Below are 144,179 nucleotides of genomic sequence, written 5' to 3'. Positions count from 1 at the left end.
CCTGGAAAAGACCATGATGTTGGGAAAGACTGAGGGCACAAGGAGAAGGGGACGTCAGAGGATGAGATGGTTGGACAGTGTACTCGAAGCTACCAGCATGAGTTTGACCAAACTGCGGGAGGCAGTGGAAGACAGGAGTGCCTGGCCTACTCTGGTCCATGGGGTCATGAAGATTCGGACACGGCTAAACGACTAAACAACAACAAATCTGTAAGATTACAGTTGTATACATTAAGGGCAATATTAAACTTGGTGGTACTCTGCATTAATAGATGAACACATTATGCAGAACATACATCACAGAAGCAATTTAAAATACGTAGGGAAAGTCCACCATATCTCCATCTCGACCATCTACAGCTAGCCAGTGTCTTGGAACAGAGTTTGAAGCATGTACATATTGTTCCTGAGGTACAGATCAGCAGCGCTCATGATAACAACTTGTTCGCATCGAACGGCTGTTCCATTTGTGCCATTCATTCATTTGCCTTGAGGGTTATATATCCTAAAGACTCAGAAATCCGAGCGTCACAAAGAATCCACCCGGTGTTTTCTGTGCCATGTGGTGGTGTGCCAGAAGCTGTTTGTTAATCTCCTTATACAGCATTTGTTTTTGCCTTCCCGACACCCCCCCCACCTGCAGTTCTCACGCCCCCAAATGCTTCCCAGAATGGTTATTAAAGCAAAACAAGTTAACGTCTCCACACAACCAGGTTGCCTGGCAAAAGGCTGCTGTTTCATTTGCAGTAAACGTAGTCTGGTGAGGGAGAGAGAGAAAGAGAGAGGATGAGAATAAATGTATAAACGTTAAGGCCAGATTTAGTTGTCAAAGAATGGTCACAGTGGGTTTAGAGTCTTATATAATTTATTAGAAGAGAAGAAAAAGAGTTTGGATTTGATATCCCGCTTTATCACTGCCCGAAGGAGTCTCAAAGCGGCTAACATTCTCCTTTCCCTTCCTCTCCCACAACAAACACTCTGTGAGGTGAGTGGGGCTGAGAGACTTCAGAGAAGTGTGACTGGCCCAAGGTCACCCAGCAGCTACATGTGGAAGAGCGGAGACGTGAACCCGGTTCCCCAGATTATGAGTCTACTGCTCTAAACCACTACACCAGCTCACATAACACAACAAAAACAGCGTTCATAAAGGTAAAATATACAATCGGAGCAGTTTACAGCAATAGCTCATGAGTTGAAATTGAGAAATATACATACACCCATACAACTGAGATTGGGGCTACCATAAAAAATTGACCCTGAGGCGCCCCAAGGGCAACTTCAGCATTTCCCTAGTAAGCTATTTTATTCTAGAGCAGCCTTTCTCAACCTGTGGGTCTCCAGATGTTGTTGAACTACAACTCCCATCACCCCTAGCTAGCAAGGACTGAGCTCAGGGATGGTGGGAGTTGTAGACCAAGAACATCTGGGGACCCACAGGTTGAGAACCGCTGTTCTAGAGGATGATATGTGCCTACAAATCTGGGCATAGAATCTGGCTACCAGCCAGGTCATCTTATGATCTTTGCCCAAGAGGAGAGAATTAAGTTTAGACTTGGGTCACAGTGGGTTCTTCACCCAAGGCAGGGATGGAAACCTCTAGATATTGCCACACTACAACACCAGACATTCCTGACTGCTGGCAGTGCTGACTGGGGCTGCTGGAAGCTGGAGCCCAGCAACAGCCAGAACGCCACAGGTGTGACCTGATAAAATTGTTCACTTAAAAGAAAAAAGAAAATGCTAGAAAAGGACAGAACAACACAAGAATACTCTTCTAGTCCCACTTCTGGCCTGCTAGCAAGAGCATGGCAGACCCTTTGATAAGGCAGATGGAGTCCCTTCCATTCTCTCCTCACCCCACCCAGAAGCTGTAGGATTGCAGCCTAAATAACTTTAAACTGCTCCTCGCATTTAACCTTTCCCTCTCTTACAATCCCTTATTGTTTCCTTGGGCACACCACAACGTCTTAGCATCCTGGTTCGGTGCTGTGACACCTGATATATGGCATGATCCGTCCCCTCCCCTTAGGACTTACTCCTTGGCTTCCCCTCTGAGCCCCTGGCTGGGTGCAGACGGTGACGTTCCCAGCAGCTCACAATGGCCTCATTCAAAAGATCACACGTTAGTTGTCTGATGCAAGGACCACATTTTGTGCCAAGTACAGGGAGTTAAGATAAGGTCTGTACGTGCTGTACGTTCCCTGATGGGAACGCCCTCCCATCAGATGTCAAGGAAATAATCAATTATCTGACTTTTAGAAGACATCTGAAGGCAGCCCTGTTTAGGGAATTTTTTAATGTTTGATGTTTTATCATGTTTTGAATATTCTGTTGGGAGCTGCCCAGAGTGCCTGGGGAAACCAAGCCAGATGCGGGGTATAAATAAACTACTACTACTACTACTACTATTATTATTATTATATCTTTTACAACATTCCCCACAGGTGATGAAACCTTTGTTTTGGTTGACAAGTGGTTGGAGCATTTGCTGTGTAAGGTAAAGGTAAAGGGACCCCTGACCATTAGGTCCAGTCGCGGATGACTCGGGGGTTGCGGCGCTCATTTTGCTTTACTAGCCGAGGGAGCCAGCGTATAGCTTCCAGGTCATGTGGCCGGCATGACTAAGCCGCTTCTGGTGAACCAGAGAAGTGCACGGAAACGCCGGAAGGTACTTGCACTTTGACATGCTTTCGAACTGTTAGGTTGGCAGTAGCAGGGACCGAGCAACTGGAGCTCACCCCGTCGCAGGGATTCAAACTGCCGACCTTCTGATCAGCAAGCCCTAGGCTCTGTGATTTAACCCACAGTGCCACCCGCGTCCCGCTGGATAAATCTGAGGAGGAACCTATTCAGACATCGCGAAGGAGTGTCAATATTGCAGAAATTGTGTCCTTTGTATTTATCATTGCAACTGCAACGGATCAAGAATCCCACCCAAAGGAGTCCTTCATATTGACAACCAAGGACCCAACCACCAGTAACAGACCCTCCAAGTGTCCCTATTTTCCAGGGACAGTCCCGGATTTACAGAAGCCATCCCAGTTTCTGATTTGATCCTGGAATGTCCCACTTTTCCTTAGGACTTTTAAAATGTTGGAGGGTATGGAGTTATGCAACCCCTGAGCCAAAGAAATAAGTAACTATACCACCTTTAGAAGACATCTGAAGGCAGGCCTGTACAGGGAAGTTTTGTAATGTTTAGCGTTTTATTGTGTTTTTATATTTGTTGGAAGCCACTCAGAGTGGCTGGGGCAACCCAGTCAGATGGGCAGGGTATAAAGAAAATGGTTGTTGTTGTTGAATAGGATGTCCCTATTTTCACTGGAAATATGTTGGAGGGTCTGCTGTAATGGATACTCACTGCAATCATGGTATATTCCTTACTATAAGCGATGAGCTGTATGTTCTATGGAAGCCCCACCCTATAAATACAGCTCAGGAGATGCCTCTTAAGGCTAGCAATGGTTGTGGAACTTTTTAAACATGAGGGCCACATTCCCATCGTGTCAACCTTCAGGTAGCGGGGGCACATGTCAGTAGTGGATGAGACCAGAGGCAATAGTAGGAGGGGTGATTAATGTAGCGGCGGAGGCAGGGGTCTGCCAAGGAGGCAGCAGATTCAGCCTCCAAGGTGCATGTTACAGCCATCACTGACCCAGTAGCAGCAGCAGCAGGCAATGCATTCCTTGGAGGCCAGATCTGCTGCACCTATGGATCCTGCTGCCTGAGGCAGTCACCTCACCTTGCCTCATGGGTGGGCCGGCCCTGGTGTGGCTGTTGATTTTAAAATCACCACTTCCCCTGGGTCCATGCTGACATAAGTTCCACCTTTAGGAATAGGGATCCGTCTGCTTTTGTTTTTAAATACAGGAGGAGGGTGTGGGGAGAGGCTCGTGTAGCCTGCCCTAAGCCACTGTAATAGAGGAGGCTATAATGCAGAAATAAAATACAACTGGAGAACATAGAGGCAGCTTATTAATTACTGATGAACCCAAGAAAGGCATTATAAATCATTGCCCGGATGCTGCATAAAACACATCCTATAAATAATCCCATTCAAATAAACTTGGTTTGTTTCTCTCAGGACTACCATTTTGCATGACATATGCTTTCAAAGGTTGTCCCCTAGCCAAAGCAATTATTTAGTAAAATGCTGAAAGCCACAGAGATGCTAGCAAATTGAAAGCCTGTGGATTCATTCCGAAAGCTTTTATGGCCCATTAATGCACCATTCTCTTCAGTATTGATCCTTCCCCTTCCCAGTAGCTATTCAGAGTGTATGGCTTGTTATTTTAAGAAATCAGGATGATATTCAACTAAGCTCTACTCATGGTAGACCTCATACCTGCCAACATTCCTCTGATGAAAAGAAGGATCTCCTATTTCATCATCATCATCATCATTATTGAATTTATATACCACCCTATACCCACAGGTCTCAGGGCAGTTCACAGAATAAAATCAAAATATCAAACCACAAAATACATATTCAAAATAAAAACAACAACCCAATAACCCCCCCTCAAAAAAAAAAAAACATTTTAAAAGGGCTTGATGCTATATGGCAGGGCTGGGGGACCTATGGACCAGAGCGCCCATTGTCTCTGACCACTGGTCATGCTGGCTGGTGCTGATGGGAGTTTTAATCTGGTCTACAGATTCCCAAACCCTAGCCTATGGAACGTTGTGCTTTTTGGTGGGTAATTTTCATTTATTCATCCATCCATCACATGTGAGTACTTAGCACTTTTGCCATAACAACACTTATCCCCTATATACAAATAAGGAGACATCAGAGCATCCAATGTAATTAAAATTGTTTATCAACTTAAACTCACATTTTCTAAAAATCCTGCATAAACATTTAAATAATTCATTTTGTTTTCTGGCTTCTTTGAATGCTTTCTGCATCGAAACAAAGTTAATCACAGTGATTTTCTTTTAAGACATAAAGCAGTATTTAAAATTCAGATGCAACATAAGAATCCAGGAAACTAAAAACATTAAAAAAAAAAAAAAGGAATAAACTTCATGTGAAATTACAGGGATATTTATGAGCTTGTCTCTGTCAGAACAAATTACAATATCTCATTTAGATGCACTCTCTGCTCACAGAAGAGATGCAAATTTAAATGTATTAAGGCTGATTATCTTCATAGCATAACTGCAGCTGCAGCACCAAAAAGTAAAGCCTGCTCTCAATCATCACTCTTCATAGATGCATAAACAGAACACACTAAAATGTTAAGTTTCTAAATATAGGAAGCATGGGAAATGGAATGACAGTGCATAGACAAGCTATACATTTCTAAACTCCTACTGAATCACAATGGCTTCTCCTTAGTCAAAAAGGTAGGCTCCTTTAATGAAATATATTACATTTATTTGCCAGGCTTCACACCTGGAATTAGAAAACAGCATACTTTAAATTTAAATACGCTGAAATATGGCAGCAATTTCTGAATTCAATACATTCTGAAACTAAATAGAGCTTTCCATGCAAATGTAAACAAATGGTCCCATAAGCTAGTAGTGGGTCTGTATTTAGGCTGGGGTCAGATGGGGCCTTGCCCCATTACAGAACCATTCTGGGGCTTGTCCACACTGGAGTTTACTGTGTGGTCAAATAAACTATTTGCAGCTGATTGAATTCCCATTTAATTTACATAGTCCACATAACACTCTATCCACAAACACCAAGATCAACGCTTCCCTCCCTGTAAATTTGGGTTTTCCCAATATGGGGGTAGATTTGATAAACTGGGGGGAATCACATTCCAAACCACTCCACTCCGGGTTGCAGATTATCTGTTTCATTGTTTTGGGGGGAGGGTGGTTCAGTTTTCACTCCCCCCCCCTTCCCTGCTTTCCATTCCCACTACCTTTCTAGCTGTGCTCATAACTAATTCCAGTGTGCTCATGAATAGAGGATTTCCGCCCCCCTTCTGATCCTTCACAGTTGCACAAAACTGGAAAAACCACACACGCAAAGCACATTAATAATTTCTCTTCTGGATATATCGGGCAACAATCTGAAACGTGTGCTGAGAATTTAGAATTCCTTTTCATTCTTCCCCAGCATGCTAGCAAGGGCGAGTTGGGAGCTTATATTCATTGGATCGCTCAGATTTGCACAAAACTAGAAAATTGCACAAGGAAGTTTACAATTGCCTGTCTGTGTGCTTTTGCACATTTCTTGGGCAGGGATTTAAAAAAGAAGAAGAAGAAGAAGAAGAGGAGGAAGAAGAAGGGCCCTGGAGTTCAACTCCAGTTTTTATGACCTCTTAGCATTTCTCCCTAGTGTATATTCTGAGCCCAGGGGGAAAAATCTGTAATTACTTAAGTAGATTTGCTCTCTTAGGAACATAATAAATCTGCATTTTGGTGTATGTTATAAAATACAATGATAACCTATTTAGCACACAGCTTTCTTCTACAGCTATGGAGAGAGAGCGAACGCACTACTTTAAGAAGAATTGATACAACAAATCCCCCTGGCTGGAATATTCCATTTCCAGTGACAGAATTCTCTCTTATGCTTGCAGAAAATAATTTAAAGAGAATGTTGGGAATCTACTTCTCTCTATCACTGGATTTCATAACTCTAAGGCTGCCCTAGAGAGCAAAGAAGGAGCAAAAAAGCCTGTTAGTTACTAAGCAGATAGGTACTGTAACACCAAAAGTGTGATCTGAATAAACCAGCCTTCTTGTTGATAAAGTGTAACCTTTTGAATAAAATGCTGTTCTGCGTTCGTGTTGTCAAATGCCCAGATTCCAAATGCGACTCTAAGTAGGGTGTCAGAAGCAAGCCATCACTAAATCACACTGTGCTGGTTGGAGTTAACTTTTTATTAGCAAAAACACGACTGGCCCAGTATTGGTGGAGTGCCAGGCCTAATGAGCGCAGCAAATCATCTCCAGGAAGTTTTGCCCCATGAAGCAATTGCTGAGGCTGAAGGTCCCTGCCCCACCACAGCTGCCTAAGTCCCCTCATCTCTAGGGTTTTTTCCAAGCAATCAGAGTCTATTCCTGCCTGTCCATCTTTGCTCCTTCCGCCTCCTGCCTCTTCTGGGTCTGGGAGACCGGAGGGGAGGAGAGCTTGTCCCTGCAGAAGGACGAGGCACCCGTGACTCTTCACAAACCTGACTCAACTCAGCCTCTCGACCTCCCTCCTCTCACCCTCCTGCCTCAGCAATATTTCGTTTCATGGGACTCAGCTGCATTCTCCACTGAAAAAAAATGGCCGCACTTAATAGAGAACACTAATTTGGCTCTTCTCCCATCTTGTGGACAGGCCAGATTCCCATTTGTTTCCACTAAAATTAGTAATGCCGCAAACATCCTGTTTTGGACTTTACGAAAAATTCCTCTAATTCGGAGGAGCCAGCAGTTTCTTTTATTTATTCTGCTGGTGATCTTTCAAACCGAACATTGTCTGCCAGGAGTAGGCAACGAAGTGTCTTCCAGATGTTTTGGACTTCATCACCCTCTACCATTAGCCATGCTGGCCGCAGCTGATGGAAGTTGTAGCCCCAAACATCTGGAAGACATCACATTAGCTTGCCTTGCTGTAAGCTATTCTTTAGGGGAGAGCAGCCTATGAATAAATAAATCTGCATGGCTTTTACAGAGGATTGCTTCTGCATATTGGCATGGGAGGGGGGATGTAGTCGCCTGTGATGCGCAGAAACCAAAGAACAGCCATCCTTTGTCTTCTCAAGCATTTTTGTCTGCTGTGTTTCTAACGGCAAGAAGTATTAAATGAACCCTTAATAAGTATTAAATGACACTTTTATGCCATCTAATTCCTTAGTAATTTTTACATTAATACTGACTATCATAGGTAACGAAGCGGCTCTGTGCCTCATAAATTTGTAATCACTCTATTAATATTTTACATTTATTTCCTCTTCAGTGCCAAATTAGCCCAGAGGTGCTTTAAATTATGTGTCTGGGAATTAAGTAATTGGTGAATAAAACGAGCCAACCTCTCAGGAAGAGGGCAACATTTAGACTGTGGCAGCAGCGCGTAGCCCACTTTTTAGGCAGCCTCAATCAGCTGAATATATTGTGCAAAATAACGCAGGCGTTTCATATGTATACACCGTAACCTCGTTAGGAATGGGGTGACTAAGTGCCTGTGCCTTAAGCCTAGAACCAGTGCTATTTTTCTAGAAAAAGAGGTGCTGGAACTCATCATGAATGCCTCCCTTGTTCTCTTATAATAGCAGTGGCACCCACCTGAGGGGTGCCAGAACTGAGTTCCAGCAAGTTCCGGCTGGGAAAATGAAATAAACTCAGAGTGGATTTCATGCTCTTTATTCAGCTCATAGTGGTGAGGAGGGATGGAAGTTCCCCCAGAATCTGCCTTATATACATTATTTACACAATGGGCCCCACATGATTGGCTAATTCCGGGATTCTCCTGTAGGCCAATCAGGTTGCGGATTCCCTTCCACCTGGAGATGGATTGGGTGGCTCCTGTGGACCAATCAGACTGCTGCATTCTGGATCCTATTGTTCTAGGACCAATCAGACTGCTGCATTCTGAATCCTATTGTTCTAGGGCCAATCAGACTGCTGCCTTTTGGATCCTATTCAGCTCAGTACATAACAGAAAAGAAAGCCCTGCCTTGGATATTATGGCTTGCTGGTTGGGTCTTAGCAGGGCAGGGATGGGGAAGCTGTGGCCTTCCAGATGTTTCTGAACTACAGTTAGCAACAGATTTATGACTAAGGTTCCCACCTTCATTCTGGCAAAATACAGGAGGGGGGGGCGATATTTTTTCCCCATCTGGTGCTGCAATGACTTCAAAGCAATCCATTATAATCTGTTGCGACCTAACAAGATGGCCCCTCTGGAATTTGTCACACACACACATACACAAACACATGAATTTGTAAATATGTCTGTACTTGGCTACCTGGAGCTTAAATGCATGGCCTTTCATGCACCCGTTCAAACACATGCATTTGGAAAAGATCCCCAACTCGGCTGAGAGAGAGAAGGAAGACATGAAATATAGGACAAAACTGTATCATCACAGGACATAGCATTTTACATTGAAATATGGGACAATCCTGTATTATACAGGACAAGTGGCAACCCTATGACTGAACAGATATCCATGTGATCGTAGAACTGACCAGATGGACTGCTTCCTGTATTCCTAAACTGGAGTATGGCATGACAGTTTTCCTCACGGAACACATGGCAAGCTGTGGGTTGTTTTTAGTGGGGGTGTCACACCAGGACTGAGGCTCTGAGAGAAAGGATTTAAAAACCTGCCACATACACCACAACCCCAGCCTGATCAGCTCCTCCATTTCCTCTCAGCTGCTTATTTTTGTTAGGGCTCAAATTAGCTGGCACACCATACATTTAAAGCAGAAGCTTTCCAAAAATGGAGACCGGTTTTATTTAAGGGGAGTTGCTTTCCCCTGCTCACTAGGCATCCTCCTCTGAGATGCCAGCGAGCTCAGCGCATTTAGAAATACTACCTGGTTTGTTTTTATGTGAATCGCAGCACATTTCTTCCCTTAGGCAAGTTTGTGGAAGGAGTGGCAACAGCTTTGAGCAGCTCATGGGCGAAACAGGAGCAATTAAACAAAAGGAATGTTTATTCAGGCAAACATAAAAAGCGTCAACCCTCGGAGTAAGCAAGAATCAGCAAGCACGATCCCACCGACTCTCCCACTCAAGACCATTAAATTAATTCATCAGTGGAATGTCCCACTGAAAATCATGTGAGCTGGCCCAGGATTCATTTAAAACAAAACATTAGAGCCACGGTATTTATTAGTGTTATAATGCACAAAGCGGACCTGTCTACTAGCCTGGCAGAATTCGCTACAAGAATGTTGTGTCCATTTAAATAGTCAGTGAACAGTGACCATGTATGAGACAGAAGTCTCTCATAAACAAAAGAATTCCTGTGACGGTAATAGTGTGCCATAACAACTCCATGTGGGGGTGAAACTAGACTGTGTTAAGTACTCAGAAACAAAGGGTATCTGCCAAAGGCCTTAACTTTTCCCTAGGAAGATTTTCATTTGAAGACTTTCTTGTTCAAGGATTTCAGTGTCCTATGTCATTACGAGAATTCAGGCTTAGACTTTGAATGAGCCTATTGGCAGCCCAATTCCCTTCATGGAGGGAACAAACAAACCAGGAAGTATTCCATTGAAATAGTTCCCCATGGATTGGTTTCAGTAGATTGTTAATTGGTTATTTAATTTCTATACCTTTTAATATATTTAAAAATATCTCCAAGCAGTGTACAAAAAACTGAAGCGGTGACAGACAACCGAAACAAAATATTACAAAAATACACAGCCACATATAAAAATATCACCTTAATACTAAGTAACTGGTATATAATATCAATCAGTATCAATTCATTTTCCTTCTGACGCACTCTCCCTCTCAGACCCGGGATTCTCACCCTAGGTCCAAGTAAACTCTCAGCTCACCCATAGAAGTATCACAACGAGAAGAGTTCCTGGAAACAGCAGATATCACCCGAGAGTCAGTCTCTCTCGCTCTCTTTTTTCTTTCTCTTGGATGATACTGTGGGATGTAATATCACCAAAGCAGTCAAATACAACATTTCCTGTTTGCCCAGAGTGGACACACAGGGGAATGTTGCTCCAGCCAGGAGGACTTCCTGTCACACCTGGTCTGGAGCATCCTCCACTTGACCAGGTAGATGGGCGTCACCGTGGCAGACCCTATAAAGGGGCCAGTCATACAGCCATCTTCCTCTTGACTCCCTTGATCCCATCTCTTCTTGATGCCTTTGCTGTGTGCTGGCTCTCAGCCAGCAGCACATGCACTCATCCCACACTTTTCTCTGTAACTGTAACTACAAACTAATGCCTGCCTTCAGGACCATACTGTGTCATTATTGTTTCTAAGAGGGAACTAAAGGGGATTTAAAGGGACGTGGGTGGCGCTGTGGGTTAAACCACTGAGCCTTGGGCTTGCCGATCAGAAGGTCGGTGGTTTGAATCCCCGCAACGCGGTGAGCTCCCATTGCTTGGTCCCTGCTCCTGCCAACCTAGCAGTTTGAAAGCACGTCAAAGTGCAAGTAGATAAATAGGTACCACTCCGGCGGGAAGGTAAACAGCATTTCCGTGTGCTGCTCTGGTTCGCCAGAAGTGGCTTAGTCATGCTGGCCACATGACCCAGAAGCTGTACGCCGGCTCCCTTGGCCAATAAAGCGAGATGAGCGCCGCAACCCCAGAGTCGGTCATGACTGGACCTAATGGTCAGGGGTCCCTTTACCTTTAAAGGGGATTGACCAGGAACAAGCCAGACTGGATTGCTTAACTCAAATGGTTCTAATGAATCCATCAACTAGATTCCTGCAATGTACAAGGGAATGTGCTCTGCTACTAGCTCACTAGTGTGAGTGGGGAAGGATAATATTTAATCAATATAGCCTCTCCTACTATCCACAACATTCCCACAGATACTTCCTCAGCCGGCCCGCAACTGTGACCCATTCAGCTGCACTCTCCACATCCATGTCTAGGTACCGCAGGTTTGTTGTGTTTCCCTGGGGGTCCAAAGAATGGGAAGAGGGGGGCCCTCCACTCACAGCTCTTTCTTCGCCTTCTTTCCTCTCCTCCTCCTCTGGCTTCTTTAAGTCCAAAGGGTGGTTCCATTGGGGTTTTATGGCAAAACTCTCTCTTTTTATTTATGCATTATGCTTTACCAGCTCTCGGTTCTATTGAAATTAGTCACATTTTTATGCTGTCGAAATGGCTCGTGTTTTAATCGTATTATATAACCTGTCCTGGTATTGTATGGTGAAGGATGGACTAAAAAACACCCTTAATTATTATTATTTTAAAAATACAATTCATCTGACCTGGGAAACGATGGCTAACAGCTTCAGAGTAAGGCAGGTTGCTAAGCCAGCTTCAAACTAGGCTGCAATTTCTTTCACCATCTAATTCCTACACCTTCCAGCTGAATGTGTAAAACAGGCCTCAAAGAGGGAGCTGATTCAAAAGGGATCTGTTCCTTTTCTACACAGGTCATCAGGGAGCCAACTAGGCTCCCAGCATGAATATGCCTTAGGTTAGCTAAGAGCAGCTGGGATGGGGAGCTTTATCCAAACCACCCTCCTCTAGTTACTCCCAAAACAACAGATAATAAATCTGATCATGGATCACCAACTTCTTATCTAATTTGGCACTTAGACTGGGAAAGACAAAGGTCAAAACATCATTAGCTATGAACTATACATGACAGCCTTGGTCAAACCAACTATTCTAAGCCTAAACTACCTAAACTGGAATCCTGTGTCCAATTCCAGGCAACACAATTTAAAAAGGATGTTGACATGCTGGAGCATGTACAGAGAAGAGCAACTAAGATGATTCAGGGGTCTGGAAACCAAGTGTGGTGTAGTGGTTAAGAGCGGTAGACTCGTAATCTGGGGAACCGGGTTCGCGTCTCTGCTCCTCCACATGCAGCTGCTGGATGACCTTGGGCCAGTCACACTTCTGTGAAGTCTTTCAGCCCCAGAGTGTTTGTTGTGGGGGAGGAAGGGAAAGGAGAATGTTAGCCGCTTTGAGACTCCTGAAGGGGAGTGAAAGGTGGGATATCAAATCCAAACTCTTCTCCTCCTCCTCCTCCTCCTTCTTCTTCTTCTGAAGAACTGTTGAAGGAGCTGGGTATGTTTAGCCTGGGAAAGCGGAGACTGAGAGGAGATATGATAGCGGACTTCAAATATCTCAAGGGCTGTCACATGGAAGACGAAACTTGTTTTCTCTTGCTCTGGAGGGTAGGACTTGAACCAATGGCTTCAAGTTACAAAAAAAAGGAGATTCTGACTTAACATCAGGAAGCACTTTCTGATGGTAAGAGCTGTTTGACAGTGGAATGGATTCACCTGGAAGGTGATGGACTCTCCTTCCTTGGAGGTTTTTAAGCAGAGGTTGGATGGCCATCTGTCATGGATGCTTTAGTTGAGAGTCCTGCATTGCAGAGGGTTGGTCTAGAGGACCCTTGGGATCCCTTCCAACTTTACCATTCTATGATTCTGCTTCATGGAGTCACTGTGAAGATATCGTGTGATAACCCCAGGATTGCCGCCCCACTCCAAACACAGTAAAAGGAGAATAAAATGTGAATGTCATAAGTAAATGACAGCAAGGAAGTACACTTGAAAGGATGTTCATTTCATAGATTAAAGAGGTGTGCGGTATCAGATCACTTTTCACTTTTCTTTTTTTTACTGTGAGCTATTAATGAACCACCTTTTAACCTTCTTTTGATAACCTACTTATCCAGCTCTTCTAGTTCCTCATAATATAGTGCATTTTACAGCTAATCAATATTTTCCATTGCTCTTCTTTGAAACCTTTGCCATTTTTCCCCAATATCTTTCCAGGAACATGTTCATATAACAGAAGACATGGGGCGAGAATAATCACTTCCCAGTATCTTAAAAGGGCTTAGGGTAGCTATATTTTGCTAGACAACTACCCAACCTTGTATCTATGCCAAATAACAATTTGTGCATCCCTTGAACTGGAATCTAGTCACTGCATGCCACAATAAATCTGTTAGCCTTAGAGGAGCCTACAGTGGTAGGCTTAATTCATTCTGGAGGTCCATTCTTAACCTGAAACTGTTCTTAACCTGAAGCACCACTTTAGCTAATGGGGCCTCCTGCTGCTGCCGCACCACTGCTGCGCGATTTCTGTTCTCATCCTGAAGCAAAGTTCTTAACCCGACGTACTATTTCTGGATTAGTAGAGTCTGTAACCTGAAGCATCTGTAACATGAAGCATCTGTAACTCGAGGTACCACTGTACAGCATTCTTCCTTGTTTACATTAGTTAACAGTCATTTACAACTTCATAACTTTTAGCATCCCATTCATCTATGCCAGGGGTGGCAAACCACCTTCGTGGGGGAACCCACGAAGGGTTCTATGCATAGACACCTTTTCATCTTCCATTTAGGTAAGCAAGAGGCATTATCACACTTCCATGAGGAATAGATTGCTGGCTTCCCTATCCCAGACCCTGCAAGTGCCCCTATTTTCCGGGGACGTTCCTGATTTCAATAAGCCATCCAGTTTCTGATTCGATCTCTGAATGTCCCACTTTTCCTTGGGATGTTCCTATTTTCATTGGAGAAATGTTGAAGGGTATGGAGTTATCTGACCCCCCCAAGCCGTCTGAAGGCAATCCTGTATCGGGAAGGGTTTTTTTAAAAAAATGTTGAATGTTGAATTAAGTTATTATATATGTCGGAAGCTGCCTAGAGTGGCTGGGGCAACCCAGTAAGATGCGTGGGGTATAAATAGTTAAATTATCATTATGGAATGTGACGTCCCTATTTTCATTGGAGAAACATTGGAGGGTATTCTATCCCTTCCCCTTTGTGCTTATGCGCTGGCCTGGCGGCAATGCTGAAATCGGCTGCTCAGCACCACTGCAGGGAAGTGGGGTTGCAATTCACTGATAAGTGCAGAATGGGGAGCATCTACGTCAGCTTGCCCAGGCCCTGCCCCCAAATCTGGATTGGAAATCCAAGCTGGACAAAATAACTGTAATAGAGAAACTTTGTGTAATAGATAAGGATATAACACAGTGGAAGACGTTTGAGCAAAAACACTGCAGAAGTGAGGGCTGGAAGCCAATTTATGAAACAATGTAACCATTTGATATAAAGATTATTGTGGAAATGTTTGGGAAAAAGTATACTACCCCCCCCCCAAAAAAAACCACCCACCACCAGAAATCCAAGTTGGGAGTCCGTGTAAGACTTGCCCAATCAAAACCACACACACCAACACAAACAGGAGTAGTTCCAATGACATATTAGTGGAGGCAACGACAAATATTAACTCTTAGTTTGAGGAAATTCCTCGTTTTCACCCCTCTGTGTCAGGCAGCCAAGGATCCAACCCCACGGTAGGTTGCCAGGAATGGATAAGACAAGGAAGTTCTTATCAATTGCTTTTTATTCAATGTTCACAGAGAGAGCCTTAGAAATTCAGCCTCTTGGAATAAGGACGTTGCTCCAAGTGAATCTCCACCCCCTCCCTCTCTCCCATTATGCGTCATCACTACGGTGCTGAGCAGTGCCCTTTGCCTCTGAGCTCTCTGCTCCCCTACTTTCAATGCCTGCCAGGTTCTGGGAGAGGGGGGTCTGGAATGCTTTCTAAAGACACTGTGTCCATCAGCTGTCCATCCCCCCCTCTGATGCTTCTTCCTCCTCCTCCTCTCCCATTATTTTCCAGCTTTCCCCCTCATCTGCTTCTGAGCTGTGACCTCCCTGAAACCCCTATTGTAATTCTGAACTGTCTTCTTCTTCTCTGCAAGGGTCAGGCTGGGGAGGCAGTCTCCACCATTCCTCCTCTGCCCAGGCCCTGACACTCTGTTGCCACAGGACTTTGCTTTACATTTATCTCTCTGCTTTCGGAGATATACTGTTTTTACCTGTTCCAAATCAGCCACAGGTGTTTCTCCCCCCCCCCCCAAAGTGCCAGAAAAAAGCAGTTTATGGGATGTGTGCTTTGGGGTTTGTTTGTTTTTCTTCAAGTGCAAATGAATGAGTTAAGCATCTCCTCACCATACTCCCCTCAAAGACACAGCTTCCTGAATCTGCATGTAACATCTAGTTATACTCACTGGTATTTTCAGTAGTTCCTTTGTGGTTGTATTGTTGGTATATATGTTGTTGTTGTTGTTTAGTCGTGTCCAACTCGTCGTGACCCCATGGACCAGAGCACGCCAGGCACTCCTGTCTTCCACTGCCTCCCTCAGTTTGGCCAAACTCATGCTGGTAGCTTCGCAAACACTATCCAACCATCTCGTCCTCTGTCATCCCCTTCTCCTTGTGCCCTCCATCTTTCCCAACATCAGGGTCTTTTCCAGGGAGTCTTCTCTTCTCATGAGGTAGCCAAAGTACTGGAGCCTCAGCTTCAGGATCTGTCCTTCCAGTGAGCACTCAGGGCTGATTTCCTTAAGAATTGAGAGGTTTGATCTTCTTGCAGTCCACGAGACTCTCAAGAGTCTCCTCCAGCACCATAATTCAAAAGCATCAATTCTTCGGTGATCAGCCTTCTTTATGGGTTGGCATATATACGTCTCCTTTAAAAACAACAACAACAACTGAGGAACTGCTGCTGCATTGCATTGCCCTTATGTGCTGCTTAACTATGTTTCAACCCAACTCAGCAGCCTTGGAGAAAATAAAATAAAACAAACAGAACTTGGGGGTGAGAAGATGCATGCTTCTGCACAAACAGCTCATGCCTGCACTCAGAACACCCTTCTTCACCTTTGCTGCCTAACCTTGCCCTTTCCCATTTGCAGTGGTCGAAGGGCACGTGCTGATCATCTTAATTGCGCTCCGGAATTCACTGTAGCTGACATAATAGGGTCCTGTGGCACATTAAAGACTAGCAAATCTATCACAGCGTGAGCTTCCACTGGCAAGAGCCAACTGCATCTGTGAATGTACTACCGATGCTCTGTCCCTGCTCCTGCCAACCTAGAAGTTCAAAAGCATACCAGCGCGAGTAGATAAATAGGCACCGCTGTGGCAGGAAGGTAAACGGCATTTCTGTGCGCTCTGGCACTCATCACGGTGTCCTGTTGCTCCAGAAGCGGTTTAGTCATGCTGGCCACATGACCCGGAAAGCTGTCTGCGGACAAACGCCAGCTCCCTTGGCCAGATAGCGAAGATGAGCCCCACACAGCATAGTCAAGTTTGACTGGACTTAACCATCCGGGGGTCCTTCACCTTTATCCCAAGGGCAAATTAGGCTACACTAAATGCACTGCTGCTTTGGAAAGAGCAGTCATGTGTCTGGCTCCCTGCTCTCCCTCCTAGTATTGGCTGACAAGGAAACATGGAGCGTCATGACACAGGGAAGTTGGAAACAGTGATATGGCTACATTTGGTCCCTTCAAAAACTGTGGTTTCATAATCACTGCATCATGGTGACAGACCTGATGGCGAGGCAGAGTATCAACTTGGGATTTCACTTTTTATGCCCAATTTAAGTTTTAGCGGGAACATACTCTTTTCTTTCATGCAATGAGAACCTTGCAATCAAAAGTTGTCTTGGTGCCTCCACCAGTTCTCAGACGCATTTATATCAAAATGTGCATAGTGCAATTCAACAACTTGTGAAAAATGAACTCGGCTTCAGATCAGCACAATGAAGGCAAGCTTTGAGCTTTGCCAACAGATAAAACAAAGACAGATGGCCCGGCTGGCTGCCTGCCTGGCTGACGGATGGACGGACTGTGTTTCCAGCATGGTTTAAATTCTCCAAAGTAAGAACTCTGCCATACTCCCAGCAGTCCCAGACAACACTTCAGGAAGGGGAATCAAATACCTGCCTTTATGTGAAGGTCAGAGATGGAAGCAGTTCAACTACTTGCAAAATCAAGGTGTGTTCAAGGTGTGGGCAAGGAGGAAGCCAGCTCATGTTTCCTTAAGCAACTACTGCACACCTCCATAAAAGGGTTTGCAAACACTAGACTTCATTAATACATTGTTTAGGCCCTGCCTGTTGTATAAACTTGCCTTATCCCTGGTACCAACCATTACACCACTCAGGGCAGCTGACAACAATTAAAACCACCAATAAATAAAATTCCAAAGGAATGCATTATAATAAAAACCAGATACAAGACCAGCAGAAAAGAAAATTGAAGCCTCAAGCAAACACTTATAAAATAAACACCTGCCTAAACAGGAAGGTTTTTACTATAGGGTGAAATACCACAAGAGAGGCAAGGCAACTGAGCCTTTCAAGGTACAGAATTCTACAAAATGGCTTTGATTAATTCTGGCCCTCACTTCTCGCTTGCCAATGAGTGTCCATTGGATAAGGCAGCTGAACCATCTGTGGTCCTTCCCTCCAGCCTTGGGAGTGCAGCTGTGTATGTGTGTTTGCTATCACCTGGTTTGACTTTAAGCTTACTTAATTTGCCAAACCTTTAATAGGCATTATAAGTATAAAAGGTAAAGGGACCCCTGACATTAGGTCCAGTCGTGGCAGACTCTGGGGTTGCGGCGCTCATCTCGATTTATTGGCCAAGGGAGCCGGCATACAGCTTCCGGGTCATGTGGCCAGCATGACTAAGCCGCTTCTGGCGAACCAGAGCAGTGCACAGAAACGCCGTTTACCTTCCCGCTGGAAAGGTACCTATTTATCTACTTGCACTTTGACGTGCTTTCGAACTGCTAGGTTGGCAGGAGCTGGGACTGAGCAACGGGAGCTCACCCCGTCACAGGGATTTGAACCGCCAATCTTCTGATCAGCAAGTCCTAGGCTCTGTGGTTTAACCCACAGCGCCACCCGTGTCCTACATTATAAGTATAGACCATCATAAAACACCCATATATAATTTTTTAAAATATATACAAATAGACAGCCATGTAAAGTATATAATGACGAGGATTGTCACTGTAAGAGATGGTATTAGCTTTAAGCTTATGAGGACTCTGTGCCCTATCCTTTGTGTTGGAGAAAGGAAGGAAGGGAGGAAGGGAGGAAGGAAGGAAGGAAGGCTGTATGTATAATATCAAACACAGCATAGGAAAAAGACCACATGTTAGGTAAGTTAAAAAGTGGTTTACTTACAAACTTTTGAAAAGTCAGTTTCCTGTGCTTCAGAAAAGCTGTGTAGGTGGTAAAACTTGGCTTAGTTACAAAGAGCTAAGCATTCCTAGAATGCAAGAGTGGCTTGTGAGAGCCATATGGTTGACCTGCAGCAACTGGCTCAAACCTCTTCGCACACTGAGCTTCTCAGGTAGACTGAAGGAGAGGAAAGGCCTGATTACCACATCCTCCCAAGGTGAGGGGAAGTGAATATAGCCAATCCTGGCAGGACAGCTTATTCTGTGGTATTAACTCCTTCATGCATTAATTTGACTTAAGCATATTGGTTATATAAGGCTGTTGATCGCACACTTTGGATCTGAGTTCCACTATTATGGGACTGTTATCATTCATTATCTTTGAATCACCTTTCTGACTTCAGAACCTATACCTCTTCCTTCCCCTTTCTGTCTCTTCACCCCCAGTTCCTTCACACATTTCATTATTGGCCCAGTTTTGGTAATATGCCCCATAAATAGTGTTTAAAATAAATAATAAAATAAATCTGCATACTTCCTTTCTCTTTTTCAGTACAGTAAAATCAGCATGGCACTCAGCATTGTTCGGCGATTCTAAGAAACCAAAAAGTCAATGCAGTTTTGAAAGGTTCAGTTTGTCACCTGGATTCAAAATATCATCCAAGACAAAAAGTGTTTTACCCACCCGTTGGGTCAATCCATTCTGTTTAACTGAGATTTTAGTCTACTGGGATTAGATGGCATTTTTATTCTCGCTTCTTTTTTGCATGTGCTTTTTAGAGAGATGGTCATGCGTGTGGTTCTGAACCGCTGTAATCTATTGCAATGTTCATTGCAGGGTACAAAAGGAAATGTACATAAACAAACATTTTGAACCGTTTTCTTTCTGCTGTGCTGCGCAACATCCCACTCTGTGCTCAGACTTCTGCGAATATGCTAGAAGAAAACATGAGGAACAAAAAAAGAAGCCCATCTGGACTTGCTGATATAGGAAAAGAACATCCTCAACGGCAACACTTTTTTGCTCTTACCAAAGCAGAATATTTTTACTACGTTGCTAGTCGTTTTGCATAATTTACAGTGGCTTTGCTCCTGAGGAATTCTAGCGCTCAGTGTTCCTAATCAATGTAGGACACTGTACACTCAGCAGAATCTTTGGCATTCTGACTTCACAGTGCTACTCAAATTCTAGAATTTGTTTAAGAGAGCATTTTTCCACAAGGACAATAGCTATATACTGTAGAAGTCAGCTTTTATCCAAGTAACAACATATCTTAATGAAAATCAGTCACACTGGCTGTTTAATTTTTTATTTTTTTAAAAATACTTTATGCAATGAAACACCACCACAGTCCTGGCATTTTGATCCTATACTGTACACATTTACTCAGAATTAAACCCCTCTCTGTTCAACGGGCTTGCTTCAAGGTAAGATTGCAGAGGATTGCATAGAACTGTAGAGTTGCATGGGACCACACAAGTCACCTAGTCCAACCCCCTGCAATGCAGGAATCTTTTGCCCAATGAGGGTCTTGAACCCAGAACCCTGAGATTAAGAATCTTGTGCACTACTGACTGAGCTACCAAGTGTACCTTGCAGTCCAGTCCTATGCATGTTTATTAAGGAGTAAGTCACATCCAGTTTACTCACAAATAAATGGGCATCAGATTACATTCTATTCTCCGGGCACATTAACCCAAAGATACTGAATTTATGGGGATGTTACACTTGCCTCTCTAAGCAAATGTGCACCATCTGTTCTTGTCCCAAGCAATGATCCCAACTTGTCCGAGGAGGGGCGTATGCTAGGGGCCAAGTCAATGGACACCAGCACTAATCCTGTTCCCAAATGTAGGAGCAAAGTCAGTGCCTAATTCAGCAGCATCAGGCAAAACAGAGATCGACCTTCCAGAGAGAAAGAAGCTAAGCTTATACTTGAATATTACTTTGACAACTAACAAATCCAGAATGAGCCTTAAACAGGACTGCAGCTTCCTTTGAGCAGCGGGTCCCACTCTTGATGGGTAAGTGGCTGGTGGGGGTGGGGCACTGAGGTTGTGTTATGGCAGGAGTAGGGAACCTTTGGCCTTCCCGTTCATAGAACCATAGAGTTGGAAGGGACCTAGAGGAACATCTAGTCCAACTCTCCCTGCAATGCTGAACTTAAACTCCCTTCATCCTTTGACACTGGCCATTCTTGCCAGGTCGATAGGAGTTGTAATTCAGCAACTTCTGGAAGGCCAAAATGTTCCACACTCCCGTATTATGGCCTCCAAGTGGGATTCTCAAGGAATTGTGACCTCTTGGGTTCCTGCGGTGCTGGAACGCTCAAGGAAGCAGGGATGGCAAAGCGTGATTCAGAGGGGTACATCTCCCCTTAGTCCATGCCCTCTATCCCTTGATGATGGGGTCAGAGTCATTGCTTTCTTGAATACCTCTTCCTCCCCAGAAAATAGACAACAATTTTATTTTGCCATTTAATCAAGACATATATTTCACTGTTGTGATGCTCTGCATGTTAGTGGGGGATATGGGTGGTACTGTACTGCTTCTCAACCTTTTATTTATTGCACCTCCACAGTTGCATTCAATGGGCTGCTGCTGATGCTCCCTCCTTGCCTGCGTTGTTTGCGTGCACGCAGAGCCAATAGGGTTATCATCTGCTCTTGCAACCTTCCTCCATCCACCTTGCTTATGGGTTCTCTTGCCCCCTTCCTTCCTTCCTTCCTTCCTTCCTTCCTTCCTTCCTTCCTGTCTTCACTCATTTTCACAAACCTATTCTCATTTCTAGAGTTCGTGTGAGGCTTCTGCCCCAGCCAAACTGACAACTCTCCATTCACAGTGAACTTTCTGACAGTATAGTCCCTGTGTAGTTGAAATGTTGATGAACGTTCCATTCCATCACATCAGCTCAATCACTTGGCATGATAGACTGAAGCGGCAGTACTAAAAACCACTAATCCATTCTGCAGGTGGAAGCGTTATTCCACTGGTGTAGCTTCATCTCTGCCAACAAAGCTGCACTTTTGCTGCTTCCTAAGGTCGCTCAGTGAATCTCCACTACAGAATTGCATCCTTAATCCCAGATAAGTGTGCATAGGACCGCTGCCTTAAATTTACCAGAGCGCACCATTCTCCTTTGACACAGAAGTAACATTTTACAAATGAGGTGTGAAACCACTGCTAATTCACTTGCGGTTACATAAAGCCTGTCATGAACTGCCTGCTCAATTGTATTTACTGGTGATGTAAGAGGCTTGTGCTGTGACACATACGAGGATAGAAGTGTAATTTTATTCACCCATCAGTAAACCTCGTGTTGTTTTTCTCTGTCGTGCATTGTGACTAATCATCCTAATGTCTATTATTAATGGAGAATTGCTGGAGTGAAAGCAAAGCCCACATCTGCTTTGAAAAGAATGCAGCTATTTAGGATTTGCATCAGAGTCACTTTGAAAGCATGGATGACAGATGCCCAGCAGTGTCGCCCAGTGAATTCAAATAAAGGCAAATCAGAGGCCAACATAGAACCACGGAAGCCACTTAATAGTGGAGTATTAGGGTTTTACTAGTTTGTTTCATTGTATTTATTCTAAAAATATATATTCTGCGTTTCAGGACAAGTATCCCCAACAAACTGGCATACAAAGCCAGTCGTAAAGACTTTAAAAGCAACAATTTTAAATCAACAGTAAGATCGTGCCCCTTTATAAGAAGCAGTAAAAACATCAGTAAGATGCAGCTAAGGGATCCCCGTGTTTTTTTAGTGTACACTGTTACACTGTACACTGTTTTTTAGTGTACACAGTGAGAAGATACCAGTTGATGATGTGTGCCTTGCAACCTTTTTTTGGTAAAACCTGGGCTGGAACTGCTCCAGACTTTGGTGAAACGGAAAACTGGTTGAATTCTCTTAACATTACAGTGATGATTATAGAATCATCAAGTCGGATGGGACCCCCAAAGGTCATTGGTCCAACCCTCCACAGTGTAAGAATCTAAATTTGCTATCTGTTGGTGCTAGAGCCACTTGCTTCTGGATTTTTCCCCTTGGCGTTTTGGTAAAAGAATTAGCAGTGATTTTGTGTATTATGTGGCTGACCAGCAATGACTAGAAGTCCTACTCGAGCAACCCCCATGGAAATGGATGACCTAAGTTTGTCATGTTCATTAATTTCAACGGAGCTACTCTGAGTAGGATTAGCATTGGCAACAAACCAATAAGTTTATATTTCAGACTGAAGTTACTGCCGCAGAATCATTTTATTAAATAAGAACAGAGCATACTCGTTGGGAGGCAGAAATACTCATTGCATGGTCATAACATTTATTTCTATGGCTCATAATTTTGAATCCCATCACCCCCTGCTCGATTTAAACCCCTTAGGCTGTTATCATGCTTTGATTGGATAGAATATTACCTGACATTTTATTTCTAAGTCAATTGGCAAGAGTCTTGTATTGTGTTTTTTAAACTATTGAAACAAAACAGCCCACCAGAAGATCTGTAGACCTAATTTAAAACTCCTACTCTCTTCCACAGGCTCATTGCGTGGTATTACCCGAAAGTATAATATGAAACACAATTATACATCTGGAAGTGAAAAGCAGAAAAAGAATAAAGATAAGAGCATGAAGAAGAACAGATACGTTCATTGCCTTTTTGAAAACTTGCTCTTCAGGGTCATGATGCATCAGAGACAATGGAAGGATCAAGCTGTAGCAGCAGCAGGTATTGAAGATGTAAAAACAAGTGAAACACTGGACCTCAACTTCCCACAAAAGATGTGACAGATTCAGTCACTTTTGAAGGTAAAGATGGTGTGGAAAATGCAACTAAGTGATGAAAAATGTACTCCAGTCAAAACAGAAGACAGCATATATTTTAGAAAGGTTCCTTACATTAGCGACATCGCTTTGTAGCCTAATCCTCTTTCATCAGATATGAATGCAACTGATAAAAGATCATTCAACACCCTTAAAAGAGTCAAAAATTACTTACATTCTGCTATATCTCAAGAGCATTTAATGAGTTTAGCAATTTTAGCAATTGAAAGTTCTGCATAGCAAGATGTAAAATATGACAAGTTAATTGACAATTTTGTGCAAAGGAAGTGTAGAAGAAAACATGTATAAATTTTATATCTATAAATATTTTATGTAAATCATTGAATTTTCATCCATATTGTTCCTTTAAATAAAGTTCATTTTCAAGTGAATAGAAGTGTTTTCTTTTCTCTCTATATACATATATTATTAATTAGAAACAAAAAATACCATTTAATAGCAACATGTTATTAACTCCATCATATTTTCAACTCCCTAAAAGGGCTGTGCACAGGACCCGATGGATCATAAACCCACCACTGCTGCTGAAGGACTTTTTCCATTATAATTTAATATTAAATCTAAATCCTCTGATGAAATTGGTTTGCGTGACATGGGTGTCCAGTCTTCAACACACACCGCTTGTTTGCACTGCACTCCTAGAAATGATCAGGACTCATGTACTTGGCTGTGGCCTGTTGGGAAAGTATGAGCAATAAGAACAGAAGAACAATAAGAGCATGGATCAGAACCAAAGGCCCATGCAGTCCAGCATGCAGCTCCACAGTGGTCAACTGGAGACCTGTGAGAAACCCACAAACCAAACATGAGGGCAATAGCCCTCTCTTCCTCCTGTTTCCCAGCAACTGCTTCCCAGCATATTCCCTCTGATCCTTGATGCCATAAATGGCCATTGTGACTAGTAGTCCTCTGTAGCCTTATCCTCCAGGAATTTCTCTAATCCCCTTCTAAAACTATCCAAGCTGGCAGCCTTCGAGACATCTTGCAGTAGCAAATCCCATACTTTAACTATGTGCTGAGAAGATGGGCTTCCTTTTAAGAAGGAAGTTACCTGAGAACTATGGAACTCTTTCCCTCCCGTAAGAGGCAAGCGGCAGGCACCGACTTGGATGGCTTTAAAAGGGGCTTGGACGAATTTATGGAGGATAAGGCTAACCATGGCTACTTACTGGCCATGATGGCTTTGCTCTGCCTCCACAGAGACAGCATGCTTCTGTATACCAGTGGCTGGGGGGAAAACAGCAGGAGGAAAGAGTGCTCTTAGGCTAAGGTCCTGCTCACATGGGGTATCTGGTTGGTCATGGGGAGAATGACCAACTGGGCTAGATGGACCATTGGCCTGACTCTCCTGATGTCCCTTATTATGGTAAAGTTCTCCCTATATGCATAGCTCTGTGTGTGTGTGCTTGCGCAGCTGGGGGGAAATGCAGAGCATTCTAAACATGCCCAGGGGCAACCTTCTCTAATTATTACTACTACTACTACTACTACTATTATTATTATTATTATTATTTATACCCCGCCCATCTGGCTGGGTTTCCCCAGCCACTCTGGGTGGCTCCCAACAGTATTAATAGAACATCAAACATTAAAAACGTTCCTAAACAGGGCTGCTTTCAGATGTCTTCTGAAAGTCAGTTTATTTCTTTGACATCTGGCGGGAGGGCGCTCCACAGGGCGGGCGCCACTACCGAGAAGGCCCTCTGCCTGGTTCCCTGTGGTTTCACTTCCCACCGCCGTGAGGGAACTGCCAGAAGGCCCTCGGTGCTGGACCTCAGTGTCCGGGCTGAATGGTGAGGGTAGAGATGCTCCTTCAGGTATACTGGGCCGAGGCCGTTTAAGGCTCTAAAGGTGAGCACCAACACTTTGAATTGTGCTCGGAAACATCCTGGGAGCCAATGTAGGTCTTTCAGGACCGGTGTTATATGGTCTGGGCGGCCACTCCCAGTCACCAGTCTAGCTGCTGCATTCTGGATTAGTTGGTGTTTCCGGGTCACCTTCAAAGGTAGACCCACGTAGAGCGCATTGCTGTAGTCCAAGCCAGGAAACACCGCTTCACCACCAGCAACGTTGTTGTTGTTTAGTCATTTAGTCGTGTCCGACTTTTCATGACCCCATGGACCAGAGCACACCAGGCACTCCTGCCTCCCGCAGTTTGGTCAAACTCATGCTGGTAGCTTCGAGAACACTATCCAACCATCTCGTCCTCTGTCGTCCCCTTCTCCTTGTGCCCTCCATCTTTCCCAACATCAGGGTCTTTTCCAGGGAGTCTTCTCTTCTCATGATGTGGCCAAAGTACTGGAGTCTCAGCTTCACGATCTGTCCTTCCAGTGAGCACTCAGGGCTGATTTCCTTCAGAATGGATAGGTTTGATCTTCTTGCAGTCCACGGGACTCTCAAGAGTCTCCTCCAGCACCATAATTCAAAAGCATCAATTCTAGCTAGGCGAGGAATGGGCAAGGGTTCCTAAACTTAGGACACAATAGGGGTGCCAACTGGAACAAAATATTTGGGGGGGGCAGGTAAGTCCCATCGCTTAAATGCATACTATTATTTGAATGGCAATGCTCATCAACTGCAGGGTGGGGAAATCAAATATTTTATTGGGGGTCTGGGTGCTGAAAGGACCGGAGCCCCCAGGACTTGGCTCCTATCACCCTCCCACCCAGGGCCAGTTCCGCACTCGAGGGCGATGCGGCTGCCCGGCAAGGGAGATTCGGGGCTGCGCGCCACGTCGCCGCCCTCCGCAACCGGAAGCCTCCCCGCCCCCGCTCCGACGCTGAGGGGGAGAGAAAAGAGGAGGCGCCACCGGGCGGGTGTCGGCGGCAGAAGCGGCGCCTCCTAGTGTCCCTCAGGTCCCTCGAAGGCTGAGGAGGAAAAGCCGCCCTCTTCCCTCGCGCCGCCCGCCTTCTGACAGTTGCCAAGCGGGGCGGGGTCGGGAGAGCCGTTGCCGCCTCCCCTCTCCCCCGCCCCCTCCCTCCCCCCCACCGGACTCGGGCACGTTTCGTTGCCTCGTCGGCGGTGACAGAAGAAGGCCGGCGGCCCCCTCGGCCCCCTCAGCGCCGGGCGGACGCAGGGGAGAGCGGGCGCCTCTCTCGCCGCCCTCCTCCGGGGACTCCGCCGCGGCCCGCTGCGGGGATGTGCCATCCTTTACCATGGCGAGGAGGCTCTTCGCGGGGGCCTGGCTCAGGAAGCCCTATTACAGCCAGGTGAGTCCGGGGTGGGCCGGAGAGCGGGGTCAGGAGAAGGGGCTGCGGCGGGCGGAGGAGGAGGAGGAGGAGGAAGGCGGCGCCGGCCGCAGCGCCGGAGGGGAGGGAGCGAGGCCGGCAGGTGCGCGAGGCGGGGGCGGCGCACCTGGGCGGGAGGAGAGGGAGGCGCGCGGGGCGCCGTTCCCACGGGAAGCAAGGGAACACGCGATTACGAACGCGGGTTAGGTCTGTCGCCGCTCAACGAGCCCACCACCCTTTTCCTTCCCACCCAGCTCCGTTGGAGTTTGCCCCTTAACAAGCCTACCTGCGCGGGTGCCAACTTGAATAAAATAATTGATTTTTGGATGGGGGTGGGGCGGGTAAGCCCTGTCCCGCATAATCGATCCCATGGCACGAGCTGTTGCCACACTGTTGGCATGGCAATGCCCAAAAACTTGGGGGGCGAGGGGGGGCTGGCGCCCTCATAGATATATAGGGGGGGGGGAGCGAAGACCCCCCCAGCAGTTGGCTCCTATGCCAGCCTACCAGGCGTTGTAATGGAGAGATGGAGGTAGTAACATAGGAGCCAACTCCTAGGGGCCTCAGGACCCTTTGTGCGCCCCCCCCCCATAAAATATTTGAGCGGGCCACTGACCCAAAAGTAGATGGGCATTGCCATTCAAATGGGGTATGTGTGCCAAGTCTTGTGATTGTGTGAAGCAGGGATTTACTTCTCCCCCCTCCCCCAATATTTTATTAATGTTAGCGCCCCTGGTTGGCCATTTGCGGCTCTTGCTTGCCCAAGCTTTCTCCACTCTTCCGCTTCTCCTCCCTCCCACTCACTCCTTCCCAGTCCCTGCTGTTTTTGGAGCGTTTTTTGCTTAATCTGGTGGTTCCGGGGCTCCTCAGTGGTTCTGGGGTCCTCCCTATGTAACTTGAATTTTTTGAGTTTGCGCAATGAATTTTGTACCGTTTTTCCAGATTTCAGATGTACCCGGCTGGTTTCTCACCTCCACAGTTCAACAGTTTGAATCTATATTATATATATAAATTCAACAACAATTTATATGCCACTTGATTTTAGGAAAGCCTCTATGCAGTTTACAGAAAGATATTGCACTGAAAGGCTGCAGCTTCATGCCAGCTGCAAGATAAAACACAATGTTAAAAGGCAGAAAATGTGCTTTAGAAAGTGTTAATCTTGTTAGAGAGGCTAATACAGAAACAGCCAGATGTACTAGTTTTACGCATGTTCATCTGCCTTTGGTTATGTACTAGTTCTTTGAGAGCACAAGTGAGAAGAATACTGTTGCAGTCATGTCCTGCCTATGGACTTCCTGTATAAATTTTGTTGGTTGTTGTGAGAACGGGATACTGGCCTGATCCAGCAGGACTCTTTGACAGTCACATGTATGTATGTGTGTTATGTATAAATCTGTATCAGAATAACTGTGGAGGAAATACTGTGCTTTTTATCACACATCCATGTACTTCACTTATCTAACCTAGCCCCTAACCTCCCTGGGGGAGAGCATTTCACAGGCAGGGAACCACCACAGAGAAGGCCTGTTCTTGGGTTGCCAGCCTCTCATGGAGGAGGAACATGAAGAAGGGCCTCAGATGATAGTCACAAGGTCTGGGGTGGTTCATATGGGGAGAGGCGATCCCTGAGGTATTGTGGTCCTGAGTCATTTAAGGCTTTATAGGTCAAAACCAGCACTTTGAATTGGGCCTGGAAACCAATTGGAAGCTAGTGTATTCAGGCCAGGATTGGTGTTATATGCTCAAACAATTTTGGCCAAGTGAGCAACCTGGCCGGTGAAGTTTCTGAACCATCTTCAGAGGCAGCCCTTGTATAACATGCTGCAGTAATCTAACCTAGATGTTACCAGAGCACAGACAACAGAAGTTAGGCTATCCCTGTCCAGATGGGGGCACAGCTAGGCTACCAGCTGAAACTGATGGAAGACACTCTGTGTCACTGAGGGCACCTGAGCCTCAAGTCATAGCAATGGACCCCGAATTACCCCCAAGCTACATACTCACTGATTCAGAGGGAGTGTAACCTCATCAAGAACAAACAAACTCCCATTCATCCGGTCTAGGGAACCACCCACAAACGGTGCCTCAGTCTTATCAGGATTGAACTTCATTTTGTTGGCTCTCTTCCAGTCCATTATCAAGGCAACACAACAGTCCACTGCCACACCAGCAGATGTAAAGAAGAAGTGTGTCATCAGCATATTGCTGACAACTTACTCCAAAACTTCAGATGACCCCACTCAGCAATTTCATGTAGTTGTTATAAGTGTTAAAATTGAACCTTGAGGGACCCCACATTGAAGGCTCCATGGGTCTGAAGAGCACTCCCCAAGCATCACCCTCTAGAAATGACCATCCAGTTAGGACCTGAATCATTACAAAGTGGTGCCACCCACCCCTAACTTGGACATCCACTCCAGAAGGATACCATAGTCGATGCTGTTGAAGCTGCTGAGAGGTCAAGGAGAATTAACAAGGATACATAGGTCAGCATACAGGAAGATCGAAGCAGTTTCTGTGCCAAAACCAGGCCTAAACTCCAATTGAAATGGATCTAGAAAATCAGTTTCCTCCAAGAGGACCGGCCCAAGAAAAAGAGATTGGCAACTGGCCAGTAATTACTTAGATTTTCCAAATCCAGGGAGGGTTTCTCAAGGAGTGGTTTTACTACTGCCTCCTTCAAGCAGGCAGGGACTACTCCCTTTCACAAGAAGGCATTAATCACCTCCCTGGCCCAGCCAGCTGTCCCATCCCTACCAATTTTTAACAGCCAAGAGGGGAAGGGTCCAGAGCGCAAATGATCACATTAACTGAGCCAAGCACCTTGTCCACAGCCTCAAGCCTTGCTAACGGAAACTCATCCAATATAACAATACTAGACAGTTCTCTGGTTTCATCTGCTATAACACTGGAGTCAAGAGCCTGGTGGATGCAAGCCGTTTTATCCTCAAAATGCTTTGCAAACAGGTAACAGTGAGCTGACACCAGTTCAGTCACCTCCTTTAGACCAGACTGTAATTGAGGATGCAATGGAGGCAGCAAAGTATCCTACAAAGAATAATAACTTCCTCCAAGGAAATTAAAGTTCTTAACCATATTCTCTTGAATGAAGAATACCAGTCATTCCCGGAAGTTGTGTGTTTGATTTAATTCATCCAATGTGCTGTGTATTATTATTTTTAAAAAATGTTTCCTACATGTTATGCACAATTCTCTGCTTAGGCACTGCAGACAGTTACCCCAGTGTTTTAAGTGAAATATTTGTTTTATCGGTATTTTTGTAACATGGTCAGTGTGGTGTCTGCTTCCACTTTGATTTTTTAAAAATTAGTATTTATATTGATTAAAACCTATATGGCACAAATGAAATATTGTTCCTTTGCCAACCTGTTGGTCCCTGGGTGTTTTGGACTATGATTCCTATCAACCCCAGGCAGCATGGTGCTGGCTCCATTGATAGGAGATATATTCTAAAATATCTGGAGGGCACCAAGTTCGTGATGGTGTCTTGAAGGTGTCTTGAAGGAAGCAGCTAAAGGCTGGTATAAACTGAGCTGGTAAAAACTGAGAAGAGATTGGTTTGTTCCTTTGGCTGGTGAAGTGAGGATAGAACTTCAGGTATCTTGTTGGTTCATCTGCAATTTTTAAAATATATTTTTTAAATGTATTTTAATTCTCTGTGTTGTAAAGCAGAGAATTATGTACATTTGGGGGGGGGGGGTGTCTTTTAAAAGAAGCACAAGAAGTTGGAAGAATTGCTTCCTGGAAAGACTGGTGCTTTTCATTGTCCAAGCTGGAAACTTGAACAACTTCATTGATTAGGAATGTATCCCAAGCAGTCAGAAGTTACTCATTTGAAGGCACTTCAGTGATACTTTATTGAACCGGGTGTTTTACTGGTGATCTGTATCTGTTGGTATTTTTTTGCTATTTTGCATTTTTGTACATGGTTGAAAACTTATATTAGTACAATAGAGCTACTTTGGATAAAATTGGGGCTCTTTGTTTGTTGTGCAGACTTTTAGGGAGGCAAAAGCAAGGAAGAGCAGCATAGTCTTTGTCCTTAGTTTGCCTTGTGTTTTCAAATAACTATCTAGTAGCAACATGGAACACAGAAGGGGTTAATGATTAGGAAGCCTGTTAACTGTATTCTGTTTTATTTTTATTTAAAGGGTATACTCTGCCCTTCAGTAAAAAAAAAAAATCAAGGTAGCTTACAAAGAAATCAAGATTATGATAACAAAGGCAACATCATTAAACATTTCAGCCAGTATTTAAACTAATTTTGGTTAGGGTACATTGGGAGAGAGCTGTGCAAACATTCTGCTAAACAGGGTGATGTGGCTGCTTGCAAGGTCAGACAAATGTAACTCTCTGTCTAAGGTCAAGATACTTCAATATTTTATCTTTGTGTATGTGTGTAAGTCAGTCCTAAAAATAAACAGCATTAACAGGGATCTATATTTTGCCCTGGGCAAGAACTATATCTTGTTTCTGTATCAGATGCTTCTCACTCAGTGTGTGTTCATGTATATTTGCATATGGTGTAGGCAGCATAGAATATAATTTTATCACTGAGCACATGCATTTTCCCATTTGTAAAGCAGAGGAAATTGCCTTGTTTCTTATTGTGGTGAAAGTATAGGTATATTACAGTTGTGCCTTTGTCCTACATTTCTGCTTCAGAGGTTGCTCTTCTTCAAACATAAATTGTAAGCCTTTCCCCAACACAATCCAACACAATTGCATCTCCATCATGCCCCTTTCTTCTAGCTTGTCCTCAAATCTTTGTGTCCTTGGAATAGTTCCAAGCCCCATCGTTTTCCTCCTCCACAAGTAATTCTAGAAGCTATCTGATTCAATGAAGCACATTGCAGCATCATTGTTCAGTTCCAGTACTTGAATATGCTTCCACATTCAAACACTTGTTAGAGATTTATAATTGACAAATGCATATGGTGCCATATTTGTAAGCTGCTTTCTATAATACATACATTTCTGATGTATCCAGTTAGCATCTTAATCTTATTCTAATTTAGTACATATTCTAACTTAGTTCTATAACTTTAGTGAAACCCCCCCCAAAAGGAACAGAGTATAAAATAAAGTAAGGAGTCTTTTTTTTTTTTTTTTTTTTTTTTGAGGAAGGAAAAGCAACTTTTAAACTACACAGAGCTGCTCTTAGGAATGTTGTTTTCAAAAGACATCATGCTTTGTGTGGATGTTAAAAACATGGTTAATAGAAATAACGACTGACATCTTTTATGACAACAAAATTATATGGAGAACACTAATGTTTTCTGATTTGTTTACCTGCGGTTGAAGATCTGACATCTTCACTTCTAGAACTTTGTTTATAGTAGATGAAGTTTGCTGCCATACCCTTGTATTGCCTTGACAAAGAGAGGAAGGAAGGAAGGGAGTTGTTGTGGGTTTTTTAAAAAAAAGACTTACATGCTTTAAGTGTTATAGGGATCTCCACTCTCATGGGTTAGTAAGCCTTGTAGGAGGGCTGATGGCTCCCTCTTAAAAATGTTTAAGAGCTTAGGAGGTAGCCTCTAGAATGGGTACTTGCTGTACTGGCTTCTCTCTTGGCATTTAATTTCTGTCTTCTGCCTTCAATGTAATTAGGGGATGTGCTGGCACTGAGTTTAACTGTGGCTGCATGTGGTTAAGATTCCCATTTAATCTGGATTTTAAATCTCATGGGCTTCTGTAAAAACACTGAAGCTAGAAATCCACAGGAAGCCACATATTTCAATTACTTGATTTGGTTATTTGGCCAAACTACAATATTAATTGCCGGAAATTTGATAGAACTGTTAGTTTAGAATTACTGTTCATGCTCGGTGCAAAACAAACATGATAAGCAGGTGATAAAACACTTTTTTATTTTACCAGACCATGTTTTACTTAAAACTAGCCTTGTAATTACAGCTTGTCTGGGAAGCAGAATTTCCCTAACCCCGTGAGTGGCAACTGAATAAGCATGTCCGTCTCCTGCCACCATCTGCTTCCTTGTGCTGCTCCTGGCAACCACAGCAGAATTTTTGTGTGTGTTCCTTAGCCATGCCATGGGACTTGACTTGTTGGCTATCCCTTATTTCAGAGAGAAAGCCAAGACTTGCTGTATTCAGAAATCTCTGCTGTGTTTTCCCTGGTTGTGGTAGTGAGGGGGAAAGGGGTGATTATGAAGCTCCCTGGCTGCACCTTTTTCTAGTTCCTGGCAGCAGGACAAATCTTGTATGCAACAGGGAAGGCAGAAGATGAAGGATCTGGGGAACTAAAGCAAGGAGATATGGAACAGCAGAAGGCTGCTTTAAACTTCTTTTGTAGCCCATTAATATTAAAATACAATAGCTCAAAGCACTGCATCTTATTCATCATCATCTCTGACTAGGTCTGTTTCTAGTATCAATGTGCTCTGGAACCTTTCCAGGCTCAACTTTTGCCAGAAATTGTGCTGTTTGAGATGCATCTCACATGGTGAATAACTAATTACCATGCAGTTCACACTGTTTAACAGAATATTGACTCTGTAAATGCCTTGCTAGGTGTCGTCATTTGCGTTTTTTCTTTCTGTGGTTTTTGGTTCATTTCCAAGAGGATTAGTGGGAATGAGAAAGGCAATAAGGGAAAGAAAATCATTTGCTAGCTCTGAAACAATTTTATTCTGATGTCACAGTTTCCCCCCCCAAAATGCTTGTTATTTTACTTTGACTTAGCATGACTAGTTAAAGCTTTGTGGGGAACTGATGCAGAGTTGGCTTGTATATCTGTAAATAACCTCTTATCACTTAACAAAGCCATTTTCTTTAGTATTCGTAGATGTGTAAGTTTTTATATTGAACATCTAATTATTTTAAGGTCACATTAGTGGAAGTGCATTTTGCCAGCTCGTTTCCATGACACCTCCTGGATATTTTAATTTGTTTTGTTTTTCATAATTTTTATTAGCAAACAGAAAAGTTTCACAGTACTCTTAGTTACATTTAATTACAATGTGCATTAGATCTTTGTGTCAAGAAAGATTATATGAAAGTGAAGGAAAGGAAAGGCATTTCAACATCCTAGAGAAAATAAGAATTTGACTTAAACAGTTATAAAGCTATTACTTATTATAGTCTTTTTAAAGTTTTTATAATTAACATAGTACAGTGGTGCCTCGGGTTAAGTACTTAATTCGTTCCGGAGGTCCGTACTTAACCTGAAACTGTTCTTAACCTGAAGCACCACTTTAGCTAATGGGGCCTCCTGCTGCTGCCGTGCCACCAGAGCACAATTTCTGTTCTCATCCTGGAGCAAAGTTCTTAACCTGAAGCACTATTTCTGGGTTAACAGAGTCTGTAACCTGAAGCGTATGTAACCCGAGGTACCACTGTATAGTCTTTGAATCATTTGAAAAGAAAAGAAAACTGTTATATTCACATTAATGTAGAAATGTAAGAAAAGAAGTCATCAACCATATCAAAAAACATTTTTGTGGGGCAGTTTGTCAGGTTATTTAGAGTCCAGAATGCAGTGGCCAGAAAGTGACTTCGGGTGGCTAGCTGTACTAGTTTCCAGTTACTTGGAGCGTCTGAAGATGCTTTTTCTGTACTCTTAAAATAATGACATTGTTTGAACTCTGGTCACCTGCAGAAATATAGGAAGCTACCTTATACCATGTCGAATGGTTGGTCCATGTAGCTCAGCATTGCCTACACACTGACTGGCAAGAACTCTCCAAGATTTGAGGCAGGGTTCCCTCCCAGCCTTAGCTGGAGATGCTAGGGATTAAACCTGGAACCTTCTACATGTGAAGGAGATGCTCTACCTCTGAGTTATTGTAATCTACCATATGCCCTCCCCACACAAGCGTCATCAGGATTGTCTGTGAAGAGCCTTGGCTATGGGTGTCCCATCTATGATAAGGTCAGAGCCTCTTTAGCAGCAGCTTCCTGCTTAAAGAAACCCCTGCCCAGTCAGTCTGCCTTTCTATATTGAGGACATTGGTAAAAATAGACCTTTATAAGAATTTGGGTTTATTCTAAATTATGATGGGTTTCACTGGCTGTTGATGCTATCTGCTGCTAATTAGTTGAATTTATTTCAATGGATTTTATTGGCTGGTAACTTTGACATTGTAGCTTTTAAACCGTTAGTCTTTCAAAGCACACTGGGAAGTAGAATATAAATAAATGAAGTCTTGTGATACTGGCAAACGTGAAATTCTCTGTATTAGTAATACTATTGGCTATAACTTTAATTGTGCCATAAATGTGGTTTTCAGTAGGCTTTTTACACACAGTAAATGCTATGCTGAGAGTTTTCTTTAGCAGTATCTGTTTTTCTAATGTTAAGAAATAAACATTCTGTCTAATTCTTGTTGATATGCACTTAATAGGCTTGAGTTTAGTCTGCAGTTTTATTGCTCATTCTTGCATGCCATAGATAGCAGTTGAGTCTTTAATCTGACTTCCTTCATAACTTTCTTTTGTGGGGAAAGGGAATACAGTCTGGTGTTTGGAGATTACTGTTCTGGTTATTATGGGTTAATTTCCTTTCACCATAAAGCCTCTTCTGATGCTGGACCAATTCATTTTCTGGAGGAAGTACCTTCCCTGTGATATCTTTGTAGGTGAAGGCAATGAAAAGTAGATAAGAAATATTTTAAATAAATAATAAACAAGAAGGATGCAAACAATATATTTAGCTTGTTGAATTCCATGTTTTGCCAGTGAGCCCTGGTTTGCACATAAAAATGGCTTGATCCATCATACTTTTTTTCCAGCAGTGGCCAGTTGACTATCTCCTAGACCCCATAAAAATAACCAGGGAACACTGGTGATAGCTTTTCTATGATTGCTCATAAGTGTTCGGCCTCATTGTCTGTGGAGGTTTGGCGCCTACTAAGACTTATATCCAATATATCAATTTCAGTAACTCATATTTAGTACAAAACCAAATCCAAGACACACAAATATAAGCGAAAATTAGACTATACAATAAGAGAAAACAGGTCCATCAACTTCCTGAAAATTCTTCCTTTTTAAAATGTCTGTACATATGAATTGATAATCTCCAAGTGTCCCTATTTTCCAGGGACGCCCCTGATTTAGAGAAGCCATCCCGGTCTCTGATTTGATCCCAGAATGTCCCACTTTTCCTTAGCATGTCTCTATTGGAGAAATGTTGGAGGGTACGGAGTTATCCGACCCCTGAGCCATCTGAAGGCAATCCTGTATAGGGAAGGTTTTTTTAATGTTACTGTTTTATTATATTATTATATATGCTGGAAGCCGCTCAGAGTGGCTGGGGCAACCCAGTAAGATGTGTGGGGTATAAATAGTAAAATTATCATTATGGAATGGGACGCCCCTATTTTCACTGAAGAAATGTTGGAGGGTATGTGAATGCCATCCATGTCATGGGTTGTGAGTAGACTTCCGCTCTCCTGTTTTGTAACTTCTCTCTTCTCATTTCCCTTCTTTCACAATGCTGCATACTGTTAAATTTCAGCCAGTTGTATAAATGTAAATCTAAGACTATGCTAGATCCTTACAACAGCACATCTGGGTTAACAAAAAAGGACAGGATCTGCTGTCTAGTCAAGGAATGCCACGTCACCTGTATTGTTGTCTCCAAGGAACAGCATCGGCATTACAAACAATTGCATGAAAATCCTTTTTTTTTTAAAGGCACCTTTGGAAGGAACAGAAGGAAACAGAGAATCAGCAGGCATGGGTGCTCAACTCTTTCCCCTGCCTGTTGCACATCCACTCCTAATTCACCCTTACAACCACTCTTCCTCCCCGGCCCCCATCAGACTCCATACATGCTGTGGGTGAGGCAGTTTTGTGGGATGATTTGAAGTTGTAGTGGGGTGGTTTGAGCAGAGAATTGTGGGGCAGCCCTCTCCATTTTGCTTCTTTTTGAAGTTGACATGGGGAGAGAGGGTAGTTCATTATATAATTTCACATGAAATGCCTGTTTCAGCCTTAGACTTAGATAGAATCATAGAATCATAGAGTTGGAAGAGACCACAAGGGCCATCGAGTCCAACCCCCTGCCAAGCAGGAAACAGATGTCTGGGAATAAAAAGCAACTCTTTCTCACAATATTTTGATGGAGTGTGAAATGGAGTAGTTTCTTTCCTCTCTTCAACATCTACTTAAAAACCTAAGTGGTAAACCTTTAAAAGGAGCCAAAAAAGAGTGACGGCATAAGTAAGCAACGTATGGATGAATCTTACAGAGAGGGAGATACCACATTCATTCTGTGGACCAAAGTCTGCCAATGTTTTTAAAAAGGGGGAGTAGTGTAGCAAGTCTCACTTTCTTGCTGGGGGGGGCAGGGAGAGAAATGCATTAAAAGCCTGTGGAAGTGAGGAGTAAACACTCCAACTAGTTTGCCAGGCAAAGTCAAATTTGACTCCTGTTAACTTCAAACAAACTTTTATATATGAATAATGGTGTTTTTTGTTTGTCTCTTCATATAAAGGAAACTGAAGTCTGTTTGTTCACAGGTTGGGTACAATACAGGCAGGCAAAGAATGAGTTTTCTTTTACTGACCCATCTCTGACCTGAAACTTGATTTGAAGGGATCATGTTTTAAGGATAAAAGGCAATTAGGTTTTCTTCCACATGCCTCTGATCTACACCTTCCTGAATTGGGGCTTTTGATAGTTTTGTTACTTGAGCAATAATATTGCATACCTTTTGTTTGAAAAAGTAGGCATAGCATATGCACTATATAGTAAGTGGTGAGTGAATACCTCTGAGACATATCTGGTAGCTGGCTTCCCAAGCCAATAAAATGGGAGAGTAAAGAAGTATTGGTACTGAAGCACTTTGCAGAGGAGGCTAACCTGCCACCCTTTGCATTCTTTTCAAACGTGGTATTTAATCAAAAGTGGCTTGTGACATGAATTCCAGAGCTAAACTTATGTATAGACATAGATATTGGATCATCTAAAACATTGGTAGTGCCAGCTGGCTAGTTCCTGTGTCAGGCTACTTCGAATACTGTTGTGATAGTATTATTATTATTATTATTATTACTACTACTACTACTACTACAACAGTTATAGCCCACTTTTCCACCAAGGAGCTAAAGTGGTACACATGGTTCTTCCCTTCTCCAGTGTTATCCACACAGCAACCCTGTGGCCCAAGGTCACTCAGTGAGCATCATGGCTCAGTGAGGATTTGAATCTTCATTCCCCCAAGTCCTAATCCTGGTCATGATAATACGTAAAACTTCCATTGAAAACGTGTGTGTGTGTGTGTGTGTGTGTGTAAAATCCTTAAATTCTTAAGTTCAGAAACTGCCATTTCTTGCTATTGCTGGTGTTGACAAGTGAGATATAAATGATAAGATACTTTCCCTACTCAGGTGAAGATAAAAGAACTACCTCTACAATTCTGTGTTATTGGTATATATCAATCTGAATACAGTAGATATTGGATTATTCTGGACCAGTTTTAACAAGTGGTGATTAATTATTACTTTCTAATTCTCCTTCCAGTTACCCCTACCTACTTCACATGGTGGCTATATGACAGGCATAGGCAAACTCGGCCTCCAGATGTTTTGAGACTACAATTCCCATCATCCCTGACCACTGGTTCTGTTAGCTAGGGGTGATGGGAGTTGTAGTCCCAAAACATCTGGAGGGCCGAGTTTGCCTATGCCTGTTATATGAGGACAAAACTTGAACTCCCAATGGTTCACCCAGAGGTTTCTGGAGAGAACTGAAAATAAATGTAATTGAGTTTGCTTTCAATGCTGTGAAATAAAATTCTCTACTTTATTTGGATTGAAGCTAATGCTAATTTGCATTTTATTTACTACCAAAGCTATTACTTAGCACAGTGAAATTAGGTTATGCAAGATGTCATAAAATATTACTGAAACCTTTCCCTCCCATCCCCTCTTGTTTGTCTCTCTACCCTAAAGGTTCGCTTCTCTTACATGCGGATGAAGTATCTCTTCTTCTCCTGGCTAGGGGTATTTATTGGCAGCTGGATTATTTATGTTCAGTATTCATCTTACACAGAACTTTGTAGAGGGCATGATTGCAAGAAAATAATAGTAAGTACGTTTTAAAAATATTTTAAGTATATATATATATATATATATATATAAAATTATTATAATATATATAAAATAAACCAATGTTATCTTTTGCTATTGCGTATAGTAAATAGCCTGGTGTGCTCTGGTCCATGGGGTCATGAAGAGTCGGACACGACTAAACAACTAAATGACTAAACGACTAAACAACAACGACATAGTAAATAGCACAATTTTCAGCAATTTGTTATTATGCACTACTGTGTATCAAAATGAGGTATAGGCTCAAACAATAACTTTTATTCTGTGCACTCAATATTTCTTCAGATAATTAACCCAGTTTAATATAAGAACATAGGAAGAGCCCTGCTGAATTAGGCCAAAGATTCATCTACTTCAGTGACCTCTTGTCACAGTGGCCACCAGATGCCCATGGGAAGCTTTTCAATGTGACAACAGTTTCCGTACTTCTGGCACCCTACAACTGGAATTCAGAATCATGTTGCCTCTAACAAGGGAGGCAGAACATAACCATCATAGCCAACAATAGCCTTGCTTCCCATGAATTTGCCTAATCTTCCTATCACTGCATCTTCTAGAAGAGCATTCAGTAATGATGTGAAAATGTTCTTTCTTTTGTTTTGTTGGAAGGGAAGAAAATGGTTAAGGCAGTTGGAGCAGATGGTGGGCAAAGAGAGACTAGACAATGAAAATAGAAATAAAATGTCTGGAATCTTGAGACCAAAGGAACCTTCTAAGTGAATCAGGGTGGTTGCGTCCCCGGGATACCCGATCATTGGAAGTAGAAAATGTATTGATACTCATATAGTGGTCTTCTCTGCCATTTTTTCTAGTGTGATAAGTACAAGACTGGAGTTATTGATGGATCAGCATGTAGTAGCCTATGTACAAGACAAACTCTGTATTTTGGAAAATGTTTGTCAACCAAGCCCAACAATCAGGTATGTCTGCTCTATATTTTTGTCAAGTTCATAAAAACATTAAGCAGTGATAAATCTGGTAATTGGACAACTTCGGTATATTACTGTCAAAAGGACTTCTGAATCAAATACAGAAGAAATGCACTCAAAAATATTCATGTTATATATACTGCCTCATGATTTAAAAACGCTGGATACTGGCAGCATCATTTCTTCTAATACTGAACCTGGGTGGTAAATTTGGCAGGAAAATAATGTCACCTGAAAAATAACAGTTTCTGCATATTTAGACTACGTCAGTGTATTGAAGTTAATTCATTTGTAAATTTCAAAGAAAATTAAACTTTTTAAAACAACAACAACCACCCTGTGTGTGTTCAGTGACTTGCAGGATTTATGGGATGTCGAAGGTGTCATTTGAAGAGTAGGGAGACTGGCCATTTTGAGCACCTTATGGTATTCTGGCTAGAGGACTAGGATTTTGGGAAGTCCTCTTGTTAGCTTACACTAGTTCTATATTACACTAGAATGCTTCAGGAAAGACATATTTGCTTAGTATGCTGAACTCCCCCAAGCCCCCTCACTGTATAACAAGAGGGTACTCAGGTTTGGCAATAGTAGCCTTAACCCTTTAACATTTTATAGCACTAGAGAGAGTGGTGACTGGGAAGTTATGTCTCCTGACAAACAGGAAAAGGGCACACACTCACCTTCCAGAAACCCCTTAGTGTGACATGTTTAAGGGTGGCTGGACCACAGAACAAGAGCACCTGTTAGGATTTGGGTGCCACAGCATTTTGTTTGCCTTTGGTTACCGTCTAAAAGGAGTCTGGCTAGAATGGTTTGTAATGTCATGCAGTTCTACTGCAAAAAAAAAGAAATCTGAATCGCCAGCCAGTGGAGAACATTATGACCCCAACCCAGCTACTTGTGATTATCATTGAAACAGTGGGTGGTATTCAGCTAAGATTTACTTGGATTAGACCCATTAAAATTAATGAACATGACTAAGTTAGGTCCATTAATTTCTGTAAGTCTACAGTTGAATACCACCCAATGAAATGAGTTCTGTTGCTTAGTCACAGTTAAACTTTAGCTAGGTCTAGATCTTTTTATGGAATAATCTATTTTTAATATACTTTAGTAATATGTTGTAAGGCTAATGCTTCAAACTAAGGTTTGGCATTTGGATTTGCTTTACATTCAATAAATGTCTGAGCTTGTCATCACTCATAGTTAATGGAAAGAAAATGAATATGGCAAAATTTTAAAACAATGATTCAAATTCAATGCTGGACCCACTCTGGAAGAATGGCAGATGAAGGTGATGGACTACATGGAATTGGCGGAAATGACTGGCAGAATCCGACACCAGGGAGAAGAGTTGGTAGAAGAAGATTGGAAGAAATTTAAAGACTATCTACAGAAATATTGCAAAATTAATGAATGTTAGAATGATGTTAGAATGAAGTTAGGTGGTTTAAGCAGTAATGCTATAAAGGTGTATGTAAAAATGGATTGATAACAGGTGGAAATTTAAAGTTATAGTATATTAAGTTAAAGGATTAAGAGAAAATAAAGAGAGAAAGAAATTGCTGAATTAACTAATTGAATTGGAATACAAAAAAGGGAGGTATGAGGAGGTCAGGGAAACAAGGATATGAATGTAAGGCATGGAAAGATTGATCTATTTTTTTTAAAGTTTTTTTCTTCTTTTATTCTGTATTTTGTATTTTGTATTTTTCTTGTATTTTTATTTCTGTCTTTTGTTTTTGCTTTTCTTGTTTTTATGTAACTCTTTTTTCTGAAATTTTAATAAATATCATTTTTAAAAAAACAAATTCAATGCTGGATTAAAAGAATGCATATTTAAACTTCTGTAGATGGATTTATTTGATACAGACTACAAAACACCCCACTTTTCATTATTTTCTATGTAGGAACTTCAGCCCTTCAAAAAGTATCTCCCCATAAAAGTGGTAGAATATAGTGCTCACTTTAAAAAGTGAGCATATCACTAAATATGCTTGTTTAGTATATCACTAAATAACCATCTGGGTGGTATAGTGTTTGCATTCCAGTGCAGTTCATTTTGAATATCTATCGCAATCAGTGCAAAATGAAGTACGTAGTTGAGAAACAGAGATCCTTATACATGACATGAGTTTACTGCTAGACTACTAAAAGCTTTGGATAGCTTTTAAATACTATGTATCTTGTACTTTAACAGTCCCATCCCTGATACACAGGCAGTTACCCTGAATCTGCCTTCTGTTAGCCCCAAAGTATTATACTTAGCAGGACTGTTACTAAGTTAAATAAATCTTAGACAATAGTTTATCTAGTGTTATGTGACTATTCATAGGCATATTTCTATTGTTTTAAAATCACTAGTCCTGAAGAAGAAAATGAGTGTACCGTACTTTTTTATGATTCATGCACCCATCTCAGTAGGCACTACCTTGTCAATGGCATTCTCTTCTGTGCCTGAAAAGAACAGGAACGTTTCTAAGAAATCACTTGCTGCCTGTGCTACTTTTGTTAGTACTTGTATATAAACATTAAATCTGTCCAATTAATAGAGGCACCATGCTAATGTAAGTTGTTTCATCAGTTAAGCTGGAAATTTAGTCAATTCCAAAATCTCTATCTCTCCTGTGTTGTGTAGATGTATTTAGGAGCCTGGGGCAATCTACAAGGTGTAATAAAATGCCAAATGGAAGAAGTTGCTCACATTGATCTCAGAACTGAACTAGAACCGAGAAAGAAAACTATTCTGTTTGATAAACCAACTAGAGGAACTACAGTTCAGAAATTCAAGGAGATGGTCTATGGACTCTTTAAAGTGAGTATTTACTCTCACCACCTACCTCCAGTGGTGGCTAGTGAGCTCAAAGTACTGGTGATGTCCCTAATCCCCTACCCACCACCCAATTTTTACATAGGCCAGGGATTGGGAACCTTTTTGGCCCAGCAGTCCAGTTCCTGGTGATGTAAGGTGTTGGCCTGTGGAGGTGGGCTGAGGGGTTTGCTTTGCCAGGACTTTCCCGGCATAGAATCCATTGGCAAAGTGCACCAAGCAAGGCTGAACCCTCTGCTTGCCAGCTGATAAGTCGAAGGTTTGATTTGATTTGATTTATTATATTTCTATGCCTCTTTTCATCCAAATGAATCTCAAGGCTTGCAAACAATAAATAGCAATAACATGATAGAACGTAATGGAACATCACACAAATACAGCATAATCATATTGAGTAAATAACAAATCGTCAGTAACACAATTACAGTCTATGGAACATTGTTAACAAAGCAACAAGTAACAAAATAAGCTGAACACACAACAAATCTATACAGCATATATAATCAATAGAACAACATTAGCAACATTAACAAAATAGCAACCAGAAGACAAACTAAGCACTGTTAAGTTCATACACACATTCTCCACGCCCCCATGGCGCATAAGTTTCAATCCAGCTGGCTGCTGAGGTCTGCTTTGCCATCATGTTTCCCATGAAGCAGTGCTCGGCACAAGTGACACCCCCCTGCCTACCAGCTGATGTCACTAACTGATGGACAGGTAAGTGGGGTTTGGGAGAAATAGCCTCACTGGCCAAGATTGGCTCATGGGCCTGAGGTTCACCACCCCTAATATAGGTATTGCTTCAGGACTAGACCGCATGATGGATATTTGAAAACCTAGAGGCCACCACATATTATAAAGTAAGTGGTAAAACTTCCATTTGGTGGGTCGTTGTAAAGAGGTTTTGGAGTTCTCTTTTAAATGGATAACTGGACAAAATTCTGTCTGAAAATAAGAGCTGAGATTTTCAGATTCTTTTGTGACTGTAAAAATACCACCTCACTTATTACAGAACAATACAATAATGCTAAAATGGCTGCACTACTTAGCACAGAGCACTGTGCAGCTCGGTAATAAACTTTGTTCCTAAATGCCTTTGAACCAGAATAGCTTCCCTAACATTACTAGAAACAGGAACTGAGAATGAGAAATATGCACCGACATTTACAGCATTATGTAGGTTGTTACTTTTTTAAAAAATAATACATAATTTTATCATCTATCTTTTGTTTCTTTTTAGGCAAAACTAGGAGAGCAGGGGAATCTTCCTGAGCTGGTTAATCTCATCTTGTCTGTTGCTGATGGGAACAAAGATGGTCGAGTTTCCTTGCCAGAAGCAAAGTCAGCTTGGGCGCTTCTCCAGCTGAATGAATTTCTGCTCATGGTAATTCTCCAGGATAAAGAACATACTCCCAAACTGTTAGGTTTTTGTGGAGATCTATATGTGATGGAAAAAGTTGAATATACCTCTCTTTTTGGAATAAGCCTTCCGTGGATCATAGAACTTTTCATTCCCTCTGGATTCAGAAGAAGCATAGATCAGTGGTTTACTCCATCGTGGCCTAGAAAGGCAAAAATAGCCATAGGGCTTCTAGAATTTGTGGAAGACATTTTCCATGGACCTTATGGGAATTTCCTTATGTGCGACACGAGTGCCAAAAACCTGGGTTACAATGATAAATATGACTTAAAAATGGTGGACATGAGAAAAATAGTGCCAGAAATGAACCTGAAAGAACTAATTAAAGATCGTCACTGTGAGTCTGACCTGGATTGTGTGTATGGATCGGACTGCAGAACTGTATGTGACCAAAGTAAAATGAAATGTACCACAGAAATAATTCAGCCAAATTTGGCAAAGGTGTGCCACTTGCTCAAAGATTACCTGCTTCGTGGGGCTCCTCTGGAAATACATGAAGAGTTAGAGAAACAGCTGTACTCATGCCTTGCCCTGAAAGTTTCAGCAAACCAGATGGAGATGGAGCATTCCTTGATACTCAACAACCTGAAAACTCTACTGTGGAAGAAAATATCTCATACAAATGATTCTTAGTTTCTTTGTCTCGGAAGAACATTGTTGCTGCTGTAGGAGCTGACTACTTTTTTTCAAACACAGCTTCAACGTTGAAAAAAAATCTTTATTTAGCCTCTTCTCTCATCAATGCTCCTTCAAACACAGCCACCACAGTGATTTTTTTCCAGTTGGAAAATGTATGTTCTCTAAATATCTGCCTGGCAGAGATACTGAAGCCATATGGCTATAACACTCCCATTAGGGAAAGAATACAGGTTACACATTCTCCTCTTGCCCTTATTCACCTTTAAGATAATTTTAGAAGAGCAGAATCAAGATACTTTTTTTTTTTAGCAAAACTTGCCTGTTGAGGAAAAAATTCACATGGTACAATTCTAGATGACCTGTCCTACTTCTGAATACAAATCACGTTCAAGTACTTAGGCACTTCAGATACTCCCTGTATGTGAAAATGTGGCTTGTCAAAGAAAGGGTTGTAAAGTAACCTTCAACCTGAGATGCTAGCTGTTTGCATCCTGAGAGGTTTTTGAAGCAGAGTTCTGAAGAATCCCACAAGCCCAAAAAGGCTGCAGCCCTTAAACAGTGTTGTAAGTTACTCTTTTTCTTGCTGCTCCCTACCCCTTCTTCTCTTGTCACTCCCCCAAATTACAAAATGGGTTGTAGTGCGCTTAATTTTTCCTTTGAGGACTTTTTGAAAAGTGAAAGTAACTTTACAAACATTGGCCACAAGACCCACCACTACTAGAAATTAACATGGTAGAATCCAAGCTACTGTTTATAAATGAAAATAATATTTTTGAGATTGTTTACTAATTTTAGCATGGCAGAATTTGCACATTAGTGATTTTTAAGAAAGAAACTCAGTGTGACAATTGAACATGTTTTAACTGGAGGTTTTTGAAACCAGAACTTTTTGTTACATTTATACATTTGTATACACATTTACCTCATGCGTACATTGAATGTTACTAAGTTGTTGAAACTTCCTAGTTAAAAGTAGGTGTTTTCCCATGGTAGCAGTTGATTTTAAGCACCCACACATCTTGTAGTAGCAATATTTAATGACACTAAACTGATAAATTGCAATCATATGGGTCTTAATGTAAGCGGATGTGTAACAAAAGGTATTACACAGTCTGAAGGCAAAGAGTTGTGGGACACTAAAACTGAATTTTATACATGAGTTGGCGAACTCATAACTTTAGTGCAATTAATAACCCAGCTGTGGTTTGTCTGATGGTAAAACGTTAAAAACCAATCTGGCCAAATGTAAGCATCCAGCAACCAAATTCTGTCACATGTTTATTCTGAAGTAATTCCATTACAGCTCAGCAACTCCCAAATGTGTCGAAATATAAGCCAAGTCCGGTCAATTTCTATGGTTAAGCATTGATATTGAAGAAACAAATACGCTTAATATTGATCTCACCCAGCTGTGTTCCTGAACCAAGTAAGCCAAAATTCTTGAATGCAAACCCATTCATCCAAACGTTGTATAAGTTAGTTGCTCTGGCTTTGTGGGTCAAACTTACCATGTTACTTTGAAAATCTGGGTATTTTGAAGTAGACTCTGGAACACATTTTGCAGTATCGAAGCTTTTTCTAGAACTTGTGGCAAACTGGAAGGAAATTGCATTTAATGGTCCTGAGTTGTAATGTTGCTCACATCACAAAACAGCAAAGGGAAGCAAGACAATGGTAGGGTGTGTGTTTAGACCACCCAGCACAGTTCTGTTTTCAGACCTGTGTGGTACTTTTCACTTTCTATTTTATATGCTCTTCTAGGGCTAGGGGCACAGTCCCCAGTTCTGAACAAATATGGAAAATTTGAACACATAGCTGTTATTTTACTTTAATTTCTTGTTGTTGACATGTTGCATCAAACAATCATCCACTTCTACCTATTGAAATGACATTTGTCATTGTTTTGACAGAGCTCTTCAGCGTATTCAACTTGACACTAATTCACTCTCTCCACCCTTCACTTGATTCATTGGTATTTCTGTTATAAGAGGGAGAAAATGATGAAGTCTCTTACGTTAATGTATCTCTTCATCTGGGTTTCTTGTATTTAACATGCTCTTTTGTCAACACAACTTAAAATATTTTTCCCCCCACATAATGAACATGCACTTAACAAAGCAAACCCATCTTTGTTCCCTGTACAATGTGTAAAGTGTTAATAATTTGCTCTAGAATCTTGCGCATTTTTGCCTTGTGTAAATATTTTTACTAACAAATTTATTGCACAATGTCCACTTTGTTTTTAAATTAACAGATGTTATTTAAGAGGCAGCATTTAATATTTGCAACCACTAAACAAATCTTTTATCTTACTAGGCATATCCATGCTGGGTAAACCTGAATGTCAATATTGTTAAAGTCATTGCTCAGTGGGAAAAAATATTGAGCCAAATATTTCTAGATATTTGAAATTTTCGAATAATGGAACTTGTCAGCAATGCAGTTTGTACTGTATTTCATTTTGATTGCTGTTAAATCACCATCTCCAGGAGACTTCATTTTGAATATGAATTGTTTACAATAAACTGGAATTATTTCCCCATTCCGGCAGTGGTGTGGAATAACTTCTAATAGAGTAGGAGGGAAAAGACCTCAATTTTCTGTTGAAAGTATTCATGTTCTTCATAAGATAATGGAAATGACAAAAGGTTAACTGGTTCTTGGGCATGAAAGCTAAGCACTCATGGATCCATGTGTTCTAGTTGGTTCCTCCAAATACAGGAAACCAAATGGGGAAGATAGAATGGACAAAACTCATGGAACTTTGAAGTGTCAGGCATAGCCCTATTGGCTTTAGCCCAAACGTAGCAGAGTTTTCCTGCACAGCGAGGAAGCTAGTTGCGGCGGTAATGACTAGTCAGCTAGACTCAGAATAACTATTTACAGGATTTATTAAAAGGAAAAATAAAACCAGCAGAGTTTCTGCATACAAAACAAAGCAAATAAATCCTTTCTTTCTCTCTCTCTCTCTCTCATAACCATACACAGCACTTCTAACTCCTTCTCCTAACACACCTAACACCAAACTGTGCTAGCATTCCCAGATAACAGAGTTGAGTGCTGGTCGTTAACCAATCAGAGTAAGTAGTTTCTAGGTCAAGCAGACCTTGGCTTTCTGCCAAGAGTAAATTGACACTGCCTTGAGTTAATTGTGTGAAGCCAGAATCTGCAAGTTTCCCATGAGAATCAATTAACAGAAACTGAACACCCCCTCACAGATTCTGCTGGACAATTAACATCAAAAAACACCTATGTAGGAGATTATTTTTCCAGCAAACCTAAACCCTTGCACATTTGCTTGTTTTTTATCTTTGCCAATGGTTTAGTTAATACATCTGCTACATTTTCTTCACTTGATACATAAGTACAGGTGATTATATTGTCTTGTACACAGCAACGTACATTTTGGTATTTTACAGAGATATGTTTGGAACGTGATTTGAAACCCTCTGTTTTACTTAAGGTTATACAAGCTTGATTATCAATGTAAACTCGTACTGGTTCTCCACAATTTACATTTAAATCTGCTAACAAATGCTTGAAATAAATCACCTCGTTGCACAATTCACTCAATGCGGCGTACTCCGATTCCGTTGATGACACACTTACAACGTCTTGCTTGCGTGACCGCCAGCTGATTAAAGCTCCACCGACCATTATGACTAGTCCTGTGACAGATTTTCTATCTGGCAAATTTCCCCAGTCACTATCACAGTAGCAACTCAACATTTCGTCCTCAGAAGAATTTAATTGTAACATATAGCCAATTGTCTGTTTGAGGTACCTCAGAACTTGTTTTACCCCTTTCCAGGCATTTAGTGTGGGTTTTGAGACCAATCTACTTAATATGCCTACTGCGTAGCTAATATCAGGTCTGGACCACTGTGCTAGATACAATAAACTTCCAATTACAGAGTGATATACATCAGGATGTTCAAATTCAGGACTCTCATCTATATGAAGTGTTTTTATGAAACCTGGATCCATAGGCACCGCTGCCCCTTTGCAATCCTGCATCCTGTATGTAGTCAGTAGCTGTTTAACTTTGTTCTGCTGACTAATTAGGCAGCTGCCATCTTGGGCCCAGCACACTTCCAACCCTAGATATGTCCTAACCGGGCCTAAGTCCTTCACTTTGAACTTACTGGACAATTGCTTGGCAAACCTTTTAGTTTGTTTATCTGTTTTACAGGCATACAATACATCATCTACATAAATCAGACAAAACTCTTGATCACTGCCTGTACCACGTACATAAACACAATTGTCAGCTGTACTCTGCTTGAAACCAAATGACACTAAGGCCTCATGGAAACACTTGTTCCAAGATCTTGCAGCCTGTTTGAGACCATATAGAGCTTTGTTTAATTTCAACACTCTATTGGAACCTGTCTCATAACCAGGCGGTTCGGCTAGATACAGGTCTTCTGATATTGATGCATGTAAATATGCGGTCTGGATATCAAAATGGTTTAACAGGAGTTTTCTCTTTGCTCCAAGCGTTAAAATCAGCCTTACACTGTCCCCCTTAGCAGTAGGGGAAAAAGTTTCATCATAATCTTTTCCAGGCCTCTGAGAATATCCTTGAGCCACTAAACGAGCTTTGTATTTGTACTTTCCTGTCACCAGAGGTTTAAGTTTGTACACCCACCTGCAGCCTACAATCTTTGCCCCCTCAGGCGCTGCTACTGGTGTAAAAACCTTGTGCTCATTCAGAGAGGACATCTCTTCCTCCATTGCCTGTTTCCAGAGCTCTGCCTCCTCTTTTGGTAACTTTAACACCTCCTGAAAACTCTTGGGTTCTGCAATTACACTAAACACATTTGCAGTATCTGGAGAAAAACGCACCGGAGGCACTCCTTTGTTTTGTCTTTTAGATCTTCTGGGAGAAAATTTTTCTTCTGACCCACTTTCCTCCTCAGAGCTACGACCTCTTTTTTGTTGCTTAGCAACTGGTCTCTGGCTAACTCCACTTTCTTGAGAGCTCTTATCTGAACTTTCCTCCCCCTCAGACTCTGATTCTCTGTGTCTACCTTCAGAGTCAAGGAGCTCGTGGGAAGGTTCAAACCAAACCTCAGTATTGGCATGTAGTCTCTCCCAGCCACTATGTTCACAAAAACTGGCATTCCTGGAGATCACAATGCCATTTGTCCCTTCAGCAAAGCGGAAACCTTTTCCCAGCTCCTGGTAACCCACAAACACTAACTGTTTGGTCTTAGGATCTCCCTTCTTTCTCATTTGTTTCGGAATTAATACCCAGGCTTTTGATCCAAACACATGCAAATGGTCAATTTTAGGTTTTTTCTGAAACAATTTAAAGTACGGAGTTGTACCTATTGTTTGATGAAAGAGCCTATTTTGGAGATAACACGCGGTGAGCATGCTCTCCCCCCAATAAGACATGGGCAAATCAGCATCATCAAGCATGGCAAACATCATATCTTGTAAAGATCTGTTTTTTCGCTCTGCAACGCCATTCTCCTCTGGGGAAAAAACGTTTGTTTTTCTATGCCCAATGCCACGCTTTTGTAACCAATCTCTAAAGGCATTTGACATAAATTCGCCACCTCTGTCCGTCTGAATCCTTCTGAGTTTAATGGACAGAAATCTTTCCACAGATGCCACCCAGCCTTTAAACTTAGTGAACACGTCACCCTTATTCTTCATGGGAAAAACCCAAGAGTAACGCGTGGCGTCATCCACAATTGTTAGTGAAAAACGCGCTCCACCCCTGCTTACAGCAAATGGACCAATTACGTCCATGTGAACCAGCTGTAGCGGTGACTCACTAACTCTGTCACTTCTGGGGTAAGAGACTCTGTGTGTTTTAACCTTTTTACAAACATTACAATCAAGGTACTTGTTACAACTCTTTAAATTACCCCCATCAGCCAATTCAGACATTTTTAGTACACTTTTCCAGCAAGCATGCCCCATTTTCCTATGCAATAAGTGCACACAGTTGTCATGTATAGCTTTGTTATTCACTGCAGGCTGAGATTTACTGACTACTGCTGCAACTTGAGATCCTGCTTTAAGCCAAAACAAGCCTCCCTCTGACTTAGCAGTGCCTAAAATCTCACCAGCCTTCTTAATAATGCAACTGTCTCCTTCAAAATACACTTTAAACCCAGCTTTTAGCAAACAATCTACAGACATCAGATTGCTCCTTAATGAAGGCACACAAAGTACATTTTGCAGGCATTCACGAAGACAAGGAACAAAAACTGCACCCCCCGAAATCACTTCGGAAGTACTTCCGTCTGCTAGAGCCACCTGGCTGCGCTGTGCTGAGTTCTTGGAAACAAACAATTCATCTGAATTTACGATGTGCCGAGACGCTCCCGAATCGACCACCCAGACAGCTTGTTTCTCATCAGCAATCTTGACCTCGGCGGTCACCAGCTGAGCCGACTGTTTTTGTTTGAAGAATTTCTTTTTACGCTGCTGCTGCTGCTGATCTCGTCTCTGCTCCTGCACCGGCAACTGAGACTTGACCAACTCCGGACATTGTCGTTTTAGATGCGCTGAAGACCCACATCGGAAACAACGCCTAACAGCAAACGCTGACTCCTCACCAGTACGCTGCTTTTGCTTCACCTCTGGCACGGCATGAGAACTCCTTCCAAACCGCCCGCCTGTAGAAGTCTCTGCAGCCAACGACCTTTCTTGCCTCTTCTGCCATTCTTCAATCAAACGCCCAGTAACGTAACTGACTGATAAATCACGCTCCTGTATGCCTTCTAGAGACAAAACTAAATTATCCCAGCTTTCCGGGAGAGAACTCAAAATAATAGCCACCTTCTCCTGCTGGTCTAACGCACAGTCTCTTTCCTGTAGCGCAGCAAACTTTAACTGTAAACTGTGTAGGTGTTCCTGCATTGTAACCCCAGGCTGTAACATTGCCTTGTACAATGCCTTGCGAATGAACAGCTTGGAAACCGCTGTCTCACGCACATGGAGTTCTTTAAGTGCTTGCCACACACCTCTAGCTGTCTTGATTCCCCTCACATACGGCAACTGGGAATCTTCCAGCCCCAAGACAATTGTGGCCCTTGCTCTTTGGTCTTTATCGAGGTCTTCATCATCAGGCTTTGCAGGAAACTTACTCACCACTTGCCAGAGATGATCCCTCTGCAGCACTGCCTGCATGCGTTCTGACCACAGCAAGTAATTGGAGTCATTCAGATGCTCAAAAGCCATCTGAACTGGTTGTGAGGCCATCTTGAGAGCGATGTCCCTGGAACCCGGAACCAGCTACTCACGACCACCGAGAGAGAAAACAGGAACCACAGCACCCAGCACTCACACGCTGCAGCTGTTGTCCTTGTGTCCACTGCGTCACCAGCTCACAACAGTCAGGAACCAGCCAGTGTCCATCTGCTGCACCAACAGGAACAACAACTTCTGGAACTACTGGAACCAACACCGTTGATGCTGACACCACCACAACTCAGGCTGGCAGCACAATGCCCATAACCTCATGGAACTTTGAAGTGTCAGGCATAGCCCTATTGGCTTTAGCCCAAACGTAGCAGAGTTTTCCTGCACAGCGAGGAAGCTAGTTGCGGCGGTAATGACTAGTCAGCTAGACTCAGAATAACTATTTACAGGATTTATTAAAAGGAAAAATAAAACCAGCAGAGTTTCTGCATACAAAACAAAGCAAATAAATCCTTTCTTTCTCTCTCTCTCTCATAACCATACACAGCACTTCTAACTCCTTCTCCTAACACACCTAACACCAAACTGTGCTAGCATTCCCAGATAACAGAGTTGAGTGCTGGTCGTTAACCAATCAGAGTAAGTAGTTTCTAGGTCAAGCAGACCTTGGCTTTCTGCCAAGAGTAAATTGACACTGCCTTGAGTTAATTGTGTGAAGCCAGAATCTGCAAGTTTCCCATGAGAATCAATTAACAGAAACTGAACTGTTCCATTTGTACCATCAGGTTTCCATTTTATACCTGCTTAATAACATCTGCTTATTCCTTTTTACAAGGCCTGATACACTATATAATTGCATTACCCGATCTGGTAGTGAAATAATTAACAGATCAAAGTCTAAACTGCTTCACAGTAGACCTTGCCAGTTCATCAATGGGAAACCTGAATTGCCATGAAACCCATTGAGTCAATTTAGGTATGCTACTTTGCCTCACTTCTTCAAAGGATCAACTTAAATTCTTGTCATGACTAGTTTGTACTGACCCCTAGTGGCCCAACCATTACTGTATCTGGACAGGGGTACGCTTGCCTGGGTAGCATCAGTATCGGAGTGCAGTGCACTTTACATGGGGCTGCCTGTGAAAACTGTCTGAATGCTTCATAGTGCAGATGAGGCTGCCTATTGAGTTTTGAAGTGAACGGATTATAGACCACCAATTGCAACTATACTGGCTGCCTATATGCTTCCAAGACCCATTCAAAGTGCTGGTTTTAACAGATGATGTATGACTCAGGATCTCACTCTCTTCTGGAATGTCTCTCCAGCATGAACCTACCTGGACCCCTTAGATCCTCAGGCCCTCCACAGGTCTCACCTCTGAGGGACGCTGGGTGTGGCAATAAGGAGAGGGACTTTAGTTGTGGCTCTCATCGATGAAATGATCTCCCCAGCAGTCTGCTTGGCCCCTTTGATGACATTCAGTGCAACCTGTACTTGCCTTTTATATTAGTATGTAGTCAGGCTGCTGCATGGAGTTATCCTCCCAACTGAGGCTCTGAGATAACAATTTGCTCCGGGAACAAAGAGGCACCTAGGCAAAGTAGGGACTGCACCCAAAGTTTCATGTAACATCATCTATTGTGTCACACTGCTCACCTTCAGCATCAGGGATGAGGTGGATAAGGCAGGTCTTGCTACAGAGAAATGTAGAGGGAACCTGATACTGGGCCAAGTTTCTCAAATTTGTCTGTGTTCTTCCAGAAGAAATTTGATAAATCTGCTAGACAGTTGGGCATTATGTCTGGTCCTGACACAGCTAGCCCTTAAATCTTCTATCAGATTATCCTTCCTGCGCCTTAGCAAATGCTTTAACATTGGAATTTCTTCAAGGTCTAACAGCACGTCATTCTTTTGTGGAACGTGTGAGGAAGTAGGCAGGTTTTTCTAACACTTTTGCTTTTACAAGTATTTACAGCACAACTTTCCTTTTGTCAGGCCTGGATTGGATTCATACATACTTAGACCCACTGAGTGCTGCCATCTGACTCTTCCCACTCTCCACTCATATTTTAAAGAGGGCTGCTTGGTTTAGAGGAAGGTGCTGCCATCTCTCTCCATGGCTCGTACCTCAAATGTTAGAACTGTGCCTGCTACCCTACAGAAGGGAAGGTGTTTGTTTTAAAAAGAGAGCCAACATTCTTCTCCAAAGCGCCTGCTCTGCCACTTTGACTGAATTAGACAAGCAATACGGAAGATGCTTCATGCACACATACAGCAAGCATAATTGCATGCCAGTTCCATTCTCTAAAGCCCACCCCATTTCCCTCCTCCCCTACTGGCACCATGTCATTAAGGCTTGGGAGTGACGCTAAGTTCATGGAAAAACAACTACTGTTCCTAGAGCTGAACCCAGTTGAGGGATTGGGGTTGGTTTGCATTTCCAAGACCTGAATGGACTAAGAAAGTGGACTTTGAATATCCAAAGAGGTCCTCAGCTGAGCACCAACAGACTCCATGATGGAGCAAGGGCAGCTCTGAACGGAATCCCTCTCAAGGTTCCATTTTGACAAAGCCCTAATTTAGACTATGGAAGTTGGACAGAACAGGGTAGTGTCCCTTAAAGCTTTTGTCCTGACTGGCTCAGAAATCATTCTCCATAATTAATCTGTACTTGATAAGCAAGAGCCCAACACATGCAAAAGAAGCAAACTCCAGTCTTCTCACATGGTCTGAAGGCCACATGAGACCACCACTTTCCTGAAGCTAAGCACTTAGATGGGTTAACTGCCCAGAAACCACACTTATGGCACCTTGGACTCCCTGACAGAAGAAAAGAAGGATATAAATGTAAAGGGATGGAATTTGTATTTTAAATAAAAGAATAAAGCAGGTAAAAAGAAGAAGCCAGCAGGTGTTCAGTTATCCAACAGCAGCTATGATGTAGCATCAGTAAGTCAATGCTTACAACATTGGTTCAATAAGTTTATTCTCTTTTCTGACATCTCCATAGAAAATTATGGAAGGCCTCTTAGCTATCAGCCACACGCTCCTGGGCCCTTAGGAAGCTAGCCTTCTTTTGGGCCACACGATCTTTCTTCTGGGCAAGGGACAACTTGGGACGGTTCCACCTGCAAATAAGAGATTGGGTTAGTGTTGCTGATGTGTCAAGCATAAGGCATGAGCCTTATGAACAATCTTTTTTTTTTTAAAGGAAAAACTTGACTTCAACCTACTATTTCAAAGTGCCACTCTACAGGCTACCACTGATTTTGTTTACCTTTTTAATCCATCACTGTGCCACTCAGGGCTATCTTATTTTACCATGTAACATAGTCAGGTATTGAGAGGCAGTGACATTCTTCCCAGGAATGTCAGATCATTCTAAACATGCCTGTATGTTATGACTCCAACAGCAAGTATATGACATCAATACAGTCCATCCTCAGAAGGCAGGATTATTATAACTCTGCAGCTGTATATACTTACAGCAGAGGACCTACCATGTCACTGCCTCCCCTCCCCCAATTTCTGGGGTTATCAGTTCTGCAGTGGCTTAATTTTCCAACTATATTTAAGTCTACCTGATGTGAGTCTTAACATGGAAGGGAAGGGGAAAGTTTTCTTATGCGGTTGCATAAAACAATTCAAATCACTCAACTCTGGCCAAGGTTATAGCGCAGAGATGGGGAGCCCTTGTTTGCTGTGCTGAGAACCAAAGATCACCTAACTGGGACTTTTGAAATTTAGCCAAATATTGCATGTGGCCCTAAAGCCACAGGTTGTTCACATATATGATCACCTCCCTCAAATACCCTTCAAGACCCTCAGAGAAAGATGGCCCCATTCCATCACTCAAGTGTTCACTGCTAGATTTGCTAATTTATACCAAATACTGACTGGCAGGTCCACCAGGAATACATCCAAGTTCTGTGAGATTTACACTCACCACTAACTAAACTAGGTAGGCAAATGAACATGGCTGGGACCCTTGAATGCTTTACAAATGCCTGTGGAAAACTCCTAGAAGAGTAGGATACAAGGTGATTTAAAGGTTAAGATGACATTCCCAGAGCAAAAGGTGTTCTATTAACTTGAAAACTAAGCAACCACTGTCCTTAACTTTCAACCAAGAATGGAAAACTCTGTGTTTGTCATACCAAAGAACACTAATAACCAATGCAGCCAAAACACCTCTGGCCTATAGAATCAGGCCAGAACAATCATAGGAACTAAGTGGAACTGCTGCTTTTCTCCTGCAACCAAATTAAGAGCAGCCCATGAAATACATGTTAAGTGATAACAAACGGAATGAATTGTTATCAGTTCTGTTCTACAGCTGCTCATATTCAAACTGCCAGTACTGCCATTTCTAAGATCCCTTCTTGTTTTGATCTACATTAAGCAGAGATCTTAAGGTTCATAAGCAGCACCCAGCTTGCAAAGGCAGAACTTCCTGCCGGGAACAAGCTCATGAAGGAGGCTGCAACACAGGAGGAGCTTTAGCAGCTTGGATGCAACCCTCAAGCCTAAAACGATCTAGCCCAAGCTGTTAAAGCACACAGGGCTTTAACACTAAGCTTCCCAATAAGCAAAAATGTTTCTGAAAATGCAGATTCCTGCCACAAAACTAAGAAATCTTCCCATCCTAGTATTCGCCAATTTTCAGTGTTAATGCATTTCAAAAAGTTTCAGTGGCACAGCACTTTCAGTAACAAACATTTCTTTATGGCATATCATCTTGCAGGAGGAGAAAATGACCATCTCACCTCTTCTTTTTGACTTCCCTCTTGGGTTTCTTTTCGTGGACTGGATTTTCACGTATTCCAGCATGGGCTTTTTTATACAGTTCTTCCATCTGAAATAAGGATTTTAGAAATCAGTTTTACATTTTGTACATGTTGACCAAAATTTACTTGGCACTCCCGCCCCCGCGCTGTAATGTATTATAGGAAGTAATGTTTTAAAACTAACTCATATACAATATTGTCATAATTACATACCCCATAATTATTCTAGATAAGGACACAGAATGAATGCACAAATCAATATGGAGTTCATTCGTATGACCTTTCTTCCAACATTTAAGTACGTATAAAAGAGACCCACAATTAGAGGAACTTGGGGCAAATTCACATTTGGGATGAGTGGGAGGCAGGAAACACCTGTGTATGAACAGCCATCATATGCACAGCACTAGTTAGTTTTTACAATTTTCAGTACTCAAGCAGGCTGGGACTATTGACCACTGACCATTGAGTACCAACAACCCTCACAAGAAGCGGTCAGCCACTTTGCCACTTGAATATTTTGATTCCTTCACAGAAGCAAAATTAGCTTAGTCAGGCTCTAACTTCACACACACAAACAGAGATCTATGTGGTCCAGAGGTTTTCAGCCTCCTCCAAATCAACGGAGGGGGTGGGGACTAACATCTCCAACTAGGAAACTTGCATCTTACTTTCAACAATAAATTATGATTTTGCAAATGTGTGGACATCTGTTCTTCTGCCTAACCACTCTGAAGCAGCCAACCTAACAGTTTCTTGGTTACCAGCCCATGAACTCGAGCAAGCAAAATTTCCACAGGGGCTCTGGAGTTCCCAAGTACACCAAATGGCTTAATACTACAAATGCATTTCCTCTGAAGGGCAAATTATGCTAAAAATTTATCACAAACCAAAGTGCTCGTGGTTTAAAGTAGCCTTGCATATCAGCAATTTTATCTGTGACTCACAACAAGAGTGCTGGTGCTGGATGAGTGGCCACCTGCAAGGCTGGATTTAAGACTCATTTCCTCATATCCACTTAGCAGTGCAAGAAAGAAGGAATTCATGCACCTCTGACTGCTCACGTCCAACTGAATTCCCAGCGCTTTCTGCACCCCTGCTTCCCAATCCAAGGCTACTACTATCAAGATGCTCTCTCATCAAAGGTCTGAGCAAACTTTGAGCCTTTTAATCACCAGAAGGAAGACAATTTAGGAGTTAACCAGGGAATTTACAAGCAGTCAGGAAACTGGACACGTATTTGTGGTGGATTTACAAATGGAATGATAGGTCATTATTTAATAAGATGTTTTCAGGGATGTGCAAAGCTCATAACACAAAGATACTAGGCCTGAGATCTGAAAGATCCCAGATACTTGCTAGTATTTTCCCATAAAAGTGTCCATTGCCAGCAATATCAGTTCAACACAAGACACACTCTTAGTACTTGCTTTTTCAATCACTGTGAACATCAAGCATCTTACCATATCAGGCGTCACGTTGTTCTTTATATACTGGGAGAACTGTTTCTTGTAAGCATCTTCGTCTTCCTCCATCAAGTAACGCATGTAATCGGCAACATTCTGTCCCATGATGTGCTTGCGGTGGACCTCTGCGTTGAATTCTTTGCTCTCCGAGTCATAACCAGGGAAACGTTTGGTACTGTCAGACATGAATTGAGGAACCCTCGTTAACATTTGGGAGAAAGCATTTCTTAAGCAAAAATCAGTCAAGACCAGCCAGAAATTTCAGCCACCATCAGTCCCGTCTTGAAACACTGAGCTCTCTCATACACATGCCAAGGACCAACTACAACATGTTCAAGTCAGTGGGACATCATCACATAGCAGCCAGATTGAAGACAAGAAGGAAAAAAAGGTGAATTATTAAGGAGCGTTGTAATAAAGGGGTTCTTTGGTAGGGCAGCAGAAACAACAACCTGTTTTACTCTTCTGGGTATTGCTTGTACAATCTACTGCTGCTGTCAAAGTGATGAATGGTGGTAATTATCATATGAGCCAGATCTCTGAGCGTCTGGTATGTGGAAGACTGTGGTGGAGAGGAGGCAGCAAGTGAAGTCCGCAATGGGAATATCATACCCAGGGCCAAGTGACTTAAGATGCAGCAAGTAGCATTAAGCACCACCACCACCAATGGTGAAAGTTAAATATACTGAATTTAAATTTCAAAACAAAAACATCTCCATTTCTAGAGGAAGTGTTTGAACTATCAGTCCCGGGGGGTGGGGGTGGGGGTAGGTTACCTGTGTGGAATGGAAAGACCACCATCCACAGCTCCTTTCAGAGCACCGAAAACTTTGTTCCCAGTGGTAGTGCGAGCAAGGCCTGCGTCCAAATAGCACGTAAAGGCACCAGGTTGCCCATCCACGCTTTCTACATTATACTCATCACCCGTCACTTCAACTTGACCTTCGTAGATCTTATCAAGGCCAAATTTGTTCAGAAGCTGCAATGAACAAGGCAGACAGGTCTAAGTTCTTCTTCGCAGATCTACTGCACTGGAGACCAAAACAGGCTTTCGGTGAAACATTGCACATATCATGAGACAGAAAGACAGGCAGTTTGCAACCCACTCCAAGGGCCAGTTGTGACCAGAATGGTAAACTATTAATTTTAAAGACATTAACTCATGCACCAACAATCTTTTAGGAGTCAATAGTGCACACAAGTGATGCTACAGAAGCAACTTTTTGAGACTACAGTCAGCAAAACATTTTCCAGCCCATTTTCAGCATGGGATTTGCCATTTGGATAACACCCTAATGTGAGAATTCTAAGTTACTAAATGTAAGCTGAGCTTGCCGTACCTCTACTACATTACAATGCAAGGAAGTCTCTAAAGCCATGGCTGAAAGGTGGGAGAACATAACAAGAGCTACAGAGGAAGGGAAATAGAAACTTGCAGTAAAGAAATTCCACCGATATAAGAATTCTGCGAAAGTAATTTTACTTTCATCAAGTACTAAGGAATAACTGGTGGCTGATATGCTGAAATGACAGAAGCACAGACACACACACACCCCAAACCCAACGTTCTGCCATCTTCTCTAACCCAGTATTTATTTCTTGCCCAGTTCATTTTGCATGGTGCCGTCTTAATACACACAAAATCCCAGGTTTGTACTTGAGGATTAAAACAGAAACAGACTGGGTAAGTGGTGATTTGCATATCCCACCTCTTACAGACATACACTTTAAGCCAATACTATAAAACCCTAAATTTCCATTATTTGTAAATTATGTGTCTCAATCTGTGTCAAATAAGCTGGTGCAGATGTTATTCTGATTTTTCAGAATAGATACATACCCTGCGGGCCAGCAGCAAGCCTGTGCAATAGGCAGCAGCGTAGTTGGTCAAGCCTACTTTCACTCCGTACTTTGGCAGCTCGTGAGCGTATGCGGCACAGACAATCATGTCGCCTTCAATTCTGGCATATGCGATCTGACAACAAAAACAAGGTTAGTGGGCGACCTCCAACCAAACAGCTGCAATATTAATTCACTGCAGTCTTCCCTCTGTTTGAGAGGAGTGCCATCAAAGTCAGCAGTCCTGTAGTGCCAACCTTCCCCCATGTTTTTCCCCCCATACCAGAGTGCACCCACAATGTCTGTAAACACTGTATATCTACCTAAGAAGCATGAGTAAGTAAAGCACGTATCAGCAACAGCTAGATCTTTATCGGAATAATAAAACCTTATAAAAGACACTGACCAAATCATTCTCTCCCTTCATCATCTGCTCAGTTCCCACCTTGCCCCCTACCGTTGATCTATTGATCCTGCTCCTCCTTTCCCATGCCCTCAGAGGGTCATGTTGAGACTCTCTTGACTGTAAAGGACTACTGGTACTTTAAGCCACAGACAAAGGGAGAATACACATACACAGTAGCTACAATAGTCCTGCATTTTAGTTATCCAACTACAAAGAATGGTGGTGGCAGAAATAAGGGCTGTTAGGCAAGTGCTGCTATAAGACCAGGACAGTTTGCCACTCAGCTTCTCATCCAGGACAGCTGGTTCCTCAGGACTGTATGGCACATGCTTAACCTTTTCCAGGTTTTCCAAGGCATTCCAATATGAAAATATAACAGGGGAAAGACTGCCAGTGATGATATACATATTTAGTCCATTTTTTCCCCAGTTTTTGCATCCCAAATTGCAAAGACGTTTGAACACTGTTGTCAAAAAGTAAGAGATGTATAGACTAAAGAAACCTGTTTCATTCATAGCTTTGGAAATCAATAGTACTTCTGGAGATTTGCTTAGCACATGGCAATTTCCACGTAAAAGGGTCTACAACAGCAAACCATCAAATGCAACTTTGCCAAGTAGAATAGTAGCATTGCCACCCAATCCTACCCCACTCATCATTTCCACCCTCCACCTCTTTCCCCCTTTTCTTCCTAATGTAACACTAATGTCTCAACAAATGAAACTGATCTGTAGAAACGTAACCTGAAAAAGAGACATCGCACATACTTTTGTAAACCAAGAAATCTTTAATAATTTTTTTTTAAAAAATGCAACTTTGCCAATGATATTGAAGTGAGGTTTTTTTTTAAAAGCTGTCCAGCAGTCCTGTCTTCCAGATTCAGGTAAATTAAGCATAAAATATCTCACTCATGCAATGAAAGATCTACAACTTTGAAAACCACTGACATACACTTATCCAAGATCAGAAGTTACACTCAAAATGGAATTCTGACAATTTCTGTGCCAGTCCTTACCAAATTCAGAAATGCAACACATGCAGTGTAAGTTTAAAACTGATTTTACACTAGTTCAAGTTATGGCTTCCTCAAAAGAACCATGGAAATTGTAGTTTAAAGGCACTGAGAGTTATACTAGTGATTACTAGCCCTTTTGCAAAACTACAATTCTCAGTGCTCACTTGTTGGTAGCCATGCCAGTTAAATAGCCTGAGAAACGTCTTCGCAATTTGTTCCCTGCTTCTTTTCTACATGATACTCATAAGCAGGAAGGGTCAGGGGAATATTTTTAGAAGAACTAATAGAACAGTTAAAAGAAAATGTCATACGAAGATTTGTGAAAGAATAATTTCACCTTCACTCTCAGCATTTTCTACAGGCTGGTAGCTCTTTTGTTCCTAATGAAAGCATGCTGAACGTTTTGAGATGCAACATGTATCTTTGCATAGAGAAGCACTTCAGAAATTAAGTAGCAGAAAGCAGAGCTTGTTCAATAAGCTCCTTTGAGCCAAAAAGGCAATGTGGATATGCAGTAATATATATACCTGGCAAAGAATTCCAGGGGATGAAAAAATGTTTTGAGATGGTAACATAAAGGGCCTATTTTGCTGATTTTAAAGATTTCTTCTTAGAAAAAACATTCAAGACACTTCCTCAAATTTATCCATTACCAAGTCTTGCTTTCCTACAAAAGGAAGTATTGTCACAGGATATGGCCTATTCTAGGGTTTAGAATAGTTTCTGCCTAAGAACTACCTTAGAAAAATAATAGGTTCTTCTCTTCCTTTATAAAGGCTTATGTACATGTTACATGGGCATTTCTATGAAGGAAATTTGTGAAGTGTAAAGCAGCTCTCTGCAGTACAATCAAGGACAGAAAGGAGACCTTACCTGGCAAATGATATCTCTGTTGGTGACACGTACAATCATCCTATATTTAGGGGTGTTGTACTTGTTTTTATCTTGAATCACCAAACGTTTACGAGCATAGTAATCAGTCTTTCCCTCTGAAACAGAAAGGTGACACATTGGAATGTATTTAGAAACTGCAGGTTCAAGGCCACATCCATCTAATTTATTGAAAGCTTGCCAAGAAATAAAACATACCTCTCCTTCTTCGGAATTTGACTTGATACCTCTTGAAGTAGGCCTTATTCTTGACAACTTTCACGAACCCCTTGAATAAATGCAACACAGAAACGTTAATGTCAAAAACGTTTGCATAATAATCTTGCAAGTGAAGATAGCATGAACTTAAGTCAGCAAGGAGAAAAATGGAAATGTGTTTGAAAAGTGCACACACAGCCTAAAAAACAATTATAAACTTAAGACTTCTTTATGGCTGTGATGCAGAGGAAAGCAATGTCTTCAAACTTGCTCAGTAGCAAAGTGCTTAGCACCCATTAATGACACCTTCATCTTCAATTGTAAAACGCTTACTGTTTTAATATAACATGCCATTGAAAGTTTCAAAGCTTTCCAGAATCCAGTAACTACAATTGGACTACATAAAGCATTTATGGCAATGATGGGGAAAATATAGTAAATACTAAGTTTGAAAGTAGCAAGTAGCAAGGTGTCTGGATGTGGAAATCAAGTCTTCCCAAAACTGAAGGATTTATGCTGACCATCCACTAGAGGGGAGAAGACGTTAATAAAATTATCCCACCAACGCCTTGCCTTACTTCAAAAAGCCATCACACCTTGGTATCATTACATTTTCCTATAGGCAACAACGAGACAGATCCACAGGCCCTGGGTTGGGATGGCAGCTAAAGCTCTAGAACCTGCCTTTCAGCAAGTTACACACATGCCAGCAAATCCAGCTTTGCCAGTGACACGTATTTGACAAAGTCGGGATGAAACTGATGTGCTGTGGATGTTTGCACGCGGTGAGACATGTGGCTCTTCCAAGACAGTCTTTAACCGGGACCAAAGGGGGCATCGCCTGACCCCCCAGGACACAACACAGCGCAAAGCTTCCAGAAACGAGGGACGCTGCTTTACGCGAGACCTGCGATTCCAGACTCTCCCCTCCAATTCCCCGCAACGCCTTCAGACGGCCTGCGTCTTGACCCGCAAGTTATCCATCACGCTTCCTCCCCACCCCCGCTTCCCGATCGCGCAGCTATCGTGAAGGCCAGGCCCGGAGCCATGTGTGCACGCCGGGGGGGGGGGTGCATTCAGACACGCAAGGCCCGAACCTTTCGCCACTGCTGCGCTCAAGGGCCGGAAGATTTTGGGAGGCAGGAAGAGAAAATGCAACCAAGTCGGAGAGCGGGGGAAAGAGGCGCTGTGCGGGCGGGACCGAAGAATGCAAACGGAACCAAAACGGGGGAACCCGAGGCGGGGGGGAACCTTAGAAACCGACCCGGGGAGGCGTGTTTGGGGGGAGCACCAGCCGCGGCCCTTCTACTGGCAGCGGCTTAAAGGCGGCTGCTTGCAGCCATTAGGCCACGCTGGAACTCGCTTCCGCAGCCGGGCCTGCCAGCTGCGCAATCCGAATCCATCCGGCCGGCAGCGAGCGAGGAAGCGGGCAGCCGGGGTTCGAGAAAGCGGAGCCGACTCTCCCCTTCCCATCCTGGCCCATTTGGTGCCGGTACTGACCATGGTTCTCGGTTCTGTCCGCTTTCGCTAAGGCCGGGGGCCGCGCAGCGAAACGTCCGCAAGCCGTAGCGCTGGGGGAAAAGGCCGAGCTCAGCGCGCAGGCGTTACACGTCACCTGGCCGACAAGGCAGAGAGGCCCCCAAAAGGAGGGAGCACTGCCCCCTGGAGGCTTGGAGGGGAAGTGCCCTCATCCTCCTCCCCCCCCCCCGCCCGCCGCTCGCTCTCGCGTCCCTTTTCCGGCGCCTACGATGACGCCAATCCATGTCGTCGGAGCTCATGGTGTCCTCCGCCGCTCTGAGTGTGACGGCAACGCGCTCAGCAGAAAGCCGGCGGGTGCGCCACCTAGTGGCGCCTCGGTGCTAAGCGGCTTTTGCTCATACATTTCAACGCGGATTCTTCAATACGGAGGACTGGGATCATGTGGTCCTCCAGACGCTGCTGGATTCCCTTCAGCCCCAGCTGGCTTAGCCAATGCTCGGGGGGGGGGGGTTGGGAGTTGTAGTTCAGAAGCATTCAGAGACCTGTAGGTTCCGTCAGCTGTATGCTATTTGCATTTTTTTTTTAATTTGGCTTTTGAGAACCACATCATCTCTCATTAATGCTCACTCTCTCGGTGGGAGCATTGCTGGGAGTGGGAATTATATTCAGGAGAATGTGTTTGTAAAGTTCAGCCCATTTCGCAGAGAGGATTGATTTGCCTTTAGGGACCTTCCTCCAAACGACCATAATGAAAGGACTGCCCCCTTTTTAATAGGGTCCCTTGATCAAAACTGGGAATATGTGTCCCATTGTGCTGCTGGAAGAAGCAGAGAATGACTTCCAGCAGCAAGAATGTGTCCTACTCTTTTGCTGCAGAAAATATCTAAAAGGACTTTCTTTAAAAGGGAGGAAAAATACACCTGTATCTTACTCTTCGATTAAAGGAAGTCATATGTGATTATGCCATTTTATAGTCATAACAACCCTGTAAAGTTGGTTGAGGTAGTTTTTTTACCCAAGGAAGGCTCCTTCCTCTCAATCAGTCTATGACTGAGGATGAATGGATCTCCGGCTGAAGGGAAGTTCTGTCTCTGCACATGACTGTGGCATTATGGGAAGTCTTGCTTCTAAGCTTTTCTCTGGCATTCTGGGAAGTCTTGCTTCTAAGCTTTTCTCTGCTTCTGAACATACTGTACAACCAGTTCTAAATACCAAGACATTCCCTCATTTCCCTAGGATGTTCAGTTCATCTAAGTTCATGAAAACATTATACTCTGACTGACCTGTTCTTAATGCACAGTTGACCACATCTACGGAACACGATTATTGTATTCTTTCATGTTATGATCAATCATTAGTAATTGTTTTAGTCTTGCTATATCAATCATTAGTTATAATTTAATTAGGAGGTTTCATGCCTGTCTAGTTCTGTGCTCCCTTTCCCAGCCTTTAATCTATTGGTGATTAATGCCTACATATAACCCTTGCTCTGTACTTGTGTTAACCAATCAGCAACAAGTTGCTTTGTGTTTGTATCAACCAATCAGCAACACGCGCACCTGTGGCAATGTTGTAATATTGAATAAAAGAGTCTTCTTGGGGTTTGCTCCAGAGATGCCTCCCATATGACACCTGCTACTCGTCTGCCGTGATTTCAACCCAACATCCGGCCAAGGCCAATACTGCACTATTCCATAACAGAACCACTCTCAGTTGTTTCCCCACCTGTCAAATGTTAGCTTGTATGCTTTTAGAGGCAGTGATCTGTTGAGGGAGGAGGGTTTTTTTTAATCTTATTTCAATTATGTTGGTAATAAAGTAAATATACAACACACAAAAATCTACTACAATATAAAATAAATATACAATATACAAACAGTATGAAATAGTACAAAAACAGAAATCGAATCCTGTGGTCTCCTGATGAATTTTTAAAAGTAAGTTTTATACATTTGATTCATTTGTCATTTTCACTGGAATTATGAAGCCTGAGCCCATAATTTCAGAAAGTTCACTGCTGGTGTAGTGCTGCTTAATCCAGTTTGAGCTGGGCAGGATTCCTATGCTCAGCACCAATCCAACTCACTAGTAAATTTCAAGCAACGTGAAATGAGGAAACAGCTAGAGTCTCTCCCCTATAGACAATAGTAATTGTGACGTGCCCATGAATCACAATGTCTCTCACAATAGTACAATGCATCCACCATTCATAACACTGCAAGGTTAATACTACAACCAGTTGTGAAGCTATTTCAGTGCTGTACATCCACCAGACATGATACTCTGCCCATGCCCCATTCAGGATGTTGAATCTATACTGTAGTTTGTCACACTGCCACATCCATGTTACACCTATAAGCTGAATAAGGTAAAGGTAAAGGACTCCTGGATGGTTAAGTCCAGTCAAAGGCAACTATAGAGTGCGGCACACATCTCACTTTTCAGACCAAGGGAGCCAGCGTTTGCCCACAGACAGCTTTCCGGGTCATGTGGCCATCATGACTAAACCACTTCTGGTGCAACGGGACACCGTGACGGAAGCCAGAGCGCACGGAAACGTTTACCTTTCTGCCACAGTGGTAACCAATTTATCTACTCACACTCGAACTGCTAGGTTGGCAGAAGCTGGGACAGAGCAACAGGAGCTCACCCCATCGCGCAGATTCAAACCACTGACTTTCCAATCGGCAAGATGAAAAGGAAATAGCTTCCCTGCTTAGTGTAGTCCTTTGTTGTTTAGAAATACTTCAGGAGTTGGCACGTATATGTCAACCTCCTGCCCAAGCAGGTATCCCGTTCAAAAGTTCAAGTCAAAACTTATAAGCGTGTTCAGTAGAAAGATAGCAATTTTGCAAAGGAAAGATGCAAGGCTACAGGATTAACAAAGCAGAACTGACGGGAGTAGCCTACTAACAAGGATGCCACAAAAGGAATCTAAGTACTGTATTCCTCCTCTCATCTCTCCTTTGCAGAAAGAGGTTTCTACAGATGCTGTTTGACCTTCCTGTAAACCCACTTTATAAAAGGGCAAGCAAAAATGATTCCTCTGTGAGGAAAAGTTACTACATTTTGGGCTTCTTTTTTTTGTTGTTCAGAAAAACATGGACACATAATGGAGGTGTACAAGATAACCGTATGTATGTAGTGGAGAAAGCAGATAAGGGAGTAATCCCCTCTCAAAATGCTAAACCCCAGGGACCCTTAAGTGAAGCTGAATGTTCGGAGATTCAGGACAGACAAAATACACTACTTCTTTATACAGCACATAGAATTTGCTCCCACAAAAAGCAGTAATGGCCACCAACTTGGACAGTTTTGAAAGAGGACAGGACAGATTCCACTATCAATGGCTACAAGAGCCTAGGAGACTCACTGCTCTGGTATTGCCTACTATAATAGTTTAAAACAGTGCTGTTTTGCTCTCCTGTGCAAGCAAAGCAAGGGAGGCTATCACATAACAATGGTATTACGTTGATCACCTCAAGGGAGATGAAGTTGTAAAACATTATCACAGGAAAAATGTAACGCAATCAAGACAACATTCCAGTAGGAATGTCCTATGGAGATAGGCTCATTCAATCAAGAGTCTAAATTTAATTATGGTCTTTCAAAGACTGTACCATGGCTCTACATAAAAGAAATGGCTGGGGGCAGGCAGAGGTCTGCCTTTTCCTGCGGAGTAAGTGCCATGGCTATGTTAGTCTTTAGGAAAAACATGGCTACAGAGGGAAGGAGGCTTCTTCCATAGTAATCTAGGAAGCTGCCTTTAACAGAGTCAGACCACTGATCCATCTAATCTAGTCTTGTCTACACTGAGTGGCAGTTCTCCCGGGTTCCAGGTGGATTCAATTTAGCACCTTCAGCATGCAAGCAAATGCTCTACCAATGAAGATCTACCTATTCAGTGCCGAAATATGGTTTGAAGCTTTCGGGTAGAAAGCCACATAAACACAGGGCTTCAGGGACCTTGGTTCTGCCGCTCCAATTCTATGCTGATTACAGTTCTGTTGTACAATGCTGAAATCGTCCTTTGCCCCAAAAATCACTTTTCTACCTGAACATCTGAACTCTCAACGCAGAACCCAGAGCCTGACTCTGTTTCCCCTCCTGCTTTTCTTTCCCTGCCTCTGCCTTCCTGCCTCTCTTGACCCCCACTAGCTGAAGCAGTGGTCCTTACTCCAGCTGCTCAAAAGCTTTTCTCAGCTTTCTCTTGACAGCTTTCTCTCAATGTTCCCTCCTCACACAGGAATTTCAAGACTCTGATCCTAAACCTCCAACGCTTTGCGGGATATCTTCGGGAGAAGAAAAGGCTAAGAGGTATACTCTATGTGTGTCTAAAGGTAAAGGTAAAGGGACCCCTGACCATTAGGTTCAGTCGTGACCGACTCTGGGGTTGCGGCGCTTATCTCGCCTTTATTGGCCAAGGGAGCCGGCGTACAGCTTCAGGTCATGTGGCCACCATGACTAAGCCGCTTCTGGCGAACCAGGGCAGCACACAGAAATGCTGTTTACCTTCCCGCCAGAGCGGTACCTATTTATCTACTTGCACTTGACGTGCTTTCGAACTGCTAGGTTGGCAGGAGCAGGGACCAAACAACGGGAGCTCACCCCGTCGCAGGGATTCAAACCGCCAACCTTCTGATCGGCTAGTCCTAGGCTCTGTGGTTTAACCCACAGCGCCACCCGCGTCCTTATGTGTGTCTACTCATAAGTAAATTTCACTGAATTCCCACTCTCAAGTAAATATCAATCCTATTATCTTTAAACACCTATTATCCTGTAATCTATTAGAACTCCCCAACCAATGCTATGCTGAACAGAACAGGAGACAGGATTATTCCATATAGGAGGAATCCAGCCAAGTCACTAGCCCCACCTCTTCTGAGGGGTGGAGTGAGGTATCTATATAAGCCCTAAAGCCCCTTTTCCGGGGTGTGTCATTTAGCATTGAGAAATGCTCGTTTCTTCTACTGTGGATACTATCTCCAGGCGCAGGAGTTTCAAGGCGGTAGTAAGCACAAAAGTATTTTTTATAAGCTTTATGCATTAAAGTCCTTAAAATGAAACGGAGGGTTTTTTTGTGCCCTAATGTGATAGTTGGTTGTAGTCAACCAAGTTCTACTCAAAGCCAATGAACTTAAATTAATTATGTTTGCTAATTTAAATGGTTTTATTCCGAGTATGACTAATGTTGGATACAACCCAGTTAGCTAGTAGTTGTTGTACTCATATTTTTTTTAAAATAATTGTATACAAGTCCAGTATTAAAGGTTCTGTGAGAGGGCAACAAATAACCTACTTAAAGTGATTACTTCAGAATTACTTCCTAGTGAAAGTTTAGAACCAAACTGCTTTGAGGGTTTGTTTGTTTGTTTACAATCAAACAGTATATAAATTTTATGAAATAAGTAGTTACACACTTACATGGTTGGGTTTTATTTACTTTTGTAAATATGGTTCTGTAGAATATAGTTTTATTGGTTATCAAACAGTTTAGGGCCTGTTCTGATACTGTTATTGCTAGGAGTGATGCTTTGTGTAGTAGTATAAATGACATATTCAAATAAGTTGTACTCAGCGTATGCTCATTGAAATCAATGAACATGGCTAAGTTAGGTCCATTAATTTTAGTAGGTCTACGCTGGGTAAAACTTAGTTGAATACTTAGTTGAATTCAGCTTAGTTGAATACGTTTCATTTCGTTTCGCTACTGGCATTGAAGCTAGGTCAACTAATTTATATAGCTCAATTCTCTGATGAATTGAGCATCATTAAGTCCTTCTTAAATAAAAAGGCTGACTTGTGCTTTGGCCTTTTTAAACTGTGTCAGGGCGGTTATTGTTTTGGTTTGTTATTATCCTATGTATTTTTGTATTTTTATATTGTACACTGCCCCGTGATCTTCGGATGAAGATGGTATAGAAATTTAATAATAACAATAGAGGCTAGTTTATATTGCTGACTTATACCTCGTGCAATGAGGTAATGGCTCCAGGTTGTTTCACAGTAACTTGAGTGGAGGTACCGTATTAAAAGACTTCCTTGACATGAAGATATATTCTGTAGCAAAAAAGGTATATATGAATTTGTGTTGTTGGGGCTGTCACTACACTCAAGAAGTTTAGCCATTTAACGATCTGGCTTTTAACCCAAACACTAATTAAACAATTAGAACTTTCAGTTTAACCAATCAAAGCTACTTACCATGTTGGAAGGAAAGGCTACCTTTAATGTTTTCATTTTCTTATGGTAACATACCAAAAGCAAAATAGTTAAAAAACTTAAATATGCATGCCTTTAATTAGAGTCACCACGTTTTATCAACCCCTCTGCTCCTGAGTCTTTAAATGCATTTAACATTAGCAGGTGAGGCTTACTCCCTTGTCTGTTCAGGATTCCTGCCTTGTTTATGTGGCTGGAACCTTAGTTCCTACATTTTTTGGACTAGGGGGAGGTTGAGGTGTTGTTTATTTGTTAATTAGTGGGCATGAGTACTGCTTTATTATTTGAGTGTATATATTTCCTCAGGACGCCCCTGTTTTCATTGGAGAAATGTTGGAGGGTATGGTAGGACGTCCCTGTTTTCATTGGACCCCCGAACCGTCTGAAGGCAATCCTGTATACGGAAGCTTTTTTAATGTTTAATATTTTATTATGGGAGCGGTATACAAATTTGAAGAAGAAGAGGAAGAAGCAAAGGAAGGAGGAAGGAAGGAAGGAAAGAAGGAAGGAGCAGAGGAAGAAGTATGGTTAGGAAGAACCCATGTGTTATGACAACACAGTTCCCATCTAGATCTTGTTTTCACCTAAGGAGACAGTGCCTTTCCCCCCGCTGGGAGAAAGCTGAGAATCAAGTTAGCATTCAAGGCAGCCAAACCACGCGCGAGAAAAGCTGCCCGGCTGCTGGATGCCGCGCAGCCTGCATTATTTCCTCGGTAGGGAAGGCAGCCCCGCCGAGAGGCCGGCCTTCCTAGCCAGCCAACCCGCGGGGCATTGCAGCCCGGCTGCCCGGCGGCGTCCCTTTCCCCGCCGTTCGCCCTCTCGTCCAGCCTCGAGTCGCCTGCCCCGACGGCGGAGGGGGGCGCGTGCGCCTGCGCGCGGGTCTCTCCCAGGGACGTGGCCCGCTTTCTCGAGGCTGGAGCTGCTGGAGAAAGGGTGGAGAGACAAGGAGGGAGGGAAGGAAGGAAGGAAGGGGGAAAGAGAGGACGAAGAAAGGCGGGACGCCGTCCGGGCGGGGAGCTCCGAGGCAGCAGCAGCAGCAGCAGCAAGCGGCGGCGGCGGCGGCTCCGGGCCGGGCTGGCTGCCCAGGAAACTGATGTTCTCGCCTTCTCTCCCCGGCAAAGGCTTCCAAGGTGAGCGAGCGGCGCCCCTCCTGGCCCCCATCGCTCCTTTGCACCCCAGGGGGGAGGAGGAGACCCCAGGGGAAGAGCCCACCCACCCACCACCCCGGGGGAAAGGGTGCCGGGGTTGGGGAGCCCGGTGGCCTTGGAGAGGGCCAGGGCGCACGGAGCCCCCTCGCCGCGCTGCGCCCTGGAGACGCGAATGACAGGAAGGTGTGGACGCCTCTCTCTCTCTCTCTTTCTTTCTTTAATTCTTTCTCTGTCTCCTCGGGCCTGTTGTGGCCTTGCAAAGAGAGCTGCTTTGCATGCTCTCCCTTCCCCGCGTCTTGCAGGCGTCTTGCAAAAGGAATTGCAACAGATCAACATCGGAGAGCGCGCTGCTTGCGCTGGTGCGGGATTTCGTCGGGTTTCCTCCTCCTCCTCTTTTCCACCCACCGGATTTCCTCTCTGCGGCGGGGGAACGACCCCTGTGTTGTGTGTTTCTGTGGTTAGTCTTTGCGGCAACGTCCCTTCTTGGCTCTCCCAGGCTGAGCACCAACTCCAAGTGAAGGGACCTGATCCGGCTTTATCAGACAGGGCATAATCCCTCAGAGATGAGACCGCGTTTTTTCCTTAAAGATGCTCAGCCATCAGCAAGAGTGCCCCTGAGTAAGGGCAGAGAGCTTTCTGCTTAACCACAGAAAGGTTGCACTCGCAGATGGTGCAGCACAAAACGTCAGTCTTGTAGTTCACTTGTTGAGGATTGATTTCAACCCATGGGATGCACCCAACCTAAGAACTGAGTGGCTCCAGTCAGTCCGCACTAGGTCCACGCGGTGCCTCTACAATCCCATCCCAACCACATATGGCAAAGAATATTTTTTCTTGTCCTGCGTGTAATTCTCGGTCAGAGGTGGAGGTGTCTTAAATCAGATGCGCCCATTTTTGAAATCCTTTTATGGCAGCAGCGAGCCACACACACACACACACACACACACACACACAGGATGGCATGCATTTTAAGATCTCTGCATTGTCTCCTGCAAAACAGTTGGTTGAGATGGGGAGGAGGGAAGATCCCCAAAGGAGCTCAGGCATGGAGTTAGTTCCTTAGAGAAGCTTAAGTATGTCTGAGACACTGTTTTGGAAAAATAAGCTCTAGGCCTCTGGTCCTTTTGACTTGGCTTGGTTGCACCACCCATTACGGAGACTGGTATGTTTTCCCTGTTTAAGGCTTGAAACCATTTTTCCTGAGCTGCTTTTTCCCTTCCCTTTGCCCAGCTATGGTATCCCATAGGACACTCTGGGATAACAGCAAGGTTTTATTACTGATACTGCTCATTCTCATAAGAAGATTCCATTACCCTTGCAGCGGAAGAAGAGAGATTCTGTTGATATGTGTGGATCTTGCCTGGGGGAGTGAATTACCCAAGACATCTAGTTTGAGCCCAGTGGCCTTTACAAGGGGTAACATGTTGATTTCAGCTGGCTTGCAAGCACCTAACAGAATCAAACTGAAACACAAGTTTCTACATGAACCATGTTAACTGATGCCTATCTCTTGCTTAAATGGCAGTAGAATGAATTGAGGTGGTCCTTCAGAAGATGCTAGATATTTATTTAAAAGTGACTGATCCTCTTGCATCCCCGAGGCATTGGAAATATTGATCCGCCTGTTTAAACTTTCATGAGTCTCTGCTTGCTAGTTCAAAACAAGATTTTGTCCATTATAAATACTCTTGTACGAAACATTCTTCTGCCAAGTTGCAGTTTGGACAGCCTTTAACTTCAGATTGACTAATTCTAAACCAGAAGGCTTGCATAAGAGTGATGAGCTTGCATAAGGATATTGTCATTTTTCCACAGAATCATAACCCACTTCCTGTAAAAAAAAGTGTTTTTTAAAAATCCCTGTTAAGTCAGCTATTTGTATACTCGGCATGCTGAGGTTCAGTCCAGGATAGCTTTCCGGGAAGTTCAGTTTGCTTTTGGAAAGAGTTTATGTTTCCTCGAAAATTCACCCCAGAAGATACTGTGATGAAACTTTTGAGAGAATAAATGACGTTTAAAGCAGAGGTGTATGCTCAGATCGGCGAGGGTTGCTCAAACCAATGATGGAGGCTTGGGTGAAAGTTCATCATTCAGCATAGCCGAAAACTATGCACTTCTGAACCTAGGGACAGCGTGTATATAGGGATAGAGGCATTTCCCCTCCCTGTTCCCACTCTTGATTTGCCTGTGGGGCTTAGCTGATCCACAAAGATGTGGGAAAAGCTGCAGACAATGGGTGTTTGGAATTCCCCCATGGAGTAGCGAGTGGAGTGGGAGGAGGCCAAAATCTTATTTTCTGCAGGCGTCTTTGTAGGGAGGAGAAAGCTGACCTTGAGGGAAAAACAAAAGCTTGCTACAGTTGGAACAACGATGTTTGTTTGCTGAGTTAAAAAGAGAGAGAGAGGGCTATCCACTTAGGATATCCAACTTAAAAACTCTGGGAGATAGGCTGAAGGCCAAGCCACACATTACAGTTGGTTTATTATATCACTGGTCTCGTTTTGTCTGTACTAAATATAGTTGGATTGGGCAAAGGGGTGGGGGTGGGGGGGTGGAACTGATTTGATTCCTCAAGTGGTGCCAGGGTGGAGATGTTTAACACTTTCCCTTGCACTATTTTCCCATTCTAAATTGCTTCTCTCACGCTGCTACTTGCTCCACAGGGAAGTATATAAGTGCCTGTATCATGGCTGCATTCTCTCTCCCTCTCTCCCTCCCTCCCCTTGCAAATCAGCAGACAGTATTTTTGGGGAAGGGTTATTTAAATTGAGGGAGGTAACCCTCCTCCTCCAGCTGCATTTTTTCAATGCTGCTTTACTGATCAAATCAGCACCTTCTTTCCCTGCATGCAGATGTATTTAGTTAAAAACAAACAAACTCAAAACACCAGGAGATCAATCAAAGATTTCCCAGCATAGCATGCAATTTTTTATTTTATTTTATTTATGGCTCCCCTTTATCACATACACAGCCCAACAGGACAATGACAATAATCCACCAACAGCATACAAATCAATATGGCTAACCTGATCCAAAACACCCACCCACCTCACTCACACACGAAAACAAAGATCACCACAGCCAATCACAAGCAAACAATCACACCCTAGGCCAACCCCAACCTCTCTCACCACCAAAGGAACACAAGTGAACAACACAAGCAACGCTGACACCAAACTCTACATACATTAAACATAAGCATAGCATGCAATTTGTCCCTAAGGCAGCTCAGCGCTTGTTACCTTCCTGCGGCAGGCTACTATAACCTAGTTTGAGATTAAGATTTACTTACATTTTGACACTATTTTTTCGTTTTTCTGATGGTTGCTGGGATTTTGAGCAAGGCCAGAGAAGCTGACATCAATGTGGGGGAGAGGCTGTCAGGTGCATATTGAAAAGTCATGGGGTATTGTGCGTTTTCCCCCTTGACTCCATTTCCTCACCTTCTCCACATTGTTTGATGCTGAGGCCTGGTGTTTTGTGGTTAGAGGGAAATTACATGGTTTTTCCAGCAGATGGCTGATAAGTGTATAGAAAGGCAGGGCTTGTATCCAGGAGGTTCATGAAGACTAGAGGAAGACTAACTAAGAATAGGCAATTGGTGCATGGTTTCCTAGGATTTTGTGTTTTTAATGTGGACAGTTGACTTTACCCCAGCATAATTCCCTTTTCTTTATTTTACACATAGGTGACGCACTTAAGATTCTCATTTGCCCTTCAGTTTTTCAAGCTCCTGCATACTGCTAACTGCATTTAAACAAAATCTCTTCAGGAAATAAAATCTGTAAGGACCAGGTGCTAGGGCTAGGGTTAAGCTGACATTAGTGGGTTGTGGGGAAAATTAACAGGGGTAGAATCTCACTCTTTTAACAGCTGCATTTTCCCCTCTGAAAGGAAGGGAGGGAGACCTGCCACTAGCAGTAAAGTATCGAGATAGCTTGAAAGTAAATGCAATTAAACCAATTGGACCTCTTTCCAAATAAATGTGATGAGGGCTATGTGCCTCTCTTAGGTCTGTCTCCTAAAGCTGCTTTCGACATTTTTTCTTCTTTTTTGTGTTGTTGTTGTTGTTGTTTAGTCATTTAGTCGTGTCTGACTCTTCGTGACCCCATGGACCAGAGCATGCTAGGCACTTCTGTCTTCCATTGCCTCCCGCAGTTTGGTCAAACTCATGCTGGTAGCTTCGAGAACACTGTCCAACCATCTCGTCCTCTTTTTTGTACCTTTCTTTTTTGTACCAGCGTACAAAACATTTAATATATACACCCATAAACTCTAGCATGCATGAGGTAAATGTGTATATATCCCATTGGAGCAGGACCGAGGAAACCCAAAAAGCAGTTGCTCCTTGTTGCTTGTTTAGCTGGGGGAAACTGCAATCTGCTGATACATAATGGGCAGAGCGGCCCTAATTTTTACTGGCTGATCCCCATGTAAAACAACCTTGAAGCACACAGTTCTGTGGGTTTGGAGATTTGTAGAAGGTGATGAAAGATAAGATCTACTTTAATGTAAGATGAGCATAGGGTTAGCATAAGATTAGCATCTGTTACTCCTCTAAATTGTTTTTCCATTCTTGTGTCCTGATCCTAAACTTGCTATGTAAATAGAATGGATGTTTCACTGGTACCGATAGAATTTTCATGGAAATATGATTAGCATCCTATCACACAAGCTGGGTTATACACGATCAAAAACTGTCCTCTACTGAACTTTTAAGACTAGAAACATTTTTTTAAAATACTGGCTGTCAGACAGCTCTTACTGTCAAAGTTCTTCCTGGTGTTTAATTGGAATCTCCTTTCTTTTAACCTGAAGCCCTTGATTTGATTCCTACCCTCCAGAGCAGGAGAAAACAAGCTTGCTCCATCTTCCAGGTGACAGCCCTATAGATGTTTGAAGATGGCTATCCTATCTTCTCTCAGTCTTCTCTTTTCCAGGCTAAACATCCCAACTCCCTCAACTGTTCCACTTAAGGCTTGGTTTCCAGACCCTTGATCATCTTGAGTGCTCTCCTCTACACAATTTCCAGCTTGTCAATATTTTTCTTAAATTGTGGCGTCCAGAACTGGACAGAGTATTCTAGGTGTGGTCCGACCAAGGCAGGATAGAACATTACTATGATTTCCATTGATCTGGGCACTTGGCTTCCATTGATGCAGCCTAGAATAGCATTAGCTTTTTTTGCTGCAGCATCACACTGTTGATTTGTGTTAAGCTTGTGGCCCACTAAGACCCCTAGATCCTTTTCTCATGTGCTACTGGCAAGCCAGCTGTCTCCCATCTTATATTTGTGCAGCTGGTTATTCCTGCCTAGGTGTGTAGAACCTTAACATTTGTCCCGATTGAAATTATTTGGTTAGTTTGGGCCCCGTTCTCTTATCTGTTAAGGTCATATTGAATTCTGATTCTGTCTTCTGTGGCATTAGCTACCCCTCCCAGTATGGTGTCATCTGCAAATTTGATGAGCATCCCCTCAATTCCTTCGCCCAAGTCATTTATAAAGACGTTGAACAATAACGGGCCCAGGGCAGAACCACCCCACTTCTCACTTTGTTCCAGGATGATAAGAAACCATTAGCGAGCACTCTTTGGGTTCGGTCAGCCAACCAGCTACAAACCCACCTAACAGTTACCTTGTCCAGCCCACGTTTTACCAGCTTTTTCACAAGAATAACAGGCGAGACTTTGTTAGAAGCCTTACTGGAATCCACAACATTCCCCTGATCCACCAAGCTTGTAACTTATCAAAAAAGAGATTTATCTGGCCTGATGTAAGAGTTTCATTCAGCAGGTGCACGTCAAAGATAGGATTCCGTTGTAAATCTTATTTCAGTTCTTGTTGAGTATAAATTGTTTTCTGCTTGGCTGCTTTCCCATCTAACAAGAGCTATCTGATGGTTACAGTTGTTGTAACCTTTTTTGCTCTGCCTGTTTGTTTTTATTGGTTGGATATTATCTTGCTTACCCTGATAGTGCAGGAAAAGGAAAGTTAAGTACATCTGTAGGTCATTGCAAATATAAGACTATGCCAATTCTTATCTAAAACAGTAATTTTGTGTCAATTCATGTTATTTTTAACAGAAGTTTTTTCTTAAGCGTTGGGTTTAATAGCTGCATTCACCACAATCCACTTACTGAATAAATAATGTTCAAAGAGAATAAGGTAAAATATATTAATATATGATAATGGTTGGTCATACTGAAGAGCTGAATGTGAGAAGGAGTAACTTATATCTTCCATCTCATTTTTTAAACAATATATTCAGGACCTTGCATTCCTGTAACTTTTTAATAATGTTGCTAGCCAGCATTTTTATTGCAATTTGAATATACTTATTCTTAATTGGAAAATTCATTCTTAATACATATTAGTATTCCCTGTCTTAGATTATCTCTTTAATCCTTCTGAAGGCCAGGATTAATAAAATTTCTGAATGATTTCTGTTTTATGGGAAAATGCTATAAAATTGAGAAGTCTTAAAAACATCATTTGGGGTTTTAGTCTTCAACTTCCTCTATAATTTCTTCCCACAAAATAATACACATTACCCTCTTGCAAACACCTCATTTAGACATTGGCCCCTGTTAGAATGACAACATAACTTATCATAGCATAATATTTAAGATACTGGCTATCATTAAACAGCACTAAAGTAATCATTAGTGTGTTTTATGGTACATGAAGGCATTAAGTAAGTGTAGATTAGTAATGTCCATGGCTTAGAACTTGGCGAATCCATTTTCCATTCTGCAGTGGACCATAAACTTCACAGTTGGCTTATGATTTGGCTACTGTACTTCCATTTAGGAATAAAAAATATTGTCACTGACCCACTGGAGAAGCATCATTAGCACTTAATGAGGGAAAGAAATAAGGTGCACAGGTATAACCTTATAAGAAGTGTTTGCTCAGATAATAATTTCTTTATTGTGTGGCCTGAGGGACATATTGCCTCCAGGGGAGTGTGGGAGGGGATTAATTTCTAAGGCTGCCATTTGTTGGGGTGACTGGTACATAGCAGATATGGTGTGATACCATTTGGAACTGGACTGCTCAGTATGGGGTGGGTGTTGGTGGCAAGTATCAGGGTCCATCTTTCACCCCTTTTGTGTATTCCTATTTTCCATAGATTACAGTGGTATCTCGGGTTAAGTACTTAATTCATTCCGGAGGTCCGTTTTTAACCTGAAACTGTTCTTAACCTGAAGCACCACTTTAGCTAATGGGGCCTCCCACTGCTGCTGCGCCACCGGAGCACGATTTCTGTTCTTATCCTGAAGCAAAGTTCTTAACCTGAAGCACTATTTCTGGGTTAGCGGAGTCTGTAACCTGAAGCGTATGTAGCCTGAAGCATATGTAACCTGAGGTACCACTGTATAGGAATTTCCTGGGTGCTTTGAGATGAATTGAAGGGCAAACACTTTAATATTCGTTGTTTATTATTATTATTATTTTACCATTGCTCGGTTTATGCGCTGGGAAATCTATTTCTCCACACTCCAAGGTGTGCTTTTCTTCCTTCGCATCTCATCAATTCAGCTGTCCTCACTTAGGTTCGAATGCATTCACACTTGAGTTTGGATATAAAAGCAATGAATTTTGAGGTGCGGATTCCATTAACCTCATTAAGTCATGAAAAATCTGACACGCTTTGTGTAAGTCAAGAAAACGGTATTGGAGAGCTAGTGATTTCCGGGACAGGTTAGCGAAAAGCAAGAGCCGTTGGCATCCGTCTGTCTCGAGAGAAAATGGAGTGTGCCTCCAGGGGGAATTCGAACCATTGCACCGAAGATCTCTTCTGCGGGACACAAGCCTGGGCAGTGGGTATGAAGGTCCTGGATTGCCCAGAAGACAAGGCCCTGCCCCACCTTGTCCTCGCTGATGTGGTCCAAAGAAAAGCAGAGCAATGCGTTTGGCACCAGTTTGGCTGTAGCAGTTGCAGGAAGGAGGTGTAGAAGATGCCAGTCAACCATCTTAGGGACTTTACTCCGGAATTGTGAGGGGTTTTCTCCTCAGCCTTTTCTTCTCCCAAAGATGTCCCGCAAGGCAGCGGAGGTTTAGGACCAGAGTTTTCCTTCTCTGAGATCGGCTGCTTTCCCAGGTTGATGAGCCCAACATGCCCCTCACTTCCCTCTACAGCATAGACAGAAACCATTTTCTTGGCCACTGGACTCACTACTTGTCTCGTCTGCTCAACCTGCTGGAGCCTGTCTCCACATGGAGGGGAAGCCCCTAACTCACCAAGGGTTTGAGACCCGTTGGCTATCCCCACCTGGTTTAGCCAGCCAGTCAGAGTCATTCCAGCTGTTTAGGGCTAACTACCCCAGAAGGAGCACAGTGTGTACTTACACGCTTACTACTACCCTGAGTGGGATGCGGGTGGCGCTGTGGGTTAAACCACAGAGCCTAGGACTTGCCGATCAGAAGGTTGGCAGTTCGAATCCCTGCAACGGGGTGAGCTCCCGTTGCTCGGTCCCTGCTCCTGCCAACCTAGCAGTTCGAAAGCGCGTCAAAGTGCAAGTAGATAAATAGGTACTGCTCCAGCGGGAAGGTAAACGGTGTTTCCATGCACTGCTCTGGTTCGCCAGAAGCGGCTTAGTCATGCTGGCCACATGACCCGGAAGCTGTACGCCAGCTCCCTCAGCCAATAAAGTGAGATGAGCGCTGCAACCCCAGAGCCGGCCATGACTGGACCTAATGGTCAGGGTTCCCTTTACCTTTACTACCCTGAGTAGACCTGTTGAATCAATAGACTCTAGTTTATTATTAATTCATTGAGTTCATAGACTTGTAGAGATGGAAGGGGTTCCAAGGGTCATCTACTCCAACCCCCTGCAATGCAGGAATCTGATAATTTTTTACCCAAATGCATAATGTACATCGATTTCCTTTAAAGCTATCCTTTAAACATTGTATTCTGTAACATGTACTAACAGGAGTAAAAAATCAAGTTTACATATATGTACAAACACAGAGAGAGAGAGTATTCGGTACTGTACATGTATTAAGTAGATTGAATTTTACAATAATAGGGGTATGTCGGTAAGGAAAACTAAATATCTGTCACCAAAGGCAACCTCTTTTCAGCTGACTCCAAAACCTGGAGTGAGCAAATCTGGGCAGAAAAGTGCATGAGGCAACAGAAGGGGAAAGTAAAACTTTCCTTCTCCATGTGCCCTTTTAGTTGTAAATTTTTTTTAAAAAAATCCCTCTATTTAATGTGGGTTCAGAGAAGACATGTGAATAAACAACAAGGCTGCCTCAACTTGTCTGATTTGGCCCTTAAATTAGTCTGTATGTGAAGTCTCCGAAGAGCATTTTCAGTAGGTTGCTGTGTGAAACCTGGATATATTTATGCCCAGCACTTGTATGAGACAAACTGGAAAGGTCAAGCCTACCTTGACATGTCCCTTTCTTGCTTTTGCTAAACATGGCGATTGTGTTACCTGAGAAACAAAAATGCTAACCTGTGCTGGCATTTACAGGTACATAGTGACCGTGTTTTGCAGTTCTGCAGAAATATTTCAAATTAAAGCGTCAACAAGTCATGCAAATTAGAAAACCAAACAGACCAAACAACATTTTCAAGTTCTCTGGAAACTTGCTTTGTGGGGGAATAAATACCTGTCATTGCTTTAAAAGAAGAGGGAACGTTTGCTGTTCTTTGAGGCTTTGTGGGTTTTTTAGCATGTTAAAATTATGCATATTTACTTCTGCAGTTTTTACTTCTCCTTTCAAGTTCAGTCAGTGGCTATTTAAAAAAAACAACAACTGGTGTTTTTGGGTTCCACTAATTTAGAAGCACTTTCTCGGAGTGAAAGTTTTTCTCTTTTCTTGGCAGAGAGCAATTTCTGCCTTGCTCTTGGTTGCTTCTATTGTGCCAAAGAAAACAAATGTCTTGGCTTGTGAAGTATCACCAACAAGAAGAAACCTCTTGCATGTAAATACGGCTGGCAAATGAGATAGTCGGTTCTGGGTTGGCATTGTTCTCTGTATTCAAATTTATGGAGGTGAATCAGAGACAAACATTGGCACCAGAGGCCTGCAGGAGCAAACGGGGAGCAGGACAAGTACAGCTCACCCTGTAGCAAAGCAAAACAAAAAATCCAGCATCCTTGATAAGGGGAGCTCTGTTGACTCGGGTCAGCGGTTTATACAGTGGTACCTCAGGTTACATACGCTTCACGTTACCCAGCTAACCCAGAAATAGTGCTTCAGCTTAAGAACTTTGCTTCAGGATGAGAACAGAAATTGTGCTCTGGCGGCGCAGCAGCAGCAGGAGGCCCCATAAGCTAAAGGGGATGTTTCAGGTTAAGAACAGTTTCAGGTTAAGAATGGACCTCCCGAACGAATTAAGTACTTAACCTGAGGTACCACTGTATAGTCTAGCAGCCTATTCTCACAGTGACCAACCAGATGCCTACAACAGTGGTTCCTAATTGGTGGTCTGTCTGGGCCATCCTGTTGGGGCGGGCAAATAATAATAATAATAATAATAATAATTAATAATAAAAAATTATTTATGCCCTGCCTATCTGACTGGGCTTCCCCAGCCACTGTGGGCGGCTTCCAACAAAATATTAAAATACAGCAATGCATCAAACATTAAAAGCTTCCCTAAACGGGGTAGCCTTCAGATGTCTTCTAAAAGTCTGGTAGTTGTTATTCTTTTTGACATCTGGTGGGAGGGCGTTCCACAGGGCAGGTGCCACTACCGAGAAGGCCCTCTGCCTGGTTCCCTGTAACTTGGCTTCTCGCAGTGAGGGAACCGCCAGAAGGCCCTCACCGCTGGACCTCAGTGTCCGGGTAGAACAATGGGGGTGGAGACGCTCCTTCAGATATACAGTGGTACCTCGGGTTACATACGCTTCAGGTTACACACTCCGCTAAGCCAGAAATAGTGCTTCAGGATAAAAACAGAAATCGGGCTCCGGTGGCGCGGCAGCAGCAGGAGGCCCCATTAGCTAAAGTGGTGCTTCAGGTAAAGATCAGTTTCAGGTTAAGAACGGACCTCCGGAACGAATTAAGTACTTAACCCGAGGTACCACTGTACTGGACTGAGGCCATTTAGGGCTTTAAAGGTCAGCACCAATACTTTGAATTGTGCTCGGAAACGTTCTCGTGTGAGAGCATGGTGCCCAAAATCGTGTGAGATCGCAGCACCTAAAAACGCAGGTCACGTGACCTGCATGAGAGTGTGGCTTGGTTTTGTGCTGGGACATGTTGGAGGGTATGGTGACACCGTTCATGTAACAAAAAGTACCCCAGAGATATCAATATTTTCAGAAGTAGAGGGTCTGTGGCTTGGCTTTTGATAAACAAAGGGTCTGCAGTACTTGGCTAATTGGGAACCACTAGCCTAATAGGAAGCCCCTCAAGTAGCCTAAATGCAACATCGCTCTCCTTGCTTGTGATTTCCAGCAAGAGATATTCAGAGGTAGCCATCACGGCCAGTAGCTATTGATAGCCTTATCTTTCATAAATTTGTCTGCTTCTCTTTTAAAGCCGTCCAAGCTGGCGGCCATCACAACATCTTGTGGGAGCAAATTTCAGTGTTCACTGCTTCACACGGCATATAGTTTCCTTTCCCTTGTCCTGCTTCTTTCAGCAGTCGGCTTCATCGGATGATCCTGGGGTTCTAGTTTTCTGAAAAAAAGAGGAAAACTTCCCCCTGTCCATGTTCTCAACCTTGCACAATCTTATGCACGCCTGCCATGTCCAACCATGCTCCCTTTCTTTCCAAACTTAAAAAGCCCGAGAGCTTTCCTCTCAGGAGGGTTGATCCAGCCCCTTGATCATTTGGGGTTCCTGTTTTCTGAACCTTTTCTGGCTCCACGCTATTGTTTTTGAGGTGAGAGGACCAGAATGCAGTGGCGTAGCATGGGTTACCAATGCCCCGGGGCCGCACGGACAGAGTACGCGTGCACATTCAACTGCTTAATGGCATACACATCACCCATGAGATTGCAATTGCAGAGATAAGAAGAGAAAAGTCATTCCGTTGTCTGGAGAGGTCACTTCCTGGTTCGCATGCAGAAGTGGTTCTCCACGGAGCCCACTGACAGTGCGCATTGGTACTGAGGCAGCACCAATTGTTGAAATTTTGTGCCCCTAATGATTTTGCACCCAGGGCAACCGCCCCTGCGCCCCACCCCCACCCTGTGCCCCTGCTAGAATAGAACACAGTACAGTGGTACCTCGGGTTACATATGCTTCAGGTTATAGACACTTCAGGTTACAGACTCCGCTAACCCAGAAATATTACCTCAGGTTAAGAACTTTGCTTCAGGATGAGAACAGAAATTGCGCGGCAGCAGCAGGAGGCCCCAGTAGCTAAAGTGGTGCTTCAAGTTAAGAACAGTTTCCGGTTAAGAACGGACCTCTGGAACGAATTAAGTACTTAACCCGAGGTACCATTGTATTCCAAATGTGGTCATATCATAGATTTGTATAATGGCATTGTGATATTGGCAGGTTTTTTCCAGTCCCTTTCCTAATGATCCCTAACATGGAATTTGCCTTTTTCATAGCTGCCACAGACTAGATCAACAACTCCATTGATCTTTCCACGATATCCTCAAAGTCTTGCTCCTGGTCAGTCATTGAAGTACAGACCCCATTAGTTTATATGTGAAATTGGCAACAACAAAAAAGACTCAGTGTGAATCACTTTACATTGAATTGTGCTTGCCATTTTAGTGATCATTCACTTTTTGGGAGCTCCCTGAAATCCAATTTTGTTTTAACCAAGAATGATTTCATGGTTAATCCTGAAGCAAACCTGGCTTTCTCACTGCTCGTCATCTCAGCAATGCTGAGAAAAAATTATCACCCATCTGCTACTGTAAAAGGTATTTAACATACATTTAAATCTCTTAATTATCACCGGCTGTAATTTTTTGCCATCCATTTCCCACCTTGATTCTTTTTTCTTCATATATCTGCCAGCTAAGATTTCACTTCATGCATCTAAAGAAGTAGGTTTGAGTCCGCAGAAGCTCATGCCATTAAAAAATGTTAGTCTTTCAGGTGCAACAAAACTCCTTTGTTTTTACTGTAAATGTGAAATAGCACTGGTCATGGGTGTAGCCAAGGGAGGGCTGGGGGGGGGGGTAGCTGCTCCCCATAGATCCACAAATATTATTGAAAAGCATTGAAAGTAATCACTTATCTGAGGTTCTGCCCCACCCCCAGCAGAAACCTGCCCTCTGCAATGTCCTATTTATGAGGTATTTTTACCCATGATTTCCCAAGAAAAGCTCAACAACTTTGATTTCCTAAAAAACCAAAAAAAACCCCTCAAAAATCCATCGCACTGGTTCTCTTCTTTGTTAATACACAAACTACTGGTAAGATATCTGTGAGCAGGCCAGCTAGTAAAATTTGGCTGTGTGACTAGACATTTTTGCGTAAGTCTTATTAACAAGGCTGACGTACCTGCAAGCTTTAGATGTTGTTTTTTCAGAACTTGCAAATGCTCGATTTCCTATCAGTTCTTTCTTCTCATAAAATAAATGCACCAGTGATCATTAATAGATACCTGAGATGATTCTATGTGGCTGAACAAATTACAGTTGCATGGAAAGGGAAGGAGAAAAACAAAGATGGGGTGTGTGTGGAACCACTGGAGGGATCCAGCTAAACACCTATGGCTATGTGCTTGCCATTCCTGACCAGGGAGCTGTTAAATGCCTCCTTGTATGCTTTCCTCCTCAGGTGGCGACAGACAAGGTTACAGGGAAGCTGAGTTCTACTCTCTCATGGGTGAAGAACACTGTCAGTCAAATGGCCAGCCAGGTGGCAAGTCCATCTGCTTCATTACACACGGCATCCTCCTCTACCACACTCTCGACTCCAGCGTTGTCTCCTTTGTCCCCCGCGGAATTGAGTCCCGATGACTTAGAGCTCTTGGCCAAATTAGAAGAGCAAAACAGGTGAGTGGCAGCTTAGCTTTCCTGGCGGAGCTCGGAAATCGGTTCCAGTGGCGGGGCATGTTTTCCAGCTTATTTGTCTGGCCGTTGGTCGCGAGCCGTATAATTACCTGGCAAGGCGATAAGCTCAGCTTGGAAGGTATCCAGTAGCCTGCGGCGTAGGCATTCTGTCATATGCGTCTGCTGCCAGGTGAGTGAGTCTGGACAACCTGTGGCATGTCGAATTGTGCAGGTGGGTGGCTTGGTTTTAAAACAACAACAACAACAACAACAGCAGCAGCACGTTCCTGTGCTTTCTTGGAAAGCTAAGCTAGTGTGTTCAAAGATGTGGAACATATAATTGCCTTTAAATCTCCCAAGTTTCCATCTGGTTTTTCAGAAGAATGCTGGGAATTCTTTCTTAATCAAGACTTACATACCTTGCATTCCGGTTCAGTTTCATATTCCTCCCCAACCAGACGGACCATAGCTTTTGTCACAATAAAGGGTTGTGACACTACAACCTCACCCGAATATTGTACGTAAGACTGCAGTACAATTGTGTTGTTGTTGTTTTTAATGCCTTCTCGATAGGCTTGAATGCAAAAAAGATCACATTACGGTCCTAAAAGTACAATAGTTATAAATACAATTGACTTGAGCAGTGTCTCTTCATCAAGGTCCCTGTGCTTTGGCGTTTTGTGTTCTTACTTGGCCTTGTCCACACGGCAAGCCAAACCATGGCTTAATTTGTGATTGTGCCTCCCCCCACCCCCACCCCCAGCTGCTACGTGCAGCACAAATAGTTCCCGCTGTTTTGTGAACCCAGATCATAGTTCACTTGCTTGTTGCAAACCAACTGTGAGTGCTAAACAAAAAAAATAAGCCAAGAACAAACCTTGACTTGTCTTTCTAGTTTTCCATGTGTAGTTTGTTTGAAACAGATAAAGCATACCACGATCTGGGGCCATGCAACAAGACAAGCTAGACTATGGTTGGTTTGTGACGCGTGTGTCACCCACAGGGACTGGCAGGAAGAACATTCACAATTCAAAGCAAGCTGTGTATGTAGTTGTGGTTGATTGCTATAAACAGTGCAACTACAGGAGTGTTACAGGTACCCATTGTATACCAGCTGTCCCTTATCACCACTGTCAAAACTATCCCTTCTATGTCATTGCCCAAGTATTTTAAATTTTAAATTACTATTTTTCTTGATGGAATACGGTCTTGCTGTGCTAAAGCTGTATGTTGGTGTCCTCTAGTTTGGTGGTTTTTTGTTTTGTTTTGTTTAAGAAGCTGGTGTTTCATGTTTCGTGTATTGATTTGTGACCTTTTGGTGGCCGCTTTTAACAATTTTTGTTTGTTTCTTAATTTGGTTGTGAGTCTCCAAGAGACTGTCCTGTGTTAGGCAAATAAGATGAATATATTTTCTTCTAAATCCTCTCTCCCTGTAGCACTCAGCTAGAACAGTAGTTATCTGTCCTCATAAAAACAAGTCATGAATGCCAGCAAGGATATATCCATGTGCCTATCTTTCTAATTTTATACACTTCAGTAGGTTTTGTTGTTGTTGTGTCCTCTTTTTCTTTTAGAGTGCCTTTTGTGTCATTTCATTTTATCACAGATCTCTCCTAGTCCATCCATTCTCTGTTTCACTTTTGCTCTCTTTCTCTGTTTGGGTAACACTTATATTCTTCGGAAAACGGAAGTAACTATTTTCAGGTGCTTGTATGTGTGTGTTCTTAAAATGGGAAATTCCTTTAGATTTACTGTAATCCTAAGAGATCAAAGCGGAATACCAGTGTTTAGAAAGCCTTATTGAAAACGTGCTTAGAAACCTGAGGAATTGCCTGCTTTCACTCACGAAATGTATGAACCTAACAGTTCTTCAGAGCTCTGCAGGATTCAGATTACACATTCTGTCACTGTGGAAAACAAACTTTGACCTGAGCATGTGCAAAAGATTTGACAAAAACCGGAAGTGTGAAAAAAAGGAAGTAGGGAACCTTTCTCTGGACGGGTACTCGGTTTCTTTATTTTTTTAAGTCACACGGGGTTAAGTTCCCCTCCAATATAAATTGGGATGGTTCATTCTTAACCAATCACGAATCTGTTTGAGGAACGTAAATCATTGATGGAAATGAAGTGGTTTCTTTTCTACTGACTGCTTACGTTATCATAAACTGCAGATTCTGAATTAAAAAGGAGCCATGGACTTATCAAGGTAAGGATTACAACAGAGAATTAGGATAAATACTTCAAAATACAAACGTTTGCCCCAGTCCGGGTTGCAAAATTATGACTTGTTATGGTGAAGTATTTGTTTCATTCTTCAAGAGTAGACAACCGCGCTTTCTATGCTTATCTGGAGTTTGGACTTGTTTACTGCACTGCTTGTAAGAGAAAGGTTTTCTTTGTGTTTTTCAAATGTAAGGAACGTAGCAGTTTTGCCTTGTAGGCCAAGTCGGGTAAGAAATTATTAAATTTCATGAGCCATGTCTTAACATTCAAAAAGTAGTCCATCACTTGCACAGTGATGGTAAGAGTTCCAGTTCCAAATCTTGTATTTGGGCCTTGTGCTTCCTTTTCTCCCTGCTTTCCCATCCTGTGCCCTACCTTAATTTTTAGTTACGGATAATGCTCATGTCTTGCCTGTTCAGGTAAATAATTGCTGTTTTAACTGAGTTCAAGGTTGATTTAAACATAAACAGTGACAGAAAAGCTATTGTTACAGCTGATTCATAAGCCTATGATAATCTTAAATGCTAAAAAAGCTAAGGAAGTAGAAATGGAGCAGCGCCTGCTGTAAGTCCCCCTTCCCGCCTCCAGAACATTAATTCTATATTCCCTGGATTAATGTTAAGCCATAAAGTGGTCTAGTTCTATCATAGGTGGCTCATTCCCTCGACAGTTTATGAGAATTTGTCGTTCTCTTTGTTAACTGGCAATTTTCATTAAGCTAACAACTGGGAATAGGGATGCGGGTGGCGCTGTGGGTTAAACCACAGAGCCTAGGACTTGCTGATCAGAAGGTCGGCGGTTCGAATCCCTGCGACGGGGTGAGCTCCCGTTGCTTGATCCTGTTCCTGCCACCCTAGCAGTTCAAAAGCACGTCAAAGTGCAAGTAGATAAATAGGTACCGCTTTGGTGGGAAGGTAAACGGCGTTTCCGTGCACTGCTCTGGTTCACCAGAAGCAGCTTAGTCATGCTGGCCACATGACCCGGAAGCTGTACGTCGGCTCCCTCGGCCAATAAAGCGAGATGAGCGCCACAACCCCAGAGTCAGTCACAACTGGACCTAATGGTCAGGGGTCCCTTTACCTTTACCTTAACAACTGGAAATATAGAAGCATTTGGGTATTTGCTTTTCAGCATAACAAGTGTTGCACATGCTTGTTTAAAGTATTTCTATAAAGTTGATGAGCAAACAACTATTCCTTTAAGGCAGCCTTTGCCAACTTGGTGTTCTCCAGATGTTTTTGGACTACAACTCCCATTAGCTCTAGGCAGCATGACTGGCCGGGGGTGATGGGAATTGTAGTCCAAAACATCTGGAGAGCACCGGCTTGGCAAAGGCTGCCTGAAAGGAAAAGTGCAGGGTAAGTTTAGTAATCTCAACTCATTTGCTCAATATATTTAGAAAGGAGGTGGTGAATGGAGCAGGGAAATTGGGTGCATGGGGGGTGGGAAGCTTACAATACTAACTTGGGCATTTTGGCAGAGCAAACCGCAAATGAGAAAATAGTTTGGGATTTGTTTCTGTCAATGATAAATCAAATGTCCCAAAGTAGAACCATAACACATCCAAGTGAACGGCAAAATTGTAAGCAATATATAACTGCTGATAGGGCTTCTGACTGTAAGAGGAGAGGAAAGTGAACTTTCCCCCAGTTATTGGCAGATGATAATGATGATGATAGCATCAGTTCAGTCCAATCAACGGGACTTACTCATTTGTTAAATGAGGCTTAGTCACTACTTAGTATGTTCATGGTTTCAACCTCACTTATTTTACTAATAAGTTGGGCTTAATACTTAGCTAGGGACGCGGGTGGCGCTGTGGGTTAAACCACAGAGGCTAGGACTCGCTGATCAGAAGGTCGGCGGTTTGAATCCCCGCCACGGGGTGAGCTCCCATTGGTTGGTCCCTGCTCCTGCCAACCTAGCAGTTCGAAAGCATGTCAAAGTGCAAGTAGATAAATAGGTACCGCTCCAGCGGGAAGGTAAACGGTGTTTCTGTGCACTGCTCTGGTTCGCCAGAAGCGGCTTAGTCATGCTGGCCACATGACCAGGAAGCTGTACGCTGGCTCCCTTGGCCAATAAAGCGAAATGAGTGCTGCAACCCCAAAGTCGCCCGCGACTGGACCTAACGGTCAGGGGTCCCTTTACCTTTAATACTTAGCTACAACTTGTTCACACATCAAGAATGGAATTGTCAGCAAACACATTTCCCCTAAATGTGTGTATTCTATTACTGCAAATATAGAATGGGGAAACATGGACAGATCAGGAGCAGGGGATATACTTGAGCTTTTCAATACCTTCTGATTCTTCCTGGCAAATGCCCCCTTTCCATTTTTGGAGTCTGGCTGTGACACCCATGCACACCCACCTGTGTGTTCCATTTCTCCCCTTAATAATTCTACCTTTTGATTTGTGAGCTTCATTAAATACTCTCTTACCGGGGGGGGGGGGACCATTTCAAAGAACAAGGTTCTGATTCCAGTGCTAAAATATTAAAACTTGGTTTGTTTGTTACTTTGTTTAGTCTCAAAGGGTAATCAAGGAGGTCGTGCAAACAAGCATGCTTAATTTTAGTTCATGGCAGAGCTGTCAATTTCAAATGCAAAATCTGGCCTGTTCTTTTCAATACGTCCAGAAGATTCAAAGTGTTTTGTGTTTACCGCAGATTGTTGGAGACCGACAGCAAATCGCTGCGCTCCGTTGATGGGTCAAGAAGAAACAGCGGATCCTCACTTGTTTCTAGTTCATCAGCTTCTAGCAACCTCAGCCACCTCGAGGAAGATTCCTGGATCCTTTGGGGAAGAATTGTGAATGATTGGGAAGATGTGCGGAAAAAGAAAGAGAAGCAAATTAAGGTTTGTTGATTGGCAGTGTTCAAAATCATTAGTCGTTGGCAGTGTCCGCATTTAGAAATATCACTCTCTAAAATCTGGCGGTTCAGAATGTAATGCCTGGCATCGTAGACTGTGATAGACAGTAAAACGTAATTGTGTTCAATTACGTGTTCAATATTATCCTTTTTTGCCTTTTTTTGGTCTTTCTGCTATCACATCCTTCTTAAAAAATGAGAATATGTGCGCATGAATATGAGGATTTTGGTAAACTGCACGCTTTGAGATTATTGCAAGTACAGCAGTTAATAAATAAACGCTCATCGATTTATTTATTTTTTACGCTCTAGGAACTTGTTCGAAAAGGGATACCACATCATTTCCGAGCAATAGTTTGGCAGCTTTTATGCACAGCTCAAAATATGCCAATTAAGGATCAATATTCGGAACTCTTGAAAATGACTTCACCTTCTGAAAAGCTTATAAGAAGGGACATTGCTAGGACATACCCCGAGCACGACTTTTTTAAAGAAAAAGACAGCCTTGGGCAGGAGGTTTTATTTAATGTAATGAAGGTAAGTCAGCAGCTCATATCGGAAAAGTAATTGTTTTAAGCAAATATTTGCTTTGAAACGGCGGTTTTATTTATATTTTGATTCAAAACTGCCGTTTTATTTATGTTTTGATAAAGTGTAAGTCCATTGTGTTTTATCATATTTTAATGGTTTTTTAAACGTAAATCATAAATCTTAGACTCTTTCATGGATTAAGCAGTATATAAATATGAAATGTTCACTCTGACACTAAACTTAAGCCGTGACACCCAAGCTATTTCTCTATATACTGAGCATATTGTTGCACGGCACCCCAGTCTCCAAGCAGTGCATGATTCCAGGGGTTCCAAGCCTTGGATTCAAACAGAAATCAAACATTGCCCTGTTTTTCTCTCCCCCAGCATCGGTGTTTTTCTAACTACTGTGGTTGTTGTTGTTTAGTTGTTTAGTCGTGTCCGACTCTTCGTGCCCCATGGACCAGAGCACGCCAGACACTTCTGTCTTCCACTGCCTCCCGCAGTTTGGTCAAACTCATGCTGGTAGCTTCGAGTACACTGTCCAACCATCTTGTCCTCTGTCGTCCCTTTCTCCTTGTGCCCTCCATCTTTCCCAACATCAGGGTCTATTCCAGGGAGTCTTCTCTTCTCATGAGGTGGCCAAAGTATTGGAGCCTCAGCTTCACGATCTGTCCTTCCAGTGAGCACTCAGGGCTGATTTCCTTCAGAATGGATAGGTTTGATCTTCTTGCAGTCCATGGGACTCTCAAGAGTCTCCTCCAGCACCATAATTCAAAAGCATCAATTCTTCAGCGATCAGCCTTCTTTATGGAACTACAGTTCTTAACTTGAAGCACCACTTTAGCTAATGGGGCCTCCCGCTGCCGCCGCACAATTTCTGTTCTCATCCTGAAGCAAAGTTCTTAACCCGAGGTACTATTTCTGGGTTAGCGGAGTCTGTAACCTGAAGCGTATGTAACCTGAGGTACCACTGTACCACCTAGCCATTTGCCATCTCACACAGATCCACTTCCTTCATTCCCCTGAACAGCCCATCACCCAGACAGATCACTAAAACAATCTTTTACTTAATAACAATTTAAACAATTTATTTAACTAAAACAATAACATTATAGCATATGTATCCATGTTTGCTAACTGATGTGGTTAAACTTTTTTTAAAAAAACAAAACCCAAAAACCTTAGACTGAGTTTTAGCACACATGAAAAACTCAAATCCTTATTTCCTGATGAATAGCCTTTGGACTATAATGTGACTTAAATAGAAAACTATCTTTAGATTTTTCCTCCAAAAGCAATTTAAATCCGATTTTTAATTTTATTTTTTTTAAAAAACCATTAATTTTTAGCCACCCTGGTCCCTTGGTATAACCTAGCGTAAGACTCACTTTTTTTACGCTTGTGTACATACATGCACATGAATTTATATTTATGAGTATTCATCGGCTATATGTGTACCCCAAATTAGAAGGCAAAATGGGGTAGTTGGCAGAAGGTTTTTGCATTTCTGAGTCAGATCCCATCATTAACAAGGTGTCTCATGACAGATGAGGACTCCCCAGTCTGCTACTGGGTATCTCTGTAGTTTGGCTCTATGGAAAAATTCGCCATCCTAAGCAATGAAAACAAGTTGACTGGTAAAAGTCCCAGATCTTTGAAGGGAGAAAGGGAGATCTTTTTGATGGCTAAGACTAGCTTTCAGTCACAGTGAATTATTTTCCTATGGTGTACCAATCATAGTGATTTAAAGGTAAAGGGTAAAGGGACCCCTGAGCATTAGGTCCAGTCGTGACCGACTCTGGGGTTGCGGCGCTTATCTCGCTTTACTGGCTGAGGGAGCCGGCGTACAGCTTCCGGGTCATGTGGCCAGCATGACTAAGCCGCTTCTGGCGAACCAGAGCAGCACATGGAAACACTATTTACTTTCCCGCCGGAGTGGTACCTATTTATGTACTTGCACTGCATGCTTTCGAACTGCTAGGTTGGCAGGAGCAGGTACTGAGCAACGGGAGCTCAACCCGTTGCAGGGATTCGAATCGCCGACCTTCTGATCGGCAAGCCCTAGGCTCTGTGGTGTAACCCACAGTGCCACCCGCGTTCCTCATAGTAATTTAGGGGAGGGCTTAAAAGTTTTTTGTTTTAAAACAAAGGAAACGTCCATAACTTTTGGTTCTCAAGCAGCGTAGCATATACCGTATTTTTCGCTCTATAGGACGCACTTTTTCCCCTTCAAAAATGAAGGGGAAATGTGTGTGCGTCCTATGGAGCGGAGATGCCATAGCCCCGCGACCCTCTCCCGGCTGGAGAGCTGACGCGCGGCTATGGCAGGAACCTCTACAGCCCCGTGTCACCTCTCCAGCTGGGAGAGTGCGCGCGCGGGGCTAAAGCAGCCCCCTGCGACCCTCTCCCGGCTGCAGAGGTGACGCGCGGCTATAGAGGCTCCTGCCATAGCCGCGCGTCAGCTCTCCAGCCGGGAGAGTGCGCGCGGGGCTAAAGCAGCCCCCCGCGACCCTCTCACGGCTGGAGAGGTGACACGCGGCTATGGCAGGAGCCTCTACAGCCCCGCGTCACCTCTGCAGCCGGGAGAGCGCGCGGGGCTAAAGAAGCCATAGCCCCGCGACCCTCTCCCGGCTGCAGAGGTGACGCGCGGCTATGGCAGGAGCCTCTCTGCTGCGCCTTTCCACTGCTCCCTGACCTGCTCTTTGGGGCTGGTGGTGGGCTTCCCCCCGCCAGCCCCAAAGAGCAGGTCGAAAGGAACCTGAAGCCTGGAGAGCGAGAGGGGTCAGTGCACACCGACCCCTCTCGCTCTCCAGGTTTCCAAGGTAGTCGCCTGAACGCACCTTAAACGGCACCTTGTTTTAGAGCGGGAAAACAAGAGGGGGAAAGTTCTCCCCCTCTCTGTGCAGCGCCTCGTGCTGCTTCGCTGAAGGGGCGCTGGGCAGAGAGGGGGAAAAAATTTTTTCTTGTTCTCCCCCCTCTAAAACAAAGTGCGTCCTATTGTCCGGTGCGTCCTATGGTGCGAAAAATACGGTAAGCCAGTATATCGTAGATCTCGACTGCCCCATTTTCTTCCATCTGCATTTTTCATCTTTCAAAGACATTAACTGCTGCTAGATTGGGTCCTGCATATCATATGGCTCATGTGAATAAGACTTCCATGAGAGAAATACTGGAATGTAGCACGTGGACTGACCTTTGGGAAATTACTTGGGCTCATCAATTGCAATTAGACTTTCTGACAGCGAAGGGAAGAATTACCCTGTTGTTGCAAGTCAGGCACATCTGTTGTAGACATTCAGCCAGCCAAGAGAATGAGCTCATGTTGAACTGTCAATTGACTTTTTCATACGAATGCACTCGAAACATTTCCTGCTGATTGCTGTTTCCTTTTGATTGGAAGTGTGGTGCAGCTTGTTATTTGTGCATTGCGCAGCACATCAGAGGTGGTATACGTAATCAACACGCTTTCCTTTTTTAATGCCCTGGAATATAAAATATGCAAATATACAGCTGGAAGGGTGGGGATAACCAGGAGACCGACACTCATATCTCTCAAATCAGAAACCTTAGAAAGGAAGATCTCAGCTCTGTTTTGGACATGTATTTAACAGCTATAGTGGAAGTTCTTGTACAGCATGGAGGGAAGCCTTCTTGATTTCAAGGATAAGTTCAGCCTTCTGCCCCACTTTCAACCAGTAGCATCCTCAAGAAGCAGAATTTTGTGACCGCCACCATATTCTGTGCTCCTTTGGATATTGGAAGTGGTTTGCCTTGTAGTGTAAACCAGAGTGGTGTAATATTTGTAGAGTGCGGCACCAGGACCTGGGAGGGCAGGGTTCGAATCCCCCACTCAGCCATGAAGCTCACTGGGTGAGCTTGGAGTCAGTCACCAACTCTCAGTCTAACCTACCTCACAGGTTTGTTGTGAAGATGAAATGGGGGAGCAGGAGAACCATGTATGTACCCCACTATTCTTTTTTGTGGCTTAGGGTCCTCATATTTATGGGACCGCCTCTCCTGGTATGCCCCGCAGAGGACCTTAAGGTCCATGAATAATCATAGTTTAGAGGTCCCGGGCCCTAAGGAAGTCAGATTATCCTCCACCAGGGCCAGGACCTTCTCAGTGATGGCTCCAACCTGGTAGAATGCTCTGTCCCATGAGACCAGGGCCCTGCAGGATTTAACTTCCTTCCGCAGGGCCTGTAAGACAAAGCTATTCCTCCTGGCTTTCAATTTGAATTTAGCCTGATCTTTTATTCCCCTTCCTTCCCTCCCCCTCCCCTTTTTATGAAGATTACCCGCTCTGGGATCCCACAGCTAATTCTCCCCTGGTCTCCTCACTGGCCCAAATAGAACTAATTTAGCCAGCTAGCCCTGGTGATCATCTAATGTTTATTGGATGAATTTCCCCTCTAAATTGATTTTTGAATTCCGAAGTTATTGTTATTCACGTTTTATACTGTATTTTATGCTGTTTTTGTTGCATCAATTAAGTGTTTTAAATTTGTTGTTAGCCACCCTGAGTCCAGTTTTCTGAACCAGGAAGGGCGGGGTATAAATAAAAAATTATTTATTACTTATATTTGGAAGAAAAGTTGTTATATAAATATGATGGGTTTTGGAAGCAGATGTGCTGTGATTTCTGCTGCTTGGAGTCTTACCAGTTTTTAAAAAACATTTTCTAGGCTTATTCATTAGTGGACCGCGAGGTTGGTTACTGCCAAGGAAGTGCTTTCATTGTTGGATTGCTTCTCATGCAGGTAAGTAAACCACACGGCTTCGCAAAACTATATATTACTTTGGAATTTTGCTTTGTCCAAAGCAGTATGGGATGATGATAAAGCGTAACACTGGATCCATGAACTGGGGCTCTTCTTGTGGGGTATCTTAACTGGTCATTACCACAGACTTTGAACGCACATTGTTTTACTGTAACAGTTCAGAAAATTCTAAGCTCGGGCTTAATGTGAGTCAGGTTGGAGCCTTGCTTCTTGTTGATCTTCTGGTGGCTAGCCCCTAGAATGTAAATGTGTATTTGTTCCCTGCTTGTTAAAAGAAAAATGTTTGGCCACATGTAGCTTTCCCCCTGGCCCCAGGCACAATGACGTTCATTCTGCAGAGATGTGATAGAATATAGTAACAGAAAACCTGTTCTACGGGATAAAAATTCCTGGGCAGACTTGAGATTCCCCAGCATGGCTTTCATAACCCACTAACTCTCCTGGCTATTATTTTTATTATTATTTAATTTAAAAAACCCTACTGCAATGTTTAACATTGGCCAGAGGTTGCAAGTGTTTGAAGGCAATGACAACATTCAGACAAGCAAATCTCCGTTTAATAAGCCAAGTTATGCTTGATCTTCATTCGTGCAAATGCTTCATTCTTCCCTTCCCGCAAGACTCAGGACAAGCCAGGAAGCTTAACTATGGCTTGCCTTTGCATCTGAACTAGCAGCTAATGATTTCCACATCCTAGCTTGTTTGGAAGCCAACTTCAAGCCCCAATGGCATCCTGTTCTGCCTGTTTGGAAGCCATCGGCCATAGTGCCCTGGTTTAAATGCAACGATGAACTATGGTTAGCTTGCAGCTTCCTGACTTGTTCCCTCCCATGGAGAAGCAGGTGAAGCAGCTGTGTGCAGGAGCCAAAATCTTGTGCGTGCTCATTAATCCGAAAATGGATAATCCCAATATGGCCAGTGCTTCCAAACCTGGGTGTGAGCTTGTAATGTAGGGAGTATCTGCAATGCTTTTTCCATGTAACAACAGCCGCCACAATGAGACTACCAAGCCACTAGGGCTTGAGAAACAGCAGTTCTCTTTTCACTTGTTCAGATACTGCAGTAAAAAAAAGCTACAGATGAAAATTGGTTGTGAAGGGCTAGGAAACATCATTTCTCCCTCCACCCCAGATGTATACCTGTATGATTCCTGTAGCCACATGGTATTGGAAACTTTTTGGGCTTTTTTAGGGTGACTATAAGGGACGCAGGTGGCACTGTGGGTTAAACCACAGAGCCTAGGACTTGCCGATCAGAAGGTCGGTGGTTCGAATCCCTGTGACGGGGTGAGCTCCCGTTGCTCGGTCCCTGCTCCTGCCAACCTAGCGGTTCGAAAGCACGTCAAAGTGCAAGTAGCTAAATAGGTACCACTCCGGCGGGAAGGTAAACTGTGTTTCCGTGCGCTGCTCTGGTTCGCCAGAAGCGGCTTAGTCATTGCTGGCCACATGACCTGGAAGCTGTACACTGGCTCTCTCGGCCAATAAAGCGAGATGAGCACCACAACTCCAGAGTCGGCCACGACTAGACCTAATGGTCAGGGGTCCCTTTATTTTACCTATGACAATGAGTAATGAGCTCCTGACTTGGTTCTCCTTCGAAACAGATGCCTGAGGAGGAAGCGTTTTGTGTGTTCGTTAAATTAATGCAAGATTACCGACTTCGAGAACTCTTCAAGCCAAGTATGGCTGAGCTTGGCCTTTGTATGTATCAGTTTGAATGGATGATACAGGTATATATAGATATATATGAGATCGTTTACCAGTTGCATGCTTTGTAGTTCATTTCTTTTTGTTTTTAAAGTTGCAGATATTTCCCACTTTCTCAGCAGTGGGTTAGGAGAACTGGGTGGCAGCGAGGTGGAAGGCCACAAATTAAAATCACTTCCAAAAGGAATGGTGTGTAGAGAATTGGCCAGAGTTCAGGAAGTGGAGAGCAGCGCTTCAGTCTATAAAGCCCGCTGAACTAAGAAAGTTGAACAGCTTTGTCTCCAGCATTTTGTTCACACTCCCTTGTTATCCCTATTTTAATACTCTCCGTAAGAGAAAACATCAGTGCTTCATAACCATTAGATGAACATTGATGCTTTCACACAGCAAAATGCAAAGCGATTCAGTCTGAGGTAAATTACATGGGAACTGTCTAATCAGTGTGTGGCCTTCAGATGATATAAATTATATTCTTGAAAGAGGGAGAACACCATTTCAAAGTGTAGTCCTTTAAATATATAGATAGATACATGCTTATTTTATGATTTATGAAAGTCTTAACTAAAAAAACCAACAACTGTAAATTTTCTTTCAGGAGCAACTGCCAGAGCTGTATGTACATTTTCAGGCTCAGAGTTTTCATACCTCTATGTATGCCTCGTCATGGTTCTTAACTATTTTTCTTACATCTTTCCCATTACCAATTGCAACAAGAATATTTGATATCTTTATGTCTGAGGTAAGCTATTGTCTAATGCCTGTTGTCACTATCCAAACACTTTATCTCCCAAAGCAACTCTTTCTGATGTAGACTGTGGTTGTTAGTTGGGTTCAGGGGTGCCAACTTGAATAAAATATTACACGGGTCCAGGTAAGGGCCGCCCCCACATAATTGATCACATGACACAACACATGCACACCATTTGAATGACAATGCCCATCAATTTGGGGGGGGACGGTCCCCTTAAATATTTTCCTGGGGGGTGGAAAAGACCTCGGTCCCTAGCAGTTGGCTCCTATACTTGGGTTAAACTTGACATTCTTTGTCAATCTAAGCAGAGCCTCATTTGTTTTAAGTGTGGCGCTGAAATCTGTCAATATTAATTTTGTCAGTATTCAGCTAAATGGGAAAATATATTTATATTAGATATCAGAAATGCTTACCTGAAATAAAACACATACTTTATTCCTAGGGTTTGGAGATAGTGTTTCGAGTTGGCTTAGCACTACTCCAGATGAATCAAGCAGAATTGATGCAGCTTGACATGGAAGGGATGTTACAAGTAAGCCAAATGTGACGTCGACATATCAAATTGCTGGAATGTTTGCGTATAATGTTGGTATTAATTACCGTGACGGTGTGCTTTGTTTTTAGCACTTTCAGAAGGTCGTTCCACGTCAGTTTGATGGTGGGCCAGATAAATTAATCCAAGCAGCTTACCAGGTCAAATACAATGCAAAAAAGATGAAAAAGTAGGTAGTACGTTTTGCATAAAATAGCATCTGTGCTCTAAAACAGTTCCTGGGTTTTGAATTGCTTTAAAATCTTCTTAACGTGCTTCTGTTTAAGAGTCTCAGCAGTTTCTTTGCCAATGATACTAACTAGAGTACTGTGTATCACACTCGGGAGGGGGGGAAATACATCAGCCACCTTGGCCTATGTTATCATACCTCATGTTACGGACACTTCAGGTTTCGTGTTATTGGGTTGTGGACCGCAGGAAACCCGGAAGTACCGTAACGGGTTACTTCTAGGTTTCACTGCTCGCGCATGCACAGAAGCGCCAAATTGCGCCTGCGCAGACGTGGCGCTTCAGGATGCGAATGCTGCAGGTTGCGGACGTGCCTCTGTCATGGATTATGTCCGCACCCCGAGGTTCCACTGTACGCAAAAGCATTGTTAGCAAAGTAATTTTATCCAGATCAACTGAAAGTCACAAAATGGCAAACTAGGTATTGAGCTTCAGAAACTCTTTAGGCAAAACAGACAAGCGTGCCACTAAAAAAGAGCTTGACGGAGATTTGTGTATCAAAAGCTACTGTTTAGGACCTGATGGGCAAAAAATAAATAAAATTAAAATCTGTTTTTGGATAGTATCTATTCCTGTTGTTGCATTTATGGAAACTTTTGAGCCAAGTGGAAGCTTCTGTTTTTGCCTGTGCCCTTCATCCCCTCTCAGTTCTTTTAGTCATATAAGTCTTCACTGGACCACAGAATCTCCAGGGAACTAAAGGGGTCCCATTAGATATAAAGTCTTAACTTCCTTTCTTTTAAGAAAAACAATCTTAGCAGATCTACTGCTAAGGCCCTTTTTTTGTTTTGTTTAGAAATCAGTCTTATCACACTGCACTCTAGCTATGGGCTTTTGAAATGGGCTTCACAATTCCCATTTATAATTGCTTATTGAAAGCAGTACAACTTGGTGTGTGTTTTCTGTTGAGTTCTAAATGAGGCCTCAATTGCTGAAGCATGGGCACTTAATTCATATATCAACAATTTCACACAACAATTTTCCTACAAGCGGATAGTTCAGTTGGTTAGAACGTGGTGCTCATAATGCCAGGGTTGCAGGTTCGATCCCCGTATGGGACAGCTGCATATTCCTGCATTAGAAGGTTGGCAGTTCGAATCCCCACGACGGGGTGAGCTCCCGTTCCTCGGTCCCTGCTCCTGCCAACCTAGCAGTTCGAAAGCATGTCAAAGTGTGGGTAGATAAATAGGTACCGCTCTGGCGGGAAGGTAAGCGGTGTTTCCGTGCACTGCTTTGGTTTCGCCAGAAGCGGCTTAGTCATACTGGCCACATGACCAGGAAAAACTGTCTGCGGACAAACGCCGGCTCCCTCGGCCAGTAAAGCGAGATGAACACCGCAACCCCAGAGATGTATGCGACTGGACTTAACTGCCAGGGGTCCTTTAGCTTTACTTTTTTAAGGATATACATAGGAAGAAGAGGTTTACTTGTTGGGTGTAGATTTCACAAGTTTTCATTTTGCCAGGCACATGCTGGCAGGTATTGCTTTCCAGCAAGTAAACTTACAGCAAAATAGGCACTTGTGTGAACTACTCCATGGTGATGTTTTGTGTGGTTTTCTTTTTCTACTTCACTATGTGTGTTAAAACAAAATCTCATGTACCTTAAGACCATAGACATGGTGAAAAGAATGACAAAGAATCGTGCCTTTTTCATGGACTTACAGTTTCGGGGTAAAGGAGAGGAAAATCAGGTTTAGTGAATGTAAAACAAAAGCTTTGGTGGGAGTCAAGCAGAGGAATATTGACAGACAATCTGCACATTACTTATTCTGTTCAGAACATGCACACAATACAGTCATACCTCGGGTTGAATGTGCTTCAGGTTGAGCATTTTCAAGTTACGCTCCGCGGCAACCGGAAGTAACAGAGCGCGTTACTTCCGGGTTTCGCTGCTCGCGCATGCGCAGAAGCGGCAAAACACGACCTGCGCACACGCAGACGCACAGTCGTATCTTACGTTCTATTCAGGCTGCGAACGGGGCTCTGGAATGGATCCCGTTCGCATCCCGAGGTACCACTGTACTAAAAAAAAGTCTTAATTTTTTTCCTTCAGGTTAGAAAAAGAATATACCACTATAAAAACAAAAGAAATGGAAGAACAAGTTGAAATTAAAGTAAGTGGAATTTTGTGAGAGAGTGTTGTAACTAATGTGGATATTTTCAATCCTTACCTGGGCAGCAGGGACTATATGCATGCTGTCCTGAGGTTCTTGGAAGAAAGGCAGGATACGAAGGTAATGAATAAATAACAAGTCTTTTGTGGAGGCAAGTGCCATATTAACTTTCCATAGAGCATCCTCATTTATTATGGAAAGCTAATATAGTACCTGTAACTTTCCACTTTTCAAAGGTACATTTAAAACAAAGCTGCAGTGAAAGATGTGTGGGCTGGGATATGATCGTTTTGTGGAGGAATATGTAACAAAATAAAACACTTATGTGGCAGGCTCCCTAAGTAAAGATGCGAGTGAGGGAATGTGGCTGGGTTGAGGGTGCTTTAAAACTTAGACACTCCCTGGGAGTAACGCTTGAGAGGTCTGAGATTCTCTGTATATGGCAGGGTTTGCTAATATCGACCAGCAATGACTCTTGATGATGTGAAAAGAAAACCCCTGACCATTTATCCCTCAGAGTAAGGATCAGTCCTGACGGAAGCAAAACTGGAATTTTACTTAAACACACTCAATGAGGATTAAAGCCTAATGGTGACCCTGATAAGGCCCAGAGCTGATAAGGCCAGAAATGCTTTACAGAAATAACTGAGAACTTTACTTAAAACGTCCACTTTAGAACTGTTTCTAATTAAACAGATTCCGCCTTGAATGGCTGTTTGTCCTGCCTGTAAGAACTCTTCCAGCCCACTTCTAGGATCTTTCCCTTCCCCTCAGGGAAATACCCGTGAGTTGCCCTGCCTAGCAAAGCCCTATCCACCCATCCCAAGTACTATCTCACAGTTTTAACTGTCAGCTTCTCTCTTTTAACTCTCTGTTCTCTCCTGACTGGTTGACACTCCACCCTGCTGTTTCCAACAGCGTCACCCAAAGTGACCATCAGACCTTAAACTTAGAGTATTTTTTGCTCTATAAGACTCACTTTTTCCCTCCTAAAAAGTAAGGGGAAATGTGTGTGCATCTTATGGAGCGAATGCAGGCTGCGCAGCTATCCCAGAAGCCAGAACAGCAAGAGGGATTGCTGCTTTCACTGCCCAGCGATCCCTCTTGCTGTTCTGGCTTCTGAGATTCAGAATATTATTTTTCTTGTTTTCCTCCTCCAAAAACTAGGTGCGTCTTGTGGTCTGGTGCGTCTTATAGAGCAAAAAATACGGTATTTTTCTCAAAGGTTCCACGTTGCATTCCGGCAAGGTTTCTTTTTCTTTCTTTCTTTCTTTTTTTTAAAGAAGCTATCTGCATTGTGATAGCAAGCAATTTAATAACACTTATAATTTCAGAAGGCCTTCTACTGATCTGAATTAACAGGCTTCATCCACAGTCTTGCTTTCAAAGAAATGTGGTTAGGATTTAGCTCTTTGTGATGCTGGGCATTAGGTTGTATAACTTATAATTGATCAATATAATAATATAACAACATTCATAGAAGCAGGACTTTGCCACAAGTGTGTGGAATCAGTACCCTAAGGTAGAGGCACCATGCATATAAAGTGATCATTGGGACTTCTCAGTTAATTTAAATTGCCCATCTGCTTTGAAACTCTTATAAGGGAATAATTAGGGGAGAAATCTAGGATGTTTCCATGTAATGTTTACCAGGTGATATTGTATCTTGTAACTTCAGTGGGCCTTGAAGGTTACTGGATTCTTCCTCACTGCATTTAGGTCTCAGTTAATTTTGCTTGCTTTTCAGAGATTACAGACAGAAAATAGACTTTTAAAACAGCGCATTGAAACATTAGAAAAAGTAAGTATTCTAGTCACCATTATCCTGTATTTGGTGACAAATTTTACAATACCGGTGCAGTTCTGAATAGCTGTACTAATATGAATAGCATGGCAAGAACAACACTGCTAATGTCTGCTTTATAGCAGTGTCATGATGCTTCTTCATAATTAGACAATTTAGGGTTCTAAATTATGAGCACTTGCTTTCCGTACAACAGTAACTAAAGAAGTGAATTCAACAAAGCGTTCTGTGGCCCCTTAATAATTAACGGTTTTATTGAAGAACAAGGCATTGGGTTTATGAAAAGTCAAACAATGAAACTGAAATATGTATGTAATGAATTTTGGATGGAAGATCAGTGTCCTTGGACAATCTCCTTGTTGGAAGGAAGCTGGGACAAAGTTTTGTGCCAACGTTATTTTGGTTCTTTGCATCACCAAATGCACTGAAACATTAAGCCAGGTGTCTGAAATGATTTCGCACTTTGCATAACCACCGTATAGAATATGTTCAGAAACCGAAAGCAAGTTTCTATTTATTTGTTTTTGTTCAGCACACCATAGAAACCACAACACGTATACAGCTTTGACTTGCAGTCTTCTTCCTTAATTCAGTGGCATTCTGTTCAAGTTCAATCCCTGGACCGAATAGTATGATGAAGTTGAGAGAGCTCATTCTTAATTTAGGTTAAAGCAGATAGCTGTAATAAAGTGTGGTAGATAAGGGAAGGCTCTTAGTTTGAATTATGATTTTTGTTCCCAAGCAGGTTGAGAGCAGAACACCCATCTTTCTTACTTTTTTCACCAAAGAGCTGTGGAAAATAAGGGCTTCTCGCTGTTTCTATTCTGCCTCATCTCAAACTGTACCTGGAAACATTTTCTTCCTTCTGGCGGTTCCCTCGCTATGAGAAGCCAAGTTCCAGGGAACCAGGCAGAGGGCCTTCTCGGTAGTGGCACTCGCCCTGTGGAACGCCCTCCCACCAGATGTCAAAGAGAAAAATAACTACCAAACTTTTAGAAGGCATCTGAAGGCAGCCCTGCTTAGGGAAGCTTTTAATGTTTAATAGGTTATTGTATTTTAGTGTTTTGTTGGAAGCCGCCCAGAGTGGCTGGGGAAACCCAGCCAGATGGGCAGGGTATAAATTTATTATTATTATTATTATTATTATTATTATTATTATTAATTATTATTATTAATTCTCCTTCTTATCTTAAAGCCATTAGAGCTTCCTTCTTCTTATTCCAAGCATGTGGACACTACTGATCATTTGATGGCTAGGGGGAAACAGGACTGCGGGGTGCCAGAACCAGACAAACTAGTGATAGACGAAACAGTCATCCCTCGGGTTGTTGAATGGTGGTGCTCAAACACTTCTTGAAACAGGAGAGTTGAGCATTTTATATTGTATTTTTTTTCTGAATGACTGACACGGGCGTAATAATATGAACAGTTTATAAAGCGCTGAGGAATGTATGCTTTTATTATTATTTTTTTAAAAAATCCCAAGTGTTCCATTTAGTATAGGCAATCTGTTAATTTGAGTAGTTGCAGAGGCAGTGTTTGAAGCAAAAAACTGAACTGTGTTTGTACCTAGTTGTGTTGAGGGTGGGTGTTTTGGACGCCTTGGAAGAACTTCAGCTCCATTCTTTCAGCCTCTTGAAATTTTTCGAGTATATTTGTGGCACCAGTGGGAAAACAGTCTTAGGAAGTCATCTTCTCCTGAGGATCTGTTTTTTACATATCACATTGGCCTTGACTAGACAATGGGCTAACAAGCCTGAGGCAGCACGTTTGTCCTCTAGATGATCCTCTCATTCAGTGTTGCTGCTTTTTTTTAGTCCCACTGCCATGGTACAGTAATACTTTTACTGCTTTTATTTCTCAGTTCTTTCAGTGGGCAAGGGATGCAGGTGGCACTGTGGATTAAACCACAGAGCCTATGACTTGCTAATCAGAAGGTCGGCGGTTTGAATCCTTGCGACGGGGTGAGCTCCCGTTGCTCGGTCCCTGCTCCTGCCAACCTAGCAGTTCGAAAGCACGTCAAAGTGCAAGTAGATAAATAGGTACCGCTTCGGCGAGAAGGTAAACGGCGTTTCCGTGCACTGCTCTGGTTCGCCAGAAGCTGCTTAGTCATGGTGGCCACATGACCCGGAAGCTGTACGCCGGCTCCCTCGGCCAATAAAGCGAGATGAGCGCCGCAACCCCAGAGTCGGTCATGACTGGACCTAATGTTCAGGGGTCCCTTTACCTTTACCTTTTACCATGGTACAGTAATACTTTTACTGCTTTTATTTCTCAGTTCTTTCAGTGGGCAAGAGCAGTTGGAGGAATAGGAGAACCCATTATGAATTCTTTATTTTCTTTTCATTTTGCCTTAGTGATAGGGACGCGGTTCTCTTAAAAAGAGGAGGTTTTTGTAACATTGTCCTGAGCAAGGTTGTGATGTGTTTTTCTTTATTGTTCTGAATTCCAAGACAGTACAAAGTTGTTCTCAAACAAAATCCACAATGATTACCTTTCCAGTGCCCAGGAAACGATGGCATCCTAACAGTGCAGGTGATGGAAATGTCTAGTCCAGATCTAACCCAATCCTCCCAAAGGTTCTATAGACTGTTTTCCAGTCTCTTGCAATTGCCCTTTGCACCTAGAGACCCTGACAGCCACCTTCTTGTCAATGTGCCAACCTTGCAAGACTTCAAGCTTGCTGTAGCACGACATAGAAGCTTCTGGAGACTGATACCCGTTTGTTAACCGTTATGAGAGTGGCTGGCTATCCTTTTGGTAGAAGGCAAGCTTTCCTTGATCTCTAATACAGGTGTTTCTTCTTCAAGCATTGAGGCAACTCTGAAAGGGCAGGTTTCGTGTTTTTCTACACCCAAATCACTTTCTCGTGGTTTTTCTTTGTCATATGAAAATTTCCTTCTGCCCAATAATCTTATGATATTGTGGCCTTTCCCCTTGGCTCTAAAATACTTGTTCCCATTAATTGGACTAAAGAATACGCTGTCTATCTCTAGTGGATGCTGGATAGGAATAGATTGGATTCCTGTTTCTGGTATTTTTTTCTAGGCCTTCAAGCCTTTTACAGCTATAGCTTTTTGTTTTATAGCTATAGTTTTTGAAATTTTAGTTGGCAGAAGTCTTCATTTGTGACTTAAAAGAGGAGTTCTCCCTGTGTGGGGAGTGAGGTTTGGTCTTTTCCCATAAGCGTGGAAAGTGAACTTTTTCCAATGTGCATTCCTGGTTCCAAGGGGAACAGAACGGCCGTTACTGTCATAAAACAAAAGTAGGAAAGCAAGATTGAAATTCTGTTCTTAAACAAATCTCAATTCAGAGAACAATTGTGCGTTCAGCTTGAAGATAGTTTCCACCTAATTAATCCTAATTAATACATTTCCAATTCTACTGATACAGCTTCATTTGGCTTCTTGATGCAGCAATTTTCATGTGGATGTGTTAACAGTTTCTGCCCTCTCTGTGAATTTGTAAGTGCATTAAGGGAGGTGGAAACTAACTGATGTGTATGGGTTAAATTGTACCTTTCCAGGTTGAAAGCTACCTGGATTATTAGATTGCTGTGAAGATTCTAGTTTGCTGCAAAATCTGAGCAAGGGAAGATTAAACTGTAATAGCGTTAGTGATAAGAGTTGTCCGAAATCAGATCAGATATACTTTGCATATATTCACTGTTCTTTGTGCCTGACATTTTGCATCACTGGACTCCTGCCTTTTAAATACTGCTGTTGTACAAATGGTTCTGCCCCTTCACTAGCTGAACTTTGAAAAGTGCTCAAATTATACCTCCTTTCACTTCTCAAAGCTTGATCAAGTGAGCTCTACATGAATTTGCATATAATGCTTGCTCCATTCAATAAACTGCCAACTGAAAGTTAGACAGCTTACCCTCTTTAAACGAATATTGTTAAATTTGAAGCTCGGTGTTATTTTTCTGAATTAAGTCTTCTGCCTGTGCTGCTGAGATTGGGCTGTTAAACTGTACCACCTTTAATGGGTGAAAAAAATGAATATTTGGGAGTTCATTGCATATGGAAAGTTGGTAGAATTTGGGCATAATTCTCCACCATTGATTTTGTCACTTGGTTTTCCTTTTTTTCCTCTTACTCCTATCTGAATTTTTTTCCTTTTTGTAGGAAAGTGCTTCCTTGGCAGATAGATTGATACAGGTATATACTTCTTTAGTATCTCACTCTTTCCGATTCTAAAAAAACAGCTTTCTGTTTTTAATGCATGCATTAATAACTACATGCATTTTTACAACTGAATATCTACCCTATTAAATTTAAACAACTGTAATCTAGCAGCTCTGTGTTAGAATAATATTTAGGCATATCTCTGCACGCTCATTCTAATGGCGCCTGAAATTCTGAGTAATTGCTGGGCTCTAATTCTGTTTCAGCACTAATTCTGTAGACCAGCTACAAAACTTCTAACAGATGTGCATGCACAATGGAGTAATATATGCATGAACAGAGTTCTGCTGAATGCAAATACACAATTGACCTTGCTGGCGGATACTAAAAGCGTTCAATGCGATGCAGTGCTAAACTGCCTTTACTTTGCTAAATTGATGTACTGGCTGTAACAGTTCTGTGATGATTTGCAAGATTTTAACCATATGGCAGAATAAATATGTAAAACTCTCGGTCTTCCCTGGATCGGTCCTCCAATTGCTTTAAAAAGAAAATTATGTCCTAAGGGACAAGTGACAAGGGCCCAGGAGGCTGAGGAAAACTACCTCATAAAACGGGAGCTGGCCACCATCAAACAGCAGAGTAATGAGGCCATTACTAAACTGGAGCAAGCTGAAAATACCATCAGGAAGCTCCAGCAACAGCAACAAGGGGTAAGGTACCTGGTAGTAACCTAATCTCTTATCTTTCTCATTCACTTCTGGTTATTTCTGTTGGACATGGCATGATCTCTGTTCTGTTTCTCTTAAATATATTGCTTTCTGTGATATATGCATGGATAAAAATTAAGAAAAAATGAATTAGCCTGTTTTTAATAATTAGATTAAGGGGTTCCTAACCCTCTGGAGGTTGTTAGACTCCCAACTCGTATCACTAGCAACCAATATAGCCATAGAGATGATGGGAACTGAGTGTCTTGGTGATGCATAAGGAACTTGAACAGAGGACACAGTTCAATGCAAAACAGGGCTCGGTTGGAATAACCAAACCTTAAATCTGCTTAAAGGTGGATTCCTCCTCTATCTGTAGCCTGAGCTGACAGCAGGCCTTTAGGTTGATCATCCTTGGCACAGAAGTTTTCAGGGCCGTTTCAAAATTTTAGGGCACCACCTAGTGGGAAAAAAGAGAAATTAAATTTGACCACTTAGGCAGTAAGGCGATTGAACTTTGTGTGACTGACAGGTGAATGTGCTTAAGATGATGCTGTACAACCAATAATTTGACATTTTTATTTTTATTTTTTAAATAGATACCTGTGGTTTCAATCTCATACTTTAAAATACTGAGATAATGTCAGTATGATTGTTTCCTTGGGTAAAACATGTGCTCTCAATTTGCCTGGCTGTTGTTTAAGAAAATATTTTGTGTGTGTGTGTATGCGAGTGAGTGACTTCATTACTGGAAGAACTAATTATGATAACATAATTCTAGCCTGCCCTGAATAATAAACTTTATGTGAAAGATCATTGATCTTGGAAGATTTTAATTTTGTCCCATAATTTGTTTCTCACAAGTAATATTATTGGAACCCAACCAAAACTAGAAACTGCCTACTTTGTTCTTTAGCTTTCTCGTAATCAATAGATATGTATGGAATAATCCCAAATTTTATTTATGTGTTGAATATACGTCTTGTAATGAAATGTGGAACTAAAAACGACATTTTCATAGGTATTAAAATATACATGTAAATGAATACATCTGATGGGGACAGGGGAAGGAATAGAAATATAGCTAGTCTGAATAATTGATTTGGATTACTATAGTGTTGTGTTACTATTGTGTTGGAGACTGTTGCGCAAGTGTAAAGACAGAGGCTGTATTCCTGGGGAATCTAAGGGGAGATTATTATACTCACCAAATTTCTAGGCTTTGTGTTTCTTTTCCCATTCTTGGTGGATGATTGTTACCATGAAATAATTTTGAATTGCTTGGTATTTGAAATATTGGGGTTGTAGCTCCTTAGTTATCTATGAATCAAATGGAGGTGGCCTTGGATAAGTCACTGTCTCAAGGTGATTGGGAGAATAAGGAGGTTAAAAAGCAATTCTTACATACAGTGTGGATTGAGGTATAAAACAAAGAATAAGAAGTGGGGCCAGCATAGCTTTTTAAAAAACACACACACAACAACACTGAGATTCTGAAAAAGCCCAATTTTTGGAACCCTTCCCATTTTTATCGCACACTTCTCTAAAAGCAGGCTCATTAAGTTTAGTTTCCAACTACCTGACTCTCAGTCCTTCTGTCTCTTGGGAGTGCATGCCACTGAAATTTCATTTAAACGGAGATTCAAGAAATTTCATTTAAACGGAGATTCCGTTGTATCTACTTAGGTGGCACTGCAATCTCCACACACACACACACACACACACACACACACCCTCCCCGAAGCTCTGTGAAATATTTTCTCTTTTGGAATGAGTGAAATGCTTTTTGATATGAGATTTTATTCGCTCAAAATGCATCGTAGGAACTTTTGTTTTCAAATGTAAGGCAGTCCCCATAGCATTAGAGAATGGTAAATCCTGGGTGCATTGTAGAAACGCAGGTCGCTCATCTCTAATATGCATTTCTACACGTGGAGAGTGTTGCTGCTTTCACGAGAAAGACAGACAGGACCTTTTGTTTTCTTACGATCTGCTGCTTAGAAGTGTGTCTGCTGCACCTCCCCGTACCTTTTGCTTGTACAAAAGAAACCTCACTCTGCAATCCTGTGCACCAGAATTGGGAAACCTCCAAATTGGGAAACCTCCAAACCTCCAAGCGCTAGCCAGCACTGGGGGAAAATGGGCCTTACTCCAAGTAGGCAGGTATAGAATTGCAGTGTCAAAGTTAGCATATTTTCGATGCTGCAGTCTATACTTACCTGGGCCTATGTGCCACTAACCGAAAGTAGGGTCCTCTGAGCAAACATCCTTAGAATTTGTCTGTAAACATAAATCAACGAAACACAATTCTATATGCTAAGTTGTAGACGGTAGTTTTTTGTTTAAGCAGTAAGTTTAAGTTTGCCAAAATAAGCTTTGCAGATTTAAACACATTCTTTCTCTCCTCCCCGCCCTACGGGGAAAACCAGGAAGAAAATACTTACCCCCATTACTTACATGCCTTTGCTTCTCGTACATCTTTCCACTAACCTACAGTGTAAAAACAATGTGCTATTGTACTGTATTAAATTGTTCAATGCATAACCCTTTGGGATTCTGTCATTAAACTCTCTCGTTTATTGGCTGCGACTTGCAGGAAATAGTGACATCTTGAATGCGGCGATGGTGATATCGCTGGTGAAAGGCTTGAGGGAGATCCATTACAATAACCTTTTAGCTAGATCCTCAGCAACAGAGGCGCAAATGCAGATCTGTTGCCATGAAGAGTAGTTTCCAGGAAGCGCTCCGTGAAGCTCCATTGTGCTTTCAGGAGAATAGCTCTAGCGGCTTTGCCAAATAAAGATGGCCTGGAATTGCAAGGCCCAGCCTTTCATTAGTCACCACAGCAGACTGGCTGACTCAACATGAACTGTACTTGGGAGAACACAATGACTTAATGGCTAGCTGGCAAAGTAAAAATATTTAATCCTTAAAATAGCCCCTGTTGTATCTTGAAGATTGGGTCTAGTTTGTCAACAGGGACAAACTTGCAGTGGCGCCACAAAACGCTGAAAAGTTCTGACTCATAGGATGACCAAAACAAAACCTCAGAAAACTGGAGGTGTTTCCACAGCTTTAAAAAAAGCAACCTGCTGCGCTACTTAAACTTCAGGTTTGGGGTATTATAAAAATCACTGTAAAATAGGACTGGTTCCTAAGTTAGCAGGTTGTTGCTGTTTTTTAGTGTCTGCTCCCTAGTGGGAATAAACTTTGTCTGTGTGTAAGTCTGAATGAAAATGCCTGAGGGGGGAAACCTTCATAGTTCACAGCAGCAGCACCCCTCCCCATTGCATCCTCTTGCTTTCTGAGCACGCTTGCACTTTTAAGGCCACTGCTTCCTCTCATTTAATGCTGAACTTACTCCCTCCATATAGCAAAAGTGCAGCTCCCGCTATAGTGAAGACTTCGTTCTGCAGCTGGAGAAAGAGTTGGTGCAAGCAAGGCTGAGCGAAGCAGAATCCCACTGTGCCTTGAAGGAAATGCAAGATAAGGTTCTTGAGATGGAAAAGGCAAGTCCAAACCAGAATGCTTTGCAGAGTGATTTTAAGTGAATTTAACATAACATTCTGTAAAACGTAGGTCCCTTTTGGCACAACTACATTTAGCATGGGGAGAGTGTGTGTCCTACTCAGAAGCAAAGTTGTTTGGGGCACAAGATGAGGCTTTTTCTATTGAAGCTCCCACTTTTAGGAACTCTCCCTAGAGAGGTTCTCTCTTTAAACTTCAGGCAAGCTGCTTTTAGCATGGACTATCGTTCTGCCTGCCTGTTTTATCCATATTGAATTCTTGCGTGCTGCTACCGGGCCAAGTTCAAGGTGGTGTTGTTGTTTATTGAATTTATATACCGTCCTATACTCCGGGGGTCTCAGGGCAGTTCACAGAATAAAATCAAGATATAAAACCACAAAATACCTAATAAAAATAAAAACAACAACCCAATAGCCCCCTCCCCCCCCCAAAAAAAAACATTTTAAAAGGCCATAGGATGTAAATCAGATCAACCAAAGGCCTGCTATTAGTATCTAAAGCCCGTAGCAACAAAATCGCCTTACCCCACATGGGCCCATTTGACAGAATTGGCACATAAAACTGTTCCACATTTGTAAGAACTCGGGTCGTTTCGTGTGGCAGCACCTGCACTTCGAAACTCCCTGCCTATTGAGATCAAGCAGGCGCCTTCGCTTTACTCTTTTCAGTGCATGCGAAAAATGTTATTGTTTAGACAAACCTGCCTAAATGGTAGATAGGACGCAGGTGGCACTGTGGGTTAAACCACAGAGCCTAGGACTTGCCGATCAGAAGGTCGGCGGCTCGAATCCCCATGACGGGGTGAGCTCCCCTTGCTCGGTCCCTGCTCCTGCCAACCTAGCAGTTCGAAAGCACGTCAAAGTGCAAGTAGATAAATAGGTACGCCTCCGGCGGGAAGGTAAACGGTGTTTCCGTGCGCTGCTCTGGTTTGCCAGAAGCGGCTTAGTCATGTTGGCCACATGACCTGGAAGCTGTACGCCGGCTCCCTCGGCCAATAAAGCGAGATGAGCGCCGCAACCCCAGAGTCAGCCACGACTGGACCTAATGGTTAGGGGTCCCTTTACCTTACCTAGATGCTTAGAAAGTTGAGATAACTTTAACCCGTTTTAATGTTTTAAATTTTGTATGTCTTAGAGTAGGTTTGCATTCCCCACCCCCTTGATTTTTATTGTTTTGTCTTTTTGTAAACTGCTTTGAGTTTTTACTTTTATTTTTTTACAATCAAGCAGTGTATAAATTTTATGAACTAACTAACTAATAGGCTAGCAGGTCCCCTTTCCTTATATAATGATCCTGCTCAAGATAGAGAGTTTTATTTCACCGAAACTTTAAGCCCATTGAGCCAACGCATTTTCATTTGTGAAGATTTTAATGTCCTTCAAGTTTGGGGGGTTCTTTCTGTGCTTTGTATTTCTGAAATGCCACCTCAAACGTATTACGCAGTTGCAAGAGGTTTGAGCTAGATGACCCTTGCGTTTCTTTCACTTACGTCACGTATCGTTTAATGCAAATAGCCTGCCTTATACTCTCGGTTTCTTAAGAGCTTGCTTTGTTTGCAGAGGAACAGCTCTTTCCCTGATGAGAACAATATTGCTAGACTTCAAGAAGAATTGATTGCAGTGAAACTAAGAGAAGCAGAAGCTCTGATGGGTCTAAAAGAACTTAGACAACAAGTTAAAGATTTAGAGGAACACTGGCAGGTAAGGCTATAGACCTAGCCCTAAGACCTAGGGCTAAAGTTGATTCAACAATGCATTGTGTAAACTGGACTTGCAGAGAGCTAGTGTACAAGAGGGATGTTTGAAGAGGCTGGGGATCATGAGAAGAGACAGCAAGTGAATGAGTTCTAGTTGCAGAGAGCCATTCATTTTGATCCCCTGTTTAGCAAATGCAGGTTTTTACATTTGCCTCTGCAGCTGAGATAGCTATAAACTTTCTGCGAAATATGCAGTTTTCTGTGTTAGCAGAATGTCTTGAAGCTTATTTACTCAGAAGTAACTGCCACTGGAGGGACGAGGGTGGCGCTGTGGTCTAAACCACTGAGCCTAGGGCTTGCCAATCGGAAGGTCGGCGGTTCGAGTCCCCGCGATGGGGTGAGCTCCCGTTGTTTGGTCCCAGCTCCTGCCAACCTAGCAGTTTGAAAGCACATCAAAGTTCAAGTAGATAAATAGGTACCGCTCCGGTGGGAAGGTAAACAGCATTTCTATGCGCTGCTCTGGTTCGCCAGAGCATGCTGGCGAGATGAGCGCTGCAACCCCAGAGTCGATCATGACTGGACCTAATGGTCAGGGGTCCCTTTACCTTTACCTTTAACTTCCACTGAGTAGTTCAATGAGAGTAATGCCCAAGCAACTATACGTTACAATCTTAGAGTAGCTTTTAGTGATCAGTTGCCGAGGATTTCAAATAATGCTGTCTTAAGCAATTTAAACCTTATTTAGGAGTGAGAAAATATGAGGGGACCGTAAGTATTTCAACGGCTGGGGAATTTTTTAAATCATTAACAAAAACATTCAAGATATTGATGTGCCTTTTTGTCCTTATGAGTATATGTACAGTTTAGTGCTCGGCTGCTGAAAATTTGCTGCTTTTAATCTCAGTGTTCCATATTTTTCCTGCTTTTGGTTACTCAAGTTGAATGAATTCTCCTGCATCCTTATGCCTTTTTGTCCTTATGAGTATATGTACAGTTTAGTGCTCGGCTGCTGAAAATTTGCTGCTTTTAATCTCCGTGTTCCATATTTTTCCTGCTTTTGGTTACTCAAGTTGAATGAATTCTCCTGCATCCTTATGCCAGTTGAAGATTTATTTTTTATTTTAATTCAAGTTGGGGATTTTGTTAAAACATAGCAATGTTTTTAGCGCCATCTAGTTCGCACTACTGGGAGGTGGAAAGACCCCCCTAAAAAGAACACTGTAAATGAATTGCAAGATGAACTGATGACCGTCAGGCTCCGAGAAGCAGAAACACAAGCCGAGCTGAAAGAAGTAAAGCAAAGGATGATGGAAATGGAAACACAGGTAAGGTCACTCGTCACCCAGAGGAAACTGAATGTCAGGTATTGCATGGAAATTATTCCCTAAGGACAAAGTATGAAAATCGCTTGCATAGCTAAATGTAGTATGTTGGGTTTGGAAGCAGGGTTGGGAAATATAGAGCTCTGTCCATTGAGAGCAGACTCAGTGAAATTAATGGACATGACTAACTTGGGTCTATTAATTTCAATAGGTTTACTTTGAGTAGATCTTATTCAGATCCAGTGTATAAGTTAGAAGTGCTACTAATGTCTGAAGGATGCTGGTAATGACCAGTAGAGAAGAGAAATCTTTAATGATACTATTGTACTTTCTAACCTGTAATAAATAGTGTGTGGAGTTTGTCCAATCTTGAAAATGTGGTGCCACTTTTGAAGTCACTTAGAATATAGTGAGGTCAGCCTAGATAGACTGACACTTATATCATACCTAAACTGATCTAAAAAAATTGATTACTGGGTGGAAATATGTGGATTCTTAGGCAATATGTTTTGTTGGCATGAAACTGTTTTGATCCAGCTTCTCCTGCCAGTATATGCTCTCTGGCAACAAAAGCGCTGTCTAAGACTTATCTTCCATATAAAAGGTAGCGAATAACCGTAAGGCAATACATAAAAACCAAATTAAAGTAGCAGAAAATGAGAAGCAGCTGTTAAAACCATTGAGCAGCCTCCATCAGTAAAAATAACTGTATAGCATGTTAATAAACATCAGTACCGAAACTAAAAACCCATCTATTTAATATTATTTTATCTGTTATGCAGCAAAAAGTCACTGGTTTCCACAATACTTTCAGCCTGTAGGGGGTGCAATTGTTCTATCTGATCACATGTGCAATATGTGTAATAAGAGAGATGTGTGTAAGCCCTTAATGTTGAGTACAAGTATCTTGTTTTGAATAAGCTGCACATTCATATAAGCAGCACACACAAAAAAAACAAGTACATCAAAAATACTGCTAGGTGTCACTTTTCGTTTTTGAGTGGGTACTAGTACACCACTGAGTGGGGATTGTTATCCTCCACTCGCCTGAAAGCAGGGAAAAAACACCAACGCTTAGAGAAACTTCTAAGTTGCTCCTCCCTTAAGAGTAACAGTTGGGTTTTTTCCTCTGCCTTCCTTGAAGTAGACCTTTCTTTCCACTGGTGCTCTTCTGACTGTTTCTGGTTTATTTGTGTGATTGTTGTTTCTGTTTTGTAGTGAATCCTGTTTTTTTGTGGGGGGGTTTTTTGAGGTTTTTCCTGTGTTCGAGTGAGTCTGTTTCCCCTCCTTGGTGTTTCTTGTTGTTGTTGCTGGAATTAACTTCCCATCAATTCTGACCCTTTCCCTCAATTAATTCACTGTTACTGATTAATTATATCCCCCCCCCCCCAAGAAAGGTTTTTCACAGTTAATAGATTGGGACTGACCAAACTGTTGCAGAAGCAAGTAAATGATCATTGTCTTGCTTTGCTAGTGGAAGTTACAAGCCTTAGGTTTGCACTAGCTTTCACATATTTACTACTGCAAATGTATAAGAAGACTGAGGTCAAGGCTAACGTAATCCCCCTTGTTATCTTTCTCCCCCTTGTTATCGCTCCTAAACATCAGAACCAGATAAATAGCAACCATTTGCGGAGGGCAGAACAAGAGATTTCCAGTTTGCAAGGGAAGGTCCAGTATCTGTCTGCTCAAAACAAAGGACTTCTGGCTCAGCTGACGGAATCAAAGCGAAAGCAGGCAGAGATTGAATGCAAGGTAACCCAAAACAGAAATGCAGTGAACACTGTCTGTGTACTTTAAAACCAAGATATCTTGGAGAACTAGCAAATTCTACCTGCAGGCTTTCTCAGGATGGATATTTGATTTATATTACAGAATTGTATTAAACAAGCTGACATCACGTTTGATTTTTAAAACCCTTTCACTTTATGATTAAGAGAGTTGTGTATTTCCGTACTCAGGGTGTTTGCCTCATATTTGTAAAATGCAAGTTGTTCAGTTCAATTTCAGTGTTTTGATGGATTACAGAATCCATTGTCAGCAGAGGTGCCATAGGCAAAAATCTAAGGACATTTGGTGATTTCTGGCACCATTTATCATCCTAAAACTAGTCATCGCCTTACATTTTAATTGTGCACCGTTTGTAAGGAGTGTGTATATTCATCTGCAACAACTGGGTCTAATGTACAGTTTTATAATAAACCTTGAGGGCGAAGCAAATGCTAATTGAATGCCTGTTTATGTCGAGGATGTGCCTCTGAAGACAGGATGAGATTCTGCATTGTACAGTTCATTTCCTGTTTTTAATTATTTGTCCCTTTTTATTGTGCTTCTTGTGCACGTACCCTCACACACATGGGAAAAGCAGAAATGTAACACGTAGGGGACAGACCAGCTTTTACTACTTCAGACTGCAGAAGTGCAGATCAGGGTGTATCTTCAGCATGCATTAAATTTTCTTATGTTTTGAACGCTGGAAAGAGATCTGCAATGGCAAATGTAACTTTAGAGGCTGCCTTCAGTTGCACATTCTCCTTGGCGATAGAGCGGCATCATTCAAAAATGTTTTATATATCCTTGTATTCACAGGCCGACTATCCTTGCTTACTAAAACCTCACAGGTAGAATTGTTTTAAAGGGGGGGGGGAATCTTGGGGGAGGAGAGTCCGCAACACCAATAAATCATTAATATTGTTGTATTTATTTTGATAGCGTGGTCAGTCAGTCTCTTGAAGTAGCTTGTTGAATGAATTTAGAGCAAAAGGATACTTCTGGCTCAAATCAGTTTTTCCTTAAATCTGAGCTTGCTACCCGTAACTTACTTGGAATCACGTTTTTTCCTGAACTTTTTCTATTCCCTCCTCACCCCTGTTATTCCTAGAATAAAGAAGAAGTTATGGCTGTAAGGCTCCGAGAGGCAGATAGCATAGCAGCTGTGGCAGAACTCCAGCAACATATTGCAGAACTAGAAATCCAAGTAAGAGTGTAAACCTTTCCCTTTGTTTTGTTTTTTCACTTCCTACCACTTTGTGTTTTCACTCTTTTCCCCTTCAGTTTGACACACATTGGGTAACTCTTTAACATTTCCTCTCAGTGTAGACATAATTCTGCCTGCCCTTTACACTCGTTTACGGAATTGGCGTCAGGGTTCCATTGCCCTTATGTGTGAGCTCCCCTTTAGATGCCTCACTTGCATTAACTATCGGTTATGCTGATATTGAGGGACACGGGTGGCGCTGTGGGTTAAACCACAGAGCCTAGGGCTTGCCGATCAGAAGGTCGGCGGTTCGAATCCCCGCGACAGGGTGAGCTACCGTTGCTTGGTTCCTGCTCCTGCCCACCTAGCAGTTCAAAAGCTCATCAAAGTGCAAGTAGATAAATAGGTACCCCTCCAGTGGGAAGGTAAACGGCGTTTCCGTGCGCTGCTCTGGTTCACCAGAAGCGGCTTAGTCATGCTGGCCACATGACCCAGAAGCTGTACGCCGGCTCCCTCGGCCAGTAAAGCGAGATGAGCGCCGCAACCCCAGAGTTGTCCACGACTGGACCTAATGGTCAGGGGTCCCTTTACCTTTTTTATGCTGATATTATTTATTTATTATTAAATTGATACCCTGCCCAAAGGAGCCTCGTAATCATTGTTCACTCCTACCCTACAACTTGAATTCTGCTTTATTAAAAATAAAAAGTATAATATATTTTATTTTTATTTACTTTGTTTCTTCCAAAATGCACACGGTTTTCCTTCTCCATTTTATCCTGGTAACCACCCTGCCAGGTACATTAAGCTGAGAGAAGAGAGTGACTCTCCCAAAGTCACCTAGCCAGCTTAAGTGGGGATTTGTACCTTGGCATCCCAGGTCCTAGTGTTATGTTCTAACCATGCTATGCCACACTGATTCACCGACCACTTGGAATACTGCCACAGAGAAGTGCTTTTCAGTGGTCTCTGTTAAGACACTTGACTGATGGCTCAGTAGTCAAAAGTAGGCAGAAGTGAGTGGACTTGCATATAGGTATGTTCAAGTCTTCAGAGTGCGTTAAACATAGCATTGGGGCTGTACATACACAACAGTTCTGATTTACAGCGGTACCTCGGGTTACAGACGCTTCAGGTTACAGACGCTTCAGGTTACAGACTACGCTAACCCAGAAATATTACCTCGGGTTAAGAACTTTGCTTCAGGATGAGAACAGAAATCGCACGGTGGCGGCACGGCGGCGGCAAGAGGCCCCATTAGCTAAAGTGGTACCTCAGGTTAAGAACAGTTTCAGGTTAAGAATGGACCTCCGGAACGAATTAAGTTCTTAACCCGAGGTACCACTGTAGTTCTTTAGCTGCTGGGTTGGGAAGACTTGCTGTCCAGTCTAAGCATGACGATGTACATGAAGTGGGCAGGGCCCATTGAGACATACACTTGGGACATGGATGGCGCTAAAGTCTAAACCACTGAGCCTCTTGGGCTTGGCGATCAGAAGGTCAGCGGTTTGAATCCCCGCGTCGGACTGAGCTCCCATTGCTCTGTCCCAGCTCCTGCCAACGTAGCAGTTCAAAAGCATGCCAGTGCAAGAAGAGAAATAGGTACCGCTGTGGCGGGAAGGTAAACGGCGTTTCCGTGCACTCTGGCTTCTGTCACGGTGTTCCATTGTGCCAGAAGTGGTTTAGTCATGCTGGCCACATGACCCAGAAAGCTGTCTGTGGGCAAACGCCAGCTCCCTCAGCCTGAAAATGAGATGAGCGCTGCAACCCCATAGTCACCTTTGACTGGACTTAGCCGTCCAGGGGTCCTTTATTACACTTGCTGACTGAGAAGACATTGCTAAACTGTGTCTTAAAACACAGCACTTAATTTGATTATTAATAATAATTATAATGTTGAGAGTATAGCATTGACTTGCCTCAAAACAATTTCTCTGAGGAAGCCACAGAGCTTTCCTTTTAAGTCAAACTTCTGTGAAGATTCTGAAACCAAAATCCTGGCGGCCACTTCCTACCCTGCCAAAATCTAATTGCTGCTTCTACCTAAGCATAAGGAACTAATCCCTTCAGTGATACAGTACTTCAAGTCTTATAAAATTGCAGCAAAGTACAGTGGTACCTCAGGTTAAGAACTTAATTCGTTCTGGAGGTCCATTCTTAACCTGAAACTGTTCTTAACCTGAAGCACCACATACACCTGAAGTGTATGTAACCTGAAGCGTATGTAACCTGAGGTACCACTGTATTTTATGTGCAGTGTGCCTGCAGCTCAGAAGCCTATAGTTCATAGCTCTTTCTTAAAACTGTTCCAGATTTATTCCCTTGTTTATAATAATAAAAAAATACTCATATACTACGTTTTTTAAAAAGGCAAAGCTGTGTACAACAAACATATATGCACACACAATAAAAAGATTGCAATTGAAAACACAAACTGCTAGCTAACTCCTTGGTCGGGAGGCATACGAAAGATGCAATGGAAAAATAATTGTATCAGATGCATTTCTTCTTCAAAGTAGTTTTACTCATTTGAGAATCTAGGAGTTCCACTTTCAGGGTCAGAGCTGGGTCATAGCAATTACCTTAAAGCATACAGCTTTCTGTGAAGAGTTTAGGTGTAAGTGTAAGACACGTTGGCATTAAACATCTAAGGTGCCCCTAGTATTGCTACACCCACATTACTACTGAAATTACAATCAAGTCCCTAATTTAAAACACAGTTTGGAGAGGTTGTCAGGGGGATTAGCTAAAAGTGTTGGGTTCTTCCCCCCCCCCCAAAAAAAAGAAATCCCAAGCAAAACAAAGGTGAGGGTTTAATTTATGCTTTATGTGGATACAACTAACATGTCCATCTCTAGCAGTATTTTCCGAACTTGGGTCTCCAGCTTTTGGACTACAATTCCCATCATCCCTGACTGCTGGTCCTGCTAGCTAGGGATGATGGGAGTTGTAGTCTAACAACAACCGGAGACCCAAGTTTGGGAAACGCTGATCTACGGTAATTTGAATATGTTCTTGTTCTAACTACCATATTTTTCCATGTATAAGACACCCCCAAGTATAAGACAAGACCCTATTTTTTGAACCCCAAATTAAGAGGATTTAATTGAGCGTATTTACACTGATACTAGGATCTCAATCTTTTTCTTCTTTTACATATATAAATTAGTCAAAAGTGTGTGTGTGTGTGTGTGTGTGTGTGTGTGTGTGTATTAATATGTTTTTTTCATGCTTTTTAAAGTACAAAAAGTTAAACTTCACACAAGAAATGCTTCTGTTTGTCAGTGTTCAGGTTTAGCATGTTCTGCAGAACAAATTTATCTGTGGCCTCCAGCATTCACTTTTAAGGAAAAACTAAAGGCACCTTCCCAACAGTAAACTCTTACCTTTCATGGAAAGAAGCCTGTCTTTATATCTTATAGCACCTTTCTTTAATATCCAGGACTTGCAGAGTTCTAAAGAGAGAATTTCTATTTTTGCAATTACAGGAAACTCTTGTTGTACTCTTCAGCAGTGTGATGCGTTTTCTGAAAACCTAAAATGAATCATCCCAGTCACCAAAAGGCCATGCATCCCCCACAACTGCCCTAATGAATAAACTTAATTTATGTGTTCAGTGTAAAATGTCATCACCATGTAATAGCAAAAGTTCATAAAGCAGACCAAACTGAGAAAAGGCTGCAAGACAGCTTAACTTCCACAACCCATTTTCCCCCACTTAACTATGGATAATCCGATTAGTTAGCTATGAAATAAGAGCATGTCTGTTTTCCCCAAAGGTGAGCATGATTCATGTGCCACCAAGCTTTCAGAAGAAGTCAGAATTCCCCATCTCTCATGGCCAAGCCTTTGGCAAGCAGGTCCCCCCCCCCCCAAGCCTATATAGAATCTCTCCTTTCTGTGGCTTCTGTGGCTACCAAAAACAGAACCATACAATTAAGTATTTGTGCACTTTCTAAAAATCACATTTTGATTAACAAACCAGACTTATCCTGCGGGATCAGCGTGCTTGGTTTCAAAACCTATTGCATATTGGAGTTGTGGCCATTGATTTCAATGGATCTACTCTGAGTGAAAGGTAGTTGATATTCCACTCTATTCTGCCGTGGCCAGACCACACCTGGAATACTGTGTCCAGTTCTGGGCACCACAATTTAAGAAGGATGTTGACAAGCTGGAACATGTGCAGAGGAGGGCAACCAAGATGATCAAGGGTCTGGAAACTAAGCCTTATGGGGAGTGCTTGAAGGAACTGGGTATGTTTAGGCTTCAAGCTGAAAGAAAGGAGATTCCGACTGAACATTCGGAAAAACTTTCTGACAGTAAGAGCTGTTCGGCAGTGGAACAGACTCTAACAAGAGGTGGTGGACTCTCCTTCCTCGGAGGTTTTTAAGCAGAGGTTGGATGGCCACCTGTCCTGGATGCTTTAGCTGAGATTCCTGCATTGCAGGGGGTGGGACTAGATGACCCTCGGTATCCCTTCCAACTCTGATTCAATGAACACTAATAATGTAACCCAGTCAGATGGGCGGCGTATAAATAATAAATTATTATCATTGCTATATTTCAGGAAAGTATAAATTACTTCCGAAATATGAAAACGAGTCGGAAAAGTTTTAAGGTTTATATGGCATTAAATAAAGCATGTTGGTTATATGAGGCTGGTTATCCCACAGATTTGGGGCTAATTAAAATATGTTGTGTTTTGTCGCTGTGTTGAAGTCAGGTTTGATGAGAATAATTAATTACTATTCTATTGTTAAAAGGTTTTGAAATAGATTCTTTGTCCCAACCGCTACCTTTTTACTTTAATTTTACTTTATACTCCTTTTAAATGCGTTTATGGGAGGTGGCTGGGGATATTAGTTGGTTTGTTTTTTTGTTCCTGTTTTTATCATGTATTTTGTGCTTTTATATACCGTATTTTTTGCACCAGAACACTCACTTTTTTCCTCCAAGAAAATAAGGGGAAATGTCTGTGCGTGTTATGGAGGGAATGCCTACGGGTGGCATGCCTACGGATTTTCCTCCTCTAAAAACTACGTGCGTGTTATGGTCGGGTGCGTGTTATAGAGCGAAAAATACGGTAGTTTTTTTTGTGAACTGCCCTGAGTTCTGCGGGTGAAGGGTAGTATTATTTCTGAAATAGAATGCATGTTTGTATTCTGTTTAAATTCTGCTTTTTTAATGTAGTTATAAGCATAGTTTTTTTTAAAATAATAAAGAAAACAAAGGTAATACAGTACATTATATAAACCCGGAAAGCTCTGGGTTGGTATCCAGTAAGTCATACTTGGAGCAGATCTGTGGAAATCAATAACTTAATTCATTGATTTCAGTGGTGTCTTCTAAGTATGATGTTATCTTCTGAATCCACCTTTCTGAAATTGTATAAAAGGAAATAAAGTACTACCTGATCAACCTTTTTTTCTTTTAATCTTTTCTGGAACAGAAAGAAGAAGGGAAATTTCAAGGACAGCTTAATAATTCCGACTCAAGTCAGTATATCCGAGAACTGAAAGATCAGATAGCAGAGCTCAATCATGAGGTAAGCCAAAGATTATAATTTTTGCTCACTTTGGTTTCTTTTAGTTATCTTGAACCACTTGGTTTATGCGGGGCTTTTTTGCTGATCATAGGTAATTACTGTTTCAGTGTTTTTAACATTCTTCATTTAATGATTCCTCATGACTTGATAACATCCATAATCTGACAATGTTTTGGAACATCTAACCCAACTGAATTAAGAATTATGAATTGTAAGAATTATGTGCATTAGAGGTGTAATAGTGCAGTAACATTTGATTTATTTAGATTTTTCATCTTAATTTATTTATGAAATAAATTTCCATAAGTTCTTGCATTGAAAATAAAACAGCTTTTAGTTTTTAAATGACTTTACTATTTCAGTCCTATTTTTTTATGCATTTCCACTCTTAACATGAATGTTGATCTATCTGTATTCTTTCCTTTCTGCCATCAAGAAACGTGATATACTTGTACAAATGATATATTTTGTGTGAAAATATCACTGTTCTAAAATGTAGCAGCAGTACACGTTGCCCAAACCATGAACATAATAGATTTCAACAGAAGCAGCTGGGAGATGCAGCTTTGTCACTGGTGTGTATGAATAATCATACAAATCAGCAATGATTCAGAGGTGCCTGGGACTTCTGTAGGGTCCATCTCACTTGAGATTATAGCAGAATTCCTGCTTTGCCTTTTTATCAACAGCACCTTTAACAATCGTTAAACTCACTTGAGAAATCAATATCCGGCCATCTTGCATTAAACATTTATACTCCAATCCAGCTAAGGACATCTGTGCATACAAACAGCCTACAGGTGCGTATCACTTGCTGGTGGAAACGGAACTGTGGACATACAGTAAAGATTCAGATATACATCTGAAATGAATTTGCATCCATGTAAGGATGCAGGCTAACTGCCCTGCCCTGCTGTGAATGGGATCCATATCCCAGATGCCCATTCTAATATAGGGGGTTGCAGGTTAAGAGCTTATTTTATGTGCGAGTTCAAGCAAGTGTTTGCAGTCCAGTACCTGGGGGAGAGGTATTTCCAAATGTATACAGTGGTACCTTGGGTTACAAACTTAATTCGCTCTGGAGGTCCATTCTTAACCCAAAACCATTCTTAACCTGAGGCGCGCTTTTGCTAATGGGGCCTCCTGCTCCCACAACACCGCGGCTGCGTGATTTCTGTTCTTATCCTGGGGCAAAGTTCATAACCCGAGGTACTACTTCCGGGTTAGCGGAGGTTGTAACCCAAAGCGTTTGTAACCCGAGGTATCACTGCATAAGAATTGCAGCCTACATCCTATAATTCTATTCTTTTGCAGACTATTTAATTTTTTTAAAAACCTCCTAATAATTGAAGAGTAGTTTGAGAATAAGGAAGAATAGTGACCGAGTCCCATTGTACAGTGTGGTTTATTCCCAGATAAACAAGCATAGGAACGCAGCTTTTTCGTCAAATCAATACTCTGCTTCTGTGATACTCTGTGGAAAATTAGGATCTGCTAATGTTTACACCTCACTTTTATCTTCTCTTTCGGAGTTGTTCAGCACTTCAGGATGACAGAACACATTTTTCTGCGTTACATAAACACCTTATAATGAATCTTAATGCAATTTGGGATTCCAAGAATTTCAGACCTGACTTTTGTAAATAGGTATAAAATTTATAGATCGTCTTTTGAAGTCTCAAAAGCCAGAGGGAGAGCTAGAGAAGACATCCTAGGCAGATGGATGAGGGCAGTTACGAGTTTTACTCAGCATTCCATCCCAAACATGGCATTGTTCCCCTGAGACAACGAAAAGTCACAACTTCAGAGGGGTGTAATTTAATTTAATATATTTTTAAACAAATATTGAAGCAGGAATTTCCTTAGAATCGCACTCTGACTTGTAGTGTGTATCTTACACAACTCTATACTCAATAAATGAAAATAATAATAATAAATGCCCTCCAAACGATTAATGGTCCCTCTCACTTTGCTTCTCTAAACATTCATAGGCATGCTATGGTTAACCTTATAAGCTAATCTTCCTTTTAAAGTTGTGGCATACACAATGCGACCACAACCTTTTGGCCAACTGAATGAGGGAGACATTCACAGATGACTAAGTAAAACATGGGAAAGAAATAGAAGTTACTTTAGTGTGCATGCCTGCAATTTTCAAGTTTGAAAGACAAATCAGTGTATGGTACTCCTGATCTTAAAAATAAAATAAAAAATCTGGTCCTGTTTATATTTTAAGCTGCTATAAATAGGATACAACAAAGTTTTACCTGTTGAAGATCTGCCCTAATGTGTATTTATATTATTATGAGGTGCTCCGCTTAACAACTCACATTAACACACACACCTCCCACTCCATGCGACTACTAACCTAACTTTTCACCTTCCCAACCCTATTTTTGAAGCCACTTCTGTCTTCTGTTCTTCATCCCTTCACTTTTGGACAGGCCTTCACCAAAATCTTCACTATAGGCAAAATTTGGTTGGGGTGGGGGGTGGGGGTTCATTTAAAACATTTTATCCAGCCTTCCATTAAAATTTTCCCAAGGCACCTAACAAATTTAAAAAAAAACAAAAGAAGAAATTGAAATGTTTGTATACAAGAGTTACAACAATATTTAAAAACCAGCAGTATACAGCAGGTAGAGCATTTATTTATTTATAAACTGCTAACCCAAAAATACCTAAGTGGTCGTTAAATAAAGTTATAGATAAAACACGGCTAAAATCCACAAAACAATAAAAACGAAATATATATAAAAGCATCATCATTAAAAGCAAAGGATACAATAGATAAACCTTTAAAAGTAATTATAGGTGACTAAATCATCTGTCTGGATGGAGCTGACCTAAATGGAAGTTCTTAGGAAGACCAAGTGAATTATCAATTTTGCACCTAAAAGTTAGCAAAATAAGGCACCACGTGAATGCCCCAGATCATGAAATAGTCTCTGTTAAATAATTGGGGGCGAAACTATACCAGTGGTGCCAGTAGAAGTAGGTGGTATCTGTGAAAAATTGGGAAGGACTTTGGGCTTGAACATGGCTCAATAAGGCCTGCCCTTTCGCTTGCCTTTCCAAAATTATATTCAGTAGATGCAAAATAATAAGATGACTGTGTGTGAGGGCTTTCTGTCCTGTGTAGTGCAGACTAGAGTGCCATTATCTCATGTTTTGGACTAAACATGTGGCACATTTGCCCAAAAGATTGGCTAATGATTTACATCTACTCTTAAGATAGGGTTGTCACACACATCCGGAATTTGGCCTTCAGAAACAGCGTACGGGCAAAAATCTCTGAAATGTCCTGGAAAATCCAGGCGTAACCCATGTCGGAAGTGTGGATTTTTGGCGGATTTCATTTTAAAAGTAGCTCAGAAACTTCATTTTTTAAAGATTTTGCAAAACAAAAAAACACCCCAACAGCTCAACAACTTTTGTGTCTGGATTTTCACTTTTTGAAATATGGCAACCCTACTTAAGATGGCTTTCCACTCGATGCAGAACTGTTCTTGGCCACTATTATGTTCTACGAAGGCAAGGCCACAACTGCTTTGAAATGATTGTTGTTTATAAGAAAGCTGAAGAAGGGAGGGATACACAAAAGGAGCACCTGCTTTTTGTGCTTCCTGCTTGACATAAAGGCCAGGCATATTGGCTTCATTGCCACTTTTGTTCCATGCGTAGAAAGGAAGGTGCATTGGAACCATCATCAGTTCAAATTGGGTCTTGAAGGGGTCAGCGGAACAAATACCTAGACAGCCTCATCCAGTCTGGACTAAAATAAACTGTTGACTGTGTTAGAGTATATTCTCTCACTTGCATTATTTCCCAGTTCATACTGATTGATTTATAAACTGCCTAAACTGCCCGGGGGAGTGGGGAGTTCCTGTTGCTTCTTTATATGCTCTGTATTCCTAAACAGTTGTCTTGGCTTCCTGTTGGATGTTGCAAGGAACAAATGTGCGATGTAGATTACAAAGAGTGGTGCGTAAGATTAGAACTGATAGCCTTTCTCACACAAACTTAACAGACCACAAAATACTTTGGGAGGCAGAGGCAAGGAATAGTGGCTTCTAGTTGTAGAGTTGAAGAACTTTGGAACTGTGTAAAAAAAACCCCACACGTTTGTGTCGTACAGTTTTCTGTGTCTGCTGTAGTTCCACGATATGCAGATTCTGACCCTTTCCGTCTCCTGATAACATTTTCCCATACAACAACATGCAGTTTCTGCATTGTAAATCTCATGGCAGTAATACCTGATTTATAATGCTGAGCAACTCTTCCAAGGGAGAGCCAAAAGCAAATTGTTTGCTGTCGTGCGTTTTTGCAGAATTAATTGAACCTCCAGTTTCAGATGGTGAAGTAGTTGAGGCTCCATCCGATACCTTGTTCTGAAAACTTTTCTATTCCGAAACAGCCCCTCCTATATTTTTCCAGTTCAAAAATTGTTGGATTCTGTGATGTCCTCAATTAGGATTGCATATTGCATGAACTGCGTGCAGTATTTTCCCTCTGCAATTAAATGTTAATATTATTTACATATCAGTATTGATATTTATAAAAGTAAGTCTATATTTACTAGTATTTCACACACTTGTTATCATTTCTTGTGAGATGAGTAACTGCATGCAATAGACCTTGTCTAGTCTTCCTCCTTTAGCCTGTGCAAGCAATAATAGTGATTTAAAAGTAGTTCCCAGCTGTAGAAAAAATATTCTTGCTGGTGGTTCATATGCACTCACCCCAACCCCTATATGCACAACACAATTTCATATAATCAGCCCCAAAGAATCCCCTATTTATGGCCCCTTGATGCCTTTGCCTTCTTTTGCTCTCTGGCAGCTGTCACATAAGGGGAGATGAGATAAGCTGGGGCCCAAAACTGCTCAGGTAGGGTCTGTGATAAGAAGGGAATGCTTTTTAGCTAAATAACATGTAAACAATCGTCGTCGTGTGTCATTGACTTTCAACCACACCAAAAACACTTGCTTGGCTTATTCAGATAGGAAGTTTTTTGCGAAAAAGAAAGATAGATTGCACTTTCTTCTTCTCCAGCATCAGAGCTTGAGGCTCATTCTTGCTATCTTCATGCACCTTATGCTCCAACCCATCTGATATTTCTGTCCTAACAACCTAATGCAAACGGTAACAGATTCTGATAGAGGCGCTATCTCGCCTTCAAATCGCGCTTCTCTTGAACTAACTCAAGATGGACTTAATGAAGATCGACATTCAGCTGCAGATCAAATGCCCTGCTTTTAAACGATTCCACTTGTAAAAATGAAATTGTAAACACTAAGTAATTACTCGTGGATAAATAATTCAGACCATATATGCAAAAGGCCACCTTGGGATGAGGCTGAATAGTGGGAGCATATTTAGGGACTTGTTTTCCTGATCTGGTCATGGTGACATGCGCCTTAGTTACATCACACTTGGGTTTCTGTAGTATACAATATACATAGGGCTGCTTATGAAAAGAGCACCAATACTATAAACGGTCCAGACTGTGGCAGCTGTTAACAGGGAGCATATAACTCCATGATTGAAGCAGCCGCACTGGCTCCCAGTTTTGTTCCTGATAAAGTGCTGATGAAGCGTCTTAAAAGCTGCCCATGGTTTGGGGCCAGCGTTTCCAGAGGACCTTCCACTCCCATACAAGCCTGCCCATGTATTTAGATCTTCGTCAGATGCTGGAGCAGCCTGCCTGGAGAGGTGGAGCCACAGCTATGGCTTTCTGGCAGCGGAATCACTGCCGCTTAACAGTGGCAAGCTCTGGTCTGTCAGGTTGGCTCCACTGGGGCACTCACGTTTTTCCAACAAGGTTGTTTTTCTCATTCTTCCCTCCAGTAGTGATACCACTGTTGGAAAGCTGTTGATGGCAGCTCTGCCTCGCTGGGCAAACTGGTTATGACCAGAGGTTTTCCTATGTTTCCCCAGAAGTGTGCTTAGTTGGGAGCAGGAAAGGATCTTTTTCAGTCACTGCGCCCAGGCTCTGCAATTTCTCTCAAGGGAGGATCATCTTCTTGCCCATCATAAATTACCTTCTACTGGTCGGCTAAACATTTCTGTTTAGAAGGCTTTTGGGGGCATGTATGGTTTTTAAGTTCCTATAGTGATCTCTCCCCCCTCCTTTATTATTAATAATAATAATAATAATAATAATAATAATAATACATGTACTGCTGAAAGGTGCCCAGGTACATTAATATCTGCTTTGCAATGTTTTTGTTCCGCTTTTAGTAACTTGATCATTTTGTTCTACTGAGTTTGATTTAAGAGTGCTGACTTCCTTGAAAAATGGGCATAAATGTGCTAAATAAAACTTAGACTTCAGGAAATAGTATTCTAGAGAACTAACCAGCCTTACCCAGGAAACTGAATTAAAGGAATCTCAGTCAGAAAAGCTACTAGCAGAATAAACCTTAAATAAGTAGAAAATCCCATCTAGATTGAGGTTCCTACCCCCAAGAATATTGATTTGTTTCAAAATAACTACATACCTGTTTGGAATGGAATGGAATAAAGAGGGATTTGGAGGTGTGGGGAAGATTGAAATTATCTTTTTGGGGGAGGATATCTACGATAAAGATGAGTGTGCTGCCAAGGATGTTATTTCTATTCCAATCACTGCCAATAATCAAAGGGGCATCAGTTTTTAAAGAATGGCAAAAAACAATTTCAAGATATATCTGGCAGGGTAAGAAGCCAAGGATTCAGTTTAAACTATTGACAGATGCGAGAGAAAGAGGTGGCTTCGCCCTGCCAGATTTGAAACTGTACTATGAAGCGTCATGCCTCTGTCGGTTAAAGGAATGGATTAGATTAGAGAATGGAGAGTTGTTGGATTTAGAAGGATTTGACACTTGGATTCTGGCAGGTTTTTTCCTCTTTAACCAGAGAACAGGCTGATCCAAAACAGAAAACATTGGGGCAACATGGCTCCCTGTAGGGTAATGATGTTCTTGGAACATGGAGAAGTAAGATAACTAACACCACCATAGTTAGGCTATACATTATTGTATTTGGAAGAGAATGGGTTGGCATTCGTTTCCAGTCACCTGATAGGTATTTGCTCTTCCCCGGGTAGCTTCTTCAAACTGCCACTGTACTGTAGGAATTCTCTTTCTTTAAAACATGTAAGCCGATTGGAAGAGATCATGTGCTGGCTAAATTGAACCATGGTCAACATAAGGATTGCTGCATGGTGTCTAATCCCTAGAGTTGGGGCTGAAAAATATGCTTCACGAACGAAGCAATGCACATGGTTGTCTAAAGGGATGGCCCCATAAGACCTTTTGAGTCGAGAATCTAAAATTAGGTAGCCGCATCACTGCCTGCCACATTCTGCCCATTGTTAAAACCAACAATGGCCTGTCATCAGCACTAAGAAAATTAACTTAAGCAACATAAATAGCAATGTATAGCAAGAGCAAAGGGTAGTATCCAGCAAAGTGGCCTCTGGCTGAGCATCAAAGTGCAAGTAGATAAATAGGTACCACTCCGGCGGGAAGGTAAACGGCGTTTCTCTGTGTGCTGCTCTGGTTCGCCAGAAGCAGCTTAGTCATGCTGGCCATATGACCCAGAAGCTGTCTGCGGACAAACGCCGGCTCCCTCGGCCTATAGAGCGAGATTAGTGTGCAACCCCAGAGTCGGTCAGGGGTCCCTTTACCTTTACCTTTAAACATGTTGAATTAGGTCCAGAAGCTGATTGGGAACTGATTGGTATATGCTGCCGCTACCCAACTCCTACCTACATGCAGGCTGCCAGAAAAATACATTCCTGGCTACAATCATTAGCTGAGCTTCCAGAAGCACCCTGAAACTATGCAGGAAGGGTGCAGCCCCATTCAAAACAGGGCTATTTGAACTACCGGCCAATGACATGTTGGGTTGGTCTATGTTAGTTTCAGTTCATTTGCTGATCTCCAGCCTACCTACACCTCCAGAGCTTCTCCAACTTAACTTGGTTCAGATAAAAAAAGAGGAATGGGAGATAAATGCCATCTACGTACTGATGGCACCGCTTTCCAAACCTTTTCGATAATCTCTCCCAGCCTCTTCGTGCGGATATTAGAGTAAAGGAAGATGAAACCATGTCGCATCACAGTTTCCTTGAAGTGGAACAGCCATTCCATCCAGCAGACCATCTTAGGAGACCTTTCAGACTGGTAAGAGCGAGCTACTGCTTAGCAGTAGTCATCCCACAAGGTTGCCATGGTTGATGGCATTCATAGCTTCTGGTTGCTGGGCTACAACTCCTCGTCAGCCCTGGCCATTGACCAGGCTGGCCGAGGTCAGTGGGAGTTGGTGTCCAACCAACTTCTAGAAAGCCACCCTTCGGTAATCATGGTCTGTAATGGAATTCCATCAGCTTTGTGGGTCTATCATAGCATTTTACTGTTGTCTTCATCTGCCTGCCCTTGGGCTCATCAGCACATGCTGCCAGAGTGATGCTTGTCAGGCTTTCACGAGCAAAGCTTTTTCAATACACTGAAGTGCAGCCATTGTGATAATCTTAAGATAAGCATTTAAAAGCTTTGCCTCAACTCGGAAGATTAAGGGTGAGATTTCCCCCCTCTAAATAAATAAGTAATACGACATTTACTCTAGGTAGAATTTTTTTAAAAAAACACAGTGCAGCATTGTAGCCCAAATCAAGCATGGGAGAGAACGCAAACCTTTTTTTTCTTTTCCTTTTTTTTGCCCCATAACCCCCTGACATGAAAAGGAAACATGTTAGCTCTCAGATTTAAAATGTGAGTTTTTCAACTTGTGGTTGAAGCTTACAGAGCAATAAATCATGTGCTTTCCTTACGTGGTATCTTGCAAGTGCAGTTAAGACAAGACCACCAGATTTGCCCTCCCATAAGTCAGCGCAGCTATTGGACAGCTAGAAAGTTGCTGTTTTGCTAGTACGTGTCAGATACTGAACCTCTATGCTGGCGGAGTCAGATTTCAATAGTTGTGGTCACTCTGAGGAAACTGTGATGTGATAAGATAGCGCTTGTGAGGTCATGTGGTTAACAAACACCCAATCTAAAATAGCAGCTTAGTGGACCTTAAGTTAAAATAAGTATAGTTCCTCAGCTGTGTGTGCTGTGTTTTGTGCGTTCTTAGACCCAGAGCTGCTGTTGATGCTGAATAACCTAAAATTGAGGATTCAGTAGCATTTTTCATAATAGGGTCTCGCTCCATACTTTTTCAACCTCATTCTTTTATCTTAGTGGTGAACATAGGTATGTGGGAACAGCACAGTGTTGGTGAAACACTACAGAATTCTAGAAAATCAGGTTGTTCATGTTTGTTAATGAGTTTAGCATCCCCCCTCAAAAAAGGAGTACTTCACTTTCAGAGCTGATGGTTTCCTTCTCAATAATGTTCATTGCCATGATCTAGTGGAAGAGATGTCTCTTTTGCTGAACCTCTAAAGCACATACAAATGATTTGGGGTTTTTTTTTCATGAAGTCATGAGACATCCTTAAGAAGAGAGATGGAGAAAGAGAGGAAACTACTGAAAAAAGATATCAAATCAATATATGCATTTAATAGAAAGTTTTGATAGGCAAATAACATTGAGAGAAGGGCAGAGAGAAGGGAGTTGGTTATAATCATCCCACTTCAGAGAAATTGATGGAAATGGGCCTGTATTTTGCAGATTTCTAACTTCAGCATTGAGATGTTGGAATGAAATACTGAATGAAGTCTGGAATAATTTTAGCTATGGTTAGATAGGGTTGAATGGATTTTTCAGTAGATTACTGGATGATGCTGACACATAGGTGAACAAAATTTTCATTTTCTTTTCCTGGCCCAGTTATAGACATGAAAGCCATAATCTGTCACCTTAAGCAACCTTTCCTTTCCCAACTGTTTACCAGAAAAAAAACGTAGATTGAGATCTATAAATAGCTTCAGAGCTATTGATTTAAAATAAACCATGGCACTTGAATAGCTGCCAAGGATTGTAATCCTGCATTTAATTTTTGTTGCTGATTTCTATATGTCACCCTAAAAAGGAGAGGGTTTTGCTGTTGTTTTAAGTAACTTCTCTCTCTTTTGAAACGTGTTGCTTGAAAATGGCACCCAAGGGCCAAATTCACCAACATACGAATTCACCAAATTTAACAACATACGAGAGAAGTAAAATTTGACGATGCAATTACCGTATTTTTTGCTCTATAAGACTCACTTTTTCCCTCCAAAAAAGTAAGGGGAAATGTGTGTGCATCTTATGGAGTGAATGCAGGCTGCGCAGCTATCACAGAAGCCAGAACAGCAAGAGGGATTGCTGCTTTCACTGCGCAGTGATCCCTCTTGCTGTTCTAGCTTCTGAGATTTAGAATATTTTTTTTCTTGTTTTCCTCCTCCAAAAACTAGGTGCGTCTTGTGGTCTGGTGCGTCTTATAGAGCGAAAAATACGGTACATAGTACGACATGGAAGCCTGTTCTTCTGACTACTTGTTATCTTTTCAATCACGTACTTTCTATTAAGATTTCAAAACTTTTGATTATATGGTAATACTCTGATTAAAAAGTCATGACCTTGCCTGATCAAGTTGTTGCTTTCCTGTTCTGACATGAAAGCTTCTGGTCTCAGTGTGTCGCTAGTTTTGATCTTTGTCATGTAAGCAGTACAGCTGCCCTGCCTTAGCCTCTTGCTTCCTTTCGGCATTTTTGCTCTTGATAACTGCTAAAAGCTGAAAACCCCAACCGCTACCACCTTGATTTTTTTTTTTTTAATAGAACAAAGGAAATTTAGAAATTCAATATTAAGTCTTTTACATAACCTTAAAGATATATACCGGTACTTCATGCTTCTGTATTCTTGCCAACTGCATAACCTAGGGAGGTTTGCTGTGACAAAGCTGCTTCATTACAGTTCACTGTTGCATACATCAAAGTAAACTATGGTCCTGAAAGACCTACATTGGCTCATAATGCATTTCCGAGCATAATTCAAAGTGTTGGTGCTGACCTTAAAAGCCCTAAACGGCCTCAGCCCACTATACCTGAAGAAGTGTCTCCACCCCCATCGCTCAGCCCCAACACTGAGGTCCATCTCCGAGGGCCTTCTGGCGGTTCCCTCACTGCAAGAGGTGAGGTTACAGGGAACCAGGCAGAGGGCCTTCTCGGTAGTGGCACCTGCCCTGTGGAACGCCCTCCCATCAGATGTTAAGGAAATAAACAACTACCTGACTTTCAGAGGACATCTGAAGGCAGCCCTGTTTAGGGAAGTTTTTAATGTTTGATGTTTTATTCTGTTTTAATATTCTGTTGGGAGCTGCCCAGAGTGACAAGGGAAACTCAGCCAGATGGGTGGGGTGTAAATATTATTATTATTACTACTATTATTATTATTATTATTATTATTATTATTATTATTATATTTTGTAAGACAAATGTGAACAGGGAGGAACCACTCTGATCCTCAGGCTCACATGCTCACTCCATGCCTTTCCTCTCCTCATGTGGTCAGGAGAAGGACTTCAGCAACATTAAGCTTCACTTCGCCTTAGTTGCCTTGTCCTGTTATCTAGATCATAGAATCAAAGAACGGTAGAATTGGCAAGGACCACGAGGGTCATCTAGTCCAGCCCTCTGCAGTGCAGGAATCTTTTTGCCCAATGTGGGGCTCGAACCACGCCACTGAGAATCTTGTGCTCTACCGACTGAGATATTTTGAGATCTGGGTTAAAGGTATAAAACAAACTCCAGTTGAAAAAAGGCAGCTTCAAAAGCACATTTTTGAAGTTGGCTGGTTTTGAAAGTTACCGGAATTTGTTACAAACTGTCCACATGACACAAAAGGGGACAGGGAAACTGAGGCTTGTGGTTGTCTGCATCTCATGAAACCTTGGTTTAGTGTGACATGTGAACTGTGTTGATATGTTATCTACATCAGGGGAACTTGTGCCCCCGCCCTCCCCATAAGTTGCTGGTTTCCACTTCCTACCATCCCTGCATATGGTGGAAAACACCAGTGTGGAGCTAAGAGCAGCTTGAGGGAGAGTAGTTTAGATCAGGGAAACACAGGAGAAAGAGTTAAATGCTAACTGTTCAAAAAAGCAGAGATCTCTAATAATTCTCAGAACCACCACAAAGCTGCAGTTCTGCAAGATTCTTTGAAGGAAGTAATAACTGATAAGATTTTAACCTTTTATATTTGTGGTAATGGAAGTACCGTAATTCTAAAGATCTTACTTTCAAAAAGTGCATGTTTGATATCAAGGCAATATCAAGGCTTCTTCACGAACTTTGACTTAACAACTGAATTTTTGCACTAAATGTTTACAGTTCTACACAAACGCACACACACACACACACAGAGAGAGAGAGAGAGAGAGAGAGAGAGTTTTAACAAGGAAATGACTATAGAAATTAATATTCTATTTTTCCCCAGAAAAATCAATCTGCCCTTGAAATTAAGTTGAGTTGATTCAAGCAAATATTTGTATTTTAACATGCTACCTTAGTTTGCGCGTTTTTAATCTGGATTATTTAGGAATGTTTTAAACCTCTAAATTTTTCTCTGCTGTCTTTTTCCTTTTGCCTATGCTTGGGTTGACAGTCAGCAACAGGTAAGAGCATGTTATGAGAAAGTTCAAGTGGAATGGATTTGACTACCTTTCTAAGCATGGCTGCTTTGTGTTCTCAAATATAATAATCCACAGCTTGGTAAATAACAAGTACATAAAGTATAAGTACAGGGTGAGTCTTTTAAAAAAGGCCCCATGGAACATGTGTACTCTGTATCCACTGGGCCTCTAAATCAGGTATTTTGAGCCACTAGTCAATTCTGCCACTTTCACTGGAGACCATTAATGATGGGCATTGTAATTTTTGACAACTCTATAAAAGCCATTGAATAGTTGGGACAGTAGCCAGCATGCTATGGTGTCTTATATTTAAATTTGGCAGGATCTCTTGAGAATTTCCATTCCTTAATACTATGCGCTGTGGATCAGCCCCATGTTCTGATACCATGCTTCTTCCATTAAACCAAATTAAAAGGGGCTTGAGTCCACATATCTATTTAGAATGAATAATTCAGATTTATGTCGGTAACACAAGATATTTTCTACCGCTTTTTAGTATGAACAAGAACGTTCTTCCGTGATCAGCATCCCTAGTTCTGTTCTGTCAAAAGAGATACAAACAGAACGACTTGTTCCAGTTCTGGTTTTGAAAATAGACCCCTCTCCTGCAGTTGGAGCTAAGACCTGGAATATTCTTCCTTAGTTATAAGCTGGGAAATGGCACCAGCTTTCTGTGTGATGTTCAAACAAGTGGAAGGCGGGTGTCAAGGACTGGAACTAGGGACAAGAACTATTGATCAATTGTCCTCTATCTGGAAGGTCACAGTACTCTTCCCCATTTTGGAATGTGGTGTCTTCCCACTTAGGGTAAACTCATAGCCAACTTTGTTGAGTTGGAGAGAATAGCTTCCTTGTCCGTCTGTTGAACCTCGGTTAAAAAAATTTTTTTAGTCTAAAGCCTATGGAACCTTCCTTAATCCTGACACATACTGAACACTAACCATCTCATTAACTCAAGAGCCCGTCATGGACATGTTGCATCATAGCACGTTTCAGGCAAATCTCAAATCTCTAGTACTACAATAGCAGCATAAGGAGAATCATAGAACTGTTGAATTGGAAGGAATCACAAGGGTCATCTAGTCTAACCCCCTGCAGTGCAGAAATCTCTTGCCCAAAGTAGGGCTCGAACCCACAACTGTAAGAGTCTCATGCTCTGCTGACTGAGCTATCTACAGGGATTTTTCTGTTTGTTTGTTCCTTTCGGGTATATAACACTGCTGTTTTTAAATATTGCAAGGTATTCAGAAGGCGTGTGAATATGTCTATTTTGAAACTTAAGAAAGCCTCAAAATAAGATGTTGAAATTGGTCCTAAGGTGGCTGGTTTATTCATGCTTAAAGTTGAGAAATGTCCCAAACGGTGTCTTTCTGTCTCTCTCCCTCTTTTTGTCATAATACAGAACCAGAAGGAGGAATTCTACAGCTCTGCTTGTGCATATTTACACAAGATCAGGTTTAGAGAGGGCTCCTAGTTCTGTCAGACACCATTGCCAGCTGTAGTGGACTGTCCCACAAAGTGTCGCGAAATATTCGTGAAATAAAACTTACAGCTCAATGCGTGGCTTCAGCTTGAGTCGCCCACTGTGCATAAACTTCATGCAAAGCATCCATGGCAATTTCAGTTTGTATAAGGGCTTCACTCAGGACTGGAGGAACTTGTGGCCTGGGGGCTGCACGTGAACCACAGCCTAATTTCAACGTGGGAAGGGAAGGGGAAAAGGGAAATATGTTGCCAAACACCTGCCTTTTGCCTTGCCCACCTCCAGCCTGCACCCCAACAAAGTACCCCCACAAAACGCACCCCTCAGCAGAAAAATGTTTCCCCGCCCCTGTCTAAACATATTGATTTCATTTCAGCAGCCCCTCTGTTTACAGTGTAGCATCTTACTTAAGGTGTTCTGCATGTAGGAACTGAGCATGTCACCCTTCGGCTTGACATCTAGATTGTTCCATTTGCGGTTATTGAAATTTATAGATCACTGCACTAATAAAGCGCTTGTTCAACAAGCTGGAGAAATGGCTTTAGAAATCTCTGGAATGCATCTTTTCCTCAGTCAATGTCTCCCACCCCCAATTTTTTTAAATAGCAAGAGTATTTGCTCTATGTTTCTAACCATTACACTGTAAATTCTAAGAATGGGCACCAGGAGTAGAATTTAATTGTCCGGTCAATGTGAACAGAAGATGGTGCATTTAACATGAATTTTAAGTAAATTTGGCTATGTTTATGTACTCTGCTGTTTATCAAATGCTATAGTGAACTAAAGGTGTATTGAGGGTGACGGTGGAGTATAAGTGTGACTTCACTAGTGAAAGCTTGCTGTGCTTGTGTTCTGTTTTTTATTTTCTCTAAGGGGAAAGTACTTCTTTACTATAACACATTCTTTTCTGATCTTTGGCCTTTGCACCATGTCGAATCCCAGATTTCCCACCCCCAGCCTCATGTCGTGTAATGCTGTCTAGGAAGCAATCCCCTCTGCCACCAAAAACTAGAGGATTGGGGTACTTTCCTGAACAGTGGGGGGAAGTATTGCTGGGGGTCACAGGGGGGGAGGAGGAATTGGCAAAAATACCTCCTATCTTCAGTCAGCAGGAACCTCTGAACGCAGCTCATGAAAGGAGGGACAACTTGGGATCATTATATGTGCATACACACATTTGTTTTTGTTTCTGGTGAGGGTGAGCAGTGATTTTGTGTACACTCAAATGCTACTCCTGTCCTTATAACTTGCGGATGTACTTTAAGATATAAATGTTTAGTTGAATATGGGCATATTCTCCTTTCTTGAGCTGAAATGATAGGCCTGTCGGCTAATGTTTATATGTGTCTGTCCTTTCTTTTTACAGATCAGATGCCTAAAAGGCAAGAAACCCTTCCCAGGCCCACACACCTTTGATGGGATTCATATTGTGAACCATTTGATAGGCGATGATGAGTCCTTGCATTCGTCCGACGAAGACTTTATATCAAACCACGTTCAGGAGTCTGGGGTCCATTTTCACTTGCACAGGAGGACTGGTCCGATGGACTTGACTCCAGCCACGGCAAACAGTAGTGACAGTGATATTGAAAACACTGAAACATCAGACACCATCGTTCAGAAGGAAAATAACCAAAAAAGAGTGGAGTCTTACTCTACTACTGTGTAACCACTGTGAATGGTATTGGCCTTCATTCTCTAGGACCTTATTCCACGGTCAAGAGAACTAAAAGTTCTTGGACTTGACTGGCTCTTACATCTTATCTGACGTGTGATGTGTTGCACCTTACTATTGGCCTCTGTATTTGCCAAATCTTTTATCTCCAACTTGTTGTTGCCATAGAGTAGGACTGGGAAGAGGTTGGATGGATGAGAACTCTAACAGTATTAATATTTCCCGTATGCTTCTCATGCTAGAAAATGCACACTCACAACTTCTTCCCACTCAAGGACCATACTACAGTTTGTAAACATGGGAAGTCCTTAGTCTTCAAAGGAAAAGTGTACTTGTGCAATATTTAATGCTCTGTGAACAAATGTGTTCTTTTTACATAAACTGTTTGTGATCACAATGGATGTATCAGATATGACATTTATCTGGTTGAGTGTCTTATTTTTAATTAACATAACCTCTATTATTGGAAACCACCAAAGTTTCCAATCTAAAGCCTTTACTTGTGCTATTTTATATAATAATTAATGGTCACACTTCGTTCTAAAGGATTAAAGAAAACCTTTTATTAACCGTTCTGTGCATCTGCTTTTGATGTGTTGCTAATGGACCTGATCAGAGTATGTTAACTACAAATAATGTCTATTTTGTATATATTTATATATCCTTGGCCCTGCATAAAAATGTACATTGAATTTTGTATGGGAAGTATAAATGTTACCATATGACTGGACTCAGCATTTTAAAAGGAAATGGAATTCTGTTTAAACCAAGTAAAATTGGAAAATGTTTATGAGAAAAATGGCAAAAACACTAATTTTAGTTTTAAGACCTCTGCTTACCAAATGACCCACAGATTCATGCCCTACTGAAATGTGTTCCAAATGACACTATTGACTGAAATTTTAACTTTGTGTATATGTAACTATATAATAAATTTTTTTCATGATTTAATAGATGCTAAATAGTTACTTGTTCAAGGGTTTCTCAAAATACAGTATCGATTACTATATTTTATTAAAACAGCTCAACATTATTACCCTTTACTACATAACAATAAAATCAAGGGGAAAAAATACAACAATAGTACAAAACATACAAAAATGTTTACTAACAGGAAAATACACTTAGGAGATATATGACAATTATGAATAAGAGAAGGAAAAGATTGCTTTTGTTTATATGCTGCTTTCGGTTTCTCTGTCTTAAGCTAAGTAATCAGGAGAATGAATTTTATGCCACAGATGCTCTGCAGAGTAAGTACAAGGAAGAGAGAAACCTAGGACTGGTTGCAGGAAGAAATGGCAAAATCTAGATGATAATGGGGTAAAATGCCATGCGATAAACAAAAATGCAGAAATTACTAATAAAACTGCTGCAGCAACCACCACAGGAAGCAGATAAAAAAATTAGGGTAGAAGAAGAGAAAAATAAAAAGAAACACTTAGAGGGACACACAAAAAGATGTTGGCCACAGGAAGAAAAAATTGTGAGCTCCATCGAGGAAAAAGTGAGGATGGAGATCAAAGAAATGGTTGCTGGTGGTGCAAAAGCCCTGCTGAACTTTAGGCAGGGGAAAACACTGCTGATAATTCAGTACAATATCTAAGGAGAAATAAGTATTTAGGGAACTCTCTCCCATGAAAAAGATGGCATATTTTCTATACTCGGAGCATTACTTTCTTCTTTTCAACTTTCAAATATTGTCTTTCCTGACACTCTAATACCTTGGCTAACACACCACCAACCACACACCTTCTTAAACAATCCAGCAGTAAAATTAGCAGCCTTGACCAGCTTCGAAAACAACCTCCCAACAGCAGAGGGACATGGCGAATGGATGGTATCCACAATATACAAAATGCTGCTCCAAAATCCCACAAACCCCCTTGATGCAATCAAAGAGCAACAGGAACAAGACATAGGCTATGAAATTAACCCCATCCAATGGACTAGAATCCATCTCAGCCAAAAGAAGGGAACTCAACTCTGAAACTCATCTACAGATGGTAACTAACACCACGGAAACTGGCGCTGATACACCTAGGAACCTCACCAAGATGTTGGAGAGGCTGCACCTCCACAGGCACATACCTCCACATGTTGTGGGAATGCTCCAAAATCCAACCCTCCTGGACAGTTGTCCTACAAGAGAGATGCAAAAAAACCCCACACAACCTAAACAGGTATTAGAATTCACCCCAGAACTGACCCTACTGAACATTTTCCAAGATAATAATGATCACTCACTTTATAAAGAGCTTATAATCCACCTGCTCTCAGCCAGAAGCATACCTTTAACCCGGTTCGGCTTCCCTTTGTCACATACACAGCCCAACAAAACAACAAGATGAACCCACCAACAGCATACAAATCAATATGGCTTACTTGACCCAACAATCCCTCCCTCTCTCACAAATGCAAACATACCTCACTGCAGGTATGCCCACACCCTCGGCCCTCCTAATCCTTCTCACTACCAAGGAAATGTAATAAGCAAATAGAAAAAGAACCTACTCAGTTGACGCTGACACAACCCCACATGTACACTAAAAAATAGGTTTTACCATCTCACCCCTTCTGTCCCCGCTGTCTTCTTCCCCAACCTTATACTGTACACAACACTAATGTCTCATATCAAACGTAACTGATCTGTAGAAAAGACTTGGCAACCTGAAAAAAGAGACAATGCATGTACTTTTGTAAACCAAGAAAAGAGTTAATAAAAATATTTTAAAACAATAAAAACAACTACAACAATAACCCGACAGTGAGAACATGATGTGATGTTTGAAATAAAGTGTCTAGGGGGGGAATTATCTTTCCTCATTTATGATGATGACGCAAGCTATTCAGGAGAAAACAGATTGGGCCAAAATTATGTAATCTGGAGTGAGTTTTCAGATTAAGGCTGAAATCCTATGCACACTCAGTTGGACACACTGCGATGTACTTTCAAGTGAAAATATATACAGGTTGTAGGTGTCCTCAAAGCAACTAGTACAAAAAGTTATGAAATACATCTGTACTTTTAAAAATCTGGTCCTGTTAGTTTACTCTTGACTGTACATTTCATGAGAGCACTGATGTACAATCCAGTTGATGATACATGATGTTCAACTTTTAGTATTTACACAATTATTTTAAAAAATCTTGCAAAAGTGGACTTCTGCTAACATTCTATGTAACAGCAATTTTTGCTGAGTGCTGCTTTGTTTTGATGAATATTGGCTTTATCAATATGCTCCTTTTTATATTGTAGCTATTGTAAGGTTTTATAATTTTTAATGCTACTTTCATTGAGTCACTCTGAGCTGAATGTTTGTTGTGAGGAAAGCAGAATACAAATATTAAATCAAGTCAGATCTCTTTACCCAATACAGTGGTACCTCGGGTTAAGAACTTAATTCGTTCTGAAGGTCCGTTCTTAACCTGAAGCACCACTTTAGCTAATGAGGCCTCCTGCTGCTGCCACGCCGCTGCTACGCGATTTCTGTTCTCATCCTGAAGCAAAGTTCTTAACCCGAGGTACTATTTCTGGGTTAGCGGAGTCTGTAACCTGAAGCGTCTGTAACCCAAGGTACCACTGTACCCTGATTTTAATTATACGCATTCAGAAGTTCAACTGAATTCAGTAAATTTTACTTCTTAGCAAAAGTGCTTAGATTTGCTCATGTACCTGGGAGGAAGCCCCTCTAGATTAAATAAAAGTAAACATTTCGAAGATTGGACTGCATGTCAGTATTTCGGAATGGTATCTTTTGATTGCTTTAGTTCAAAGGGTCAAAGTTCTTAATTTACTAACTGTACTCCTATGCATGTCTACTTGGGAATAAGTCCCACTGAGTTCAGTTGGGTTTTCTTTCAGGTAAGCATACACAGGATTGCTGCCCAAACAATGAAACCCAATCAGCTGCAAATTGCAGGGGAAGAAATAGGTTTGTCTGGAAGGCCTGCTCATATAAATAGATGGTATCCAGGAAATTCTTAAACAACCTTATGAGCTGCTCTAACTTTCAGGTTTTTTTGCTTTCACTATTTTTATCAGCGTACAGGAATAATTGAACTGCATTTCTCCGAACAAGTGTTGATGTTTCACTGGACTGCGGGGCGAATGTTGCCCCCATTCAGATGTAAAATGATGCCGTTTCCCAAAAGCAAAAAATAGTTTTTGAGTTCTGTGTCTAGTTTTCTTTGTAGATTGCATCTGCTTTACCTTCCCCAGAGGGAATCCAAATATAAGCAGCTGACAACCTCTGCACCTGGTGCTGGGCAGCTGAGGTTGCCTAGAAAGTATCTGCCTTTCTATCGTTGGCAGCACCAGCTGCAGGTCTCTTTGCAAAAGCAAAGCTCTTCAGTCAGTGGCATGAGAAATTCAGTTGAAAGTTGGCCATAAAACACATTAAACAGTGAAGTGCAATGATCTTGCAGTAACTGCCATATTGCACAGGTGCTTGTGAGGGAGACGGAGCGACAGGCTGTATCTCGGAGTTTGCTTTTACGTGGAAGTAAATGTGCACCCAGAGCGTGCCCACTTTTGTATTAAGCTGCAATACGTTCACAACGGTAGGGGGAGATGCTTAACTCCCATTTTCCCTGTCAAATATGGCACATGTCCAGCTTTTCGCCCCACAGAAGAAGAGAGAGATTTCCCCCACCCTCGAGGGGAAAATAAATTTTGCAGGGGGTGGATTTTTATAAGAAAAAAGGGCGCACAGGAAGCTAAGCACCTGCTTGCCTGTACAAACCTCCGCTCTCAATTGCAGCTTCCCAGAACCAGTTTGGGTAAATGCAGGCACACATTGGAAGGGGTGAAGATAGAAACATCCTCATAACAAGGGAGCAATATGTGTGGTGTTTGGCCCAGGAAATGAATGGATTCAGGAGGACAAACAGTATTAGGGTGGCTTCGAATGCATATTTTAAGGACAGAACGGGACATATTTTAAGGACAGAACGGGGGCACGGGACAGTAATGCACTTTAAATGTGGTTTAAATGCATGGTGTATTTACATGTTGTATTATGCATCCTGGAGTAGAAGGCAATAACTGAACACAGAGCTTCCATTCTCTACAGCAGATCCATGTTTTTAGTAATAGCTAGCTCTGCCCTCATGTTCAAGCCCATAACTCACTCTCTTTCTGTGTGTGTGTGTGTGTGTGTGTGTGTGTGTGATGCTTGCTCTGTGTCTGTTTCTTCAATTAGGTTTTAAGCCAGAGGCAAGGCTCTCCAGATGTTGCTGGAACAATTCCCATCAGCTCCATCCAGTACAGCCAATAATCAGGGATGGAGAAGTCCACCAGTCTCTGGAGGGCCACAAGTTTCCCATCCCTGGTTTAAACTCTCTCCCTTTCTCCCTCTCTCTGCTTCATATGGCCACAGAGAACTGTCTCCGGCAAGTTAAATCGTCACACAGAGCTGCCCACACTCTGCAGAGATCAAGGAGCTAGAAGAGTTCTAATTAGAAGAGTTGTCAGTAGTGACAACTGCAGTGCCACATTGTTGTTGTTGTTTAGTTGTTTAGTCGTGTCCGACTCTTCGTGACCCCATGGACCAGAGCACGCCAGGCACTCATGCTGGTAGCTTCGAGAACACTGTCCAACCATCTCGTCCTCTGTCATCCCCTTCTCCTTGTGCCCTCTTTCCCAACATCAGGGTCTTTCCCAGGGAGTCTTCTCTTCTCATGAGGTGGCCAAAGTATTGGAGCCTCAGCTTCACGATCTGTCCTTCCAGTGAGCACTCAGGGCTGATTTCCTTAAGAATGG

At 42.3% G+C, this 144,179-nt stretch overlaps 3 protein-coding genes and 3 long non-coding RNA genes across 12 annotated transcripts; 3 read left to right on the top strand and 3 right to left on the bottom strand.

The window, feature by feature from the left end:
• Positions 1–19,356: 19,356 nt before the first annotated feature.
• On the bottom strand, positions 19,357–19,729 carry LOC308478819. The gene is made up of 2 exons (XR_013987311.1): positions 19,660–19,729; positions 19,357–19,564 (listed from the first exon to the last, which is right to left on the bottom strand). It is a non-coding gene; the product is annotated as an uncharacterized lncRNA (long non-coding RNA).
• A 4,121-nt stretch (positions 19,730–23,850) lies between these two features.
• On the top strand, positions 23,851–47,170 carry DIPK1A (divergent protein kinase domain 1A). 3 transcript variants are annotated; one of them, XM_081008743.1, is made up of 5 exons: positions 23,851–24,556; positions 38,649–38,783; positions 39,620–39,727; positions 42,375–42,551; positions 43,810–47,170. In XM_081008743.1, the coding sequence occupies exons 2-5, from the start codon at positions 38,664–38,666 to the stop codon at positions 44,620–44,622; spliced, it is 1,218 nt and encodes a 405-aa protein (XP_080864869.1). In that variant the 5' UTR covers positions 23,851–24,556; positions 38,649–38,663; the 3' UTR covers positions 44,623–47,170. The 3 variants fall into 3 exon arrangements, with proteins under 3 accessions (XP_080864869.1, XP_080864868.1, XP_080864867.1); XM_081008742.1 differs by having other exon boundaries at positions 23,851–24,563; XM_081008741.1 differs by lacking the exon at positions 23,851–24,556 and adding an exon at positions 26,477–26,686.
• On the bottom strand, positions 46,441–53,278 carry LOC308478811. Its single transcript, XR_013987301.1, has 2 exons — positions 53,130–53,278; positions 46,441–46,606 (listed from the first exon to the last, which is right to left on the bottom strand). It is a non-coding gene; the product is annotated as an uncharacterized lncRNA (long non-coding RNA).
• Positions 53,279–54,762: 1,484 nt separating this feature from the next.
• On the bottom strand, positions 54,763–64,047 carry RPL5 (ribosomal protein L5). The gene is made up of 8 exons (XM_081008804.1): positions 63,896–64,047; positions 62,396–62,465; positions 62,180–62,295; positions 59,887–60,021; positions 58,823–59,025; positions 58,044–58,221; positions 56,560–56,648; positions 54,763–54,921 (listed from the first exon to the last, which is right to left on the bottom strand). The coding sequence occupies exons 1-8, from the start codon at positions 63,896–63,898 to the stop codon at positions 54,822–54,824; spliced, it is 894 nt and encodes a 297-aa protein (XP_080864930.1). The 5' UTR covers positions 63,899–64,047; the 3' UTR covers positions 54,763–54,821.
• A 6,913-nt stretch (positions 64,048–70,960) lies between these two features.
• EVI5 (ecotropic viral integration site 5) lies at positions 70,961–139,366 on the top strand. 5 transcript variants are annotated; one of them, XM_081008609.1, is made up of 20 exons: positions 70,962–71,226; positions 84,965–85,182; positions 90,071–90,260; positions 90,587–90,811; positions 95,493–95,567; positions 97,192–97,317; positions 97,890–98,033; positions 98,488–98,577; positions 98,670–98,767; positions 100,882–100,942; positions 102,690–102,743; positions 106,877–106,909; positions 107,443–107,589; positions 110,961–111,095; positions 112,674–112,814; positions 113,977–114,135; positions 115,741–115,887; positions 117,014–117,109; positions 122,562–122,657; positions 138,107–139,366. In XM_081008609.1, the coding sequence occupies exons 2-20, from the start codon at positions 85,034–85,036 to the stop codon at positions 138,407–138,409; spliced, it is 2,469 nt and encodes an 822-aa protein (XP_080864735.1). In that variant the 5' UTR covers positions 70,962–71,226; positions 84,965–85,033; the 3' UTR covers positions 138,410–139,366. The 5 variants fall into 5 exon arrangements, with proteins under 5 accessions (XP_080864738.1, XP_080864735.1, XP_080864739.1 ...); XM_081008610.1 differs by lacking the exon at positions 70,962–71,226 and adding an exon at positions 84,081–84,099; XM_081008612.1 differs by lacking the exon at positions 107,443–107,589 and having other exon boundaries at positions 70,961–71,226.
• On the top strand, positions 98,774–100,412 carry LOC308478825. Its single transcript, XR_013987317.1, has 2 exons — positions 98,774–100,260; positions 100,306–100,412. It is a non-coding gene; the product is annotated as an uncharacterized lncRNA (long non-coding RNA).
• Positions 139,367–144,179: the final 4,813 nt, after the last annotated feature.

This window comes from Podarcis pityusensis (assembly GCF_964106645.2).
Source record: "Podarcis pityusensis genome assembly, chromosome: 6".
Lineage (NCBI taxonomy): Eukaryota > Metazoa > Chordata > Lepidosauria > Squamata > Lacertidae > Podarcis > Podarcis pityusensis.
Note: the sequence above shows the minus strand (reverse complement) of the source record. Positions and strands in the feature narration are given on the sequence as shown.

Coding starts and splice junctions, on each gene's coding strand:
- EVI5 (XM_081008609.1), top strand. CDS start 85,034: ATGGCCAGCCAGGTGGCAAGTCCATCTGCTTCATTACACACGGCATCC. Junction 98,578..98,669: donor ACATGGAAGGGATGTTACAA/GTAAGCCAAATG, acceptor CTTTGTTTTTAG/CACTTTCAGAAGGTCGTTCC. Junction 114,136..115,740: donor TGATGGAAATGGAAACACAG/GTAAGGTCACTC, acceptor CCTAAACATCAG/AACCAGATAAATAGCAACCA.
- RPL5 (XM_081008804.1), bottom strand. Junction 62,296..62,395: donor CAAATTCCGAAGAAGGAGAG/GTATGTTTTATT, acceptor TTTCTGTTTCAG/AGGGAAAGACTGATTACTAT. Junction 59,026..59,886: donor GCTTGCTGCTGGCCCGCAGG/GTATGTATCTAT, acceptor TGTTCATTGCAG/CTTCTGAACAAATTTGGCCT.
- DIPK1A (XM_081008741.1), top strand. CDS start 26,633: ATGGCGAGGAGGCTCTTCGCGGGGGCCTGGCTCAGGAAGCCCTATTAC. Junction 38,784..39,619: donor ATGATTGCAAGAAAATAATA/GTAAGTACGTTT, acceptor CATTTTTTCTAG/TGTGATAAGTACAAGACTGG. Junction 39,728..42,374: donor CAACCAAGCCCAACAATCAG/GTATGTCTGCTC, acceptor TGTGTTGTGTAG/ATGTATTTAGGAGCCTGGGG.